Below are 136345 nucleotides of genomic sequence, written 5' to 3'. Positions count from 1 at the left end.
CAGATACAGTTATGAGCTGTTTAGTCCTTCTAGAAACAATTGAACAAAATGTATTAATAGCCAGATGCTGGTGGGTCACACCTGTAGTCATGGTTATTCAGGAGATTGAGCTCTTGAGGATAGCCTTTCACAGCCAGCCCAGGCAGGAAAGTCAGACTCTTATCTCCAGTTAACTACCAGAAAACCAGAAGTGGAGCTATGGCTCAAAGTGGTAGAGTTCTAGACTTGAGCAAAAGAGCTCAGGGACAGTAACTGGACCCTGAGTTCTAGCCTTAGGATTGACAAAAATAAATTATTAATAGCTTTAAACTTGCTCCTTTTCCTTTACCCAATTAATTTCACTTTAGGGGTTTATCTTACTGAAATAATTTTAAAATATAAGTACTTAAATGCTTATACAAAGATGTTTACCACATTTGGCCAAGTTCTGGTAGCTCAAGCTTGTAATCTTAGCTATTCAGGAGGCTGATATCTGAGGATCATGGTTTAAAGCCAGCCTAAGCAGGAAAGTCTGTGAGACTTTTGTCTTCAGTTAGCCACCAAAAAGCCAGAAGTAAAGCCATGTACCGGAGGCTCATGCCTGTAATCCTAGCTACTCAGGAGGCTGAGATCTGAGGATAGTGGTTCAAAGCCAGCCGGGGCAGGAAAGTCCATGAGGCTCTTATCTCCAATTAAACACAGAAAACTGGAAGTAGTGCTGTGGCTCAAGTGGTAGGTAGAGCACTCACTATGAACTGAAAAGTTCAGGGACAGTGCCCAGGCCCAGACTTCAAGCCCCACGACTGATAAAAAAAAAAAAAGGGGGGGGGGGAAGAAAGAAAGAAAAGCCAGAAATGGAGCTGTGGCTCAAGTGGTAGAACATTAGCCTTGGGCAGAAAGCTCAGGGATAGTGCCTAGGCCCTGAGTTTAAACCCCAGGACACAACAACAAAAAAAAAACCAACAATGTTTATCACATTTGGTAATAGTCAAACATTAAGAGCATTGCACCTGGGTGCCAGTGGCTCATGCCTGTAACCCTTAGCTACTCAGGAGGCTGAGACCTGAGGGCTGGTTTCAAACCATGACCCTCAGATCTCAGCCTCTTGAGTAATTAAGATTACAGACGTGAGCTACCAGAGCCTGGTCATTTATTTATTTATCTAGTGCTGGTTCTGGGGCTTGGACTCGGGGTCTGGGTGCTGAACCTGAGCTTTTCTGCTCAAGGTTATCACTCTATCCTTGAGTCACACTTTTTTGGAAGTTCATTGGAGATAAGTCAAGACCTTCTCACCCTGGGCTGGCTTTAAATCTCTTATCCTCAGATCTTGGCCTTCTAAGTATCTAGGATTACAGACATGAGCCACCAGCACCTGGCTCATTTTTAAAAAATATATTAAGGGGCTGGGAACGTGGCTCAGTGGTAGAGTGCTTGTCTTGCATGCATGAGGCCCTGGGTTCAATTCCTCAGCACCACATAAGCAGAAAAAGCCGGAAGTGGCGCTGTGGCTCAAGAGGTACAGTGCTAGCCTTGAGCTGAAGAGGTGAGGGACAGCACCCAGGCCCAGAGTTCAGGCCCCAGGACCAGCAAAAAAAAAAAAAAAAGTTAATTACACCAAGAGATTTCACTGTAGCATTTCATAATGCGTATATTATATTTTGCTCAGAATTAGCCTCTCTATTTTCTTTTCTTCCACCCCATTATTGTTTTTGTTTTTTTGGGTCCAGTTGTGGGGCCTGAACTCTGGGCCTGGGCGCTGTCCCTCAGCTCTTCATCTCAAGGCTAGCGCTCTACCACTTGAGCCACAGCGCCACCTCTGGCTTTTTCCTTTTTGCTTATGTGGTGCTGAAGAATCGAACCCAGGGCCTCAGGCATGCAAGGCAAGCGATCTACCACTGAGCCACTTTCCCAGCCCCCTCCACCCCATTATTGATCAGTAGCTTTTACTGAGATTTGTTTATGCCGTCCTGATATATAGTGCACTGTATTTTTGAAATTATTCACCCTTAGTAAGATTTAAAGAAAAACTTTAAAAGAGGAGAGAGTACTAGCTATATATGTACAGGAGTAGAATGTACCAGGCAGAGGAAATTGTGGGTACAAGGCCCTGTGGTTATGGTGGGTTTGAAGAGTTCGAGAAACAAAAGGTACAGAATAAGCCAGGCAGCAGTGGCTCATGCCTGTATTCCTAGCTACTTAGGAGGTTGAGATCTGAGGATCTCAGTTCAAAACCTGATCAGGCAGAAAAATCCGTGAGCTCTTATCTCCAATTAGCCATCAAAAAGCTGGAAGTGGAGCTGTAACTCAAGTGATAGAATGCTAGCCTTGTGCAAAAAAGCTCAGGAACGGTGCTCAGGCCCTGAGTTCAAGCCCCAGGACTGGCCAAAAAAAAAAAAATCATGAGAATGGCTGAGGTCACCTAGGAAGATATAACTAGGTAAGGAACACTGGGGAAGGGTGGCCTGAGTCACTTCTCTAGCATCACGAGTCTGAGCAAAGGAGGCGGCAGCCTAGGAGACTGAGAAAGGCAGCTATTGAGACTCAGGAAGCCCTGGAGCTTGGGAGTAAGGCTATCATCTAATCTTGTTTGTTTGTTCATTTGCTTTTTTGAGACAGTTTCACTGTGTCATAGTCCAAGGTGGCCTTATGCTCATGATTCTCTTGTCTCTTCCACCCAAATGCTGGGATTTATAAGTGTAACATTATGACACACTCTCTCTCTCCCTTTCTCTCTCCCCCCCCCACCCATCTCCATCTCCATCTTCATCTCTGTCTCATTCTTTTGGCAGTGCTGAGGTTTCAATTTAAGATCTCATGCTTCCTCTTCAGTAAATGGTGCTGGCAAAATTGGTTAACTACATGTAGAAAACTAAAGCTAGATCCTTATATATCACCCTGCACCAGAATCAACTCCAAATGGATCAAAGACCTTGAACTCAAAACAGACACTCTGAAAACATTACAGGATGGAATAGGAGAAACCCTAGGTCTCCTTGGCTCAGGCCGAAATTTTTTGAATAGAGACCCGGAAACACAACAAATCAAAGAAAGGTTGGATAAATGGGATTGCATAAAGTTGCAGAGCTTCTGCAGGGCAAATGACAGCTAGCAAGATCAATAGAAAGCCCACGGATTGGGAGAAGATCTTTACTAGCCATACAACGGACAAGGGTCTCATATCTAAAATATACTTGGAACTCAAAAAATTAAACCCCCCAACAACAAATCCTCAAAGAAACAACTGCCCAATAAATAAGTGGGCGAAAGACTTAAAGAGAAACTTCTCTGAAGAAGAAAGAAGGATGGCCAATAGACACATGAAGAAATGTTCAACATCCCTAGCCATAAAAGAAATGCAAATCAAAACAACATTGAGATATCACCTCACTCCAGTTAGAACGGCAAAAATCAAGAACTCTAACAACAACAGATGCTGGAGGGGATGTGGACAGAAAGGAACCTTACTTCATTGTTGGTGGGAATGTAAACTTGTTCAACCACTTTGGAAAGCAGTATGGAGGTTCCTCAAAAGACTCCACATAGAGCTCCCCTATGACCCAGCAATCCCACTTTTGGGCATTTACCCTAATGTTTACAAACAAGACCACACTAAAGCTACCAGCACAACTATGTTTATTGCAGCATTATTTACCATAGCTAAGATATGGAACCAACCCAGATGCCCCTCAGTAGATGAATGGATCAAGAAAATGTGGTATATATACACAATGGAATTCTATGCCTCCATCAGAAAGAATGACATTGCCCCATTTGTTAGGAAATGGAAAAAGTTGGAAAAAATTATATTAAGTGAAGTAAGCCAGGCCCAAAGAAACGTAGGTCCCATGGTTTCCCTTATTTGTAATATCTAGTATATGTATGAGTCAAGTGGAAAAGGTCAGATAATGTGATATCAGGAAAATGAACCCTTAGATGTGTATTTTAATGTTTTTTTCTTTCATGCATGTGTTTCTAACACATTTATAAGATTATCTCTTTGTTGCTTTGTATGTCCCTCCCCCACAGTATAACCCTTGCTTTCACTATATTTGATGTCAGTATAACTTGTGGAGGAGATGGGGAAAAACCAGTTGTTTAAGGATACAGGTGGACCTGTTGCAACAATGAGAAGTACAAGTTGTCATGTCCAAAACGAACTTTACAACGTTGGTGCGGGGGGGGGGGGGGGGGGGGTTGGGGGGGGAGGAAGGAGAAGGATTGGGATTAGGGGGGGAGGGGGGAGGCTGGGAAGGGATGTGAAGGGTAAACAAAGGAGGAGGCTGCAATGCTTGGTAAGAAATGTACACATTATCCTGCCCATGTAACTGTAACTCCTCTGTACAGTATGTTCACAAATAAAATTAAATTAAAAAAAAAAAAAAAGAACTCTAACAACAACAGATGCTGGAGGGGATGTGGACAGAAAGGAACCTTACTTCATTGTTGGTGGGAATGTAAACTTGTTCAACCACTTTGGAAAGCAGTATGGAGGTTCCTCAAAAGACTACACATAGAACTCCCCTATGACCCAGCAATCCCACTTTTGGGCATTTACCCAAATGTTTACAAACAAGACCACACTAAAGCTACCAGCACAACTATGTTTATTGCAGCATTATTTACCATAGCTAAGATATGGAACCAACCCAGATGTCCCTCAGTAGATGAATGGATCAAGAAAATGTGGTATATATACACAATGGAATTCTATGCCTCCATCAGAAAGAATGACATTTCCCCATTTGTTAGGAAATGGAAAGGTTTGGAAAAAATTAAGTGAAGTAAGCCAGGCCCAAAGAAACATAGGTCCCATGGTTTCCCTTATTTGCAATATCTAGTATAGGTATGAGTTAAGCGGAAAAGGTCAGATAATGTGATGTTAGGAAAACGATCCCTTAAATATGTATTTTAATGTTTTTTTTCTTTCATGCATGTGTTTCTAACGCATTTATAAGATTATTTCTTTGTTGCTTTGTATGTCCCTCCCCCACAGTGTAACCCCCGCTTTCACTATATTTGATGTCAGTATAACTTGTGGAGGAGATGGGGACAAACAAGTCGTTTAAGGATTCAGGTGGACCTGTTGCAACAATGAGAAGTACAAAATGTCATGTCAAAAACGAGCTTTACAATGTCGGTGGGGGGGGGGGAGGGGGGAAGGAACGGGTGGGGGGGAGGGGGGAGGCTGGGAAGGGAGGTGAAGGGTAAACAAAGGAGGAGGCTGCAATGCTTGGTAAGAAATGTATGCGTTATCCTGCCCATGTAATTGTAACCCCTCTGTACAGTATGTTCTCAAATAAAATAAAATAAAATTAAAAAAAAAAAAAAGATCTCATGCTTGCTGAGTTGGTGCTCTAGCCACACCTCCAGGCTGGTTTTTTGTTTGTTTTTGTTTGTTTAGATAAAGTCTCACAAACTTTTCTGCCCATGCTGCTGTATTTTTTTTTTTTTTTTTTTGCCAGTCCTGAGCTTGAATTCAGGGCCTGGGCACTGTCTTTGAGCTATTCAAGGCTAGCTCTCTACCACTTGAGCCACAATGCTACTTCCATTCTTTTTGGAGTGGTTTATTGGGAATAAGAGTCTCACTGCCTTTCCTGCCCGGGCCAGCTTTGACTAGTGATCCTCAAGTCCCAGCCTCCTGAGTAGGTAGGATTATAGGTGTGAGCCACCCATGCCCACCCAGCAGTACCAGGAGGCCACTGCTGATGATAGGGGGAGTCTGAACAAGAGCACTTCATTGAGGAAGACTTCAAATTGCTGGCAGTGCAACTGGAGTGGTAGCGCCTCCCTACCACTTCTCAAATGAATGGTGTTCTAGTGAATTTCTGTTGTCCTGCATCAAGGGCCTTGCTGTATATCACTGTACTCAGCTTTCTCTGTCAGGAACTCATTCACAGTGAATGTCAAAATGTAGATCTCCTTTAAAGATGACAGGACCTGGGCACTGTCCCTGAGCTTCTTTTGCTCAAGGCTAGCACTCTACCACTTGAGCCATATTGCCACTTCTGGTGTTTTCTGTTTATGTAGTACTGAGGAATCAAACTCAGGGCTTCTAGGCAAACATTCTACCACAGAGGCACATTCCCAACCAACAGTATTTTTAAACCTATTTATACAAAGAAAGAAGCACATTCATTATACCCTGAAAAAAAATACCCCAGGCTGCTCTTCAACCACAATTCTTTCATTCTCACCCTCCCAAGGATTGTAGTATGAGACCAGTCCAGGAAAAATGTTTGCAAGAACCCACCTCAAGAGAAAAAGCTGGGCATGGTGGGGAGTGCCTATTATCTTAGCTATAGCAAAAAGCATAAATAGGAGGATCTCAGTCCAGGAGAAAACAAGACTTTATCCAAAAACAACCAGAGCAAAAAGGGCTAGAGGTGTGGCTCAAAGTGATAGCATACCTGCCTAGCAAGTTTAAAGCCCTGAGTTCAAATCCCAGTGCCACCAAAGGGGGAAAAAAACAACTAAACAAAGATTCTTGCAAAATATACTTAATACTGTGAGAAAATGGTCACCATAATTATGTGACAAAAAAAGCAGCATTATAAATTTAATGTTGACAGTTACTTTCTCAACAGTGGTTGAAGATGATTATTTTCTTCTTTGGAATTATATATATTTATTTTATTTATTTTTTTGTCAGTCGTGGGGCTTGAACTTTGGGCCTAGACGCTGTCCCTCAGCTCTTCAGCTTAAGGCGAAAGCTCTACTGCTTGAGCGACAGTGCTACTTCTGGCTTTTCCTATTTATGTGGTATTGAAAAATCGAACCCAGGGCCTCATGCATGCAAGGCAGGCACTGAGTGGTAGACACTGAGCCAGCCCTATATATTTCCTTAACTGAACATATACTACCTTTGTAAAGCTTCTGAGACAGCATACTTGAAATTAAATACTGGGAGGTGGATTTTGCAATACATAGAGTACTTCTGTCTCTACCTCCAACATATGTCTAAAGGGGTATTTATTTAGGTCTTTCTCTTCCATAGTGGGTGCTATTTATGGGAAGGTGGGCAGTCACAGAGTTTAATCAAATTCAAAAGGCACTGGAGCCTGGCCTTGGTGGCTCATGCCTATATATTCCTAGCTACTCAGGAAGCTGGGATCTGAGGATTGTGGTTTGAAGCCAGTCCAGGCAGGAAAGTCTGTAAGACCCTTATCTTCAATTAACCACCTGAAAACCAGAAGTGGCACTGTGGCTCAAAGTATTAGAACACTAGGCTTGAGCAAAGCAGCTCAGAGACAGTGCCCAGACTGTGAGTTCAAGCCTGATGACTGACAAAAAAAAGGCATTTGATCAGCAGCAGCACTCTGAACTGATTCTGTCTTACAGGTGGCTGAGCTGGCACTATCACCTGCTAGCTACACTTCTCAGGACCAAGGGCAGCAGAAATGCCACTGTACCCCACATTTCATGGTATGATGTGGGCTAATGGATGGATACAACAGCAACTTCCTTTAAAAAAAGAAACAAGCAAACCAGTTTATTATCATCTGTGCCACCCAGAGCAGGTGCAAATTAACTCCTTCCCAGAGGCCCTGGTCTTCCCTGCCGAGTTCCTGGAGAGCCGCTCTGTGGTGAGCCCCCATTTTGGGGCAGTGTCCTTGTTCATCTGACTCCAGTCCCAAGGTTCCAGGCTGAAGGCTAAGCTCCACCTCGAGATGCCATAGGAATAGTCTCCTCTCCAGCATCTGAGAAACCTCTGCTCCCGGAGGCTGGGGCCACGTCCACCTGGATGGCACCATGCACCTGGGAAAGCTGCGGGCTGTCCAAGCTAGCAATGAGCTGACGTGGGCCTGGTCGCACAGGCACAAATGTCTGACGCAGTGTCACTGTCTCATTGCCCCCGATGTCTCTGTGGATGGAGACAGGATCGTGAATGGAGGGGGTAGCGGGGTAAGAAAAGCCTGATCCAGGGTAGCCAGGCAAGAAGGAGCAAGTGGTGGAGCAATTCAGGCATTTCTGGGTTCAGCTGGAATCCCCACTCCCACACCAGGACAATGCCTAAGCCCCAGAGCCGCCTCCACATAGCTAGCTCAGCAGCTCCACACCCAGCCACCTGAGCTAGTGATCTCCCCGTCATCCCAGGACTCCTCCCTGCCCACTCCCACATTCACCTGGACAAGGGCGGCTGATGTAGCCCCTCCCTCCTCTCCATCCCCACTACTCCAGCCCTGCCAAATACCTCCAAGCTCATCAAGCCTTCCAAGACCCAAGGACACTTCAAAATTAGACTTTGAGGCATAATATTGCCAGACATTTTTGGTGTTGCTAAGATAGTAAGTTAAATGCCACAATCATCTTTCCAAAGAAGAGTGAATATTTGAATACACCAAAATCTTAGAATATAATCTCAGACAACAAATGGGCAATTAATGTTGTTGACATATATCCTTATGCCTATATGTATGTTCATGTGTGTATGGGGGGTATGAATGCATGTACATGCATATGCAAACATGCATGGGGGAACACACACACATACACACACACACACACACACACACACACACACACCTTCTTTATGGATCTCTGAATTCATCTATTCCCATCCAGCTCTCTAGGAATTGATTTTTACCAGTCTCTAACTGGCCTCCTTGCTTTCCCATCTCACTTTTCCATTCTGTTCTGCTAAGCACTTAAAGGTGAACTAAATCCTTTCAGGGCTTAGTTTCCCTGCTACCGATGGGGTGAGAACCCAACTCTTCAACCTGAACCACAGGCTCACCGTGACTCAGTCCCCACTCTTGCACAGCCGAATGACTTCTACCATTCCTCTGCGGACCAGCCCACTGACTACCTTCCCTTGCACTCAGCTCACCTCCACTGTCACACTCTGCAGAGCTGGCCTGGCCTGAGATTCTAGCTCTGCCTCCCCATCCTGTATAAATGATGACATTTATGTGCTGTCTGCTTGTACTTGCCAAAATCTGTCCTACTCTGTCCAAGCCTTTATCCAACCCAAGCCTGCCTTGGGGGATCTGGAGCCAGACAGATCCTGTGCAGCCATCACAGTCCTCCAATAAAGTCACCCAGAAAGATAAGTTTTCCGTGGGGCAAAGCACTTGATCTGAAGACTGCTTCTGAGAGGTTTCCCTGGGTAAGTCTTCAACTGCTCCTACTTGTTAGGTGTACGGCTTATGGCAAGTCACTTAATTTTCTGGTCCTCCCTTTCTGGTACATAAAATGGAATTGAGTTTAAAATGAAGGGAGGCAGGACACAATGGTCTTAGATGTGCCTTTAAGCTCAAAGAATGGGGGGGCTGGGAAGGTGGCTCAGTGGTAGCATGCTTGCCTTGCATGCCTGAGGCCCTGGGTTCGATTCCTCAGCACCACATAAGCAAAAAGAAAAAAGCCAGAAGTGGCACTGTGGCTCAAGTGGTAGAGCACTAGCCTTGAGCTGAAGAGCTGAGGGACAGCACCCAGGCCCAGAGTTCAGGCCCCATGACTGGACCCCCCCCCCCAAAAAAAAAAAGAATGGGACGCAGGAGTGTATAATATGTTGGACTAGGAAGTCTTAAAACGTAAGTCAGCCTTGAGCAAAACACTCAAGGACAGTGCTTAGGCCCTGAGTTCAAGCCCCAGGGACTAGCATAAAATGAAACAAAAAACCTCAAGTTAATATAACAGGTTATGTTTTGACTCATTTCAATTTTGTATTCTTAATTTTTGTTCCCTTCTCCATAGATGCAGGTTAAAGGTTATTAGGTTAAGGGCTATTGACTCCGCCTCCCAAAGTCTATTTAACTATAATTGAATTTTCGCAGTTCAGAAATTGTGTGTGTGTGTAGGTATATGTGCGCACTGTCCCTTGCCTTTTTCACTCAAGGCTGGCAGTGCTCTATCACTTGAGCCACAACCCCACTTCTGGCTTTTTATTGGTTAATTGGAGATAAGAGTCTCACAGACTCCTGTGAAGGCTGGCTTTGAACCTTGATCATCAGACCTCAGTCTGAGTAGCTAGGATTAGTGGTGTAAGCTACTGGAAAAAGAAAGTTTATGTTACAATAATTAAAAGTTTCTGAAAGAAACTGCTTTCTTTTTTTCTTGTAGGTCATAGGACTTAACTCAGGGCCTAGGCATTGTCCCTGAGCTCTCTTGCTAAAGGCTAGTGCTCTATTATGTTGGGTCACAACTCCACTTCTGATTTTCTGGTGGTTAATTGGAGATAAGAGTCTCATGGACTTTCTTGCCCTGGCTGGCTTAGGTCTCAGCCTCCTGAGCAGATAGGATTGCAGGTGTGAGCCACTGGTGCCCAGCAGAAACTGCTTTCTTTGAAAAGGTGGTAATGTTAGGATCTTTCCCTATCTCTGTGCTAGATTTAGTATCAGGTGAGGCCCTTGCCACACATGTTTTTGAGTTTAGCTGAATACTAGTCACTACTAAGGCTGAAATGCCCTGCACCTATGCATAGGTAATAGAAACCAACTCCTAACAGGTATACCAGAACTGAGATGGTCTTGTGAGAGCTGCCCTTAATTGCATGGAGGCAGAGCTTGAAGCTCTTTAGATTTTTCTTGAGACATTTAAGACACACACACACACACACACACACCAGCCCACCTTTCCTTCACAACATGCCTCATTTTGGAGGCATTATTACCCAGCTCGTTTGCTTGCTTTGTAAATTAGTCTGACTTCAGACTTTTCCCCAGAGTTAAATCCATTCCCAAGAAGGAAAACTGGCCACTCTAAGGACATTGTAGGCCCTGGGGGAGATTCCTGAGGTATTGGAACACAAGTCCAGCCTCCCCATGACTGTTTGGGTGGTGACAACAGCCCTCTGGAGGCGTAGGTCCTGGAATGTTTATTAAGTGGACAGTCACTCCACTCAGGTGGCACACCTTATGGTATAATGGGGTTCCATACCACAGCCTTTGATGTACAAATGAGAGGCAAAGGAACACCCATTTAGGAATCTAATAAATCTGAACCAACAGCTCAGGGATGTCCCCTTCCAGTTCCCAAATGTCTGGACACTCTAGTCTTGTTACAGCAGTTAACTATCTGCAGAATGTGCAAGGAGAGCCATTCCTGAGGAGGAGCCACCATCTAAGCCTCTCGTTTTCTGTGGAGGTCAGGCCCTAGGCAGGAGAGACTCAGGGAAGCCCTACAGCTGAGGACAGAGGCCAGGTCTCCAGAGGCTCAGCACAGTGATGTTTTCTTTAATTCCAAGTGAGGGCAAGAGTCAAAGGCCTGGTGGAGTTGCCAAGAGGTGTCTGTCCCCAGGACAGGGGAGACTCCATCATGACATGAGTGTAAGTGACAGACATCCCAGGGCAGGCTTAGTAGAGCAAACTGTCTAGCATCTCTCTGGGCACCCAGAAACCCTAATAAGGTATCCTGAGGACAGTGCTACTTTGTGATGTGGCACAGTATCTCCAGGGGTCCTGGCTGGGGGAAAAGATCAGGAGAGGAGACTCTTTAGCTTGGACCTAATGGTCACCACCAATAGGCATAAGGGAAGATGGGGAATAGGGGTCTTCAGGTGGTCAGGGGTCCTTCACCCCTCTCCCCTCTTGTGGATCTGCTTTCCCTCAGGAGCCTTCTCAAAGCAAAATACAACATTTTTATTATTTAAAAATAATTAATATTCCAAACTTAATCATTCCTACACTTAGAGATTTCATAGGCTGGTACCAAAAAAACTGTGTCAGGAGCCCTGAAAGCTGGTTTTAAAGGTTAGCTTCTGACCTTCTTCACTTTCTCTCTGTGCTTTTCTGGAGTGGGGATAAGGCTTCAGGTGTCTGTATCAGAAATGACAGCCACAGGCCAGGGGGCACAAGTACTCTATGTGCCCTCTTGGGATCAGAGCCTCCCCTAGCCCTGGATTGGGGCCAGGCTGTGTGTGGCTTGGAGCTAACTCCTTTGGAATTGCTACTTAGCTATCAGGGCACAAACCAGGTAGCCAGCTGAAGAGTCTGGTTGGTACATGCCACCCCGGTAGAGAACAGTCTACCCTTACGAGCTGTGAGACTCTAAGGTATGGCTCCAGCCTCCTCATTTGTAATCCTGGACTGATCATGGAAATAAAACTAGTAGCAGACGACTAACTTTCTGCCACCTCCTGGCTTAAACAATGTAAGGGGCAGGTACTATTGTTATCTGCACTTGACAGTGAAAACATGGAGGTTTAGGGAAGCTAAGTCATTCACCCAAGGGCACCTAGTAAGGAATAATGGAACTGGAATCCAAGTCTTTAGGGTTTCTGGGCTTATGATCTCTGATGTACTTTAAAGGGCCTTTGTGGTCTCCAAATAAGAGTCCTGCCATGCCTGGTCAACTCTTCAGTGCTGAACAAATGTTAACAAGGGTCACAAATGATCCCATGTGGAGTTTAAGTTCCCTAATTGGATGGTGACAATTGCATGGCAGCATTGTCTGCCGACAGGTCTCCTTAAGCCCCTGACTTGAGTCACAAAGGTTGCCAGCTCGTCCCAAGCTGTTTTGTGGATCCAAAAGGAAAAACAATACTGAAGCCTAGAGCAGCCAAAGAGAAAAGACAGGCAACATCAGGGACAGGAGAAAAGTTCAGACTCACCCAACATTGAGGACCTTGGGTCTCTGTAACCCAGAGCCTTCAAGGCGGAAGACGACGTTGGTGAGGGTTACAGGTAGTGGGTTCTTGAAGACAATCTGTACTTCACACTCCTGGCCAACCACTGCTGCTCCCAGTAACTAGAGAAACAGAATGCCCCCCCTTATCAGAGACCCTGGCCAAACACAAACACACAGGGACCTCACACTGTCCCTAAGGGGGGGAAGCCACACTCCCGCCTCTGACAGACTTCCCAAAAGACAGAGAAGAAATTGCAGCCCTCTCCATAACTAAAGTTACCACAGAATCTGAGACAGGAGGAACCTGAGGCCTAAAGTGCTGTTGTCTCTTAGAAAAGGCTCATCAGGTCAGCCTGCTTCATGCTTAGCATCATCCCCGCCCCCCCTTTCCTGGCTTTCCTCAGCCCCTTGCCATGGCTCCCTGACAAGCCCTTAAGTCCCAGAATGTAGTACTCACCGTGAGGGAAAGATCTGGGGTACGCACACGGAAGGTGTGTTGCTTGGCCAGTACTTGCCCACTCTCCTTAACGTGGCCTGAGACATTGAGCAGCATGGCCCCCTGATCCACAAGATGGGGCCGGTATTCCTTGTAGGCCACGGGCATGGTCACACTGTCCGCTGGGAAGAAGAGTCCTGGTGTCACAGAGGCCTGATTTCCCAGATGTGGATCCCCTCAGCTCCACAGACCTAGGGGGTCTAGGGCCTCATTTCTGCAGCCCCCTAGTACTAAGCCAGCTATGGGCAGGGTTGGAGGAGGGACACTTACAAGATCCTGGAGCCAGTGTCACTTCCTTCTTGGTCTCCTTGAAGACGGAGCCAGTGACACCAGTGTAAAAGGTGACAGAGAGGTAGAGGTGCAGCTTCACAGTGCGGCGACTGCTGCCACGATTGGTGAGCACAATGGAGACGGTCAGGTCCTGCCCCATCACGGCGTCCTGTGCCTCCACCTGCATTGACACATCTTCAGCAGTGTCCCGGGTGTCATATACATTGGGTTTGCTGCCGTGGGCAGCAGCTGTCTCCACTGCCTTCCGCTCTGCTGCTGAGCCTAGGGGTTGAGGGTCAAAGGTGAGCTTCCAGCCACAGCTGGAAGCTCCAGTGGCCTGGAGCTGCTTAGAGTGGTGGGGTCAGTACCTTCTGGATGTTTATAGATGTGCGTGATGTCTTCCCTCATGTTGGAGCTGATGGCCTTTGTAACAATGAGTGTGCCAATTGCTTTTTCTTCCACATACACAATCTTGAAGCTGCCATCATCCTGTCGCTGCCAATATACCTTGTCACTGTTCACCTGTTGGAATAAGCAGGATGAGTGCCATCAGATGATGTGAGGATTCAGGCTCCAGAGGTTCACACCTGTAGTCCTAGCTACTCAGGAGGCTGAGATCTGAGGATCATGGTCCAAAGCCAGCTGCAGCAGGAAAGTCTGTGAGATCCTTATTTCAAATTAACCAGAAAACAAAAAAAGCCAGACGTAGAGCTGTGGCTCAAGTAGTAGCACACTAGCCTTGGGTAAAAAAAAAAAAAGCTAAGGGACAGTGCTTGGACCCTGAGTTCAATACCCAGTACCAGCACAGGGGAAAAAATTGTGTGAGGTAAGCCTGAGGAGAGCTAGGACCAGAGGTTGAGAGCTAGTAGGCAAGATACAACGGGAATACTTTGTAGGCCAAGCCATACAAGGCCAGAAAGTAGGGAAGAAGCAGGGAGGCCCTGGCTGTGCATCTGGCACTAATAACAGTAATCCATCATGCTCATGGCTGGCTTTACAGCTTAGGAAGCAGTTTCATACCCATTATCTCTTTTGATCCTAAGTACAGGAAGCAAGGCAGCCATCATTATCCCTTTTTACAGTTGAGGAAACTGAGACTGAATTGAGTGACTTTCCCAAGGTCACTCAGCTAGTCAGTGGTGAAATGAAGACCAGTAGATCCAGCCCTGTACCCAGCGTTCTGGTTACTACATAGTGCAGCAAAAGCACTGGGAGCTCAGCCCTCACCTCGGCAAAAATGAAAGGCGTGTCATACTTCATGTAAACCAAGCCATTCTTGACAGACTGCACGGAGCAGGGCCCACAGCAGAAGATGCCTAGGGAGGGAGCAGGATAGAGATGAGGGATCCAACGAAGCTGAAAGAGGGACCCTCAGATCTTCAGCAGAAGCCACATTGGGGTACCAGCCCCACCTACCAAGGCCTGGTACCCACTGGCTACAGGCAGCTTCTGGACAAGGCCACCAGCCCTCACCCAAACACTGAGGGCCAGCTGATACCCACTGCAATCAAGAGAAGTCAAACAAAAAAGAGCCAGTCAGCTTTCCTCAGGCCAAACTGTCCTGCCCAAAGATGGGGTGGAGGACAAGCCTGGCACATTCTCTGGGATGGCTGAAGCTGGATGTCCCCCTCCCAGGATATGGCACACCCCTCTTCTTCATTATTCTAGAAGCTGGGTGCCAATGATTCACACCTATAATCCTAACTTCTCAGAAAGCTGAGATCTGAGAATTGAAGCTCAAAGCCAGCACAGGCAGGCAAATCTGAGATACTCATTTCTTATTAACCAGAATAAAGCCAGAAGTAGAGTGCCAGCTTTGAGTGAAAAAGCTAAGCAAGAGTGAGAGGCTATTCTGAGTTCAAACGTCAGTGCTGGGGCATCACACACACACAAATAAAAAACCATTCTATAGCCTACAGTGGCTCTGCCAGTTGCCTAAGAAAGTGACAACCACCACCATAATTCCAGAAAGATCTAGAATTACACCTCAGCTGTGTTGGTCATTCTGTCCTCTTTACTGGGGTTGGGGGCTAGTGAGACAGAAAAGGCTATCATTATACTTAGGAGGGCTTCCTAGGGGAGGTGGGCTAGCAGGAAGAGGCCGAGTTTGAAGGACAGGGCAAACTAGAAGTGACGTGTCATGGACAGAAAAGTATTTTAACAACACCTGACACCATGGCCTCCTTTTACAAATGAGGAAGCAGGCTCAGCCAGTGAAGACATCAAGAAGACAGCTGGAAGGAACTCAGACTTACTGAGTGGTACTATGTTTCAGGCATGTTACTAGCCCTCTCTGGTGCATGATGTCCCACGTAAGAACACCAAAGCCCAAAGGTACAGGGTACTACTGGCCCAAGGTTATTCATCTGAGCACTGTTCTGGCTATGGGAAGCCGCTGCCTGTAATCTACTCTACTTCTTCTCGGCGCTGGGGTAGAGCTCAGGTCAGTCAGTGCCTGGGCCAGGTAGGTCTAGCATCAGGGGCATCACTGGGTTGCATAACTCAGGGACATTATTTGGTTTTTTTTTTTTGGTCCGGTCATGGGGCCTGAACTCTGGGCCTGGGTGCTGTCCCTCAGCTCTTCAGCTCAAGGCTAGCGCTCTACCACCTGAGCCACAGCGCCACTTCCGGCTTTTTTCTTTTTGCTTATGTGGTGCTGGGGAATCGAACCCAGGGCCTCAAACATGCAAGGCAAACGCTCTACCACTGAGCCACTTTCCCAGCCCTCAGGGACATTATTTGTGATAGATAGGGAAGGGTCTACCACACAGTGTGCAGTGTGTGTGTGTGTGTGTGTGTGTGTGTGTGTGTGTGTGTGTGTGTGTGTACAAATAAGTGACTGCCAGGTTCTGTCATACATTGTAGGGCTCAGTTGTAGGAGCTACTTTCTTCTCTAAGGTTGATTTCATCCTAGGCTCTGATTTTTATCCAGTACATGTACTCAGAGTAAATGATGGAACTAACAGGAGAGGAACTTGGGGAAAGTGAGAGTGTATGTCAACAGGGGAGAGAATCAGGGACTAGATTCCTCTGCTGACTTAGTGCTCTGAGCCCCAGACAGCATCAGTCTACCTCCTCCAATGTGTCCCACGGGGTGTGTAGTGGACACCAAATGAGGGGAACCTTCAAAAATACAGATTTCAGGGAGTTGTGGAAGAAAGGTGACTAAGGGGCTGCATGTGAGCTAAGCACATTATATGCCTGAATGAGATAGCACAATGAAACCCTTACTTCCATTGTAAGGTTTTTACTAGCATACATTAATTGTACACAAGGAGGGCTTCATTGTGACATTACCATTGCTGCAGCAACCTCACTTTCTCTTATCTCTCCCTACTCAATTCTTAAAAAAATTTCAACTGCTGTCATTATTCTATTTCACATATGGATAAAAGTGCTTTGATCATGTTCACCCTCATTCATCCTCTCCATTCACCTTTACCCCTCCCTCTGATACATATCTTCCGACTAGAGCCTTTGACTCTCCTGTCATTCTTCATATGTATGTATGTATGCATGCATATGTGTGTTAATTGTACCAAAGGGAAACCTTTTATTTTTACAATTAATATATGCTAATAAAAAAGAAGAATCGGGACTGGGAGGGTGGCTCAGTGGTAGAGTGCTTGCCTGGTATGCATGAGGCCCTGGGTTCGATTCCTCAGCACCACATAAGCAGAAAAAGCCAGAAGTGGGTTCTGTGGCTCAAGTGGTAGAGTGCTAGCCTTGAGCTGGAGAGCTGAGGGACAGCGCACAGGCCCAGAATTCAGGCCCCACGACTGACAAAAAAAAAAAAGAATCAATTAAAAGAATAACCTATTAGGCTTGGTGAGCCAGGAAGAGACTTACTTGCTCAGAGCAGAGGTGGGTTGTAGTGATGCGGTAATGCAGTTGCCAGGAATACTCATTTTGGAGGATAAGAAATAGAAAAAGCGGAGCCTTTAGTGTTTATCACAAATCTGCAAAGCTGGGTGCCAGGAGCCCAGGCAGGAAAGTCCAATCTCCGATTAATCACCAAAAAAGCCAGAAGTGGAGCTATGGCTCAAGTGGTAGAGTACCAGCCTTGAGCAAAAAGGCTTAGGGACAGTGCCCAGGCCCTGAATTCAAGCCCCCCAGCACTGTCACCAAAAACAAACAAATAAATAAATGAAACAGAAACCTCTCTCCAATCCACGTCTCCCTGTTTTATGTTTATAATGGTATAATCCTAGCTCTCAGGAGGCTGAGACCTAGAGAATCTCACTTCAGGCAAAAAACTGCAAGACTCCATTTGTAATTAACCAGCAAAAAAAAAAAAAGTTAAGCTGAAGGAGTGGTTTGAACGGTAGAGGCCAGTGTGAAAGTCTCTGATTTCAAACCTAGTACCGGCAAAACAAACAAAAACCTATCTCCTAAGAGAAAATAGGGAACTCATGCATTTTTTTTTTTTTGGGGTCCGGTCATGGGGCCTGAACTCTGGGCCTGGGCACTGTCCCTCAGCTCTTCAGCTCAAGGCTAGTGCTCTCCCACTTGAGCCACAGCACCAGTTCCCGCTTTTTTCTTTTTGCTTATGTGGTGCTGAGGAATTGAACCCAGGGCCTCATGCATGCAAGGCAAGTGCTCTACCACTAAGCTACCTTCCCAGTCCATATTCATACATTTTATGTTCAATTCTATACTGTTTTTTCATTCTATTAGTGTATTATAATTATGAATTTTTTCTTGCAGTGCTGGGGATTGAACCCATTGTCTCAAGGGTTTTTTGGTTGAGTTACATCCCTAGTCCTAATTATGACTTTATATATATATATATATATATATATATATATTTTTTTTTTTTTTTTGTCCTGGCACCAATGGCTCTTGTCTGTAATCCTAGCTACTCAGAAAGTAGAGATATGAGGCTCGAGATTCAAAGCTAGCCTGGAGGGCTGGGAAGGTGGCTCAGTGGTAGAGCGCTTGCCTTGCATGCATGAGGTCCTGGGTTCCATTCCTCAGCACCACATAAGCAAAAACAAAAAAGCCCAAAGTGGCGCTGTGGCTCAAGTGGTAGAGTGTTAGCCTTGAGCTGAAGAGATGAGGGACAGTGCCCAGGCCCAGAGTTCAGGCCCTACAACCGGACCCCCCCCCAAAAAAAAAAAAAAAAAAAAACAGAGTCTCACAGAATTTCCTGTCCAGGCTGGCTTTGAACCGAAATCTTCAAAGCTAGCCTGGGCAGGAAAGTCTGTGAGATGCTTATCTCCAATTAATCACAGAAAAAGAAGTGGTTCTGTGGCTCAAATGGTAGAGCCAGGCCCAGAGTTCAAGCCCCAGAACTGGCACAAAAAAAATATATATCTATACATATGTATTTGTATGTACACACACATGTATGCACAGGATATATAAATTAAAAAGTAGGAATAATGGATTTTTCAGGGAAGGGAAACTTCTCATTGACTACTTTTTTCTCCCCAACCAGTACTATGGCTTGAACCCAGTACTTAGGCACTGCTTTTTCCATTCAAGACTGGTATTCTCCAACTTGAGCCATACCTCCACTTCCAGCTTCTTTTGTGCCAACCCTGGGGCTTCAACTCAGGGCCTGGGCTTTGTCCCTGAGTTTTTTTTCCTACCACTTGAGCCACAGCTACACTTTGGGCTTTTTCATAGTTAATTGGAGATAAGAGTTTCATGAACTTTCCTGCCCAGGCTGGCTTTAAATCTCAATCCCAGACCTCAGCCTCCTGAGTAGCTAGGATTACACGTGTGAGCTATAAGCACTAGCCTCACTGTCTACTCTTGAATCCTGACATCTGAACCATTGGAATATATAGTAACCATTATAAATAAAATTAAGGTAAATAGTTATATAAAGAGGTGAAAATAACCTAAGAGCCCCACAGTGGTTTAGTTAATAAGCCCTGTCAAAGAGTTAGCTCTTAGGCTCTCAGGGGCTGACATACTAGGGAGAGGTCCTGGGTAGGGTCCATGAGCCGAGTAAAGCCTGCCTTACCACTGCTAGTCTCCTGAGGCGTGGCATCCACAACCTGCCACCCATCAAAGCCTGAGGGCAGATCTGGCCTCTTCATCCAACAGTCATTCCACACGTGGAAGTTCCTGGGTGGGCATGGAGGGATGGCTGGGACTGAGATGCCTGTGTGGGGCCTCCCCTGTCTCCAACCCTGCCCTCCCTTTGGTGTCCAAGCATCAGGCAGGGGCAGTCCAACCCAAGCCCCAACCTTACCAAACAGAATCATGGTTCAGATGCTCAAGTGGCTTCATGTTCTCATCAAAGTAGATGTCCATAGTGAGGGATGTGTCTGTGTCGTGGGCGGAGTTGAAGTTGGTGACAGTACGGGTGGCTAGACCCAAGCATCGCAACACTGTGTGTGGAGGAGCCAGAGTTGAGGTGGAAGGCAGGTGAGGTATCAGGTGAGAGGCAGCAGGTAGGAAAAAGCAACTGAAGTTGCCAAGCTGGGCAGGGACCACCAAAGGGCCTAGGACATCTTTGGGCCACAGACCACTTGGAGTTGGGGAAAGCCAGGCCACCTGCCTGCTTCAGGCCCTGCCTGTGCTTTTTCCTCCTCTCCCTTAGGCCTCTGTTGTTAACATGAATTAATGGTAATTAAGGCCAGTCTATCATCCACCCTTGTTGGCACCCCAAACTGTAGCCACAGCTGGGCTGGGCTGAGTAAAGACAGAGACTGGCTTTCCTCCCTCCTCCCTGTAAGATGCACACCACTCCTGTCCAGGTCCCTCCGCTACCTGTGGTGGTCACACCAGCAAACACCCAGCACTGGCCATAGGGGACGGAATAGCCGGTGCGTAGGTAGCTAAGCAGAATCTCCACGCTGCCCACCCATGCTGAGGGGTTGGTGCCTTGAGAGTAATCGCCAGACCAATTCCCAATCAAGACTCCATTGTCGTCCAGGGAGTTCACCTGCCCAAGACAAGATGGGGTGGGGCTGAGCTGAGGGGAAAGCGGGGAAAACCCCGACCTTTTAACACCATTCATCTTCAATGCCTAAGGATCCAGACCTCAGACTGGAGCCACACCCACTGTTACCGCAGTCACTACCACCTGCCTCCCCTCCCGCCCTGGGTTTAACGCTGGAATGTGAATCCTGGGTGTGCCAAGTTTGGGGCTTGGTCCTCATTCCACAGGTACTGGACAGGAGCCAGGAAGGGCGGGTGTATGGGTAAGCAGGGGAAAGAATAGGAGGAGTGGGACTCTTTACCTCAATAACCCTTTGCAGGTACAGAGCTGGGATATTGAAAGAATCTGAAAGGGCAGGACTCGGGGCAGAGCACAGGGGAGGTAGGAGGAAGGCAAAGAAGTACTCACCATGGCAGAGATGACCCGGGACACACTGACAGGGTCCCCACGGCCTCCGTATGGCATTCCCCGCCGGTCCAGGATGTACAGGCAGGCATCTAGTACCCCATGGTCAAACTGGAAGAAAGGGGGACAGAGGTGACCACAGCCCACTCCGGCAGAGCTCAGATCTTGTCTAGCATCTTGATCATTACCCCCTACCATCCCCACCAGCCATCTCCTGAGTGACCCCATCTAGCCTTACCTGACCATAGTTCCAGGTGCGTTCACCAATCTGTGCTTCTGTTCCATAGTAAATTCTTCCAGATTCATTTAGCACATACTCCTGCCGCCAGTCTTCATGGTCCACGTACACAATATCATCTATGTTCCCAAAAAAGACATTACTGCTTCCCTGAGTTAAGGCTTATATAAAATGTATGTCCACAGAAGAAAATGAGGGGACTGCTCTCAAGGACTGGGGAGAGCACAACAGAGGTTATTAGAAAATGCAGTCATGTTCGGCATCATCTGTTTGGGAAACTGAGTCACGAGGGCATTAGAATAAAGAAAGCAGAAAATGAACTCAAAAGACCAGATCAACTTTAATGGAGAGTTGAAGAGGGATGCCATGGTGACCTGAGGAGACTCAGGAGATATGTGGCATGGCATGCTGGGGCGGGGGGGGGGGGGGGGCGGGGAAAGGTGGGGGGACTTAAGTAGGGTCCTGGGTGAAGAGGGTAGAAGGTACAAAAAGTTTTAGGACAGGCTTTGCAAGTTTACGCAGGCCTGGTTCTGGAGCCTGTTGTGCAAACCCACTGAGCAGGTCCCAGTTCAGCCAGGGAGGGCCTATTTAGGGGAATTTAGAGGCCTGTTACCTGGGGGGGGGGGGGCTAGAAAGGGTGGGAGAGTGGACTTTCACATTTTGGGGATTGCAGATTCCCATCAGTAGTGGTGGGAGATGGTTGGCCAGAGCCAGGTCCTTTGTCAAGAGAGGTGACTTGGGTCACCTTCCAACCCCAGGCCTAAGTCCCTCCCTTGGAAAATGGGAGAGCAGTTTCTCCTTTGACCACACACTTAACCAGATCCTAGGGAAAGAAGCCCTGACTTGCCCTTGCCCTCTTGCCCTCTTTCTGCTCCTGACCCCAGATGACTTACCTGGACACCAGGGGTTGAAAAGGATGTAGATCTCATTTTGGGGGTCAAAGGGTAACTGGAACTCCCCTGCCTCTGAACGTGTGCGAACAGTGAACTGAAACTTGCCGATGATGGCACTGGGGGAAGTGTGGACCCTCAGTTCCAGGCTGTGCCCACTGGCCTTGATCACCTGGGCCTTCCAGCCACCGCTGCCCCCCTTGCCGACAGGGATGATCACATGGGTGCCCTTGCCCACTTCAGGGTTGTTTCCTAGAGTAGAGAAACAAGTAATTAGATGGTGAAAACCTCAGACGAGAGAAGGGATGGAGCCCTAGACTTATAGCCCCACCAGTCCCTGCATTAGGTCATCACCTTAGTCTGTGACATTCTCCCTTAGAGAAGCTCTGTGTCCGCCCCATGCTTGCCCGCGTGTCAGGGCAGAGCCCTAGTCCAACATCCCAAACCTGTTCCCCTGACAATGAACTCACAGATAGGGAGGGGAGACCCAGTTCATTGCTATCTTGTGCTGCCTGACCATCCAGAGAGTCACCCTTTCTGTCTGCTAAGAAAGGGCCAACTAGATACCAAAGGCCTGCTCTGCTCTGTTGGGCCCACAGCTTCCAGAGCCCAGGGCATCTCTGCTGGAGGTAGTGATGGGTACCTGGGAAATTAGAGGCTAGGGTGGGCAAAGATGGGCTCTAATCAAAGGGTAGAAGGAGTCGCTTGCCCCGGGCAACTATATAATCACCAGCCTGGGCAGTCAACGGTCATCAAGCAATGCAATGAAGGAGGTACCTGCCTTGGGCCATGGGACAGAGATTCAGAGGGAAAAAGTCAGAGTTAGAGATCAAGAGATTGAGAGACTCACAGAGAGGATCAATGAATCAGCCACACTCTGGAGAAAGTACAGCTCCAGAAAGAAGAGCATAGGGATACTGAAGGTGACAAAGCCAGCCCTGAAGAGGAAGTACTGAGACTGATTACTCTGGAAGCTTGAAGGGGGCAAACGTAAGAAAACTCAACATGGGAGAGTCTCCCAGAGATGTACTCCTAGGGACACACCTAGGACATTTGTCTTGGGCTGGGAGGGTGACTCTGAGGGAGAGCACTTGCAAAAGCTTTAAAAAAATGTAGCCAAGCCAGGCGCCAGTGCCTCATGCCTGTAATCCTGGCTACTCAGGAGGCTGAGATCTGAGGATCATGGTTCAAAGCCAGCCCAAGCAAGAAAGTCTGTGACACTCTTATCTTGAATTAACCACCAGAAAACTGGAAGTGCCGCTGTGGCTCAAAGTGGTAGAGCACAAGCCTTGAGCTAAAGAGCTGAGGGACAGCGCCCAGGCCCAGAGTTCAAGCCCTATGACCACCATCAACAAAATGTAGCCAGGCACTGGTATCTCACACTTGTAATCATAGCTACTCAGAGGGCTGAGATCTAAGGATTTTGAAGCCAGCCCAGGCAGGAAAGTCCATGAGACTCATTTTCCATTAACCAACAAAAAGATGGAAGTGGAGGTATGTCTCAAGTGGTAGAGGCCTAGCCTTCAGTGAAAAAGCTAAGGGACAGTGCCCAGGTCCTGAGTTCAAGCCCTACTACCCATATACACACATACACACGCACACAACACATGCACACACACACACACACACACACACACACACACACACACACACACACACACAGTGGAGGACATTCATCTGGCAGGAGAGTTTCAGGGAGAAGCCTAAAGATCCCTCTGACACTAATGCCAATCTCCAGCCCCACTCACCAATGAGGAGCTCCAGGGCAATGCGATCAGAGGACTCATACTCCCGGTTCAGGAAGAGGATCACATGGAAGGGCTGCCCACGGCGCACTATCAGCTCATCATACTCAAACTCATCTGTGTGATGCACTCGTCGGTTCTGGTCTGAGCGAGAACTCAGCAAGTCCACACCAGTCACCACTAGCATGCCCTCTGCAAGGTTACATCTCTGTGTCAGTAAAGTCCCCACAAGGAGTCCCCTCCCTCATTAGCTTCTCAGTCCCTTAGAGACGCCTGGACAAGCCTCAGGTTCCCATTAAGGCTTCTCAGCTCTCAGTGAAGATGGACAGTTGCCCTCACCTCGAATGGTGCCATCACCAGCTGCATTTACACCTGTGCCCCGGGAAGGAGGTCTTCGGTCTCTAGAGCCAGAGGCTCGATTTCTGGAGGGTTCAGGGCCCCAGTCATCATCATCATCTCTATTTCGGCATGAACAGCAACCACAGCACCTTGCCCAGAAGGACCTCCTTTCTCTCCCTCTTCCTCTTCGATAGCGTCTGTCTGACTCTGGCTCTGGCTGTGGCTCTGGTGTGGTAGAGGGTTGCCAAGGGTTCCCACCCCAGCGGCCCACATCTGAGCGAGGACCCTCCATCGCACCTAGGAGGAATAATCAGAGGTACCTCTAATGACCCACTCAGATCTGCTGTACCCAAGATGCCCAGCCAATCCATCCAGAACACTCCCTCCAGAGAGATCATCCCAGGCAGATGACCTAGATTCCCCTAGACCCATCAGAGACCCTCCCCCAACAAACTTCATTCAGATTTACCCAAAGAAAGTGTCCCCCAGTGCAGAGAAAAGCCTTCCCTCAACTACAGAGACACCCACCAAATCACATCCAAGAATCAGATATCTAGTGGAGAAATCCACTGCAGGCAGGTCCCTTCTGAGAAAATGAACTGTATTGTCCCTTTGGCATACACCCTCCACCTGCCAGTGCCTCAGTCCAGGACACTGGCCACCTCTAGAACCTGTTTCTTAGCAGCAATCTTTCCATTCAAGGCTCCTCCACCAAGAGGGAGGTGTTGGAGATGGGGTCCGAGGAATTTATCATGTTGAGGCAAATCCCGAGTGTGGCTGCCAGGAGGGCTGGGTCACTCAGCAAATGCCAGGAGAGACATCTAGGCACAGCAGACAAGTTCTCTCTGACCAGTACTCTTCCTTTCTGGGCTTGACCTCAGGCTGCCTGGTCCTCAAGATTTTGCCAACTGCCTAGATGAGGCTCAGCACCACACTGACTGTGTCAGCCCTCACCTGGCAGCAGTGGTGATGGCAGCGCTGAGTCCCGGGGCTGAGGAGGCACAGGTCAGGACGGATGGGACAGGACAGACAGGCTGGACGCCACCGCACGACTGGAAGGTATGGGGCGGGCCTGGTAAGTGGTTTATGAGGGGAGGGAGGGCGGGGCGAGCTACTGGAAAGAAGGGGAAGCTGTTGCTCCATCCTCCCCCTGTGGAGCAAGAGGCCAGCCTCTGGGGGATGTCTCCAGAGATAGGGGTGAGAAATAGACTGGTCCCACCCCCTTTTCCCTTTCTAGGAAAGGAAATGATGCTCACAAGGGGGCGGGGTCCAGAGCTGTCATAGTTGAAGCTGGGGTGAAAAAAATTGGAAAACTCTAGAGGACCCCCAGAGTGATGGACAACACACCAGGCTGATTGTTCCTGTGTGTGAAGAGCAAAAGGGGCAGAGAGCTCCTCCCATGCAGTCACATGGCAGGCATTTTGTTTTAAGCAGAGTAAGCTCATTTTTGCTATAATAGTCCTCTGCTGCCCAGGCCAGGCTTGCTCTGTGAAACTGGCCCAACTCTGAGAAACTGGCCCATGTGTCTGGGCCTGGAATTCATCCTGCCCAGGGAGGTCCCAGCATCCTGGGCTGCAGAGTGATGACATCAGTAGCTAGGCTCTCAGACAGGCTCTACCAGCCAGCCCATGACCTGCCGGCTCTACCAGATCTTCTGACACCCCCCCCCCCCCCCAACACACACACACCTGACTGTTTCCTCCAACTGTTTCACAGCCCCCGGTATGATTGGGCTGCCCCTCAGGTCCCTGTGTCTTCCAAGCTTGGGATTAAGAGTAGCAGCAATCTTGTCTTCTCACAGCCTGAGGACTTAGGGGAGGCGTAGGTCTTGGGTGGAATACCAAGCTATAGCAAATCTCCTTCTGTCACTGAAGAGGAATGTTGGCCAGTTAAGAGTTGAGAATGCTCAACTCCTTTTTTCCAACCTGGACTTCTTCCTGAAAGTCTATCCAGCCCAACCAGCTTCAGGCAGCTACTTAATGTGTTTTCTAACTCCATCCTTGGGAGAAACATTGGAGATGTCCCCAAGACACTCTCAAGACAGAGAGGAGCCAGGCATCTTCAGGGAGGCTCTCTCTGCTCTGGGGCCCCAGCCAGGGGCTCTCTCCAACTCACTGGGGCTCAGCTCTGCCTATGGGACACCAAACAGAAGATAACGAAAGCAGGACTGGTGCACGTGCGTGTGTATGCACGCGCACACATGCATACACACACACACACACACACACACAAATAGACTTGGGAAGCAGATTTGAGAGGTTGTTTGGAGATGTATCAGGTAGGGAGGTACCTCAGGGAGTGGGGAGAAGGAGGGTTTAGGAACTGGCAGGGAGTCCTCCACACCCACACTGAGTTTTTCTTGTCCAGCTGCTAGTCCCAGAAACTGGCAGAGGGTCAGTACACACACCAGTGAAAACTGAAATCTTAGGCAGGTATGACTCAGGTCAGCCAAAGGACTTCATCGTAGGCCTACATGTTTGTGCATCACTTGGGATACGGGAAGGGGCAGGGCCTCAAGTGGTGGATGGGTAAGCACATGAGCCCAGGCAGAGCCCAGAGAACCAGGAAAATGTCTTTGTTATAGTCTCCCTCTTGTTTCAATCTTTTTTTTTTTTTACCCACCCAGCAAGGTTTGACTCAGCACCCTGAGCCGTTCCCCATTTCTTCCTCCTGGAGGCCTGGTGCCTCAGGGCTTTCAAAGTAAAGACAAGGTATGGGGGCAGGAGGCATGATGGGAGCAGGCATGTAGCTCAATCCCTCAATACCTCAGATACTAGGTACAACTATTGTGAAGTAAGAAAATGAGACTAGAATATCGAACCAAGTTGTAGAGGACTTTGGCTTTGCCATCTAAGAGCAGTTAAGTCTCAGCGTTCTCTGATTTCAGTAGAAATAGGCCCAATCAGCTCATTCCTGAGACTGTATGAGGATCAAATGGGTTCCAAGAGTTTTTCAACTTTAGAATGTTAGCTGGGAGCTGGTGGCTCACAACTGTAATCCTAGCTACTCAGGAGACTGAGATGTAAGAATCAAGGCTCCAAGCCAGCTTGTTCAGGAAAATCCACAGGACACTTATCTCCAATTAATCACCAAAAAACCAGAGGTGGAGCTGTGGCTCAAGTGGTAGAATGCCAGCCTTTAGTAAAAAAGCCCATGCCCTTGGGTCAAGTCTCAGTACTGGCACACAAAATAAACCAATAAATAATACAAATAGAATGCTGTTCACAAGGCTAACATTATTGTTGTAGAAGGGAGGGGCAAGGGTGCCCTGATCCTTTTTTTTTTTTTTGTCAGTTGTGGGTCTTGAACTCTGGGCCTGGTTTTGATGTCCTTGAGCTCTTCAGCTCACAACTAGCACTCTACACTTGAGTCACAGCACCACTTCCAGTTTTCTGATGTTTAATTGGAGATAAGAGTCTTATGGACTTTCCTGCCCAGGCTGGCTTTGAACCTCGATCCTCAGATCTCAGCCTCCTGAGTAATTAGGATTACAGGCATGAGACACTGTGTCTGGCTCCACTCTTTCTTACTTGTGATAAAAGCCAGGGCAGAGAAGGCATCTTTAAAGATAAGGAATGATGGAGAAAAACTTATGATCTCTTCTAGCTGGAGAGACAACTCCTTTTTAGATCAGCTTAAACCAGGACTTGATCTCAATCTTTAACCCAATCTGGAACCTGAACCCAGCCCCAAATCAGAAGGCACACTCAAAATTGAGCCAGAGCACTGAATTGTATCCCTAACACTGAGGCTTTGGCTCTCCATCATAGGGAATATTGGGGTGAAATGCATTAAATGGAAGCAGAAATACCCAAGTCTCTTTCCTTTCTTTTTCCCAAAATATCTGCTAGTAGTAATGGGGAATATAGTTGAATATAGGACAACAGCTTGGCAGCCTGAGGGAGTGTCTCCATTTTTTATTCAGTCCCAATAAGTTAAAGGGCAAGAGTGGAGTCAGGACTTCTTAGGTGAGGATGCTGCTAACAGAAGGCAGCAGTTCAGCCATATGCTCCAAGATGTCACCTTCTTGGCACAGTGGGTTTCCCTGTAGATTGAGGAGACCCAGCTTGGGACAAGAAGCAAGAGGCTGGAGTGCTTCAGGCTGCTGGAGGCCTTGGGAAAGAAGAGTCAAGGAAAGTTTAGTAGGTTCTCTTGATCCATCTGCTCCAGGCAACTTGAATGCCTGGAACCACTGCCTGGAAGCCTGCTTGATGGACACGTCCTGTGCTTCCTAAAGAAAGTAACACCTGCCTACAGTGGCAGAAGCTTATGAAGCAAACTGGTATGGTACCAGAAAGAGTGGTGAAGACTGTGGCAAAGTGGCATTCACTATGTAGCAAAGGTTGAGGGCTACTGAGGGAAAATAGAAGTCCAAGGTTGTTCTAAGTTGAGCACCAGTGGCTCACACCTGTAATCCTAGCTACTTAGGAGGCGGAGATCTGTGGATCATGGTTTGAAGGCAGCCCAGGCAGAAAGAGTCCATGACATTCATGTTTATCACCAAATAACTGGCACAATTCTGGAAATGGAGGTGTGTCTCAAGAACACCAGCTTTGAGTGAAAAAGCTAAGGACAGTACTCAGGCCCTAAGTTCAAGCCCCAGTACTGGCATAAACACACACACACACACACACACACACACACACACACACGCACACACACACACACACACACAAATGTTGCTCTAATTTCTAATTCAGGAACCAGAGTTCAAGATTTTTTTTCTTCAAATATGAAACTTACTGATTCTCATAATACTGGATAGTTCCCAAGAGTATCAGTCGGTTGTCCATTTGGTGACCTCTGGGTTGAGGAAGTCACATTGTGCTCCTCAGTTCAAGTTAATGACAGTGCTAGAGAGTCAGTTCTCTCTGCCAGAGCCCCTGTCTCCAACCAACCCTGACTTGGGTGGCGCCCTGTCTGTGTTTGCAGGCTGTCCTTCTGGGCATGTACCTCACCCCAACACGGTTTGTAAGACAGATAGAAGAAAGGATACGGTTGTTGCACAGTAACAGTTCCTGTAGCCTGGGCAGGTTAGCAACGCCATCCAGAGATTCTATGGCATTATCACTGGCCTGCAGCACCTAGGGATCAAAGCAGCCAAGGCCAAACAGGCAGCTGTCAGCCTGGGGCTGACACAGCAACAGAGGAGCCCAGCGTGGTCAGCTTACACTGCATGAAAGGGTTCCTGAGTCCAGACTGAGTGATGTGGGGGAAGGCTAGGAGGTTACTTTTGGAAATTAGGAGTCTTTTTTTTTTTTTTTTTTTGCTGTGGGGTCTGAACTCTGGGCCTGGGCGCTGTCCTTCAGCTCTTCAGCTCAAGGCTAGCACTCTACCACTTGAGCCACAGCTCTACTTCCGGCTTTTTCTGCATATGGGTGCTGAGGAATTGAACCCAGGGCCTCATGTATGCAAGGCAAGCACTCTACCACTGAGCCACCTTCCCAGCCCCTAGAAGTCTTGACCATCTCTGTAAGGTCGGCAGACTTCTGAGGTGGAGGAAAGAAAATGCACTGCCCATGACAATGAGGGAGGAGTATTTTACCTCGAGGCATCGCAGAGCAGCCAGGGCAGGAGGCAAGGTACGGAGACGATTGTGTGATAGGTCAAGATGGGTGACTAAGAGAAGCTGTTCCAGATGGCAGAGCACTGTCAGATCCTACAGGTAGAATGGGGATGAAATACCCAGTCCTTAGCCACTTGACCTCTGTGTTCTACATCCCCTGGGGAGATGCTAGCTGAGAAGAGGCTGGCAGTAGGTGAAAAGTTTATCTTACAGACTACAGCAGCACATGTTACATTTAGACAGGGGGAGAAGGGGAATGGGGAGGGGGCGAATATAGCTCCTGGAAGTAGTTGGGAAGAGGCCGCCTGGAATGTGGAAAGGATGGGAGACCATGTTGGGTACTAGGGTGAACCAAGTGACTGGCAAGAGCGGGCTTGATAAGCCAGTAAGAATCCTGCTTGGAGCAGAGGTGGGTTACAGTGATATGGTAAAGTGGTTGTCAGGAATACTCATTTTGGAGGATGAGAAACAGAAAATGCAGAACCTGGAAAGTGTATCACAAATCTCCAGTGGCTCACACCTGTAACCCTATCTACTAAAGAGTCAGCCTGGGTAGGAAAGTTCATGGGACTCTTATCTCCAATTAACCAGTCAAAAGCCAGAAGTGAAGCTGTGGGCCAAGTGGTAGAGTGCTGCCAGCCTCAGGTGAAAAAGCTCAGGGACAGTGACCAGGCCCTGAGTTCAAGCTCCAGTACTGGTGCATGCACATACACGCACACACAGAGTGCAATCTCTAGGAACCACTTGGGCTTCATGTTTTGGGGTCTGCTCTAGAGTGAGAGGCATGCATGGCAGGGGTGGTGAGGGACAAACAGAAGGCAGAACAAACGTGATCAGTCCACCCTGGTAGAAGGGACTACACAAACCCTGCTGACTCAAGACATGAAGTTAGGGGACTTGGAAGGACAGTGGACCAGTAACAGAAAACAGGCCTGGAAGAGGAATAGAAGGGAAGGATGATAGACTTAATCAGGATCAGCCTTGGGGAAGGTACACACACAGCAATCCATACCTTGTGAGCCAGGTGTAGCACGCGTACCTCAGCATACTCCATTTTGAGCACACTGTTCTCCAGCAAGAATTTGCTGCGCAGGTCATCTAGGTAGGCTGCCCGCATTGGATCCACAGCCTGTTGGGGATGGGATACGCAGGTGTGTATGTCAGCTGCCATCCTCCTGCCCACATCCAGGGCATCTCCCCAGCCTGTTCTCCCAGACTCAGCTTGCCTTGAGGGTCTGGAAGTACTGCAGTGTCTCCTTCTCATAAAAGAGGGGGTCCAGTGCCCGCATCAACAAGATGATGGTGAGCAGACACCCTGAAGGGAGGAAGCAAAGGACTTGGCTGGCTCCTACCTCTGTTCCCATCCTCAGATCCTTCCTTCTCTTACCAAAGGTTGACTCTGACTGGGGCTCCTTAGACAGGGTCTATTCCTTGGAAATGGGCCTTACATTTGTTCTCAGGCTCCAGCTCCTGTAGCTCCTTACAAGATTCAAGCTCAGACTGGAGCACCGTGGACTTCTCCACCGACAGCTCACATCTGAGAGAGAGCACAGTAGGGAAGAGATGATGCCGACAGCCTTCAGCATTCAATGTGAAGCCATCTTCCCCAGGCCCAAGCCTTTTGCCCTAATTGCCATCTGATGCTCAGTCTAGCGCCCCCTCCTCATCTGCATGCTTTCCTTCATCACCTGAACAGCTGCTCATCAGTGGCTGAGTCCCGGCACCAGCACTCCTGGCGGCCTGAAGGAAATGGCAAGGGATATCCATGAGGGGAGGAGAGGGGTCAGGGTATTCTGCAAGGGCAGAGCCACAGGTCATATTACCTTTGAAAAGTACACACTCCTTCTGGGAATCGCCTGCTGTCCAAATGACATGAAATGTATGCTGGGGCAACTGGTCATTGAGGGAAGTGGTAGGCAGGTCACAGAGCTGGGAGCACTGGGTCAAGGAAATGTTCTGGCTTCTTTTCTGAATGTCCCACCCTTTTCTGTCCCAAGCCCTCATTTCTGTCCCACCAATTCTAGGATACCCAGACAGGGCTGTGCCGATTCCTGCCATCTGGGGTCCTCCACTCCACAGTGAGAGGTGACTTATCAACCATAAGTAGCAAGGTCTCCGGTCTGGAGCCCACCTAGCATAGGAAACAATGAAAGACCCATAAGCTCCGATAGCACCAGACACACCATCCCACCATGTTCTCTAGTGAGAGCCAGTAGACTCACTAGGACAGGCCGAGAGAAGCAGACAGTCAGACAGGCCTCATCCCGGCTCACGTGCACGCAGCGCAGAGCATCCTGAGGGTCAGCTGAGGAGAGACATGGACTCAGGTCTCCTTAAATCTTCCATTTTTTCCAAACCCAAACATGCAGCTTCTTCCTCCCTGCTTACCTCGACCTAGGAGCCAACGGTGATAGAACCAAGCACTCTGATCATTGGGGTCAGTGAAGAAGGCATTCTGTACCAACTCCAGCTCTGTGGAGGACCAGGAAGGCAAGGAGCTGGTTGGCATGCTGGAGGGCTTTCGGCCACCCCAACAAACCACTTTCTGCTTGGAATACCTCAAGCTTATGTTCTGGCCTCACATAGGGGATGCATGCATTTTAGCCCCACCCTATCCTACACTTGCACCAAGGGACTGAGTCTATGTATCCCAAAGCCAGGCAGGAAGTAGATGCTCAAAAAAAAAAAAAATGAGGGTTGAGAATGTGGCTTAGTGGTAGAGTGCTTGCCTAGGATGCATGAAACCCTGGGTTTGATTCCTCAAAAAAAACAAAAAACAAAAAAAACAGAAGCCAGGTGCTGTGACTCATGTAATCCTAGCTACTCAGGAGCCTAAGATCTGAGGATCTCGGTTCAAAGCCAGCCCAGGCAGGAAAGTCCGTGAAACTCTTATCTCCAATAAACCACCAGAAAACCAGAAGTGGTGCTGTAGCACAAGTGGCAGAACACTAGCCTTGAGCTGAAGAGCTGAGGGACAGCGCCCAGGCTCAGAGTTCAAGCCCCACGACCAACCAAAAAACAACAACAGAAAAAGCCAGAAGTAGTGCTATGGCACAAGTGGCAGAGTGTCAGCCTGGAGCAAAAGAAGCTCAGAGACAGGGCCCAGGCCCCGAGTTCAAGCCCCAGGACTGGCAAAAGAAAAAAAACAAAACAAAACAAAAAACCCCCAACCAAATGACTGGATCAGGAACAGGGTCAGGCAGACATTAGAATTGTAAAGGTGGTGCTGAAGAATCTCCACCTCGTCCCTTGGCCCTGCTTACCTTTGAGCAGCACATCTTCAGGGAGGCGCCCTTGGGGGCCAGAGTCTGGCTGGGGGTGCAGCTGGGGCAAGAGGCAGGAGCGATAATGCCAGGAGGAATAGTTGGAGAAGTTTCGAGTAATGAGACTGTCAGTGAAGGCGAGCTCTTCTGCAGGGGCCACAGCTGCCTGTGCAGCCACAAACCGCCGATAGTCCCAGCAGTGAACTGGGGGAGGGGGACATAGGAGATAGCATGGTATCCTAAATGTATCTTCAAGTTCCCTCAGAGACCCCTAGAAATACATCAGCATATACCAGAATATACATTTGGCTCTGTCGTCTCTTATTTTTTGTAGTATTATAGTTTGAACTCAGCACCTTGAGCTTGCAAGGCAGGAGCCTTCTATCAACTTGAGCTCTGTCCCCAGCCTGTTGGTCATCCCTTTCAGCACCAGCATCTCAATCCTGGATTTCCCTCCCAGCTCTAGGCTTTCTGAGGCCCTAGTCTCAGGATATAGAATGCAGGAGTACAGGATCTTTGACACGTACAGTTCCGCTCATCCACCTCAAGGAAGCAAGCACATAACTCCAGTTCCCGGGCCCAGTTGGGCTCAGGCAGGCGGCTTAGCAGCCAACAGCGATGGTGCCAGGTACCATAGGATTTAGGGTTCACACGCAAGCAGCTCTCTAGGAAGCTGAGTTCGGTCTTCACCAGAGCAGCCAACTCCTCGGGGGACCTATACCCAGCGGAAAAGGTGGATCAGGGCCTTCTAACATCCAACCTCAGCTCACCCTTCACTTTCTGCACCCAGCACCCTACCACCCTATCCCTAGATCCCTGACTACTCCAGTCTTCCTCCACCCATGGACCCAGGCAGGGCAAGGGAAGAACCAAGGCAGATTTCCTGTAACCCTGAACTCCTACACACTTCTGGGTCTCCAGCCGTTGAAACACCTCTCGTCGACAGTTCCAGAGAGTGGCAAAATCAGGGTTGGCTCCCAGAATCTGGCTTGTCAGTTCCAGCACTGACTCATCTAGTTCACCAGCCTGGCGCTGAGAAGAGAGGTAGCAGGGTTAGATGTAGCATTCTCACAGGCCTAAATAACTCAGAACCACTCAATAGTCTGTGAAGGCCAAAACATAACAAACACTATGCAAAGTGTTTTACTCACAAGTATTCTCTCATTTATACTCTTATGTAGTATGTACAACTATTAGCCCCATTTCACAGACACGCACACTGGGGCTCAAATTCAACATGCACAAAGTTACTCAGCTAGTAAATGACAGAATGCGAATTTGGATCTAGCCAGTTTGACTCTAGGGCCCAGCTCCTGGGCTCGGTGCTATTCGAAGGGGGCCAGGTGGAGGAGGTAAGGGGCTACTTCTGAGGGCCCCACCTTCTGGAAGACAGCTTGGGTGGCTGACTGGTAGAGCTTCAGCTTCTGCTCCCTCTCTAGCCTTTTGGCCTCTGCCTGCTCTTGTGATGTCTTCACCTTCAGGCGCCCGTGCTACAAGGATGGGCAGGTTGAAAGAACGCAGGTTGCCTTGCAAAAGGGCAGACCCACAGAATCTCCCGCTGGAGCGTTCCAGGTTCGTCAGGAGGAGTGGAGGCACCGCCGGGCGGGGCGAGGGTGTGGGCATGCAGAAGTGAAGTGAGGGGCTGCACCCAGGGTTCTCACCATGGTGTCGGGTCAGCGGTCAGGGTTAGAGGAGGGGTCCCGTGGTAGCCCGTGGGAGTCTGGGGAGAGAAGCTGTCAATCACGGGGCCTCGGCCCACTGGCCCCTCCCCCAGGGGTTCCCCGGAAGTAGCGCGCGCGTTCCCGGCGGAGACCCTTAGGGCGTAAAGGGGTCCTAGGACTGGCATTGTGCCTCCAGGAGGAGGCGCTCCTTAGGACTGGGACCTCCACCGGTTGCAAGCCTTCCTCTAGCCCGATGCACCTGGGCTGCAGCCCGAGCCCAGGTGCCCGGGTGATAGGGACGACTCCACGCCCAGGAGCCTGCCTGCCATTACCCGCCCGCTCGCCCGTCGGACGGCTCCCAGACACCCCCGCCCCCACCGGGAGGACCCACCTGCACTGGGAGGAGGCGCGGGGGACGCGGAGCCGCGGCGCACACCAGCGAGTCGGCCGCAGGCCAGAGAGGCGCCACGCCCTGGCTCGCTCAGGTGCAGCGCCCTCTGCCGGTCCGGAGAGGGGCCCCGAGGCGGAGTAAGCTGGGCCTGGAGGAGCTTCTGGTTAGAAAAGGCCAAGGTTCACGCTTGGAAAGAGCAACTCACACTGCAGTCTTAGTTTCTCCAGCAGCCGTGTTAGATCCAGACGGCCAGATAGCCCTATCTTGAGGCCCCAGAGCAGTGCCTTGATTCATTAACACTCCAGCCTCGCCCTCTTTCCCAGACCAAAATGCTCACCGGTGGCCTTATTTCCCATCTTTTGTCCCACCATTACTTACTTTCAAACCACCTCCACTAGACAATTCTAGCATTCTTTCAGACCCATTATAAATATAGCGATTGTAAGCAAAGAGTGAGTCTCTAGCCTTGGCTGAAGGTTTCCCCTAGTAGATTTCCCCCCTAGTAAGCCTGTGCTGCTGTTGAGTTGCTTCTTTGTCTACCCTTTCTTTCATCTTCTTTTTTCTCTTTTTGAACCTAACAAACTGAAAACCCACATCCTCAGTACTTTGACCTCATTCTGGTCACACTTGCCCTGCAGCAGTCATATCTGATGCCCATTTCCCATCTTTATCTTCCCTAATCTTTAGATCTTTGATGTCACATAACCAACCTTTTTCTACTTTACACCACTGGTCTGGCTGCTCCTGTACCATTACCCCTCTTTTTAAATCTATTCCCCTTTCTGAAATGTTGGTGATCTCTAGGTCCTCTGGCTCACTCCTCTCACTAAACACTCTATACAGGAACTTTATACACCATCTGGAATGTCCATGGAAGTCATGTTCACCTTGAGTCAAAGTTGGAGGAGTTGGAGAGCTCTGTCTTTGGTCTAACATGTCCTCTGACCCTACACTTTCTCTTGATGATTTCATCTACACTCATAGTTTTAATTACTACTTGTATGTGAATGACACCCAAATTTATATCTCCGGCCTGGATGTCTCAACAAGCTTTAATGATAATAAATATCTTTATATATGCATACATTAAAGATATTTAAAAACCTGTTGGAAAGTCAAGCATGGTAGGGCATACCTGTAATCCCAGCTATTCAAGAGGATGAGGCAGGATGATTGTGAGTTCCAGAACAGCCTGGGATACATAGCAAGACCCTGTCTCAAAACAAAAGGAAGCCTTTGAATAGTACCTGGATGTCCCAGAGATATCTTAAATTCCAACTGGTATTTTTGTCTCCCATCTGTCCCATGTAAACAATTGGCCTTTATGTTTTGTACTGTGAATGACACTGTTTCTCCTCTTTTGTCCTCTTTCTCAGTTTTCAAGGCCTAGACTGCCTTTTACCTTGAGATTCTCCTATCAATACTTTCTGAGGAGCTTGGATTTCTCCTCATTTCTTAATCTCTCTGTGTGTCTCTTTCTGTCTCTATCTCTGTCTGTCTCTCTCTTTGTCTCTCTGTCTCTCTCTGTTGTTCCCTAAACCAATAAGACTATCTCAAAGTTCTCCATCTCTATCCTGTACCTCTGCATCAGCTCATTTATCTGGGCTACTGGATCAGTCTTTCAATAATGGAGATTCAAAGTCCTATGTGTGCCTAAAAGCCCTCAATAGTTCTTAATAACTTTTCAGGACAGAATTTGATTCTTACAGCTTATGTATAGAACCTAGCTATGGAACTCCTAGCAGCCTCTCAAACATGTTTTATGTCACACACAGCACTAAGCCATATCTCTAGTCTCCACTCTCACCCCCCCCCACACACACACTTTGGTGGTAATTTTTTGTTTGTTTGTTTTGTTGATCATGGAACTTAAACTCAGGGCCTGGGCACTGTCCCTGAGATTTTTTGCTGAAGGCTAGCACTTTACTGCTTTGAGCCATAGCTCTACTTCTGGTTTTCTAGTGATTCATTGGAGATAAGTCTCATGGACTTTCTTGTCTGGGCTGGTTTTAAAAACGTGATCCTCAGATTTCAGCCTCCTGAGTAGCTAGTATTACAGGCGTGAGCTACCAGTGCCTGCCTGCTAGTTATCCCCCCCACACCTCCACCATCAGTTGTGGGGCTTGAACTCTGTGCTTGGGTGCTGTCCCTCAGCTCTTCAGCTCAAGGCAAGCACTCTACCACTTAAGCCACAGCGCCACTTCCAGTTTTCTGGTGGTTTACTGGAGGTAAGAGTCTCACGGACTTTCCTGCACAGGCTGGCTCTGAACTGCGATCCTCAGAACTCAGCCTCCAGAGTAGCTAGGATTACAGGCATAAGCCACCAGCGCCCGACAATTTTTCATCTTTATAACAAATGTGCAAAGAAACAAAAATTCAAAAATATTGAATAACTTTCTGAGAATCATCCACAAGGTAATTAGGCACATAGGACCCAGTGTCTGGTTCTAGCCAGTCCTTCCACAATGCCACCTTTTTGGCTACCACCTACTTTTGCTTCCTTCTCCATGTATACTGAGAACTACACCCAGATACCAAGAGCACAGATGTCCACAGATGCAGGTTTGCCAGGAAGAGTGTTACATCATAGTCACTAAAGGAGGAGGAAAGGGGGGGTAGATAACGATTGAGGTAATCATGAAATACTGTTTAGTGATTAGCAATCTTGAAACTGGAAAGGATGAGTCAGGCAGGTTTAAGAGAGGAAGTGAGTCTCATGAAAAAAATGTGCATTCAGAAGGTTGATCCTGGGCTTTGGAGAGAGGGGGCAGGAAAGGCATTTCAGGTGTGTAGTATGACGTGAGGGTGGGGGAGAGAAAGCCAAACAGACTTATCTGTCTGGAAGAGAAAAGTTGAGCCAGGTGCCTTTGGAGATAAGAACAATGGAATTAATTACAAGCCTCCTGCTTGAAGGTAAAGAAGCTGTCAGGAGTTATATTTGGTCTTCTCCATAAGATAAGTTAGAACCAGATAGATTCCTGAGGGCGATGAGCTGAAAGGTGTTCAAGGAAGTTTTTCTCTGCCCTCTGTTGAGAAGGAACATGCAACAACTGAATATTAATCATCGAGTAAATGAACTGAGTCCCAGACAGCTTTCACAACGTTCTGTCAAGGTAAATAGGTATCAACAAAGAAGCAGTGCATCCAGAGGGCTGACAAAGGTTAAGCAATTTGCTCAAAGTCATGTAGCTGGGGTAAAACATCAACAGAAATCAAACCATAGTCTAGATGTCTGCTGCATATGTGGGAGTAGCCACTGCCAGAGATGCAATCCATAGCCTCCTGAGACCTAGCGGTCCAGGTTTTTCCACAGTGATGCCTCTTCCTCTGCTAATCCTGTCTGTACGCTGATCCTAGTGTGTGCACACCTGATCGCACACACACACACACACACACACACACACACACACACAGCCTCTAGGATACCAAACACAGACCAGAAGACCAGAGATGGTATGAAAGGATGAAAGAGTTTTGGGTTAAGGCTTCTGTGAAAGCTACACACACACACACACACAGCCTCTAGGATACCAAACACAGACCAGAGATGGTTTGAAAGAATGAAAGAGTTTTTGGTTAAGGCTACTGTGTAAGCTAACCTACAACAATGTTCTTTCCTTTTCCTCCTCCTCCTCTTCTTCCTCTTCCTGCTCCTCCTCCCCCCTCCTCCTTTTCCTCCGTTTCCACTCCTTTTCATCCTCCTTCTTGCCAGTAGTGGGGCTTGAACTCAGAGCCTGGGCCTGGGCACTGTCCTTTAGATTTTTTCTCAAGGCTGGTACTCTACCACTTGGACCACACCTCCACTTCTGGCATTTTGATGGTTGATTGGAGATAAAAGTCTTATGTACTTTTTCTTCCCAGGCTAACTTTGCACTATGATCCTCAGATGCTCAGCCTTGTTCTTAAGACAGGAGGCAAAACTAGGAGGTAGGCACTGAAGCTATCTCTGGATATTGTGTGATGTGTGGCAGTGTGGAAGCATTCCAGTTTTGATCCTTAGCATCAGAGATAGGCATCACAGAGTGCTGGATGCCTAAGATCAATCTAGTACTGGACTCCCCTCCCCAAAAGCACCTTTGCTACCTGCTGTGACTCACATCTGTAAATCCTAGCTATTCAGGAGGCTAAGATCTGGAGGACTGTGATTTGGAGCCACAATGAGCAGAAAAGTTTGCTAGACTCTACCTCTGGAATAACCAGTAAACACAAAGGCTAGAGGCATGTAGTAGAGGCTGGTAGTGTATACAACCTAGCAAGCACAAGATCCTGAGTTCAAACTCTAGTATAAATAAATAAATAAATAAATCTCCACTTTTCCTGGAGTTTATATTCACTGTCCTATGTACATTTTTCAATAATGGAGAATAAATGGTTACTGAGCACTTGAAATGTGATTAATACAATTAAGGCTATATGGGCCTCTTAACAAGATAGGATAGGACAGATGTCCAGGGCGAAACTGAAGCTGGAGAAGGACAAGGACTCATGGGATCCATAGAAGGAGCTCCTCACTTGGACTCAGATTGACTTACAAGACACTTGTTCTAGATCTGGTGTTATGTACTTTCCCCCTCCTTAAGCTTCAGATGCTTCTTTTATTCCTGTAAAACTTGTCAATAAGGAATAATATATAAGCCAGGCACTGGTGGGTCATGCCTATTATCCTAAGGAGGCTAAGATCTGAAGATCACAGTTTGAGGTCAGCTTAGATGGAAAAGGGCATGAAACTCTTATCCAGTTAACCACCAAAAAGCTGGAAGTAGAGCTGTGATTCAAGTGGTGGAGTGTTAACAGCAGGGACAGGGAGTCCAGTGTCTGAGTTCAAGTCCTAGGACCACCATGGAAAGGAAAGAAGGAAGAAAGGCAGGAAGGAAGGAAGGAAGGAAGGAAGGAAGGAAGGAAGGAAGGAAGGAAGGAAGGCAGGCAGGCAGGCAGTGGGCAGGCAGGCAGGCAAGGAGGGAGGAAGGGAGGGAGGAAGGGAGGGAGGTAGGGAGGGAGGGAGAAAGGGAGGGAGGGAGGGAGGGAGGGAGGGAGGGAGAGAAAAAAGAAAGAAAAAGAAAGTAAGCAAGGGGAAAAAGAGAGGAGAGGGAGAGAGAAGAGAGAGTCGGGGGAAGGAGTAGGGAGGCAGAGATGAAGAAAGGAGAAAATAGAACAATGAAACCTGTCCAAATTGTTTTAAGAATAGGGAGGGGTAAGGAGGGTGAAAGAGGGGGTAAGGTTGATGAGATACATCGTATGCATGAATAAAAAAAGTCACAATCAAACCCCTCTTATACAACTAATGCATCAACATAAAAAGAATTTAAAATGCACTAATCATACGCATGCAACTTTGATCCTGATTTTTAATATTCTCCCAGTTATGAGGATGGATAAGGGATCAATGGGGAATGGAACTAATGGGAGTGGTGGTGGAGGCAGTTGGAAAACCTCTTTAGAAGTTAGAACTCTGCTGGTGGCTCACACCTGTATTCCTAGTTACTCATGAGGCTGAGATCTGAGGATTGTAGCTCCAAGCTAACCTGAAAGGAGTCTGTGAGACTCTTATATTAAATTAACCAACAAAAAGACAGAAGTGAAATATGGTTCAAGTGGTAGAGTGCCAACTTTGAACAGAAAAACCAAAGGGACAGTGCCAGGTACCCGAGCTGGAGCCCCAGGACTGGACTGTGGGCAAAAAACCCTGAATCCAGATCCAAGTCCTTGTGTCTTCAAGGAGAGAGCACTGTTTCTGAGGAATAAAATGTAGTCTGGGTAGTTGTTGGGACTGAGATGCAGGAACAAAAGCAACTTTGAGTTTGACTGGCAGGTTGTAAAGCTGTGATGAGCATTTATGCTTTCTATAGAGTTCTTGGAATGTGGTAGAAGGATAAGGGTCCTGTGGATGAGAAAGGGCTACTTCTAAACTGTTTGGTTTCATATAGCAAATGTCCCCAGGCAGCAAGAAATACTCACCACTAGAGAGGTCAGAGCAGAATAGGTCAATGTGGGCGTCAGGCATGTAATAATTATTGCCTAGCAGTGAATGAAGCTCCAAGGGGAGGGAAGATGAGGGAACCCACAAACAAATTTTGGTAGAATCATGATGAGGGCATACACTAAGCAACGAGGCAGAGCAGCTTTAGTGGGGGAGTAAAGGAAGATGTGGATAATGAAGAGAAGAAGAGAGTTTCTGTGTTCTCAGAGCCATTATTAATAAGAAATAATAATGACTAAATACTTGATAGCCATTATAATGAGAATTGAGACTTTGCCTAGAGCCACATGCTTAGAGGTGATGGAGCCTGGCTCCCAGGTTGTTGGATTCCAAAAGTAATGCTCTTTCCAGCTTGACCTTTCATACCACACTCTATGAGAGCCACACTGTATGTGAGCAGTGAAGAAGGATGTGCTGAGGCTTCTGGGAAGCTGGGGTTGATGAGCTGGAGGGTGACCTTCCACCTCCCAGTGAAGAAGCCAGCAAGGAGGAAACTGCCTCTTTTGTGGCACAGTAGGTTTCAAGTGATAGATGCTTAGACAAGATGTTTGGATAAGGAGACACTCTGGAGACTTGAGGGGAAATCCAATGTTGAGAAGTCTGAGGCTCATCCCAGGTCATGCTAAAGGAAACGAAAGGGGAAGAGATGAGCAGGGTGCCTGTCAAATGGCAATGAGGGAAGAGATCAATCCTTATTTCTTATAACAAGGATCCTTCCCTGAGTCCAGCTTCTTGATTTTCTTTCTCTAACCCTGACCACCACAAAGGGCAAAGGGAGGGTTGGTGACTCCCCAGTAGCCCAAAGATACTCAATGACATTGTCACATATATATTCACCAAGGAGCTAGGGCTGGAAATCAGGTTTCCAAGTGATTATCTCAGCATTTTTCTCCAAATATTTCTTTATTGAGATTAAGTGACTACATAAATTTCATCGTACTGTGGCATAGCTATACTAAACTGTCATAAATACCTTTTAACCTTCACAATGGTAATTATCATTATCTTAATCTACAAAGCTTATGAACCCTACAGACTTTAATAATAAAACTATTTCTTTCAAATCTGGTGATATGTACATTTTCCCCTTTTATTTAGTGTCAGCTGTTCCCTCTTTGTCTCATTCCCTCCCTTCCATCACCACCCTAGAGTTGCTTAGTTCACTTTCATCAATGTCCAATGCAGCTGAGGGCCCCCTGTGCTGTATTTTCACCCATTTTTCTCTGATTCTGTGCTCTCCTCCTAGCTTCCCTCAGATGTGCACATATATACACCATCTATGAGGTATAGCTCTAGAGTCATCTAAAAATGATACAACAAATTAAGAAGCGGTCTCTTTTCCCTGTCTTTGGTATCTCTGCATTTTTGTACCCATCTATTCTATCATGATATGTTTAGTAAGAAGGTGGTGAGCGTGGGCTGGGAAGGTGGCTCAGTGGTATAGTGCTTGTCTTGCATGCATGAGGCCCTGGGTTCGATTCCTCAGCACCACATAAGCAAAAAGAAAAAAGTCAGAAGTGGCGCTGTGGCTCAAGTGGTAGAGTGCTAGCCTTGAGCTGAAGAGCTGAGGGACAGGGCTCAGGCCCAGAGTTCAGGCCCCATGACTGACAAAAAAAAAAAGAAGAAGAAGAAGAAAGTGGTGGTGAGTTATAGTGGAAAGGTTATAACTATAACCAGGACATTTACTCCCAAATAACATTAGCTAATGTGTGCTTATTACCCTTCAGGGAGCTCCCTAATGGTGGCAGATTTTCAGAGACATGTTGGGAAAAATACTAAATTGTAGATTATGCTGAGTTGGTTGGGACAGATTTGGCCAGATGGTATTGAATAGGGATAGAGTGGGGTTCTTTGTTCCTCAAACAATCTGTGCAAGAGAAAATGTAGCTGGGCACTGGTGGTTCAAACCTATAACCCTACTTATTCAGGAGCCTGAGATCTGAGGATTGCAATTTGAAGCCAGCCTCAGCAGTAAAGTACATGAGACTCTTATCTCCAATTAACCACCAAAAAGCTGGAGGTGAAGCTATCGCTCAAGTGGTAGAACACCAGTCTTAAGCAAAAAGCCAAGCTAAAGCATGGTGGCCTGAGTTCAAGCCCCAGCATTGGCACACACACAAAAAGCAAGTAGATGTGTGGGAAGCAGAACATCAGTGTGAGAAGACAGGGCTGTGGTTGGCATGGGATAAAAGCTGACCCATGACTCATTTGCTAAAAATCACTAACGTGACTTCTAGCTTCCCTACGAGAGCTTTACTCCCAAAATGACAGGGTTCAGACCAGACTTTGTGATTGCTAGATCCTGTTTGGGAGTGTGGGTTCCATTTTAAGGAAGACAGTGACAAACTGTGAAGTAGAGAGAGAAAGAGAGAGGAGAGAGAGAGAGAAAGACAGAGACAGAGACAGAGAGACACACAGAGAGATATCAGGATGTTAAGGAGATGCTATAATCAGAGTAAAACATTTATTTGCTGAACTGGAAGCGAAGACTCAAGGAACATATGATAATGGCTTTCAAAATCCTGAAATACAAACTATTAATTCTGTTTATTTTGAGAGAAAAAGAACAAAGAGCAGTGAGTATATGTAGACTTACTATGAACAGCTCTAATAATTTAAGTTGCCTAAAGTGGCCTGAGCTTCAAAGAGTGGTGGTGATCTCATCACCCTGGGAGGCCATCAAACAGATGTTAGTTGACCACTCTTAAGAATATAGTAGAAGAAAAAAAAAAGAATATAGTAGAGGGGTTGGGAAGGTGGTTCAGTGGTAGAGTGCTTGCCTTGCATGCATGAGGCCCTGGGTTCAATTCCTCAGCACCACATAAGCAAAAAGAAAAAACCAGAAGTGGCACTGTGGCTCAAGTGGTAGAGCGCTAGCTTTGAGCTGAAGAGCTGAGGGACAGCGCCCAGGCCCAGAGTTCAGGCCCACGATCGGACCAAAAAAAAAAAAGAATGTAGTAGATGGATTCGGAAGGTGGCTCAGTGGTAGAGTGTTTGCCTAGAATGCATGAAGCCCCGGGTTCAATTCCTCAGTACCACATTAACAGAAAAAGTCGGAAGTGGCGCTGTGACTCAAATGATAGAGTGCTAGCCTTGAACAAATGAAGCGCCCAAGCCCTGAGATCAAGCCCAGGACTGGCAAAAGAAGAGAGAGAGACAGTGACAGAGACAGAGACAGAGAGAGAATGTAGTAGAGGACATTCAAAGACCAGAGTCTCCCTACTCTGAAGTTCTGCAAGATTCTCATCCCAGGGATGGCTCAGAGACAAGAATAACTCAGAGCCAAGAAGATGCTCTATACTGCCTAGTCTCCCAGGGTACTGTGGTGCTTGGAATCTTTTTCTCCTACCTGAACCCCAGCTCCTTCTGAGTCAGGCTGGGGAAGTATCTTAATGGCCAATGGTGCTATTATGTGCCTATAGCATACTTCCTGGGTGGGAAAGACAGGGAACAAACCAACCAGTGAGAGAGGAGCCTCTTACTGCTTTCAGTGACTGTCTTTTAGGGAAAGTCCCCAAGGACAGCATCCTTTTTCAGCCAGGGTGTGGTAGGTGCTGACTCAGGTTGGCGTTGGCGTTTCTGGAGGGAAGAGATTAAGGAAAAACAACCTGGATATGGCACAGAAAAGCTGGAAAAACTTCTTGAACCAGAATTAGAGAGTCTATTATAGGAGTCAGGCACTGCATGGTGGTTGATGATGACATATCAGCTTAATATTGTTGGAGCACTTGTGGCACTGGGACTGAGGTCAAGAGGCACTGCTTGGCAGTGGCCTGGCAGAGCACTACACAAAGAGCAACATCACATTCAGGTTAGAGAATATACAACATCAATTCCAGGAATTAGAAGATCTGAAATTCTATGTCAAATAAGAAAGCAAAGTCATGGAATAATAAGGGGAGAAAGTGGTGCTGTGGCTCAAGTGGTAGAGCGCTAGCCTTGAACTGAAGAGCTGAGGAACAGTGCCCAGGCCCAGAGTTCAACCTCCATGACCAACAAAAAGATATTAATAAGGGGTGACTATGGGGACCTGGAGAAGGATGGGATATTCTGCCTGGCAGATGAGCAAAAATGAAAAGGACTTGTCCCAAGAAAGAGGAGCTGTCCAGTGGGTGAGAGCTGGGCCCTCACCTGTTACTTATTCCACTCATCCATTACATAATAATGACAGCACCCCTGGGCTGTTCCCATACTGGGCACAGGGCTGTGGCAGTGAGCCAAACACAGCTAGTCATTGCCTTCATGGTCTACAGCAGAATGGTCCAATTGGATGATGAAAAGAATCACTGAACCAGATCACAGGGAAATGTGTGGTGCTGGGCAAGCACCTTGTACGGGAGCTGCCCTGGGTGAGACAGGTTTCCAAGAGGAAGTGGGGAGGAAGAGGAGGAGCAGGAGGAATACTGGCTTGGAGGTCTGGCACATACTTCCTCTATGTTTTGCAGCATCAGGTCCCTAACTTACCACTCTCACCCCTGTGAAGTCACTTGACTCTCTACCAGAGAGGAATCATTTGACTCTATTTTCCTTTATCCAACAAAGTGCCTTAATCATGGTAGTGGCCCAGTAAACACTTATCTAACTCAGCCAACCAGTCATCAAGTAACTAGGCCTGGGTACCAGTACAGCTCAATACACAGCAGAGGCCAAGAGGAACAAGATTCCTGCTCTCAGCCTGTACTCCTAGCTAGTCACGAGGCTGAGACCTAGGGACTGAAGTTTGAAGTCAGCCTGGGCAAAATAATCCATGAGACCCTTGCTGCCAATTAACCACCCAAAAGCCAGAAGTGGAACTGTGACTCAAGTGGTAGAGCACCAGCCTTGAGCAAAAACAAAACAAAACTAAGGGATAGAGCCCCAGGCCCTGAGTTCAAGCACCACAACATACACACACACACTCACACACACACACATAAACACACACACACACACAAAATCCCCCCTCCCCATCTGTCCCACAGAGACAGATCCTGTAGAAGTAAATGCACATAGCAGGAGATTTCAGAGAATCATAAGCATTCTGAGGAAAATCAAAATGTGTTTTGAGACAGAGCTGGTGTGTTGGAAACTCTGGGGAAGAATGAAATGAATGATGAGTCCTGGAAGCTCCAGAAGGATAGACTAGAACCCCACTGGGATGGGTGAGGGATTAGGAGGAGGAGCTGAAGATGTCAGATCCCAGGGTGGGGTGTGGGCTAGGTAAGTCATCAGGGGAGGGCACAGTGTAGCCCGCACATCCGGGCCTTGATACACCAGAGGGAGTGGACAGGGAGTGGTATGTAAACTAAAATTCAGTGTAAAGGAAAGAATGCCTGGAATTGCTGACAGGAGCAATGCTGTGTTCCTTTGTCATCTTTGCACCATCATGACTCAGGCTTGAGCTCTGGCACTGAAGCAGAGGAAATACGAAGAACTTGGATGGATTCTAGAAGTCAGTGGGTCTCCAGAGGACCAATCCTGGGGTACAGACATTGTCATAGCTGCCCAGCCTAACTATCTCCAAGGAAAGACAATGAAACTTTTACCAGGCCATCCCAATGTGTTTGAGAGCTTAGCCACACTGAGTGGCTTGACACTATTCAGTTCTGTGCACCTTGACCAAAATCTCTGTCCATGGGTAGGTAGCAGTAGGGTGGGGAAATGAAGAATCCAAGCCCCAGTGCTAGATTAGGATGGGGTTTTTTCACTCCTTCATATTTATTTAGCTAGTGTGTGTGTGTGTGTGTGTGTGTGTGTGTGTGTGTGTGTGTACATGCATACATACTAGTCCTGTGGCTTGAACTCAGAACCTGGGAGTTGTCTCTGAGCTTTTTTTGCTCAAGGCTAGCACTGTAATACTTGGGCCACAACATCATTTCCAGCTAGTTTTGGAGGTTGATTGGAGATAAGACTCTTTAACAGCCAGGCACCAGTGTCTTATGCCTGTAATCCTAGCTACTCAAGAGTTTGAGATCTGAGGATCAAGGTTTAAAGCCAGCCTGGGCAGGAAAGTTCATGAGATGCTTATCTCCAATTATAGAAAAAGCTGGAAATGGCACTGTGACGGAAGTGACACTGTGATGCAAGTGGTAGAGTGCTAGTCTTAAGCAAAAGGAGCTCAGGGAAAATGTCCAGGCCCAGAGTTCAAGCTCCAGGACTGGCAAAAAAAAAAAAAAAAAAAGTCTTACAAACTTTCCTCCCCAGGCTGGCTTTGATACTTGAGTAGCTAGGATTGCAGGCTTGATATACTTGTGTCTGGTTATATTTATTTTTGGGCCTGAACTACAGTGAAAACTCAGGGCTTTGGCCCTGTTCCTTAGCCTTTTTGCTTAAGGCTGGTGCTTTACCATTTGAACCACAATTCTACTTCGTGTGTGTGTGTGTGTGTGTGTGTGTGTGTGTGTGAATAAGAGACTCATGGACTTCCCTGCCTGAGCGGGCTTGGAACCTCCATCCTTAGATCTCAGCCTTCTAAGTAGTTAAGATTATGGGCATGAACCACTGGCACACACAAAACAGTTGCTGGTACGGGGGCTTGAACTCAGAAACAGGGCACAATCCCTTAGCTTTTTCTACTCAAGTCTGGCACTCTTATTACTTGAGCCATACATCCACTTCCATCCCACTCTTATATAAGAAATATACAAGGATACTTATAACTCTAAAGACCCAAGTAAATGCCCATAGGAGGAAGTTTTCTGGCAGAGATAAGAGCAGGGGCAGAATAAACTATGAGGAGCTTCTAGAGGGCTGTGCTAGACCTTTTTTTAAATTTGGAAACATTTATTGAAAATTATTAAAAGAAAATTGTACAACATTATTAAGCGTGACTTATCTTTCTTAAAATTTTATTGTAAAGATGCTGTACAGAGGGGTTAAGTTACATGATTAAGGCAATGAGTACCTTACTTGTTGATCATTGTTACCCCTTCTCTTGTTGTCCCACTAACCCTTCCCTCCCCCACCTCCCATACCCCTCCTCACCCCCTCACCCCCACCCTCCACCCCTGCCCCAAAGTCGTAAAGTTCGTTTCCAATATACTGTCCTGTGGGTTTCATTGTTGCAATGGGTCATCCTGTGTCCTTGTTTCACCATTGTGTTATTCCTCTTCCCTTCCCCAGATTAGACAAATGTATATATATACAAGATACAGGATACCAAAGTCAAGTACAGTGACAACAGGGAATATACCATAGGGGGAAGGTCATACAAAGGAAAGAAAAAAAAAATCACCTAGTACATTTAAAACAACAACAACAAAAACAGATCTTTTGTGTCCATATCTTGGGATTGATTTCACTTAGCATCAACTTATATGATCATATGTATGATCATATATGATCATACATAGCGTTTGAGCTTTTCAACTCATCTGATAAGATTATCCTATACATATACTAATTATTGCAAATAAGGGAAACCATGGGGCCTAAATTTCTTTGGGACTGGCTTATTTCACTTAATATGATTTTTTCCAAGTCTTTACATTTCCTAACAAGTGGGGCAGTGTCTTTCTTTCTGATGGAAGCATAGAATTAATATATATATATATATATATATATATATATATATATATATATATATCACATTTTCTTGATCCACTCATCTACTGAGGGGCATCTGGGTTGGTTCCATAACTTAGCTATGGTGAAATGCTGCAATAAACATAGTTGTACTGGTAGCTTTAGTATGGACATGTTTGTCTTCATCTGGGTATATGCCCCAAAGTGGGATTGCTGGATCATAGGGGAGGTCTATGTGATGTCTTTTCAGGAACCTCCATACTGCTTTCTAGAGTGGTTGAACAAGTTTAAACTCCCACCAACAACGCAGTGGGGTTCCCTTTTGGCCACATCCCCTCCAGCATCTGTTGTTATTAGAGTTCTTGATTATAGCCATTCTAACTGAGGTGAAGTGGAATCTCAATGCTGTTTTGATTTGCATTTCTTTTATGGCCACAGAAGTTGAGCATTTCTTCATGTGTCTATTGGCCATTCTTATTTCCTCTTAGAGAAGTCTGTCTTTAAGTCTTTGGCACACTTGTTGACGAGGTGATTGTTTCTTTGAGGATTTGTTTTTGGAAAATCTAATTTTTTTGAGTTCTAAGTATATTTTAGATATGAGGCCCTTGTTTGTTGTATAGCTAGTGAAGATCTTCTCCCAGTCCATGGGCTTTCTATTAATTTTATTAGCTATGTCCTTTGCTATGCAGAAGCTCTGCAGTTTCATGAAATCCCATTTGTTCAACCTTTCTTTGATTTGTTGTATTTCTGAGTCTTTATTAAGAAAATTTCAGCCTTGCCAAGGAGCCCTAGAGTTTCTCCTATTCCTTCCTGTAACGTTTCCAGAGTGTCTGTTTTTACTTTGATGTCTTTGATCCATTTGGAGTTGATTCTGGTGCAGGGTGATATAAGGATCTAGCTTTAGTTTTCTACAGGTGATTAATCAATTTTGCCATGTGCTGGACCATATAAATTGAACTCTGGTAGGCAGAAATGGGACTCAGAGAAGGAAATTGGAAGTGGGAAGAAAGAATTCTTTATGAAGCAGAACAGAATAAGTGAAGGTATGGAGGAAAAGAAGGTACAGAGGAAAGGCAAGGTTGAATTTGGCTAGAAGTCTTTGAGCTTAGTAATGCTCTCACTGTTCTGCCCAACCCTAACACTCCCTCTGCAGAAAAGAAGAGACTCCCCAAAGCCCAAAGCAAACAAGAAACAGAAGCAGAGGCAGCCTGAGACATGGGAAAGAGCTTGTACTTGGAAATTAAACATATTTGGTTGAACCCATTCGCTTGCTGTGAAGACTTGAAAGGCTGGGCAGGTTACCCAACTTTTCTGAGCCTTGATTTCCTCAGCTGTACAAGAGTACTTGCTTCATAGAGCAGACAGAGAGATTAAGTAAGATCTAGAGAAAATGTTTCAAAACTTGCTTAAGAAATGCACATTTTTTTTCAGTTCCTACAATGCCATGACTTTTTGGATGTATTAAAGTGACCGTGAAAGGCCAAGGCTGAGTCACCTGTACTCCCTCTTGCACAAGCTCTTCTGGGGATGCTCTGGCCATGTCTGTTCCAGCTTTGCTTGTTTCTTCTGGAGAGTGAAATGAGACCTCTTTACTTGAGAAGGGATTTGGTACTTGCTAGGAAAAATTGTACAAAGCTGCCACACAGCCTCCCTTTGCCTTCTTCCCAGTTTGCTTTGCAGGCTTCTGTTTCCAAGGGCCTAAGGAAGGTCTTTTCCTGATTCTCCATGTATCACAGATAGCTTCATAGAGCACAGATTGCTTCCAATGTCTCCACTCCTGGGACTCAATTGCAAGTAAGCCTGTTTAATGACCTCGTTCTAAGCTGAGCCTGGAAAACTTCACTCCCCACAACTGACCTCCTGTTGAGATCCTGAGGGTCTGGGAGCAGTGGGAAGTAGACAGCAGTGTCACACTAACAACAACCACTTGACACAAGACAGCTTTGTCCAAACCTCTGCACTGAATGATTTAAACAAGCTCTAACATGGTGTCCAGCAACATAAAGCCATGTTCCTAAAGCGATCCCAGACCATTGTGAACTGTTGCTTGAGAAAGCCCAGTGATGCTGGAAAATCTACTTTGAGAGGGAGAGAGGGAGGGAGGAGAGTGGAGAGAGAAAATGGGGCTTGAGCTCAGGATCTGGGAAGTCCCTGAGATTTTTTACCAAAGGCTAGCACTTTAACCACAGTTCCACTTCTGGCTCTTTGGTGGTTAATTAGAGATAAGAGCCTCACAGACTTTTCTGCCCAGGTTGGTTTTGAACTGTGAGATCCTAAGATCTCAGCCTCCTGAGTAGCTAGATTATAGGTGTGAGCCACCAGTGCCCAGCCTTCTCCCTGGGAATGGAAGCTAAACAGTGAAGGGATGAGATGTCTTGTGTGACAGTTCAAAGACAATGTCAAGGCCTAGGAGGTCAGGGGTGGGTAGGAATGAGAAGGTACAAGGGCATCTCTGGCCTCAGCTACTTTGTCTTGGCTCTTCATTAGACTCTGGACTCTGTGGGACCCGCATGCATCCTTTTTTTGGGGGGGGAGGAGGGGGGTCTGGTTGTGGGGCCTGAACTCTGGGCCTGGGCGCTGTCCCTTAGCTCTTCAGCTCAAGGCTAGCGCGCTCTACCATTTGAGCCACAGTACCATTTCCAGCTTTTTTCTTTTTGCTTATGTGGTGCTGAGGAATTGAACCCAGGGCCTCATGCACGCAAGGCAAGTGCTCTACCACTGAGCCACCTTCCCAGCCCCTCTCTTTGAATTTCACTGTAGATATGAATATATCTCATAGTCATGATGTGAGCTGGCTGCTGTGGGGAAGTCCAGGGCTGGGCTGGTCCAGTCATTCATAGCACGTCTCAGCATTAAAGTCTTTCCTCCTTAAGCCATCACACAGCCTCTTGTCTTCCCTGTTGGCAAGGCACCCAAATTTCTGGTAATGGAGAAATGGTAATGCAGAAAGCCTTGCAAGGATGAGGCTCTGGGCCCAGCACTGCTTAACTTAGAAGGGTAGACTCAAAGCTAGAATAAGTTTCTGAGACTGGAAAACACAACTCCTCAGACAGAGAAAAAGGCAACTCTCTGAATACATTTAGATGTTTGCTTGTATATGAACGGTCTCTTGTTAAAGGACAGTGCCCTAGAAATTCAATATCTGGCATTGTTAGTTTTCTTGGCTTTGTCCATAGTAAACCTGGTATTTCTGTTAAAACAGCATATGGTTTCTTTGGAAATTCATATTGACAATACTTATAGTAAATGCTCTTCTCAGTAAGTGTTTTGCTTTTTCTTTTCTTTTTTTGCCAGTCCTGGGGCTTGAACTCTGGGCCTGGGCACTGTCCCTGGGCTTATTTTGCTCAAGGGTAGCACTCTACCACTTGAGCCACAGAGCCACTTCTGGCCTTTTCTGTTTATGTGGTAGTGAGGAATTCAACCCAGGGCTTCATGCATGCTAGGCAAGCACTCTACCACTAAGCTATATTCCCAGACCCATGTTTTTTTTTTTTCTAGGAAAATAAAAATAATGGGCTCTCTCTATGGCTACTCAAGAATAGAGTAGCAAGTGCTAGGGACTCACATGTATAATCCTAGCTACTCAGAAGGAGTTGAGATTTGAGGACTGGGGTTTGAAGCCAGGGCAGACAAATCTGTAAGACTTATATCCAATTAGCCAGCAAAAAGCCAGAGAAGTGTGTAGTTCAAGTGGTACAACCCCAGATGTTAGGGGGGAAAAAAGCCAACAGTGTGAAAGGTCCTGAGTTTTAGCCGAAATACTGCCACCAAAAAACAAAAACAAAAGAAAAAAGAAAGAAAGAAAGAAGAGGAGTCAGAGGAGGAGGAGGAAGAGAGGAAGAGAAGGTAGCACTGGCTGTCTTTGGAGATTAGGCATATTTCTACTTTTTGGATTCTAGGCTATGTAATTGTCACCTCTGAAAAACATAAAAATCTCATTTCCATATTTTTCTGAGCTTCTTTGGGGATCAATAGTCCAGGTATCAGCCAAACCCCTTGATTTGCTCCAGCTAGAATGGGCTATCTCACAGCCAGCTCCTCAGTGTACCACTGGGGCTAACCTCAGGCAAGGTGGCTTCTCAGAGCTGCTCAAGCACATTCTTTCTCTGTACTACTACTGGCCTCATGGTCCCCCAGGCCAAGAATACTGCAGCGTTCTTTCTTTTTTTTTCTTTTTATTGTGAAAATACCGTACAGAAGGGTTACAATTACATGGGCAAGGTAATGAGTGCACTTCTTATCAAGCATTGTTGCCTCTTCCTTTGTTTCCCTTTCCCATCCCTTCCCATCTCCCCCCCCCCCCCCCCAGTGCGCCCCCCCCCCCCTCCGCCAACTGCAGCATTCTTGTGATGGCTCAGGCCCCCAAACTATGGACACTGCCTCCTGGAAACTTTCCCTGACCCATACCCCCACTGCTGTCACATTGGCAACACTGAATCTGGGCCAGCCTCTTGTGGTTCCTTTGATGCCCATTGCTCCTCCCTCTGCCTGTACCTCAGTGCAAGTCTGATCAAGCCAGTTTTCCGCTTGAATCTTCTTGTAATTGCCATTGTTAGTGTCTATCCAGATCCTCCAGGAACCTTCCCTACCTCATTTTGTGCCGGATACCCCCTTCACTGTGCTTGTGCCAAAGGTACCTGTCACTTTCAAAGAACTACTAGGTCTCCTGGAGCCCTTTGGCTCTGGAGGACAGTGAAGTTTGTCATTAAGTAGGCAAAATGACCCTAAAGGGCTTGTGTAATTCGATGTGAAGAAGCATTTCAGGGATATTATCCCAAGAGGTAGGATGAGAGTATGCCAGTGGCAGTAGCTGATCCTCTATCCCTTACCTGGAATTGGGTAGTACCTTCTCCAATTCTGGGAAAGCATTGACATACCAAGGCATCTGTCCATGTTGGATTGGACCTCCCAGAGATCAGCCCAGCTAGAAGTCAGCAGTCATCCCAAAGAGATGGTAGAATGAGAGGGTGAAAACGGTGTGCGACTGGGAGCCTCTGGTTGAAAAGGGACCCCACTCTCTAGCTGGAGCCTGGGAAACAGGCAGGTAGAGCAGGATCAGGACTGGAGGAAAGAGGCCTTATTCTAGGGACAGAGAGTCCTTTGAGAACTTAAACATTCATACATCTGTGTCTTTCTGAGTATAGAATCAGCACTTACAAACATACTGAATCAGGAAACTAGACTTTTATTAGTCTACATTTTTCAACATTGAGACAAAAGGTAAAATGTATGGACAAGGAAAACCAAGATATAAAGGACTTACAAGGACTTCCAGATTCACCAAGGATGCCCAGCAGAGACACTCTCTTTTAGGAAAGGCTAAGGCAAGTTTATGATGTTAGATCGGGAGGGTTAGAACTTGCTGGTGTAGAGGGTAATAATCCACTTGGGTGTGCGGAGAAAGCCAGGCAAGTAGGAGGCCAACCATCCCAGGTTGGTGACTTGTGAGAGAACAGAGCTCAAAGAAAGATAGTCTTGGACAGGGCGTCCTGGGAACAACAGAAGGATAAATTAGACCTCTGCCTACCACTCCCAACCCTGACAGAATAGATTGAGGAAAAGGAGTGAGCAGGGAACAGAAGGAATGGCAGTCAAAGATGGCTGCTGGACCACAGCTCTTACCATCCACATCCTGAAGGCCATAGCGCCGAGCAAGGTCACAGGATGGCAGCACTTTCCCACTCAAGCTCAGGATATTAGGGTCTGTGGGCACATACATGGTTAGAGATGGTGATCATGGGAGTGGTACAGAGGGACAAGATTTGGGCCGAACAGGACAAGAACATCACTGAGCACTCAGGAACATTGTTTCTCTTGTTTCTATGAAGGCCTTTGGCTACACCTCCCAGAGCCAGTGCTTAAGACTCATAACCCACAAACCAGGAGTACTGATTCATGGAGCTTCAAATGACAGAGAAAAGCTAGGTATATTCCTCAGTCACCACTTGAACCAAAACTCGGTCTGCTCTGCAGATCCTTCATACCCTTTCTGGCTGCTCCAAATTCTTTACCTGTTGCCAAAGCCACCACGCATTTGCCACTCATTTCTGTGGATTCTGCTGTTGAGAAACGTGGTAGGTACTGAAAAACAGGTTGAGAAGTACAGAGTTAATTTATTTCCTCTTTTTCTCACCCTTCTTCCCACCCTCCCTCCCTCCCTCCCTTCCTCTCTCAGCCTGAGCATTATCCCTGAGCTTTTTTGCTCATCCCCAGGTCTCAGCCTCCTGAGTTATAGGCATGGGCCTCTGGCACCTAGATCAGAGCATTCTCCAAATCTTCCTCCCTTTCATCTTCAGTTCTAGGAGAGAGGCCACAGACACATGCAGGACCTGTAAGACCCAGTGTCTTAGGAGGCACCAGAGCTGCTACTCCCAACACGCAGGCAAGCATGATGCCTCTGCACCAGGATCTTTTGTCATTCCTAAGAGGAAGGATTCCAGCACTGATGAGGGTCTGGATCTTCCAGGCTTCTTCAGAGCAGGGGTCAAGTGCCTGGGCTTCAGTGCTAAACAGCCTTTTCACTCCAGACATATATGATCTAGACAAACTTCTTTTCTTTCTGCCCTGTGCTGGGGATTGAACCCAGGGATCATACATGCTAAGCACACGTACTCTATCCCCAGCTCTGGACCAAGTTTCTTAATCTCTCTGTGGTTCATTTTCACTACCTGTAAAATGGAGGTAGCATCTCTCTTACAAGACTGATAACACAACACAATGCTCAGTCCTCTGTCTGCTCTGGGAAGCCCTGATATGTGGGAATGTTACTTTTTTTTTTTTTTGCCAGTCCCGGGGCTTGAATTCAGAGCCTGGGCATTGTCCCTGAGCTTCTTCTGCTCAAGGCTGACACTCTACCACTTGAGCCACAGTGCCACTTCGGGCATTTTCTGTTTATGTGGTACTGAGGAATCAAACCCAGGTCTTCATGAATACTAGGCAGGTACTCTACCACTAAACTACATTCCCAACCCCTTTGCCAACCTTTTTAAACTTAGGATCATCAAGGCTCTCACACTTTGTCATATAATCTTTCAGCAGTTCTGTCTGCACCATCCCTGGCCACAGAGATACATAGCTGACTCCATGGTGCTGCAGCTCATGGGCACAGTCAGCAGCCAGTCTGTCACACTGTAGAGGGATAGAAGGCAGAATGAGAGCCAGGGCACCTGGCATGTCACCTTCCTTTTCTGTCTCCCTTTGCATCTAACAAGTATGCTCCAAGGCCCTTCCCTCCCTTCCCTTTCTTTCTTTCTCTTTCTTCTTTCTTTCTTCCTTTTTTTTCTTTCTCTTTCTTCCTTTCTGTCTTTCCCTTTCTTTCTCCTCCTTTCTTTTCTTTTTCTTTTGCTGGTTCTGAGGCTTGACTGAGGGCCTGGGTGCTGTCCTTGATCTTTTGTGTTCAAGGCTAGTGTTCTACCACTTGACCACTTGAGCCATGGCTCCACTTCAGGCTTTTTTTTTGGTAGTTAATTGGAAATAAGGGTTTTATAGACTTTCCTGTCTGGGTTAGTTTCGAACTGAGATCTTCAGATCTCAGCCTCCTGAATAGCTAGGCTTACTTACTGGTGAGCCACCAGTGCCAAGCTAGCCTCTGCCCTTCTCAGGAGCCTTAAGGAATAGGAGCCCTAGTAGGAATACTAATCACTTCCTCAATTTGATGCCTCTACTGGTAGATGGAAGGAGGAGAGGGTAAAGCAGAGAAAGTCTCCCTCAGATTGGGACAGATGGAGAGGTAAGGGCCTAGCTAGCCTCACCATCCTGGCCACTAGGGACTGTACCTTCTAGCTGTAAGTAGCATAAGTGTCTTATATCTTCTAAACCCCTGGCACTGGTCCTTACCGCAGCTTTGCCCACACCATAGGCAACATTGAATGTATACTGAAGTCCACCAGGGGAGGAGATGACCACAATGAGCCCCCGGCCAGCAGGTACCATCAGCCGTGCCCCATACACAGAACACAAGTAGTGGCCTCTAGAAGGTGGGCAAGGAAGGAGAAGGAGAAGGAACAAACTGTTAATGCTGATCTGCATGCTGTAGCCCCTAGCAGCTACTTAGGCCTTCAGTGGCTACAGTTGTCACGAGAAGGCCACACAGGGGCAGCTGCAGACCCGAGGAATCAGGCTGGGAACCAGCTGAGAAAGGATGATCTTTATATGAAGTGTGGGGAAAAATGTTTTGTCATAATTGCAATTACTAACATAAATTAGAGCTGGGCACCAGTGGCTCATGCCTATAATCCTAGCTACTCAGGAGGCTGAGATTGGAGAATTGCAGTATGAAGCCAGCCCAGGCAGGAAAGTCCCTGAATCTCTAAACAACAACAACATAAAGAGCTAGAAGTAGAGCTGTGGCTCAGGTAGTAGAGTGCCAACCTTGAGCAAAAAAGCTCAAGGGTTGGGGTGTGTGTGTGTGTGTGTGTGTGTGTGTGTGTGTGTGTGTGTGTGTGTGTGTGTGTGTGTGACATTGTCCAAAAAGTGTGTGTGTGTGTGTGTGTGTGTGTGTGACATTGTCCAAAAAGAAATGTACTCTTTACCTGACTTATATAACTATAACCCCTCTGTACATCACCTTTAGAATAACAATATAAAAATTAATTAAAGAGAAAAAGCCAGGCGCCAGTGGCTCAGCAGAGGCTACAATCTGAGGATCATGGTTCAAAGCCAGTCCACGCATGAAAGTCTGTGAGACTTTTTTTTTGGTCTTTTTTTTTTTTTGTCGGTTGTGGGGGCTGAACTCTGGGCCTGAGCACTGTTCCTCAGCTCTTCAGCTCAAGGCTAGCGCTCTACCACTTGAGAGTCAGCCCCACTTCCAGCTTTTTCTGCTTATGTGGTGCTGAGGAATCGAACCTAGGACCTCATGCATACAAGGCAAGCACTTTACCACTGAGCCACCTTCCCAGGCCCAGTCTGTGAGACTTTTATGTCCAATAAACTACTTGGAAAAAGCCAGAAGTGGTGCTTTGGCTCAAGTGATAGAGTGCTAGCCTTGAGCACAAAGAGGCTCAGAGACAGTGCCCAGGCTCTGAGTTCAAGCCTCAGAACCAGCAAAAAAACAAACAAAAACAAAAAAATCCACCCACATAAATTAATTCTAAGGACCAAAAAAACCTAATAAATAAATAAGGTCTATATGGAAAAATAAACTACAACTATGACAGAACTATAGACATTTTTTTTCTTCAGTTGTGGGACTTGAACTCTGGGCCTGGGCGCTGTCTTCAACTCTTCAGCTCAAGGCAAGCATTCTACCACTTGAGCCATAGCACCACTACCAGTTTTCTGGTGATTTATTGGAGATAAAGAGTCTCACAGACTTTTCTTGCCTGGGCTGGCTTTGAACTGCAATCCTCAGATCTCAGCATCCTGAGTAGCTAGGATTACAGGTCATGAGCCACTGGTGCCCGGCAATATAGACAAAATTTTACAGAAGAACTAACATGAAAAATATTTACTTGATATAAATTAATATATTTGCTCATAAGACTTTTAGAAGAAATGAAAAATATAATCTAAAGATCAATTAACATAAGAGGAGAGCCAGAAAACATTAAAAAAAATGGCAAGTTGCTGATGGCTCACACCTGTAATCCTAGTTACTCAGGAGATTGAGATCTAAGGATTGTAGTTCAAAGCCAGCCCAGACAAAAAAGTCTGTGAGACTTTTATCTTCAAATTACCAGAAAAAAAAGCCAAAAGCAACAGGACCCAAGTCCTGAGTTCAAGTCTTGGCCCCCCTCACCCTCTCAAAAGGAACAGAAAAAGAAAAAATGTTTTGTAGGTGAAGGGATTTTCTTCCTCTGTTACTCATGATTATCCATATACACCCTTTGTACAACTAAAGATGATTCTTTTTTTTTTTTTTTTGTCGGTCGTGGGGCTTGAACTCTGGGCCTGGGCACTGTCCCTCAGCTCTTCAGCTCAAGGTGAGCACTCTACCTCTAGAGCCACAGCACCACTTCCAGTTTTCTGAGTGGTTTATTGGAGATAAGAGTCTCATGGACTTTCCTGCCTGGGCTAGCTTTGAACTGTGATCCTCAGATCTCAATCTCCTGAGTAGCTAGGATTACAGGCATGAGCCACCGGTGCCCGGCCTAAGGATGATTCTTTAAAATGTGCAGTGGAGGGGCTGGGAAGGTGGCTCAGTGGTAGAGCGCTTGCCTTGCATGCATGAGACCCTGGGTTCGATTCCTCAGCACCACATAAGCAAAAAGAAAAAAGCCAGAAGTGGTACTGTGGCTCAAGTGGTAGAGTGCTAGCCTTGAGCTGAAGAGCTGAGGGACAGCGCCCAGGCCCAGAGTTCAGGCCCCACGACTGGACCCCCCCCCAAAAAAAATAAAAAGTGCAGTGGACAGGTAAGCCAATAAAATAGTCAACAATTAGATACAAATGCAAGTGGGAATAAATACAAGAACATTTATTAGAAGGCTTATTTCAAGTCAGTGGAGAAAGATGCATCATTCAGTAAATGGACAACTGAACAGATACTTGGGTTGGAGAGGACTGAGCCACTGCCTCATTTATTATTCAAAAATAAATTCTAAAAAGGATTCAGTATTTAAACCAAAAAATAAAAGCACAGAAGTACTAAATACATTATCACATGTGTTTATCATCTTTTTATGCCAGTACTGAGGCTTGAACGCAGGCCCTAGGCACTGGCTCTTGGCTTTTTTGCTCCAGGCTAGTGGTCTACCACTTGGACCACAGCTCCACTTCTGGCTTTTTGGTGGTTAAAAGAGTTAAAAGAGTCTCACAGACTTTCCTGTCTGAGTTGGCTTTGAATCACAATTCTCAGATCTCAGCCTGCTGAATAGCTAAGATTATAGGCATAGCCACCAGTGCCTGGCTCAAATGTGTTTATAACTTGATGTGGGAAAGGCTTTTCTGAGCATTGTACCAGGACAGAAATTAGAAAACATGACTGACAGACTTGTTTCTTAAAAATAGGACATACAGTCGCAGTATCTGCTCCCGAGCCTGTGCTGCGGCCCTGGCCGGTCAGTGTATGAACCTTCTCAATAACGTTGCTTCTTTAATATAAAAAAAAAAAATAAGACATATACATGTACAAACACATACAAATGCTAACACACATATTTCTGTATAAGTACAGAGTACAGGAAAGAATAAACATGAAAAAAAGAATAATCAGATGGCATAGTATTATACACCAGTAATTCCAGTTCTTGTGAAGCTGAGGCAAGAGGACATGATTTTGAGTTTCCTAAATACTGAGACTACGGATGTACACCAGTATGCCTGGCAATATTTTTACTAGTTTTTACATTTTTTAATTTTTTGCCAGTCCTGGGGCGGGAACTCAGGGCCTGGGCACTGTCCCTGAACCTCTTTTGCTCAAGGCTGGCACTCTACCACTTGAGCCACAGCACTACTTCCAGTTTTTTCTGTGGATTTGGTACTAAGGAATTGTGTGCATGCTAGGCAAGCACTCTACCCCTCAGCTCACCTTTACATTTTTTTCCCACAATCTTTTTCAGTAATATACATATACTTGTTAACTAGAAAAAAATTTCTTTTGCATGGTGATTGGATAAACTCCTTTGAATGAAAACTGGCAGCATTATAGTTTTAAGGGGGAAAGCCCTGCCCCAGGTAATACAGAGGAAAGCAATACATTTATATGAGAGGAGGAAAGGAAGGGAAAGTGCTAGTGAGCTGCTATAAAGGCTAAACAAAATCATTCATCATGGATCAAGGTGGGGAGCTTAGGCTCTGGCTCTCTACCATGACTCCCTCCCTGTTCAAGTGTATAGCCCTGACCAGCAAGAGATGAAGTTGTAGAAGGCATGCCTTGGAGGCTATGAGCACTGGCTTGCTCACTGGGCCTGGCTGGCACAGGAGGCAAGCTACCACTTGAGGCACACTTTTAGAATGGTTTTTTGCTGGTTATTTTGGAGATGATAGAATCTTGTGAATTTTTCTTCCTGGACTAACTTCAAATTGACATCCTCCAGATTTCAGCCTCCCAAGTAGCTAGGATAATAGTCATGAGTCATCAACATTCTGGCTCACAACTGCATTCTAATCTTGCTTTCTTGAGATGCCAACAGAGTACCAAAATTGGCCCAGTGGGTGTTCTTAGATGCTGTAGTCCTAGATTTCTAGATCATCTCACAGGAGACAGATTACCTCTATCAAATGTATTTTTAATTTTTTTATTGTAAAAATACTGTATAGAGGGGTTATAGTTACATGAGCAAGGTAATGAGTACATTTCCTATCAAGCATTGTAGCCTCCTCCTTTTTTCCCCCTACCATCCCTTCCCTCCCACTATCAATTGTAATTTAATTACCGGAGAGAGTAACATCATTCCAATAGTAACCAACAGGTATAACTCTGAGACTACACTGGGTAAATTCTAAATGTGTTTACTTTACACCTGTGCCAGATGTATGTGTGACCCCAAAACAGCCCAACAGTTTCATTGGGCACCGGTAGTTCATGCCTGTAATCTTAGCTACTCAGGAGGCTGAGATCTGAGGAGCCAGCCGAGGGAGGAAAGTCCATGAGACTCATCTCCAATTAACTGCCAAAAAAGCAGAAGTAGAGCTATGGCTCAAGTAGAGCTGCCAGTCTTGAGTGAAAAAGTGCTCAGCTCCTGAGTTGAAATCCCAGTACTGGCACACATATACACACAAAGATCCCTATGTTCCAACTCTGCACTGGAAACGCACTTGCCTGTAGGTCTGGAAGGAGGACATATTGTTATTGTTACATAAACAAAAGAATCCCTCCAATCATTGTGCTAGTTCAGGGGCTTGAACTCAGTGCTTAGACACTATCCCTGAGATTTTCTGCTCAAGGGTAGCTCTTTACCACTTGAACTATACCTCCACTCCAGCTTTTTCTTTTTCTTTTTGGTACTTAATTGGAGATAAGAGTCTCACAAACTTTCCTACCCAGGCTGGCTTCGAACCACAATCCTCAGAGTAGCTAGAATTACAGATATGAGCCACCAGCACCCAACCCCTCCAATCATTTTTACAAGCACAGACTATAGACTGTTGACACTGCTGAATTTCCAGGAAAGTTCCCTTCGGGTCTTGAGACAGAGGAAAGGCCAGAGGCTTTCTCAGATAAAAATGACCAATAGAAATAGATCAAAAGTTGACATGCTAGGTGCTGGTGGCTCACGTCTATAATTCTAGTTACTCAGGAGGCTGAGATCTGAGGATCACGGTTCAAAGCCAGCCTGGGGCAAGAAAGTTGTGAAATCTTATATCCAATAAACTACCAGAAAGCTGGAAGTGACACTGTGGCTCAAGTGATGGAGTGCTCGCCTTGAGCTGAAGAGCTCAGGGGCAGCAGCCAGGCTCAGAGTTCAAGCCCCACAACGGACAAAAAAAAAAAAAAAAACAAGAAAAAGTTGACATTCACAAGTACAGATTCACCTATATGGTACTTCTCCAGATATAAATAGACAAATCAACAGAAAGGAGAAAGAAAGACAGAGATTAGGAAAGCCTGAGGAAAAAAGATAAGGCTCTGGCTTTGCTCTCTGAGCAAGGGGAGCCCAGGTTTTACAGAGTCACAGGGAATACTCACCTGAGTCCAGCATTGTTTATGTCATCCCAAATGGTGGCAGGGGCTTCCCAGAAGGACTTACTGTTGTTGAGGATGGTCTAGAAGGCACAGGGAGGGTGACTGATTAGATGATCTGAGGGCAGGAGATTGTAAAGGAATGACTAATGGAGGAGACAACAAATGGGGATTAGTACTAACAGGTCTCAGAAGGAGGGAAGGAATGTGGGGTTGGATCAAACTCAAAGGCTACCTGGACCCCGGCAAAGGCATTGTTGACCAGCACATCCAGCCGCCCATTCTGTTCCTGATCCACTTGTTCAAAAAGGCTTTTGACTTCACTTTCCTTGCTTGAATCACACACCACAGGCACACAACGGCCACCACGGGACTGTGCCTGGAGAGGAACAGGGGACATGAACGCAGAGTTGTGCACTAGTGTGAGATATAACATAATTTCCTAACTAAATGGGCTTGGGAACTGAGAACGTGATAGGGAAAGCAAAGCTGAGTTAATATAGCAAGGCAATACTGCCCTCTAGTGTATTTTTTAGGAGTTTCAGGAACACAGCAAGGAGGACTGGGATGTCAAGGTTCAAAATCACAGGCATTTACTAAGGTCTATCAAGTGCAAGGCACTATGCTCTGAAAGCCAAGGTAAAAGACAATGCATGCAGCCTACTCCTAGAAACAAATGACACTTGTCCTTTGTCCTTTCTAACTGTCATATCCTTAAGCTCCTACCTACTTTATCACTCACCTAGAACCCTTACTAGTCCCATTCCTCTTCCCCTCACTTTACCAATGCTCTTGATGGCTACTAAAAACCCAGAATTAGCCGGGCACTGGTGGCACATGCCTGTAATCCTAGCTACTTAGGAGGCTGAAATATGAAAATCTCGGTTCAAAGACAGCCCAGGCAGAAAAGTCTCTGTGGGATTCTTTTTTTTTTTTTGGGGGGGGGGGGGGGAGAGGAGGTCCGGTTATGGGGCCTGAATTCTGGGCCTGGGCGCTGTCCCTCAGCTCTTCAGCTCAAGGCTAGCACTCTACCACTTGAGCCACAGTACCACTTCCGGCTTTTTTCTTTTTGCTTATATGGTGCTGAGGAATCGAACCCAGGGCCTCAGGCTTGCAAGGCAAGCGCTCTACCACTGAGCCACCTTCCCAGCCCCTCTGTGGGGTTCTTATTTCCAAAAACCAGAAGTGATACTATAGCTCAAAGTAGTAGTAGTGTGCTAGCCTTGAGCAAGAGCTTAGGGACACCACCCAGACTGTGAGTTCAAGCCTCACAACCGACAACAAATAAAATAAATACCACATATTAAAAAATAAAAATAAAAGCTGGTCTCTGGTGGCTCACTCCTGTAATCCTAGCTACTCATGAGGTTGAGATTTGAGAATTACAGTTCAAAGCCAGCCAGGGCCAGAAAGTCTGTGGGACTCTCATCTCCAATTAACCACCAGAAAACCAGAAATGGAGCTGTGGTTCAAGTAGTAAAGCGCTCATCTTGAGCCGAATTGCTCAGGGACAGTGCCCAGGCCCAGAGTTCAAGCCCCACGACTGACAAAATAAAGAAATAAAGAAAAACAAAACCCCAGAATTATCAGGTATAAACATTCCTACTTTCTGTTCTGCTTCACCTGCTACAAATGTGTCCACATCCTCCAACATCCAAGGTAGAAGAGTACCTTATTTAAGAACTGTTCTCCAGGTGCATGCTCTGGACCCCCTTGCTTCAATTATTGAGATGCCTCCTAAATGCTCACTTGACCTCCAATCTTTTTGCCTTAAGTTAGTTCTCCATAATCCAGTCAGTATAAACAATCTAAAACAAAAATGTGGCCAGCTAGTTACTCATGAGGTGGAGGTCTGAGGATCGGGGTTTGACGTAAGCCTGGGGAGAAACGATTATGAGAGTCTTTTTTGGGGGGGTCGGTCGTGGGGCCTGAACTCTGGGTCTGGGCGCTGTCCCTTAGCTTTTCAGCTCAAGGCTAGCGCTCTACCACTTGAGCCACAGCGCCACTTCCGGCTTTTTCTATTTATGTGGTGCTGAGGAATTGAACCCAGGGCCTCATACTTGCAAGGCAAGCAACTCTACCACTGAGCCACCTTCCCAGCCCCCATGACTAAGAAACTCTTATCTCCAATTAACCAGCAAAAATTGGCTTAAGTGATAGAGCATCAGCCTGAGGAGGGGGAAAGCTAAGGGACAGTGCCCACACCTTGAGTACAAGCCCTAGTACTAGCACCAAAACAAAACAAAAACCAGACAACAACAACAAAACCCACAAAGAATCCATAAAAACACAAATAGGCTACATTCATTATCAGGATGTTTGTTTTTGTTTTCAGTGCTAGAGATTAAACCTAGAGCCTTGCATATTGCCAAGCAAACATTCCACAACAAAGCTTACCCGCAGCCTCTGACTCATTCCTCCTCTGGCCTCTCACCATCTACTCTTCCCCTACCTTACCTCACAATGACCGACTCTTTCACTATTTGCTCACGTATCTTAGAATGAGTTGCCTAACTTTATCTAATTTTTATCTTTCAAGACTTGCTTCAAGGCATACATTGTCCACTTCCCTATCACCTAGATGCCCTATCATCCCTTGCCCCTTGAACCTTTTGTTAATATCTTCCCTCTTATCATATTTACATTGAAATGGTCGTGTCCTATTGGACTCTATCTTTTAAGAGCAAAAACTGTATTTTATTATTCTTGGAAACCACAGTGGTTTGCCCAATGCCTAGCAATTCATAGATACTCAAGTTTTTATTTATTTTACTAAACTCCAGTAGAAAGGGAAAATGTATAATTTAATAAAGTCTTGCTTAAAATAGAGGAAGGCACAGGTCCAAAAGATTAGCTGTATATTTTAAGCCCTCAAGTGAAAGTTTTTTCCCCCCATAAAATGTACTTAGCAAATCTTAGTCCAATCTAAATTTATTCATGGTTTATTTATGTTATTCTTAGTAAATTTTCAAGTCATGTTGTGTCAGGTAAGGGATTTGGAAAGACTTCTTCAGGTGGTCAGTTACTCACTTCCTGAGCTGTAGCCTTAAGTGTCTCCAGATGGCGGCCAGTAATATAGACTGTAGCACCTGCTTGGCAGAGTTGCAAGGCAATCCCACGGCCAATACCCCTGGAGGCACCAGTCACCACACACACTTGGCCCTTCATGGGAACATCCATAACTCAAAGGACACCTGTGGAGATAAAGAGACGCTTTTAGAGGAACAATGACTATGTGCATCTGATCATACAAAATAATATTTGTTGAAATAAGCTCTGGGAAATGGAAACGAGGGTTTTCCTTTTCTTTTTGTCCTATTTGTTTGCTTATATGTCATTTTGAGTAGAGGGGAAGCACAGAAATGGAGGGGAAATGGAGGGGCAAACAAATGCAGCAGCAATGGTACTCACTGGACACTATGTTGAAAATGAACGATACACCTTGGGGTGGGGACAGGAGGGAAAAACTGGGAGAGAGCAAGAGAAAAAGTGATTGTCCAGGAAGAAATGTACTCTTTACCCTCCTTATGCAACTGTAACCCCTCTGCACATAACTTTTATAATAACAATAATAAATTTAAAATTAAAATTGTTGAAGACAGGCTGGGGGGAGACGCTTTTGAGGTAAATGTGCTGACTGTGTGTGGAGTCAGGACCCAGCTAGGGACAGAAGCGGGAGCTGAGGTTGGATCCTTGGAGGGGAGCGGATCAGAGGAGCACAACTGAATGTGAGCCTCCGGCCAGGATGGCCTACAGGGTGAAAAGGGCGCTGCGAGCAGCTCTTCGGGAGGCACTGCGACCCTCCGTATGGGGCTAACTAGGTGCAGGAATTTGGAGAAGCAGCCCCTTAGGGCGCCATCTTCGTAAAGCCCTGAGTTCTCCAGAGCTCTGGCCACTGACCTGGCCCCAGTATGGCCAAGCCGGGGAGGGCTCCTGAGCCTTTAGTGAGGAGAACATGTGAGTCCATCCTGTTTCTGGGGTTTCTTCAAAAAGGGTCCTCGCTCTGTCCAACTCACCAGACTTGAAACTGGAGAACTTTATTCTGGCCATGGGCGGGACCCCCCCCCCCCCCGTCCAGGTCAGAGTGCAGTCCTAAGATGAGTGATCGTGTCTGCCGAGGGGAAGCGAGGAAACAATACCTGAAGTCCACAGCGATTCCCGGAGGGGACTAAGTGGGCAGGGCCCAGGACTCGGCGTCCAACCCACGTGTCTGGGCGGACCACCCGGAGGCCACACCCACCGCGCCGCGGGTGAAGGTCGTCGCAGAACCCTGACGTCACGCGGAGCGCGCCGGGCGTCTCGGAAGTCCGTCAGGACCCGGCTCGCGTTGGGCGGCGTGAGAACCGCTTATTCCACAGCACACATGGGGTTGGGACCACGCTCTCCTCCCCACTCGGGGCGCCGCTTCCCTGCTGGCAGCAAACGAGGACGCGGAGCCCGGGGGTCGGGGCGCCCTCCGCCGGGCCGCGGGCGGCACTCCCGCGCGCCTGCGGACCGGCAGGCAGAGCCGACTCCGGATGCCCTTCCGCATCTGAGCCCCGAAGCTCTGGGATATTTCCGACGGGCGCTGTCCACGCTGAAAGACGCCCCGGAGGCCGGGGAAGAGCGAGGTTAGGGGCGGGGTTCCAGCCAACAGCATAAAATCCAGGACCCGCCGGGTAGGGGACTCTCTTGGGTCCCTGGGGCGTGGGAACTCGAGTTTTATGTCTCATGCCCTCTTCCTCGGTCTTTGCCCTTCGTCCCGAATTTCAACAATGAAACATAGTTTTCCTCTTTCCCATCTGTTTTAAATAGTTCTTTTCTTTTCGCGTTTCTAGAGCTGATGGTGCACAATATTTTGAAAGAAGTGGAGGCTCAAGCCCTGGCCTTGGCCACGAACAGGACTGGCAGTGAGATGTTGCAAGAACTGTTGGGATTCAGTCCTTTGAAGCCACTGTGTCGAATATGGGCGGCTCTGCGCTCCAACTTGCGTATTGTGGCCTGTCATCGGTGTGGGGTCCATGTGTTGCAAAGTGCTTTGCTGCAGCTGCCTCGGTTGCTGGAGAGGCCCGCCAAGCAGGAGGAAGAGGAGGAGGAGGAAGAGGAGCAGGGGAAGGATGGTGTCTTGGAAAGCTTGGAGGAGTTGGTCCTGGGACTAGCTTCCGAGGTATCTGATGATTTTCTTTTCTACTGTGGAGACACTCATGGCAGCTTCGTGGTCAGAACTCTCCTACAGGTCTTAGGCGGGACTCTTCTGGAATCTGAGAGAACCAGGCACCGAGGTTCCCAATCATCTAGTAAGTATAAGAAAGGGAAGTGGACTTGGTAGGAAAGGACTTGGTAGTTCTAAAGAAGAGAATAAGCAGATTAAGTCTTCTTGGAGGAACTTGGTCTTGAATTAGCCGAGGAATTATGGCAGAGTTTAGACCAGTGATGAGTGTATGCATAGAGTGTATGCACACTATGCGTTTAGGGGACAGCTGTTAATATGGCAGGAGAAGGAAGGAGGGGAGATGCTTCATTACAGCAATATATTTCAGACTGTGTGTGCTGAGACTGGGGCTTGAACTTACTGCCTGAAATCAGGCTTCAACACTCTGCTCTCTCTTGGTTTTGCTCACAAAGCTGATGCTTGAACCTTGGAAGCTGACTCCATCCTTGTATTTTCCTGATTATTTTGGAGATGAATTCTAGTCAACTTTTCTACCTAAGCTGGCTTCAAACCACGCCCCTTCAGGTGTCAGCCTCCTGAGTAGCTAAGGTTACAATCATGAGCCACTAGTACCTAATTTTTTTTTAATACCATAACCACAGTAAAAAAAAATCGTTTTAAAATATGACTAAGAGCTGCAGGCATGATTTAAGTGATAGCCAACTTGCCTACTAAGTATGAGGCCTTGAGATAGTGATCTCGCTCTTCAGTAATAGAAAACAAAAAACACAACCTTGACTTAGTGTGTGTCTATATACACATATTGAACTCAGGTAAAATTCAGGAGGCAACACCCTTACTGTGTGCAACCCACTCTGATTATTTTATTTCTTTTTAAAATTTTAGTCTGTTCTAGTTTAAGAATTCTGATTAAAATCATTAACTTGATTATATCATACAGTCACAACTTATGATCTACATCATCATATTTATTTGTTTATTTACTTATGCCTTCATTTAGGGCAATACTGGAGTTTGAACTCAGTCTCATGCTTACTAGCTTACATGCAGCTTGACCACTTGAGCCATGCCTCTAGTCTTGTTCTTTGCTAGTTATTTTGGAGATGGAGTCTACTTTTCTGTCTATGGCTGTCCTTGAACTTAGAACCTCTAAATCTTGGCCTCTTGAGTAGCTAGGATTGCAAGTGTGAGCCACTTGAGTCTAGTGTGTGACCTTCATTTTGAGAAACTCTTGAAAATAAGGTTAGAGTTTATTTGGTGTTAGCAAGGGTTGAACTCAGGGCCTTGTTCTTGCTAGGCATTACTCTACAGCGTGAGCCATACCTTAAGCCCTTTTTGCTATAGCTTGTTTTTCAGAGTTTCAAGGTTTTCTTTTCTTTTTTTTTGTTGGTTGTGGAGCCTGAACTCTGGACCTGGTGCTGTCTCTCAGCTCCTCAGCTCAAGGCTAGTGCTCTACCACTTGAGCCACAGCACCGCTTCTGGCTTTTTCTGCTTTTGTGGTGCTGAGGAATCGGACCCAGGGCCTCATACATGTGTGACAAGCACTCTACTACTGGGCCACCTTCCTAGCCCCATGGTTTTCTGTTGTTTTAGTTTGGCTTGAATTTGCCTTGGGCTTGCCTCTGACCCACTCCTGACTATCAGGGGTTACAGAAGTTCAACATTGTACTCAACCTGAGATGTTTAAATGAGATCTGATTTTGGACTACTCTTAACATACCTGGTTGAGGAGTTTGAGTTAAATTTTGTGGACCCCGGGTGAGCTGGTTAAAGTTTCTTAGAAAAGTTGAAACAGAAACATTATCTCAGGTCAGTCATCCTGTGGTGTTCTCCTTCCTGGATAGCAGTTTGTGATCTCATCACTGCAAATATGCTTGATCTTCTTTCAGAAGCACACAGGACCTCAGCTCGGGAATGTAAGCCTGCTGATTTTGAAGTCCCAGAAACCTTCTTGAATTGCCTTCAGGACCTGAGCTCTTGCTTTCTGAAAGACATTGCTGGTAAGGAGGGAAGTAAGAAGATGGTCTTGGAAATACTTTGCTGGAGATTGCTGCCAAGCAAGGCCCTTAAGGTCATTCCTCTTCTTCAAACTTGTGGTTTGTTCTTGCAAAGCATTCTTTGTGGACATTTTGTATCCATGTAGATACAAAATCATTTCTGCCTTCTCCCTACAGTGTTTATCACTGACAAGATCTCTAGCTTCTGTCTTCAAGTGGCCTTACATATCTTACACCGCAAACTGCCCCAGTTTTGTGCCCATCTCTGCAGTGCTGTGATTGGCTATCTGGGTACTCGCAGTTCCTCAGCAGACAGAAGGTATGGCTTAACTTTGGGATTGACTAGCTGTGTAGAATGAGTCAGGTGTAGGGTGTAACTGTTTTACATGAAGTAGAGTTAAAACTTCTTGATTCCTTTTTTATTTTCAGCCCTCTACTGATGTTTCTTCAGGATCAGACAAGCTCCAGACTCCTAGAACAGGTGCTGTTGGTGTTAGAGCCCCCAAAGCTCCAGAGTCTCTTTGAAGATCACTTCCAGGGTCAGCTGCTGACCTTGGCTGCACATCCCATTGCTAACTTCCCTTTGCAACGCTTATTGGATGCAGTCACTTCTCCTGAGCTGGTGAGTTAGAAATCTGGAGGAGTCTCTTTCTACTCTTCTTTTCATTGGGTCTTACTTAGTATGTGCCTATGTATGTCTAACAGTGTGTTGCTCATTGCCCTTGCCCTATAAAGTTGTACCTGAAGGTTTGCCAGAGTATAAGATAAAAATGTTCTCCTGCCAGAGATGGGACTACCAGTAAGAGACTGGCTTTTTTTGGTGGTACTGGGTTTGAACTCAGAACTTCATGCTTGATAGGTAGGCACTCATCATTTGAGCCATGTTCCTAGCGTTTTTGTTTGTTTTTGTTTTGCTTTAGTAGTTTTCAGATAGGGTCTAGTGCTTTATTTATTTATTTGCCAGTCCTGGGGCTTGAACTCAGGGCTTGGGCTCTGTCCCTGAGCCTGTCTGTGCTCAAGGCTAGTGTTCTACCACTTCTAGCTTTTTCTGAGTAGTTTATTGGAGATAAGAGTCTCATAGACTTTCCTGCCTGGGCTGGCTTTGAACTATGATCCTCAGATCTTAGCCTCCTTAGTAGGATTACTGGTATGAGCCACCACAATGTCCAGGTAAGTGTCTGGTGCTTACTTTGCTTTGTGGTGGCCTTGGACCACAAACTTCTTACCTGTGCCTTCTGAATAGTTGGGATTATAGTTATGAACCACCATGCCCTGCTTATTTATTGTGAATGGGACCTTGCTAATTTATTACCTAAACTGGCATCACACCATGATCCTCCTAAAACAGCCTCCTGAATTAGAGGTATGTGCTATCATGCTTTGGCCAATGAAATTTGTGTGTAGCTTTATTTATTTATTTATTTTGAAGGTACTGGGGTTTAAATTCAGGGTCTCATGCTTACTAGGCAACCCTCTACTACTTTAACCATGTCTCCAACTTTTAATTTAAAAAAAATATTGGGGGATGGTGGTCCCAGTACTGAGGCTTGAACTCAGGGCCTTGTACTCTTGCTTAGATTTTTTGCTCAAGGCTTGTGTTCTACCACTTAAGTGACATTACTACTTATAGCCTTTTGATGGTTAATTGGATTTTAAGATTCTCATGTTGCCTGCCTGGGCTGATTTTGAACAGCAATCCTCACGTCTCAGCCTCTTGAGTATCTAGCATTCCAGGCTCCTGTTCTGCTCCTCTGTAGGGGGAACCACTCATATTTAGTGCCACCCATGCTCATATGATCAGATTCTACTTGGGATGAAGGACCCTCCATTTTTCTAACCTTGGGCTTGCCCTTAGAAAAGAAACTAGGAAGCAGGGGGTGCTATTAGCACCTGATTTTTTCTTTTTTCTTTTTTTTAAGACAGTCCCTAACTATGTAACCTAGGCTGGCTGGCCTCAAACTCATGATCTTTCTGCCTCTTAGTTCCAAATGCTATGATTACAGGGTTGTATGCCACTTTGTCCACTTAGGAGATGAGCTTAATTCACATTTGTTGGTCATGGGCCTTGAACTCTGGGCCTGAGCGCTGTCCCTCAGCTCTTCAGCTCAAGGCTGGCACTCTACCACTTGAGCCACAGCGCCACTTCTGGCTTTTTTTTTTTTTTTTTTGCTTATGTGGTGCTGAGGAATCGAACCCAGGGCCTCATGCATGCAAGGCAAGCGCTCTACCACTGAGCCACCTTCCCAGCCCCCTTAATTCACATTTGAAGCTTAAACTTGTATGGCCTCCCCAGACTGTAAGCACTTAGTTACATGGCCATATGAGCACTTGGCTAATGTCATAGGTTCTCTTTACCTTTGCTGCTTAGCACTGTGGTGGCTTTCCTGTGGGTTTCATGGGTTTGGATTTGGAGTGGAAGGGCAGTTTAATTCCAGTCCTCTCTTACTTAGTTTTCCCTTACATCTACAAAGAGGCTTCTCTTCTGGGTGCCAGTGGCTCATACCTGTAATCCTAGTTAATCTCAGAAGGTTGAGATTTGTAGCTTGAAGCCAGCCTGTGCAGGAAAGTTTGCAAGACTCTTATCTTCAGTTAATCACCCAAAAAAGCTAGAAGTAGAGCTGTGGCTCAAGTTGTAGAGTGCCAGTCTTGAGCAAAAAAGCTAAAGGACAGTCCTCAGGCCCTGAATTCAAATCTCAGGACTGATATAAAAACAAGTAAATAAAAAAAGTCCTTTCCCAGCTGGCTGCTGGGTTTGTAACCCTAGCTACTCAGGAGACTGAGATCTGAGGATCAAAGTTCAAAGCGAGCCCGGACAAGGAAAGTCCGTGAGACTCTGATCTCCAATAAACCACCAGAAAACCAGAAGTGACGCTGTGGCTGAAGTGGTAGAGCTGAAAAGCTCAGGGACAATGCCTAGGCCCAGAGTTCAAGCCCCACAATTGACAAAAAATAAAAGTAAAAAAATGTCCTTTACCTATGTGAGGTGGCACCTCTATGACTGCCTTTTTGTTCCTAGGCCTTACCTAACAAAACAGTCCTGACATTAACATTGCTTTTTTGTGTTTTATCCAGCGCTTTGTTATTTTCAGTAGGAAGATTTTTTTTTCATTAATACAGCCTATCATTACCATCCTGTCAAAGATTTTTCATCCCCTATTTCCTTTCAGTTGTCCTGTGTGTTTGAAGAACTGAGCCCTGCCCTGGAAGCTGTGTTGGCCCAGGGTCATCCAGGTGTAGTTGTTGCCTTGGTAGGGGCCTGCCGCAGAGTTGGGGCTCACCAAGCCCAGGTCTTGCAGCGGTTGTTGGAGGTAAGTGAGTATTACTTGAAACCTATTGATACCCTTAGTCTAAGTCTACCAGTTAGGACTTACAAAATCTGGACCCAAGAGGTCTAATGCCAAGGAAGTTCACAGATAAAGGGAAAAGTGAATTCCAAGAGCCATCTCATTCTAATCTTCATTTTAGTCCTGGAATGAAAATTGTCTCCCAGACCGAGAGAGAAGTTTGATGAGTACATGATTATTCAGCTTCTGATACATGCATAGAATCGGGGTACAAAGCAAGGAAGATGAGAATCTGTTCTCAGGGAACTTATTTTCTCGTAGAATGTTTTAGGCCATCTCATTCTTCCTGAATGTTTTTCCTGTCTAGAAAGTTGAGTTGCTGGGGCTGGGAAGGTGGCTCAGTGGTAGAGCGCGTGCCTTGCATGCCTGAGGCCCTGGGTTCGATTCCTCAGCACCACATAAGCAAGAAGAAAAAAAAAAGCAGGAAGTGGCGCTGTGGCTCAAGTGGTAGAGCGCTAGCCTTGAGCTGAAGAGCTGAGGGACAATGCCCAGGCCCAGAGTTCAGGCCCCACAACCGGACCCAAAAAAAAAAAAAAAAAAGAAAGTTGAGTTGCTACTGTTTATCTTCCTTCTAGGCATTCCACTGTGCAGAACCCTCATCCCGACAAGTAGCCTGTGTGCCTCTCTTTGCCACGTTGACAGCTTATGAGGTGTACTATGAACTAATGGAGGAGGAGGGGGCAGTGCCTGCAGAGCACCAGGTGAGGAAGGAAGGAGACTAATTGGGAGGCCAGGCCTTGGGCAGCACCTTGAGAAAGAATGAAGAGGTTTCTGAAATCATCCAAGTGATGACCTCATCCTGGGGATGCACTCATCCATCTGCATCTTGATTCTTATTTTTTCTTTTGTTAATGGAGACTGGACTCAAACTTGATGTCTGACACTTTTTTTTTTTTTTTTTTTTTTGGTCGGTCGTGGGGCTTGAACTCTGGGCCTGGGCGCTGTCCCTCAGCTCTTCAGCTCAAGGCGAGCGCTCTATCACTTGAGCTACAGCGCCACTTCCGGTTTTCTGGTGGTTTATTGGAGATAGGAGTCTCACGGTCTTTCTTGCCCAGGCTGGCTTTGAACCGCGATCCTCAGATCTCAGCCTCCTGAGTAGCTAGGATTACAGGCGTGAGCCACCAGCGCCCGGCGATGTCTGACACTTTTATCCCTTGGTTGGCTCTGAAGCCCAGCAGAGCTACACTTCCAATCCTTGATTTCTTACCTCTGTATTTTCTTTCAGGTGGACATGGCCTCAGCCAGGGTTCTGGGGGAAGTAACTGTACTTGGGTCTCTACTGCTCCAGCATCTGCTGCACTTCTCCACCCCTAGTCTTGTTCTTCGAAGTTTAGGTGCCTTGACAGGACCACAGCTTGTGGCTCTGGCCCAAAGCCCTGCTGGCTCCCATGTACTTGATGCCATCCTGGTCAGCCCTTCTGTGACACGCAAGCAGCGTCGCCGTGTGTTACAGACTCTGAAGGTGAGGCCTCTAACTTCTGCTTGATTTCCTTCAAACATTTAAAGAAAATTAACTTCCCCCAGCACTATACCTTCAAAATCAAGAATGGGATACAAGTCCCTAAATTGTTTTGACTTTCCTTCTAAATTCTTCTGAAACTTTATTCCCTGCCTCCCCCCAAGCACTTTTGTGCATGTCCCGAGAAGGACTTTGCTTGTCTCAATGCAGGGACAGTATGTGTCTCTGGCCTGTAGCCGCCATGGCAGCCGTGTGCTAGATGCCATCTGGAGTGGAGCAGCTTTGGGGGCACGGAAGGAAATTGCTGCTGAGTTGGGTGAGTACTAGTGTCTCTCTTTAGTATTTTTCAAACTTTCCCAGATAGCTAGGGTGGTCTTGGTCATGGGTTATTAGTTTGCCGTGTGTGTGTGTGTGTATGTGTGTGTCTGTGCCAGTCTGGGGGCATGAACACAGCCTGGGCACTGTTCCTGAGCTTCTTTGGCTCAATGTTAGCACTTGAGCCACAGTGCCACTTCTGGCTTTTTCTGTTTATGTAGTACTAAAGAATCAAACCCAAGGCTTCATGCATGCAAGGCGAGCACTCTACCACTAAGCCACATTCCCAGTCCTATATTCTTCTCTGCTGATTGATTATACAGTCCTTTGTGCTCCCCACCTGCAGGTTCTTTCGTTTTGATAGTAACATTTTCACCTATCTCAGTGGCAGCCCCAGAGCTGGGGGGAAATGGAGGGACCTTCATCCCAAGTAGAATCTGTCTGAGCATGAAAAGCACTAAACATGAGTGACTCTCTTTGCAGGAGAGCAGAACCAAGAGCTAATAAAAGACCCTTTTGGCCACCATGTTGCTCGAAATGTGGCCTTGACTACCTTCTTGAAGCGACGGGCAGCTTGGGAAGAGCAGCAGAGTGCAGTCGCCAAGCGGAAGAAGGCATTCAACTCAATACTTGAAGACTGAGGCCCTGGGTTCTGGGAATGGGTATTGAAGAGGAAGTCAAAGGAGGAGTACCCATTCCATACCTTCCTGGTTAAAGTTGGAGTCAAAAATCTTACTTGAGCAGGTTACTGGTGGCTCATGCTTATAATCATAGCTACTTGGAAGCCTGGGATTGGGAGAATCACAACTCAGAGTCAACCTGAATAGTGAAGTTTATGAGACTCCTTCTCAATGGCAAAAACTGTCATTCTATCTATGATGAGAAGCTTAAAATAGTTGGATCACAGTCCAGGCAGGCACACAAGTAGAAAGCAAGCCCCTATCTCAAAAAATAGCCAATACAGAAAAAGCTTGGGGTGTGGCTTAGTAGTAGAGCTCCTGCCTAGCAAGTACAAGCTCCTAAATTCATGCCCAGGTTCCACAAAAAGAAAACTGTTACTGGATTGTGGATTGTGGTCCATATATCTAATCCTAACATAAGGAGAATTTAGTTTGAAGCCAGCCTGGTCCACATAGCCAAATCCTGTTTTTTAAAAAAATCATTGGTAAACATTTTTATGTTTTTATTGGAAATGTTTTTCTTTTTTAGGAGAAAAATATGAAGATAAGAAATCTTCAGGTAATGTCAGGGCTATCATTGCTTGGGGATCTTAGGAGTTAGTATGGATCTAGAGGTAGCAACAGTCAGGATAGGATTGGGATATGTGAGGATAGGTTTGTGGCCTTTCAGAGCGGGCGGGAGGGTGGAGATACATGTAAAACAGCATTCTTCAGAAAAAGGTACAGACTAGAGGAGTAAGGAACTATGCTGACAGGTTCTGTTAAGTGGGATCAGAGGACAGTGGGGAAAAAATCAAGTGAGTTATCTAGCTTTCACTATCTGCAGGTCCCAAAGCATGATGTCATAATCTTCTCAATGTATCTCATGGAATGAGTCAGGCTAGAAGCTCAGCACCTCAGTAAGAATGGAGGCGACCCTGCCGGTGCCACTGCTCAGCCCCCTCCACTATGTGGCGAATGGTGGAGGAAATTCCCAGCAACATATGGCCCAGGCCTTGTAACAGTGAGGAGGTCCAACGAAGGAGCTCTCTGAAAGGCAGACACACACACAAAAAAGCAGATAATTAGGGGAACACAGAAGAGGCAGTGTAGCTAGGGGCTGGGAGGTTTGCATAAGGGAGAGCTAGCTTGATAAGTGAGTACAGGAGATGGAATTACAAGGATAGCTGTAAAAGATGGAGTTGTATATTTGTTGATCTCTGACCTGAGTACTTTCTTGGGACCAACTCCTTGAAAGTCACAACTCATGGAGTAGAGTCCATAGAATGTGGCTTGGACATTCAGGCTGCCAAAGAGGTCTCGGGGACTTTGCTTGTATACGTCAAAGGTGATGCGTGCGATGTCCTTGCTGTGCTTCGGTTTTTCTCGGCCCAGGCCATATGTCAGCACCCTGCTCTGTAGGATACTCCCATCAGTGCAGTAGACCCGCATTCACTGATAGCTCCCACCAACCCCTTGATACTAGGTCAGATCCCCATATCCCCAGACATCTGCTACATGATGCGTTTGACAACTCCATAGCGTTTCCAGTTCTTCTGCCTCCAAGATCAGAGTTAGGCTAGAGAAGCTTGGAAGAGACTGAAAAGTTTGGTAACTATCCCAGCATGGGCTTTACCTTGGTGGAACTCCAGCTCTGCCCCTGCTCCAGCACCATCAGGCATGTGTCATCTTCCAGCATCTGGAAGAAGTCTTCACTCTCCACTGCAGTTCCATCCTCCTCCAGCACCAATGTTAGCACTCCATGCAGCAGCAGCATCTCCTGTGCCTGTACCACAGCAAGAAGAAGGAGGGAGAGGGCAATTAACCCATGGTCTCTTTTTAGTTGCCCAATATCCATCAGTCACCCCTAGGCACTGGTTGATACACCAACTCAACTTTCTGGTGCTCTCCCTTTGAAAGGTGGCAGCTCTCTATGTTCCCCTCCTCTTCTTTCCCTCTAAGCCAAGACTCCTGCTGGTTTGGAATTCAAAAATCTAGCTAGGAGCCAAACTAGATGCTATGCTTGAGCCCAGGGATTCAGACCGGACTGAGCAACTTTAGATACCATCCAGAAAAACAATCTGTACTAAGATCTTTTGAAAAACATCCACCTACAATATCATACCACCCTTTCCTACTCTTAGTTCTCCACAACTATTTCCAGCGTTTCTAACTTTTTTTTTTTTTCTGGGTCTGGTCGTGGGGCCTGAACTCTGGGCCTGGGGGCTCTCCCTCAGCTCTTCAGCTCAAGGCTAGCGCTCTACCACTTGTGCCACAGCGCCACTTCTGGCCTTTTTTTTTTTCTTTTTGCTTATGTGGTGCTGAGGAATCGAACCCAGGGCCTCGAGCATGCAAGGCAAGCGCTCTACCACTGAGCCACCTTCCCAGCCCCCGTTTCTAACTTTTTGAAGGCCTTACTGTGTGCCAGGTATCTGAGGATTTTTGTATGCCTGCTTTTATTCCTTTAATAACACTATAAGGTATCTCATTTCCATTGTACAGATAAACAGGTTTTGTTAAAAGTTGAAGAGCTCCAAGGTTTGGCAGGAAGTAGCAAAACCAATTTGGATTGAATTTTCATACAAATCACCTTTTTATATTGACTTCTGAATTCCATCCTTCCAGCTCTTCCCACTGCTTCATTACTCCCAAAGAAAATAAATTGTCAAGCACCAGTGGCTCTTGCCTATAATCCTAGCTACTCAGGAGGCTGAAATCTGAAGATCACTGAAGCCAGCCCAGGCAGAAGAGTCTGTGAGAAATACCTCCAATAAACTAAAACAGCCAGGAGTGAAGTGTGACTTTAGCAAAAGGAGCTCAGGGACAGCACCCGAGCCCTGAATTTAAGCCCCAGAATTGCCATACACACAAAAATTTACCCAAATGCAGTGGTTCACGGGGCTTGTCCCCTATATTTGAAAGTTATGTGACCTCAACCCCTTCTATACCATCATTCTAGGCTGTCACTATTCTAGTCCTTTGTCTGCCTCTACTGCAGTCACCCAAGAAGTTGCCTCACTCACCTTATCTAGCAATTCCCCATAAGTGGCTGCTGTCAGGCCTTTCCGGATTGTCCGCTTGTGGTCACAAACACGGAAAGGTCGCTGGGGTGGTGGAGCTGAAGTCCAGACCCTTCGGCCTAACTCCGAGCTAATGTTAGACACTGACCTGGTAGTTGGGAAGGAAAGGTCCAGATGGGGTGAGGGGTGTGGTAATTCTAGGGGTGGGATGGCTGAAGGACTTAGGGAGGGTCCTAGATTTTCAGATAAGCCAAAGAGGTTATAGAATTGGGGTGGGGAGTAGTGGCTCATGAGTTGGGACAGACCTGTAGAGTGGAGAGGAGGATAGGAAGTAAGACTCCTAGGGGCTGAATGTTTTGCTGTCCCACCTGCCGGTATCCCTAGTATTAATATATAGAGAGGAGGATTAGAAATTACCTCAGTAGGCCATTGGGATTTAAGGCTGAGAGATACTCCATGGTAGAGGGAAGGAGTGGGAGAGTTGCTTCCCCGTGGCTTCAGAGTCGGGTGATTGTCTGCTGTGCAGGGGCTAAAGTGTTATTTTTCTGTTACAAAGCTAGGACCTTGGTGAGGTAGGAAATGACTCAAGCCTGGACTCTGGCCCCCTTATGCCTGGCCAGTAAGGACAGAGTCCAAGGGGGAGGGAAGGAGGAGGGACTTGGAGGGGTGTTGGAAGTAGGATGGCCAAGCACATCCATAGAAGCATGAGTGTGTTTGGTGAGAGTAAATTGGAGCTATGTAAAGAAAACAGAATGTGACCTCTAGTTTTTAATATCTTTAGAAATTTCCAGTGACAAGTTTGTGGTTCTCACCTTTAGAGAAGCTGCGTTACATGTGGTCTGCAGTGTGTGTGTGTGCTGCCACCTACTGGGGAAATCATAAGCTGCAGCCTTAGTGAAGAAAACAATTGAAGAGGTGGGAGCTTGGGTAGAGCTTGGAGGAAATGAGAGGCTAGCACTGTGAAAGCAGTGTGGGAAGGATTGATCAGGATCCATCTTTCTACCAATACCAGCCCTGGTAGCCTCTGTATAGGCTCTCCCAGTTCCCCACCTTGCTTTCTGGGTCCTGGCTGAAAAACAAAGTGCCTTGACTGCTCTGTGACCCAGACAGCAGCATTTCCCATGCAGACTTGCTTCTAAGCAAGGCATGGAAAAAGATGTTTGGGTTGTTGCTCCAAACCCTAAACCAAACTTGTTAAAGCCACATAAACTCTGCTCTGATGCTTTGTGGTGGAGGATGGGTAGAACATCTCATCTTCCTGTCTATGGGGAGGACACCTGCAGCCCACTCTGCAGGTCCACTCCGTAAACAGATGCATTGCTCTGGCATTTAGTGTTTCTTCAAACTCCCCAAATGGCCCTATTTGGGGATATTATGAGGCACTGTCTCATGGGAACTGTTCTACCATTGCTTTGAGGTGTGTGCGTTAGGAGCTTCAGTGGATAATTCAAATGCTTACAAGTTCAAGGACAAGTGGAGTGGCATTGTGCCTCTTGAACAATCTTCAAACAATGGGTCAAGCCTCTTTTGTCTCAGACATTCCATACACTTTTTTTGGGGGGGGGGGTCTGGTCATGGGCCTGAACTCTGGGCCTGGGTGCTGTCCTTCAGCTCAAGGCTGGCGCTCTAGCACTTGAGCCACAGCACCACTTCCAGCTTTTTTTCCTGCTTATGTGGTGCTGAGGAATTGAACCCAGGGCCTCATGCATGCAAGGCAAGCGCTCTACCACTGAGCCACCTACCCAGCTCCTCCATACACTTCTTAGAGGTTGCTAATGCCTCTCAAAGGCTCTTACTGGCTTTCCTCTTCCCAACTTAATCTTCTCCCTCCCTCTTGCTTTCTCATTTGACCTTCCAAATAAAGGATAGCCTATCCCACCTGAGTCCTTATCTCAGGCTCTACTCTGGGGGAAATCAAACTGAATGCTCCCAGTGTCCTTGTTCCTAAGGAAGCCCAGTTCTGTCTGTTGACTGGGCAGATGCCTTCCCCTTCCCCCTACCCTACTGATCTGCAGGCCCCTCTAAAATCTCATTCCCAGTCTGCCCGATGTCAAGAAGAAAGTGTTTCTTTTCTCTATGTGTCCTCCCTTCCCTCCTTCCCTCCTTCCCTATCTGGGCACAGCTCAGTAATTGGCTTCATGGTTACGTTTTGACTTCTTAACCACACTATCAGCCCCTTTACCTTCATGCATATCTTGTTTACCCCAGGACACTATTACCACCATGCCTTCCACTGAAAAACTGGCATTGACAGCCCAATGAAAGCCCAAAGGATAGAGGATTTGAACAGGGTCCAAAGCAAAAGATAGGCGAAGGTAGGCTAGGAGGTAGGAAAAAGGGTCTCAGCAGAGGCTGAAGATGGCAGCTAGGAAAGTGAGTTGTCACCTTCTCTGTGGAGAACATAAGTACTATAAAAGGGGCTGGAAGGACTGCAGTCAGAGATGGGCAAGTGGGGTGGGTGAGAGCAGGCCCAGGGTCAGGCTTCAGCAGACTGCTTCACTCCCCTCCACAGCCAGGACACCTTATCTGCATCCCTTCAGCTTTTCCTGTTTCCTAGGGAGGCGGGCTCCCACATGCCTGGGCCTGTTAGTGATGGGAAGCAGTAGGGTGAAGGAGGGGCCTTAGGAAAGGTTCAGGATGAGTACCATCTTGTCCCTCTGCATTCTTGCCTCACCCTCTCCAAATGTGACAGGAACAGGCACCTCACACACTGCTGCTTCACCTTTCAGCCTCCCTAGGCCCCCAACTCTGCCTGTTCCCAGCTGGGTAAGTAGATCTGCCCATGCCCTGGTACTCTCACTATCCACCATTGCCCTGAAGTATACAAGGGCTGGGCTGAACAAAGTAGGGCCAGGCCAGAGAGGGGTGGAAGTGGAGATAGTGACCGTTTGGTCTGAGGACTGGGTGGGGCTGGTATCCCTGGGCTCTGGGAAGGTGTCAGGAGTGGAGGAGGTCAGCTGACATTCAGAGAGCAAGGGATCTAGACTCAAATGTGCGTCCTGGAGGAAGCATGCTGCAGGGGAAGTGGTGAGTGGGTCCGCTCTCACCTAACATTGGAGGTAATGTGGGCATCAGTCTCAACCCTGAATTGCCCTCTTTAGTGCTTTCCAGCTCCGCTGAGGAGAGAAGCATGTCCGTCTGCTACCGTCCTCCGGGGAACGAGACTCTGCTGAGCTGGAAGGCCTCGAGGGTCACGGGCACCGCCTTCCTACTGCTGGCGGCGCTGCTGGGACTGCCGGGCAACTGCTTCGTGGTGTGGAGCTTGGCGGGCTGGCGGCCCGCGCGAGGGCGACCCCTGGCGGCCACACTGGTACTGCACCTGGCGCTGGCCGACGGCGCCGTGCTGCTGCTCACGCCGGTCTTCGTGGCTTTTCTGATGGGGCAGGCCTGGCCGCTGGGTCTGGCGGGCTGCAAGGCGGTGTACTACGCGTGCGCCATCAGCATGTACGCCAGCGTGCTGCTCACCAGCCTGCTCAGCCTGCAGCGCTGCCTGGCGGTCACCCGGCCCTTCCTGGCGCCCCGGCTGCGCAGCCAGGCCCTGGCCCGCCTCCTGCTCTTGGCAGTCTGGTCGGCCGCTTTCTTGCTCGCGGTCCCAGCAGCCGTCTACCGCCACCTCTGGGGCGACCGCGTGTGCCAGCTGTGCCACCCGTCGCCGGCGCACGCCGCCGCCCACCTGGGCCTGGAGACGCTGACCGCCTTCGTCCTTCCCTTCGGGCTGGTGCTCGGCTGCTACGGCGCCACCCTGGCGCGGCTGCGGAGCGCGCGCTTGGGCTCCGGGCGGCGGCGGACGCGGGCTGGGCGGATGGTGGGCGCCATCGTGCTGGCCTTCGGCCTGCTCTGGGCCCCCTACCACGCCGTCAATCTGGTGCAGGCGGTGGCAGCCCTGGCTCCGCCTGAAGGGGCCTTGGCCATGCTTGGCGGCGCAGGCCAGGCGGCGCGGGCCGGAACCACCGCTTTGGCTTTCTTCAGCTCCAGCGTCAACCCCGTGCTGTATGTCTTTACCGCCGGAGATCTGCTGCCCCGGGCTGGACCCCGCTTTCTCACGCGGCTCTTTGAGGGCTCCGGGGAGGCTCGAGGGAGCAGCCGCTCTCGGGAGGGCACGATGGAGCTCCGAACTGCTCCTAGGTTGAAAATCATGGGGCAGGGCGGGAGCAATGGAGACCCTGGGGGCGGCCTGAAGAGGGGCAGTCAGGAATGGGATCCTTAACTCTAAATCCTACCACCAGGCCTGCCCTTTCCTACCACCTGCCATGCCTCGGGAACTCAGCACTGTGGAGCCTTTGAGACTCTTCTCTGATTACCGTTTGGATGGGATTGGGAAGGATTGTTATACACCTGGGGCAGGCCCAGGTTCTACCAAACTAGGGATTGTAGGGGTGAGGAGAGCCTATGTTAAAAAACGAAACAAAACAAAAAAAAACCTTGTGTGCTTGCAGGCTGGCAGGTATCCACGTGCAAGCATTGCTTATTTGTTGCCAATAGCATTGTGAAATAGACTGCTAAGCCATTTGATGATGGCTTAAGTGTGCTGTTTGGTGCTTCATCATGCTTGAGTTGTACTGAACCCACCTAGTTCCCGTTCGGGCCAGGTCACTGCTGGGTAGTGGCATTTTCCTCTCTCCACCCAGGTTGCCTGGTTTTCCTAGGCATATCCATAGACCCACTCTGAAAATAAAGTGACAAAGAGAAGGGAAGGTATAGGACTTTGGAAAGAGAGCAGGAGTGAGACCCTCTGGAGTCTATAAAGGCTACCTGAGGAAGAAACTGGTCTGGAAGGAGAAAGTAGATGTGTTGGGTTCCTGCTTAGCTTATGGTTGGGACAGTGGAGAGACACACAGTGGCATACACAAATAGCATAGGAGTTGAGCCTGAGACTGACTTCTCAGGCCATCAGACCCTCCCCAGTGAAAAAACATTTGACTTAAGAGGCAGTCCAGAAGCCAGTGCTTGCTCAGCCAGAGGGTTTGAGGGTTGGGGATGAGGCTTTATGGGGTATGGTAGGAATGTTTGGAATAAAGGAAATTGCAAAGGAAGTGACATCTTTCCTTTTTTCTCCCTACTAGATCTACTTTCTCCCCCATACTCTCCCCCCCCCCCGTGTCTCTCTGTGTCTGTGTCTCTATCTCTCTCTGTCTCTTTGTCTCGGTCTGTCAGTCTCTTCTTTCATTTTCCTCTGGTGCTTAAATTCAGGGCTTTGGTACTGTCCCTTAGCTTTTTCTGCTCATGGCTGGTACTTCTCAGGGGATGTCCATGGCCATACTCATGACCAATCTGTACAATTAGCCCAGAATGTCCTCAGTTTTAGCACTAAAAATATCCAGTGCCCCCAGAAAATGAGATTGCTCACTTAAGTAGTTACCTTGCTATTACCTCAGGCTCTGCTTCAATGACTGCTCATGTTTCCAGAAAGAGGCCAAGAGAGGGAAGGAAACCTAGTCCTCAGAATAATGCCAGAAACACTAAAAGTGAGGTTGGAATGAGCTCTTGAACTAAGGAGGCAGGAAGGATACTTAAGGTGCCTAGTCCTTGGTGGGGGAAAACACCCTCAAAGAAGATGGGATTGGGAGCAGCTGGAGAGAGGAAGAGGGGCAACCAGTCAGGGACCCTGGTTGGCCCTGGAACTCTGTGCCCAAACAGGCTTCTTCCTGTCCCAAGACTGCTCTAAGGTCAAGGTTCCCTAACTTCCGCTGTTATGTATTCCACACCCGGTGTGGTCAGAAAGCCCTTCCTCAATGTTGTCTTCAGTTCTTGCTGTGGTTTCACCCTTCTTTTCATCATATCCTCTGCCTGACATGTACTAGGCTAACCCTGCTCAGGCTTTTCTCAATGCAGAGCATGTAGGAAAGCACTGAAAGCATGGGAATGCCAGGGGTCTCTCAGTGTCACAGATGGTTTCTTTCCATGTTTCTGGATTCTTCTTGTAGCAAGGCTGCTGTGAAGCAGCACTGTCTCCACACCCTCACTTCCGTTCCTCATGCTCTGCCCAGCTTAGCTCACTCTACCTTTTCTCTGACAAAGGTGGAATTGGACCACCTAAGACTGTGGAAATGTAGGAAATAAGTGGTAAGTACCAATTACTTGCTGAGCACTGATTTCTCAAATTCAGCCTTGGCAAAATAACCACACAGTTGCCACAAGACAAATGGCTATGGGAAGGAGAAGAAACTGGCATTCTGTGAAATCAAGGAATTCACTTTGACTGTGGCCCCTACCAGAGACAATGAGAACTGTTGACTTTGAATGAAACTAACTCTTCTAAATGAAGAAAGGGATGGAAAGTGCCAGGCGATGGCCCCTTTTCATAACCCAGATCATGACTTGAACGGAAGCCAAGAACAAGGTGCTGACCCATCAGTTTACTGACATACGATCTTTAAATCATAATACCACACTCATACCTAGACTCAAAACCTATTCATAGCTTCAAACTACACTTCCCATTAGTCTAAAAATCTATATTATGTGCAGCAACATTTTAAAGTGAAATATACAGAAATTTTTTGGATGCCAGAGTTCTAGCCTTTCAGTCTGAGCTTGTTTCCCTCTCTCACTATTATAGAATTCATTACTCTGTTCAATTCTCTAGTCTGGACCTGCATCTTGACACCACACCCCAGCCAACTCATTCCCTGCACCCCTCTTTCCTCTCTCATTGCCCCTTTCTGGGCTTTTATCATTTAGCCCTACCCCTGAAGAGACCTACCTTTTGAGTTGCTTGATATGCAGATTATCCTCTTGGGGGTGAGGGTTTCAGCCCCACCTTCAGGAAGACAGACTTCCCCCTCCAATGCTCTGTGGTACTTCCTCTCTGGCTGATTTAGCTGATAGCACCCAGACCTGAGGCAGAGCCCCTGGAACCGGGACACCTCCAGGGATCGATGACATTTGCTCTCACCTGAGAATTATCAGCTTCCAATCAGTACCTTGGTACTTGTAAGTATTTAGGACCGTGTGTGTGTGTGTGTGTGTGTGTGTGTGTGTGTGTGTGTGTGTGTGTGTGTGTGTGTGTGTGTGTGTGTGTAGAAGGTAGATGCAGCCTGGAGAGATGTAAAAAAAAATCTCCAAAGAAAGCCCACCAGTGTAAAAGGAGTTGAGAAGATTTATCTTCAACATCTAGCCATGAACTGCTCTTTATCCTTGTAGTTCATGGTGTACCTTGGTAATCTCCAGGGAGAGCAACTAGGTGATTGGTTGGAAAAGTTAATTAGGTTGAAGACCAGAAAGCCTGACAGGAAGCAAGGATTGAGCTAGTCATTCAAGGAGTGCAGCACTGGTTGATGAGGAAAGCTCCCAGTTGGTTCTGGTTTCATGGTGTCCTAAGGGAAAGAGACTTAAAAAGATCTGGAAATGGGTGCTGTCACTGTTGTTGTTGCTGCTGTATATTTTGCAATTGGGTCTTTGGGCAGGAAGGAGCCCCTGGACCAGTTAGGAAATGAGTCTTTCTGCTCCACCAGATCTCCTTAAGACAGGTCAGTTGGCAGTGAAGTAGCAGTATATGTTGGGAGCTCCTGGTGCTCGTCATAGACATAGTATTCATGGTGTGTCCATGGGTGCCAGGTAACCTTTGGCTCTCTATTTTCATTCATGTATCCACCCTCACTTCCCAGGTCTCTGAGATGGCCACAAACGCTACGTCTTCGGCAGCATCCTTCTCCGTAGGTGTCAGATTCGTGTCTCTGTTGGCTGTTGTCCTGCTGTCAGTGGCGCTGGCGGTGGGGCTCCCTGGCAACAGCTTCGTGGTATGGAGCATCCTGAGAAGGATGCGCAAGCTCTCTGTCACGGCCCTGCTCGTGCTGAACCTAGCACTGGCTGACCTGGCTGTATTGCTCACGGCTCCTTTTTTCCTGCATTCCTTGACCCACGGCTCCTGGAGGTTCAAATTGGCTGGCTGCCTCCTGTGCCACTACGTCTGTGGAGTCAGCATGTATGCCAGCGTCCTGCTGATCACCGCCATGAGTCTGGACCGCTCGCTGGCAGTCGCCCGTCCCTTTGTGTCCCAGAAGGTGCGCACCAAGGCGGTTGTCCGGTGGGTGCTGGCGGGGATCTGGCTGGTGTCCTTTTTGCTGGCCACACCGGTCCTCAGGTACCGCACAGTAAGCTTTGGATTGAACAACAAGAGTCTGGTTTGCTTTCCCAAGTACCCCAGCGATGGGCACAGAGCCTTCCACCTGCTCTTCGAGGCCTTCACCGGCTTCCTGCTGCCCTTCGTGGCGGTGGTGGCCAGTTACTCCGACATCGGGCGCAGGCTGCAGGCCCGGCGCTTCCGCCGCAGTCGCCGAACTGGCCGTCTGGTGGTGCTCATCATCGTGGCCTTCGCCGCTTTCTGGCTGCCTTATCACATGGTGAACCTGGCCGAGGCAGGCCGCGCGCTGGCCGGCCTGGGTCCGAGGTCCGGGCCGGTGGGGATGCGGCTGACGCTGGCTCGCAACGTGCTCATCGCGCTGGCCTTCCTGAGCAGTAGCGTGAACCCGGTGCTGTATGCATGCGCCGGCGGCGGCCTGCTGCGCTCCGCAGGGGTGGGCTTCGTCGCCAAGCTGCTGGAGGGCACCGGCTCCGAGATCTACAGCACTCGCCGTGGGGGATCCCTGGCCCAGACTGTGAAGAGCACCCCTGTCCCTCCAGAGCCGGACACCACCGAGAGCCTCACGGCTTCCTCCAACTCCCTGAAGAAAAACCAACTGATCTAGACCAGGTGGAAGGATGTGCGTTCTCCTCCTCCGGGCAAGGCCCCACGCTTGCCTGACCCAATTCTTCACCCAGAAGAGGAGGAGAACCTGCAGTGTGGGGAGATGTGGGGGACAGGGCGTAGCCGAAGCAGAGGAAGGGCTGGGCGAGTCAGCACATTGCGAGAGCATGGTCAGGCCTTGCTCCTGGGGTAGCTTTGCAATTAAAACCGAAGTCTGAAATTGGATCAGTCCTGTGAGGTGTGTGTTATGGGGCTTTGAGGTGCTCGTGGATACCTTGGTGGGTTCCCGGTGAACAGCTGAGAGCTAAGTCCTTTAGATACCTATGAGTGACAATTTTGGAACCACGTCAGGATAGATGACACCTTCCCCCTTTCCCATCCTTTTGAGTGATTTTGCAATTGGTGATCTATTGATCCCACTTGGAAAGCACACATCCCACAGATTCCTAGAAAAGATAGTCAAGGGAGACCACCCATGTGGTCACTCTAGATTGGTGACTCAAAGGACTTTCACAGAAGATAGTGTGTCTTCTCTGAAGTCTGTGGTTAAGTACCATTGTCAGTCTGACTTCATCTTCCTGTAATCTCTACCTTCTTAGCTGACGTTTCTCCATTGTCTTCCTTCCCACCATCTGCCAACCAGGTCTCAGTTGAGACCACATCTCACTTGAGACCCACCTCTACCCAGAATTCTCTACATCTGCATCTGCCAGCCCCATAAGACATTCTAGTGCAGGTTGATCATGGTCAACCTCAGGAAATAAGGTTTCTTAAAGGTGAGAAGTAGTGGGGCTCAAATGGCTCATCCTAGCTACTCAGGAGGCTGAGATCTGAGGATCATGTTCAAAGCCAGTGTGGACAGGAAAGGCCGTGAAACTCTTATCTGAAGTGGTACAGCACTAGCCTTGAGAGAAAAAGACAAGGGAGAACTTGAGGCCTTGAGTTCAAGCCCTCGTACTGGCACCAAAAGAAACAAACAATATTGGCACCAAAATAAATAATTTTTTAAAGTGAGATGGATGAACCATTACTTCCTAGGGGTGACTACTGCTGTTTTAGATAACCTAGCTTTGTTCTGACAATATTTTAGGAAGATGGTTAAGGAAGTCACTCTTCTATTGAGGGCAAGGAGAAGGTGATTCCTAGCACTTCACAACTTCTGATCTCCTCTATGTGCAGACATTCTATAATCAGGTTTTTTTTTTTTTTTTTTTTTTTTTTTTATTAAGGATCTTAGAAGAGGATGGAGTTTCAGCCTAGGGTGGCTGAGGGAGGTCCAGTTCGTGTCAAATCTGTGTTCAGGAAGTAGGTGCAGAGCTGCCCTTTGCCTTTGACCTTGATGATGCCTCGTCTGTAGCATGTATAACCCAGGGACTGTAGTGCCAGGGCTGTCTCCTCAGTTACCTGCAATTGGAGGAGTGTGAGGGGACATGGGGGCCCTTATCCTTTATCCCCCTCCCTCAGGCCTCCCATATGTTTCCCCTCACTTGGATCTTGCCAAGGACTCCTGTACTTTCCATGCGGCTGGCCACATTCACGGTATTGCCCCAGATGTCATATTGTGGCTTCTGGGCCCCAATTACTCCAGCTACTACTGGTCCATGATTCAATCCTGATAAGGAATAATAAAGAGGGGCTCTGATAGGAGTCACTTTAGAGAAGCAGAGAGGGGTAGAGGAAGTAAAGGATTGGAGAGAAGAAGGAGCCTTAAAGGCAAGTGGTCTTGAACTAGAGGAATAGGCTTTAGGGAATGGTGGGTGTAAGCCACTTAGTCCCCTGCAGTTTCATCTCTTTTTTTTCTTTTTTTGTTGGATGTGGGGCCTGAACTCTGGGCCTGGGCGCAGTTCCTCAGCTCTTCAGCTCAAGGCTAGCGCTCTACCACTTGAGCCACCTTCCCAGCCTCCAGTTTCATTTCTTACACAAAGGATTAAGTCTGGAGAGGAGGTCCAAGGATGAGTTGTGGAGCAATTAATAAAGAATTGGAGTGGGGAAGGAACTACTACATTGTCCCAGCAATGGTTGGGGTTGGCTCACCTACACGCAGGTGAAAGTTGTTGAATGAGTGCTTGTTGATGACATCTAGCTTAGACCCCAAGGCCACTGCAAATTCCACCATGGTGCCAAGATGGCTGCAGCTTCGCTCAGCATCCTAGGAATAGTCCATCCACCAGAATGAGCCAATGAGGGTGTAGGAATAAGTCCCACTTATGGGCCCAGCAGTGAGAGCCCACAGGAGGGTTTGTAGGTAAGGAAAGGTTGCTGTACCTGTTGTGCATCTTGTCCAGAGGTGGCATTTAATCCTGTGGCTGCCATGTAGGTGCTGCCAATAGTTTTGATCTTCTCTACACCACTAAATTTGGGTTTGGAGAGCAGCTGTACAGAAAGAGGTTGTGTTTCTAGTCCTTCTTGCTCTCTCCTTCCCCTTTCCAAAAAGGCTGGCCCTAGGCCTTTGGAGGCTAAAGGACCAAGCTGTGGGTTTGAGGATGGTAGCAGGAAGGAGAGAGTTGGTAGTGGGAACGTGGGGAATGTCACTGAAGAGGATAGAGCTGGGACCTTAGAGGAGGGAGTGTGTTGGGGTTAGGGGACAGGTTTGGTCTCATAGCCAGGAAAGCAAAATGAGAGGTGGCGGTGGTGGAAAGTTCTAGAATTCAGGACATAACATTGAGGAATTCTTGAAGTTACCTCATCAAAATCAGCAATTATTTCATTGAGCAGCCGCAGGCACTCTAGCCCTTCATGGTTGATGTTGGATTCAGAATAAAATTCCTTAAAGTCTGGGACTGAGGCGAAGAGAACACAAACACATTCGTAGGACTGATGGTAGAGGTCCTGTGTGGAGTAGAAGGCTGGTGTGAGGAGTGTATGACATGTCCTTCTCCTTCCTGGGTCGGCATGCCCCACCCCCACACTCCTAGTCATTCTGGGTTTTGTTGTTGAGACAAGGTCTTACTATGTAGACTAAGTTGGCCTCACATGCTAGAATTATAGGTATGGATCACCATGCCAGGCTTTTTTTTTTTTTTTTAGGAAGGATTAGAAAGGAAAGAGATGGACAGGGCCAATTTACACCAGGGATATGACTTAGAAGTCAAACATTTGATGTCTTTTTTCTGATTCCATGAGACAGAGATTTGTGGTCAGGCTATGTGAAGGGATATACTCCTAAAATTGTGATCGTGCCAGTGGAAATTATTTTTGTATCTTATTGGTAAAAACATTAAGTCAGTTAAGTCAGCTTACAAATGTTCCTACTATCCGGAAGATAAAATAAATAGCAGTAAGAAAAACAAGAGTAAAAGGGAAAGGATGGAATCAGATCTGAGGTAGTTAGCAAAATGATGCTATGAAGTTTTTGTTAGTCCTAGATTCTGGCTCTTAGCTTTCTAATATCCAATGTAAAGAGAGAAACCAATCAGGTTTAAGATTCAATCTCCGCAGGAGAAGAAAATGGAAGTAGAACTTCTTCTGATCTTGAGAGCAGAGAGGGGGTGGTGGAGATACAGGTCACTGACATAGCTCCTGAGTTGTCTTCTTTACATCCTCCAGAATTTCCATAGCAAAGAGGGCCAGACAATGGTGGCTCAAAAAAGATGGTCATCTGACTATAGCAAAATTTTTGAGTCTCTAGAGCAGCAGCATCCAATAGGAATTTCTGCAGTTATGGAAACATTCTACAGTTGTATTGTCCAACATAGTGACCACTAGCCACACATGGCTGCTTGAGCTCTTAAAATGCAGCTGGTGCAACTGAAGAACTAAAATCTTAAGTTTGCATTTATTTACAGTAAATTTGAATTACCACACGTGGCTCGTGGCTACCACATTGGACAGTGCAGGGCTAGAGAGATGGGTGGACTCCACACCATACCCATCAACACCTAAGCTTCTGAAAGTTATGGAGCAGCCATAAGTTGGAAAAGATGCTCCTCTTAAGTGAGAACATGAAGTGCAGAGGTTCCATGCTCCTCAAAGAGAAAAACCAAGATCTTTGGAAACTGGAGGTCTGTGCCTAGGGCCAAGGCCTTGTGTGACTGTTTGGTCCATGGTAGGCAATCCAGAGTGGACAGGCCCAGGGCAAAGACTTTCATCAATACTTAATCCCTCTGGTATCTGGAACTCAGGATTCAGGAATCACCTCGTTGCGCCGATTCTGGCCTATGAACTGGGGGGCCACATGTGCAGGGAGCACATTCTCCAAGAGTAGCCGGGTAAGGTTCTCCATTGTCTCTGTTTCCTCCCGCTCCTGCCTCAGCTTCTTCTTCCACAGGAAGTCCAGGCGACAGTAATATTCATTCTAGGGAAGGTTAACAGGGGGGCTTGGGAGACAGCGCAGGAGTAACTACAGCAATAATGCCTGAAAGTAGTATGCTTTAGGGATAAGTGCAACTGTCCTCAGAGAGACTACCTTGAAACTTGATTCAAAGGAGAATATATAAAACTGGCAGTGGAATTTTCCTCAAGTGTGGCCTTTCCCAGATTTGGGGGTAGGAGGAAGAAAGGGAAGACCAGGAGATCTGGAGGAACTTGGGGGATGAGGAAACAAAAGAGAACAGTAAGGCCCCCTGAAAAGCTTCCAATGGCAAAACACTTGGGCTCAACCCAAGATGAGAGAGACCAAGTCACCAATATGGGGACCTCAAGCTCACCATTCACAGGGAGATTCTGGAGGGCTGAGCTAGGTGACTTACCTGCCGAGCCAGAACAAGGAGGGTGAAGAAAAAGATGAAGAAGGAGATAGCTCCCATCAGTTTGGGCTCCTTCAGCACTCCTGGCCTGAGGAGGTCACTGGTCAGGATTGTCCTTTGCTCTACCTCTTCCTTATGGCCTCTTCCCTTCCCCCAGTGCCCATAGACTCCCAACCCCTCCTCCTTGGCCTGGTGGGTGGTTCAGCTCTGCTGTAGCCCACCCCACCCTATCTCTGAACACCTCTGCCTTGTGGCTTGTGCTCACCTTGAATCCAAAGGACCTCGGTAAAGGCAGGCAATGAGGCAGTCAGACAGCCAGGCATGAGAGTGTAGGAAGATGGAGCAGGAGGCTGCCAGCCACAGCAGGAGCAGCAGGAGCTTCAGTTCAAAGCTCATGTGCAGGAAGAGGGAGCAGGAGAGGAAACCCAGAACGCAGCAGTGCATGGAGTACTGTGGAGACAGGTGAGATAGGTCAGGAATAGCTATGTCCCATAGGAAGGGCAGAAGGACATCCAAGGATTCCTGTTCTGTCCCTTCCAGGCCCCAGAGCCTATCTGGGGGACAGGAGATGTCATCCACACAGACACTAGGTATGACATATCTATTTCAATCTGTGGGATGGCGTGTTCTTCAGCTTAAGAGGTGGGGGGTGGGGCCAGGTGCTGGTGGTTCATGCTTGTAATCCTAGCTACTCAGGAGGCTGAGATCTGAGGATCATGGTTCAAAGCCAGCCTGGGCAGGAAAGTCCATAAGACTCTTATCTTCACTAAACCACTAGAAAACTGGAGGTGGCACTGTTGTTCAAGCAGTAGAGCGCTCGCCTTGAGCTGAAGAGCACAGGGATAGTGCCTAGGCCCAGAGTTCAAGCCCCATGACCAAGGACAACAACAGCAGCAACAAAAAGAGGTGGGAGGTGGGATGGAGGAAGGGTGTGGAAACAGATATGGGGCTGTATGGGAACACTTACTGGGACACTGACAAGAGGCAAGGACCCGGGCAGCTCCCAGGACAAGTTGAATGCCAGAGAGGACACATTGGGAGCCAGAAAAGGGCAGTCTGATGATGCTGGTAAGAAGAACTGTGGAAAGAGATGAGCTGAGGGGCAGGCAGCTTCTCCAATACAATAATGACTTCAGTTGCTACTTCTGATCAGTGAGGGGGTCTCAGCCTTGGTTCTCATGGTAGGAGGAGGGATTGTGGGAGGGTTTCATAAGTATGGATCCTTTGTCAGCCATTTAACCTCTTAGGACTTTATGTCCTCTTTTGTAACTAAGAGTATGATTCCTACAAGCTTTTCAGGCATAGACTTCTAAAAACAGTGGTAATTTCTGTAAAAAGAAAATCAATTAATAGATAACTCCTTACATAGGAAGAAGCTAGGAAGGGAAAAATCCATCAAAGTGTTTTAACAATGATTATGTCCAGGTAGCTGACTGTAGGAGACTGTAACATTTTTCTTTACACTTCCAACATTTTCTTTACCTTCCCAGCATTCCTTGGCCTTAACCCAACTGTCCTCCTAGATGCAGAGATTCCCCTTTCAGTCCCTAGTAGGTTCAGCATGCTTTGATGGGGATAGACAGGGTCCTCTTTAGCCTTACCAGGCTAGCAATGGCCATGACAAAGACCAGGAAGATGGTGGCAGTGCCCAAGGCGACCCGCAGTCCAGGCCGTGTGGCCACCAGGCTGGATAGTGCAGGCAGCCAGTGAAGTACCTTGAGACCCTTCCGGACACATCTCTGTGAAGGGAGTACAGATGTCTTAGCCACAAGACCAAGGTTCCTTCTTTAGGTCAGTTCATGGCTGGGGCTTCATTTTGCCATTTCTTCCCTTTAGCCCATCTTACCGTCAGATGCTCTGAGAAGCAGATGAAGAGGAGGAGGAAGAAGAGCAGGAAGGTGATGCTATAGGTGATGGCCAGAGCTGGGGGCCTAAGGGAAGACAATAAGTATTCCTTGGAGTATCTGGATGGGCTCTGGGTCCTCTGGGCTGTGACAGATGGGCTATCTTGTTGGGAGGCTAGGTGGGGGTTTGGTGGTAGGAGGAGGAGGAGGTTCTGGGGATCCAGCTTAGCTACTGGCAAGCCTGGATTGACAAACATAGCCTGTTTCAGTGAGAATATTGAAGGATTTAGGGCAGTGTTTGGGCGGCCCAGGAATAACCAGTAGAATGGGGACAATATTAAAGGGGGTTAGGGGGGGCTGGGAATATGGCTTAGTGGTAGAGTGCTTGCCTAGCATGCATGAAGCCCTGGGTTCAATTCCTCAGTACCACATAAACAGAAAAACAAAAGCTGAAAGTGGCGCTATGGTTCAATTGGTAGAGTGCTAGCCTTGAGTTTAAAAAAAGCCAAGAATAGTGCCCAGGCCCTGAGTTCAAGGCCCAGGAGTGGCAATAAATAAATAAATAGGAGTTAGGGGTTGACAATATTGGCTGGGGCTCAGTCAGACCAATCTCTGGGCCAAAGCTCTTTAACCTGACTGAATTTACTGGGGTTTCAACTCAGAGCCTTGCACTTCCTAGGTAGGCATTCTACTATTTGAACCACAACTCCACTTCTGTCTTTTTTTGGCCAGTCCTGGGGCTTGAACTCAGGTCCTGGACACTGCCTTCTTTTGCTCCAGGCTAGTGCTCTACCACTTGAGCCACAGCGCCACTTCCAGTTTTTTATGTTTATATGGTACTGAGGAATTGAACCCATGGCTTCATACATGCCAGGCAATCTTCCCACTAAGCCATATTCTCAGCCCCCACTTCTGGCTTTTTGATGGTTAATTGGAGATAAAAGTCTCACAGACTTTCCTGCTCAGGCTGGCTTCAAACCTCAATGCTCAGATCTCAGTCTCTTGAGTAGTTAGGATTATAGACGTGAGCCACTAGTGCCCACAGCTCTTTAACTTGACTGAGTTTTCAGTACTGGAGTTTGAACTCAGGGTCTTGAGCTTGCTAGGAAGGCATCCTATCACTTGAACCATGCTGTCTCCAGACCTTTTTGTTGTAGTTATTTTTCAGATAGTCTCACTCGTGTCTGGGCTCACCTGACTGAAATCCTCCTCCACAAGGCTAGGAGCACAGACACACATCTACCTTACTCCACTTGACATTTGAGATGGGATGTCACTAACTTTTTCCTGGGCTTATATACCTCTCAAGTAGTTGGAATTACAGGCATGAGCCACTATGATGGCCTGGCTGAATTTTAAACAAGACCTTAACCTTTCTAGCAGTGGCATAGGCTAGAGAACTTACTTTCTAAGTTTACCCATTCACTCAGATTTGGGCATTTCAATGGGAGCCCAGTTTCCTTCATGGAAATATTGGTAGCACTGGAAAAGATAGGGATATAAAAGGTGGTCAAGAGATACAATGTGTGTGTGTGTGTGTGTGTGTGTGTGTGTGTGTGTGTGTGTTTCAATGCTGGAAGATGAACCCATAGCCTAATAGAGAGCTTACTAGGTAAGTTCTCTATCACAGAGCTACATCCCAGCCCTCAGGATGTGCAATATTAAGATGGGGCCTGTGATTATCACTGATTCTCCAGAACACGTGTTTCCTCTGTGGGGAGGTATTTGAAGTTAAGAGGAAAAAAAGTGTGTGTCATGGGTCAGGAGGAGCAAGGGTAAAGGCTTCAGTGTATGAGAGGCAGGACTTCTCGTCTCATGTCTCTTACCTGTTTGTCACCAGCATTTGGATGATGAAATTGGAGAGGAAAACCAGGAAGGTGCAAGCTGCATAGTATTTGAAGGCCGGGAGTGCTGAGAACCGGTACTGGAAGAGCAAGCATGAATGGAGACAGTGCACTGGTGCTGACAGTTGCCTTCGGGTGTCAGTCCCAGGGCAAGGGCTAGGATTTCCAGCCTCAGTGCTCTAACTTCCAGTTCAGTTCTGGGTAACCCCTCCCTGTTCCCCAAGCAGTTTTCCCCCCTCCTCCCACTACCACAGGAGAATTAGATCTATGGAAGACCTCCCTTTTCAAGAGAGGCACATAATTGTCACCTTAGGGTCAAAAACTGAGCAAACCAGCTAGGTGCTAGTGGCTCATGCCTGATTTAATCCTAGCTACTCAGGAAGCTGGGATCTAAGGATTATGGTTCAGAACCAGCTTGGGCAGGACACTCTGTGAGGCTCTTATCTCCAGCTAACCAGCAAAAGAAACCCCAAAACCCAAAAAACAGAAGTAGAGCTGTGGCTGAAATGGTAGAGTGCCAGCCTTGAGGGAGATAAAAAGCTCAAGTACAGTGCCCTAGGTTCAAACCCCAGAAATGGCACAAAACAAAACAAAAGCAAAACAAAACAAAAACTGAGCAATCTAGGCATGGGAGGTAAGATTCAAAGCCTAACTCCTCAGAAACAAGGACCTAAGTAAGTTGGGAAAGCTGTTGGTTCCCTTAGCCTACCTGTTTCTCCATCTCCTTCTCTCTGAAATACAGTGTCAGTAGGTTGAAGTCCTTCGACTGCTTCCACTGTCTGGTGGGAGGTGGGAGGTGGGAGGTGTGAGCAGGGGAGAGGACCAGGCAGGGTAGGACTGGATGGGGCAGGAGCAGGTGATAAGGTGGGCCTCCCTGTAGACCCTCTGAGAAGCACCACCCCTCCACTAATGTGATTCAGGACTCCCAGCCCTCCCAGCCCTCCCAGCCCTCTTTGCTTTCTATACTTCTGAGAGTTGAGCTGTTCGATGACTTGGAAGAACTTGGCATCCCCTGTGTCCAGCTCATCATCTAGTCCCCGAGGGGTGCGGCTCCTGCACAGGGACAGCTAAACCTGTTACCATGGGGAGCCTCAAAACTGTCTGGGCAAAGCAGAGCACCCTCCTCTCCCTGCCCCCCACCAATCCTTCCCCGCCCCACCCCCTCCATCCTGGAAGGATGCACCCAGCCAGCCACACTGCCACAGATGCTCAAGTTTCCTCACCGATCCAGACTCCACTGGGGACCGAAGGAGGCCAAGGCCTTCTCCTGTTTGGGAGAACACATAGAAGGAGGTGGTAAGTATTATCTCCACAGTGAGCAGACCATGGACTGCATGTTCTACATATATCTTTTGCCTTGGTCATGTATGTACGTATGTATGTATGGTATTGGGTTTTCAACTCAGGGCCTCATACTTGCTAGACAGAGTCTCTCCTGCTGAGCCATGTCTCACTCCTTTATTTTTGAGATAGAGTATCATTTCCTACCCAGGAGTCACCTGGACTTCGATTCATTTTTTTTTTTTCAGGCTTCCTGTTGTGGGTGGGATGACAGGTGTGCACCACCATACCCAGCCTCTTCTTTTGAGAAGGATATTGTGGACTTTTGTTCTTGAGCTGGCCTGAAACCATGCTAGTCCTGATCTTAGCCTCCCAACTAGCTAGAATTACAAATGTCTATAAGCAGTGGGCTTGGCCTTGGGCATTTGGCCTGGCTGTTCCTTCTGGGTTTAGTTATTTTTGTCTCTCCCTCTTCACTGAATGATGCCTACTCACAAAGAGACAGTTGGCTCCATTTTCTCTCTAAAGTTTCCTCTGATGCTAGAGACTCCCAAGGTCTTTAAGCCTTTTGTGTCCTCACAGTACTCATAATTTAACTAGGTCAACTTTTATCTTGTCAGTGCTTTCGTGGCAAGTAATACATTGTGTCTCACCTTCCTTAAAGACTGAATATTCCAGCTCGGTGCTGGTATCATGCCTGTAATCCTAGCTATGCTGGAAGCTCAGGACACTGTGACTCAATCCTGGCTGCATACCTTTAGGAGCATGACCTGGTCCCTGTGTGAGGAGTTTCTGACAGTAGAAAGAGATCCAGGGTCCTTCACTAGTGAGTGGGTCATTGATTACCTCAATGTGCTACATGTAGGGTCAGACAGTAATGGGACTTCTCTTAGCTTGACCTAAGCCCACTGCCTGCCCTCCCCACCCCTCCCCACGCTGCTGCTCATGGAACTTCCTTCTTCAAGGCCATGTGTAATTTTTATTTTCACTTCATTTTGCCCAGGTATGCTAAAATTAGGAATGCCCTTAATTCTAGAAGGGATCGAAGAAGAGAGCATGCAGTTGCAGGAAAGAAAGTGAAGCAAGCATTTCCTGGTGCAATGAGTGTGCAGTGTTGGAATCAAGAGTCAGAAGATGGTGGGGTCTGCTTCCTTCAGCCTGCAGGGAAGGGGAGGTTGGGAAGCAATGGATATGGTGTTTATGGAGCTGTTGCATCTTCTCCCAAGTGAGTGCAGAGAGTAGTGTTCTTTGCTCTTTCTCTGAAAGGGAGGACAAGGGGAGGCCGGAACTAATGATTACGGCAACCAGACAGTTTACCAGCTTGGGATATCATAAATCATCACGTGACTCCCTGGAGGTAGGCTGAGGTGGAGCTCCAGGACAATGGAGGTGGGTTACAGTAGAGGAACACATACCGGGAGTGGGGTGGAGGTGCATATAGGGCTGTCTACGTGGCTCAGATGGGCAAAAGGCTTGGCTGCACCCCAGGACTCCAGGTAGCGGGTCATCAGTAGTGATGGGCGCATCTTGTGGCCCTCCAAAGAGGATAATAACCCTCCTGCAGTGCCTTTTTCATCTTCCTCCTTGGCCTGGTACGTATAAAGTCTGACAGTAAAGACCAGGGACATTTCCCCCTTTTCCCTACATCCCTTAGAGGCGTATCCCTGCCCTTCCCCTACATTAGAGCCCAGGAAATCAATTTCTAGTCTGGCTTTTACCCGAGGGTCAATGACCAGGTATGTAGGCTCTCCTAGCTCCCGGAGGTATGGATCCCGATGTTCCATGGTTGCATCTTCCACAGCATAAGCCCCTGCCAGTAGGGCTAGGGTAGCCCCTGTGATGTGCACTCGTCTAGAAGGAGAGGCAGTGAGATCCAGGAAGTCTGAGTTCAAAAAGGCCCTATGAGGGGCTGGGAAGGTGGCTCAGTGGTAGAGTGCTTGTCTTGCATGCATGCATGAGGCCCTGGGTTCAATTCATCAGCACCATATAAACAGAAAAAGCTGGAAGTCTCTCTGTCTCGCTGTCTCTCTCTGTCTGTCTTGTCTGTCTGTCTGTCTGTCTGTCTCTCTCTCTCACACACACACCACGCACACACACACACACACACACACACACACACACACACACACACACACACACACACACACACACACACACCCTATAAGCTGGGTGCTGGTGTTGTAATCCTAGCTATTCAGGAGGCTAAGACCTGAGATTCAAAGTCAACTCAGGCAGGAAAGTCTGTGAGACTCTTATCTCCAATTGATGACCAAAAAGTCAGAAATAGAGTTGTGGCTCAAATAGTAGAGCACCAGCCTTAAGTGAAAAAAGCTAAGGGACAGAGTCCAGATCCTGACTTTAAGCCCCAGTACCAGCACACACACACACACACACACACACACACACACACACACACACACACACACACGTTTCTCTGCACCCCAGAATCTCTCTGAGCCTCCCGTGGAGTTGGGCTAATTTTAAGGAAGTATGAAAAGGGTGTCAGATTGTGAGAGGCCTGGTTGGCCTCTTGTTGTGGTTGCCTAGGACCTCAGGTCTTACCCTGGTACACCGCCCGCTTCCATGTGGTTGGCCAGTGTGACATCGTGAGACCAGACATCGTACTGCCACTTCTGCAGCCCTATGACTCCACACAGCACACTGCCTGAGTGCACTCCCACACGCATGTTGATGTCCACACCAGTGGCCGCCCGCAGTTTCCTGAGCGGGGGTGGGGGGGTGGGGTGGGGTGGGGGGGGTGGAGTGAGGTGGAGGCACAAGCTAAGTCTAGAGTCTTGCCCTCATCCCTGCCTGTGCCACATCCCCCTCCCCCCAAGAGGATTCCACTAGCCTGCCTATCCCCTCTGGCCTCCACTCCTGTCTATTCTTCTGGCCTGCCCACCCGAGCTGACCTGATGGCCCGGCACATGTCCAGCCCCATGCGCACACAGTTGATGGCGTGGTCTGGCAGTGAGAGTGGCAGTCCGGAGACGCAGTAGTAACAGTCCCCCAGGATCTTGATCCGCATGCATTCATGCTCCTGGGAGTATGTGTGTGGGTGTGTAGAGGAACCTGGTTAGAGGCCAGAGGGGGTAAGAGGGAATTGGGAAAAGTGGGGAGCAAATGGAGTATTCCTGAAGAACTTATTGAGATTGGGGGCATCTAAGTTGAATCCTGGGAATCCCCTAAATTGACATGAGGCTGGATTTCCCTTGCAATTTTCTCTACAGGGATAGCTGAGGGCTGGTGGGGGGGGGGGGGGTCAGGGAGGAAGTATATGGCTCTCCCCAGTTTTGGCATGAGTAGTGTTTATGTAGATATGAGTACCTGGAAGAAGTCTCAGGACTAAGAAAGAGGTCTGAAAAGGGACCCCAAACTAAGTTGCATCCCAGGGGTCTGAGCTCAAGTGGTAGGGATTTCTCTGGGAAGGACCTCCCCAAGTTAGAACACCTGAATATAACTTTTTTTTTTTGTGCCAGCCCTGGGGTTTGAACTCAGAGCCTGAGCACTGTCCCTAAGCTTCCTTTGCTCAAGGCTAGTACTCTACCACTTGAGCCACAGCACCACCTCTGGCTTTTTCTGTGTATGTGGCACCAAGGAATCAAACCCAGGACTTCATGCATGCCAGGCAAACACTCTACCACTAAGCCACATTCCCAGCCCTGAATATCACTCTTGATTTGGGATGCGGTGTCTAGAGACACCATACTGGCATTCTGATCACATCTGCAGGCATTGCGGTTGGAACATCTGTGGAGACATGGTCCAATCACTGCAGGTTTGAGGTATCTGGTGAACAGCTTCGTGACTGGGAATATTTGAGAGGGTTTTACATGTCACAGAAGTATCAGAATGTCCACTTGGGCTCTGAGATAGGACTGGGAATCTTAGAAGCCAGGAGCTTCCCTAAGAAGGGGGGTCCCCATGATGGGGGTGCTTGAGGATCTCTGGGGGAGACGGAGGCATCTCTAACCTTAGCGATCTGGTCGAACTTGCCAAAGAGCTCGTTGAGCATGAGCACAAGCTCCTTAGGGGAGCACTCGCTGGCCAGCCGTGTAAAGCCCACGATGTCCGCATACAGCACGCTGTGCAGGGCAGACTGGGTCAGTGCAGCCAGCATCTCAGCCCATACCTCCGCTCTGCCCTCTAGCTCTCCCTTCTCATACCTCACTCCTTGGTGTCTCTTGACATAGAGGCTGTGGAAGTTGTTCGTGTTCTCTGGCCGGGAGCTCTGTCCAGCCTGCAGTCTCGCCATGATCTCTGCTTTCATCTCTCGTGCCAGGTAAGCAGGAAGGATGGACAAGAGAAGGTGCTCCTGGAAGAAGTTACTATGAGCATCAAGATACCCCCCTCTCATTGTGGCTATTGCCAAGATCCCTCCTGAACCACTGAGGAGAGCCCTCCTACTGCCCAAGGCCCCACCGGTGAGTATAACTGGGCTCTAGTGCTTCATCCTGTGCTTATTCTCTATAGGAATTGAACTTTGCAGTATCAATGTCTGATTTAGAGTTCTGAACTTAGTATCATAAAGTTCTACCTTTTTTGTTTTCTTTTTGTGCCCATACAGGGGCTTGAACTCAGGGTCTAGGTGGTATCTCTTAGCTTTTTCACTTACTGCTAGTGTACTGCCAACCTTCAGGCTTTTTGATAGTTAATTGAAGATAAAAGTCTCATGGAAGCCAGGCGCCGGTGGCTCACACCTGTAATCCTAGATACTCAGAAGGCTGAGATCTGAGGATCACATTTCAAAGCCAGCCCGGGCAAGAAAGTCTGTGAGACTCTTATCTCCAATAAACCACTAGAAAACTAGAAGTGTCACTGTGGCTCAAGCAGTAGAGTGCTCGCCTTGAGCTGAAGTGCTGAGTGACAGCGCCCAGGCCCAGAGTTCAAGCCCCACGACTGACCCCCTTCCCCCCAAAAAAGTCTCATGGATTTTCCTCATGTGCTGGTTTCAAATCATGATCCTCAGACCTCAGCCTCCTAAAGTAACTAGGATTATGGGCAGGAGCCAAACCCACCCAGCTATCATAACACTGTTTTCTTAAGTTTCGATTTGAGCCTTGCAAGAGGAGAGAAATGCTATAGAAGGGTAAATAACTGGCCCAAACGCACAGAGCCTGGAGGAGTCTACTCTCCTAATACAAAGAACGTTTCACTCAGTATCATGTCATCCCCCCCTCCTGCCTTCGCGCCCCCCACCCCCCCCCCCCCCCCCCCCCCCCGCCCCCGGCCTCCAAGCCCAGCTGACCTGGTGCTTTTTCTCAGTGTCCAACCTCCTCCGTGAGTGCAGGGAGCTGAGTGCCTCCCGGAACGTAGCGCGCAGTGCCCGCTCCATCAGGGCCTTGTGGTACGCTCCTACCACGTTCCCACACAGGAACAACACAGCGTTTGCTGCCAACTGTGGATGAGCACTGGCTTCAGAGGAAGCAGGACCAATGCGAGGTTGGGAATATCTATAGGATGGTCTCCAAAACTGGCTGGGGATAGCCAAGTCCTACTTTTAGGGACCAGTGACTCTCAGGACATTTCTGAGTATCTTAGGGACTTCTGTGTATCTTAGGGACATTTCTTTCTTTCTTTCTTTCTTTTTGGTCCTGTCGTGGGGTCTGAACTCTGGGCCTGGGGTGCTATCCCTCAGCTCTTCAGCTCAAGGCTAGCGCTCTACCACTTGAGCCACAGTACCACTTCCGGCTTTTTTTCTTTTTGCTTATGTGGTGCTGAGGAATCGAACCCAGGGCCTCATACATGTAAGGCAAGCGCTCTATCACTGAGCCACCTTCCCAGCCCCTTAGGGACATTTCTTATCCCTCCTTCATGCTTCTGCTCTAGATTCTTGTCTACTGGATCAACATAGTCTATTAGATCTAGAAACCTTTGCACACAGATTTCCTGTCAGGAATACCCTTACATCATCCTCACCCTCATCTACGCCAACTGCACAAAATTACTCTCGTTCTGATTTTATTCTCTGTAAAATTACTCAAAGTCTGATTTATATTCTCTGCAAAGGTTTCATCACCAACTTCTCTCCTTTTCCTCCCTCCTCCTCCTCCTCCTCCCCCTCCCCCTCCTCTCCTCCCCCCCCCTTCTTCTTCTGGATTTTTGGTGGTTAATTGGAGATAGGAGTCTCCTGCACTTTTCGTGCCTAGGCTGGCTTCAAATCGTGATTCCCAGACTTCCCACTTCCAGGGTAGCTTCACTTCAACTTCTGTCCTGGGAGAACCACCTTCCCTATGCGCCGAGCGCCCCCTTCTGGTACAGGTAGGTTGGTGCTGCACCGATTAGCAGCTCCCGGGTGGGGGCACAATGGTTGGAAAGGATCTGCTAGTATCCAGCGCCCAGTACTGTCCCACTGCCTTGGGGTCAAAGCCCAGCAATCACTCAGAGGACTTATTAGCACTAGCAGAGAGCCCGATTTGGGCACCGCCAATGCTATCTGAGTGCTTACCTGCGGTAGCAGCGCAGGCCTGGAGCCCGACTGCGGCCCAAGGTAGAGCCCCAGGACCAGCAGGTGTGACAAGGACGAGGTGAGGCCTGCGGCGGCAGCGTCCCGCATGCTCAAGGGCAGCATGGCGTACACCGTGAAGATGACGAAGAGGAAGAAGGACACCTGGGGCCGGCGGGGCGCGGGAAGCTGAGAACCCGCACTTCTCCGCACACGGGAACTGATGGCAGCCCTGGGCACTCCCCTGTTCCCGGTCAGCCATTCCTCTCACCTGGTCCCAGGCGCTCACCACGCCCCCGGTGAATAGGAAGCCATGGCCCAGAGCCAGCAGTGCGGCCCACACCAGGCCCGAAAGGGGACGCGTCCAGCGCTGCAGTCTCTGCTCGCGGGAGGCCAGGCCCATCAGCAAGGAAAAGCCGCCCAACGCGCACACCACAGTGGCCAGAAAGCCTGGGTCTGAGGTCAGCTCCTGTCCAGGTGGGGAAAGGGCGCGGGAGGGCAAGATTGGGCTGGGTAGTTCGAGGGCTCTCACCCAAGGCAAGAAGGAGCGAACCAGACCAAGGAAAAGGGGCAGACAGCCTCAGGTCAGTTCTACAACAGTGTCTCAAACCCAAGAACGAAAAGGACGCTGGGCTCCTCTGAACATCTTTCCTGCCAGGCCAAATCATAAGAAATTGTGCATCGCATTGCACCACTGGCCCAAGCCTGTAATCCTAGCTACATAGGAGGCTGAATTCTGAGGATGGCAGTTTGAAGCCAGCCTGGGAAGAAAAGTCTGTGAGATTCTTCTCTCCATTTAACTACCAGAAAGCCAATCTTAGTAGTAATGCTTAGGCCCTGAATTCAAGACCCAGGACCAGCATACACACACACACACACACACACACACACACACACACACACACACACACACACACACACACACACACACTTGCAGATTATTTTGCATCTTTGATTGGTAGAGTTGACAATTTCCTATCAACCTCATTACCTCTTTTTTTTTTTAAAATTTAATTTAATTTTATTTGTGAACATACTGTACAGAGGAGTTACAGTTACATGGGCAGGATAATGCATACATTTCTTACCAAGCATTGCAGCCTCCTCCTTTGTTTATCCTTCACATCCCTTCCCAGCCTCCCCCCTCCCCCCTAATCCCAATCCTTCTCCTTCCCCCCCCCCCCCCCCACCAACGTTGTAAAGCTCGTTTTGGACATGACAACTTGTACTTCTCATTGTTGCAACAGGTCCACCTGTATCCTTAAACAACTGGTTTTTCCCCATCTCCTCCACAAGTTATACTGACATCAAATATAGTGAAAGCAGGGTCAACCTCATTACCTCTTGCATGCAGCATCGACAGCAGCCTAGAATGTGTGCCCCAAAGACCTGGTTCTACCACCATACTGTCTATTTGTGAATCCATAATCTTTCCATGCCTCAGTTATCTTATCATCAGGCAATTATTCTAACCTCTGCCTGGCTTCTGGCAAGTAGAAAGATCCTCAATCATAAAAAAGCACTTAACAACCAACAGCAACAACAAATCCATGACAGTGTCCAAAAAGAAATGTACTCGTTTTTTGGGGGGGGGTCAGTTGTGGGTCCTGAACTCTGGGCCTGGGCGCTATCCCTCAGTTCTTCAGCTCAAGGCTAGCACTCTTCCACTTGAGCCACAGCGCCACTTCCGGCCTTTTCTGCTTATGTGGTGCTGAGGAATTGAACCCAGGGCCTCATGCATGCCAGGCAAGCACTCTACCACTGAGCCACCTTTCCAGCCCAAGAAATATTCTCTTTACCTGAATTATGTCACTGCAAGCGCTCTGTAATCATCTTTATAATAACAATAAAAATATAAAAATAAAAACCCCAGTCTCCAAATCTGACTAAAATACTTAGGTGACTCCGAGATTCGGGCGAGGCGCGAGGCAGCGTGTGAACGGCAGGGGGCGCACATCCCTAGTCCCAGGCCTGAGATCGTAACACCTGCCTAGCTCCGAGTAGTCACACCGCGGACACCGCCCTGGGTCCACACCTCTTTCCGGCGTTTGGGGGTGGACCAGCAAGGGCTGACCGCACCCAAAGATCTCCCCCCACCCCGCACCATCTTGTCACTGTGGAGTGAAAAGGAAACCCAGAGCAGGATTATTTGCAGATATAAAATTGAAGACCCCTCCTTCTCCAAAGAGAAACTGAAAATGTCATGCTTTGTTTTAGTGTAGATCTAAATGAGAGGGAAAGGTGCCTTCTGGGAGTGTCGGGGTACAACTGCCCCGCACTCCAGGAAATGAATTCCCCGAGGGGTGGAGGGGGTGGGGTGGGGTGGAGTACAATTTCCCCTCGGGTAAACTGGAAAACCTGGTGTCGGATTTATTCTAGAGCCAGTAGACCCCTAGACAAGCCTTGGGAACGGGACTGCCTTCTTGTACAAACTTAGAGATCAAGGCCCCCGAGAGGATGAAGGGACTTGCCCAGGGTCCATTATCAAGGTTTAATGCTTTCTATCCGGCTCCCGGAAAAGACATCCCCCCCCAAACACAAGGAGACCCCTCAAATCCCAATCCCCTTATAGGCCCCTAGGCCGTGACCCTCCCCGACCCCGAGCAGAGTGGCGGCCCCCCGCGCAGGGTCCGGCCGGCCGCCCAGACCCGCTCACCCTGCCGCTGGCCCAGGCGACCGCGAGCAGCGCCACCAGGGCGCAGAGCACCACCGCCAGCAGCAGCAGGAGCAGCGGGTACTGCTGGCTCAGGCTGTAGTAGGTCTCGTAGAAGAGGTCTTCGCTGGGCGGCGGTGGGGGGCTGAAAAGGCGGGCCATGATCTCTCCCCCGCCGGGGCCCCCAGGCCTGGGAGGGATGGGGGGCCGGGTCACGTCCAGGCCCCCCCCCCCCAGCCTTTCCCACCCGCCCGGGAGGCCCTTCCAACCTCTGCCTCCCACCCCGTCTCTTTCCAGGGATTTGCTCCCCATCAGCTCCCTCTAGGCCATCTCCCCCCATGACTTCCCGCAAACCCGACGGTAGAAGAGTCTCCGCAAAGCCTCTTTGCCTGGGGGGGAGAGGAGGCCTGGGGTGGACGAGGAGGGCTCCCAGGGGGGGTCCCCCCTCAACTCACTGCACGCTCCCGCGCTGAGCTGCCTGGGCTCCAGCAGGGCGCCTAGGGGCTGGAGGTGGCGTCCCGCTTGTCCCCACGGCAGGGTCTCGTCTTAGTGCCTCGGGGCGACAGTCGCTTCCCTCTAGGCGCCGTGGCCCCCTCCCACTTCCCACTTCCCCGAAGAGACGGCCCGGCCCCTTCCCGTGCCAGAGCGGGATACTCCTGGCCTCCTCCCCAGCTCAGATTGTGTCTCCTAACCATTGCCCATATCACTCCGGCCTCTCCAGGACAGGGAGTATGGACAGGGGGAGACCCCACGGGGTGGTGGGGTGGTGGGGTGGCCGGATGGGATGTGTCAAAACGAGGGGGCAGGATGCGCGGGTGAGGGGAGACTGCGAGCGCGACCCTGGAGTAGTGAGGCCTGGTTAGGAGGCTGGGAAGAGCGCGGGTCCTGCTGGCAGATGGGGGCTGGGATGGAGTTCTGGACCATTCTGGTGCTCTCTGGCAGCTCCCATGGCCCCCGTCTACACTGTCCAGTCTCTGCCTATCTCTAGCTTCCCGGGTCAGGGCGCTGGTGAATCGAAAACATTGCTGGGTAGTGCTGGACGCCAGCTAAGCCTACAAAGCAAGTTGTGTGTGAGCCTGCATGGAGGAAAGCCCAGTGTCAGAAGTGGGGGGTGAAAAGGGGTTCTCTGTCCTGTGAGTTTGGGTTTAGGGGAGGTGGGGTCATTTGTGAGCTCCACAGGAAGCGCTCCTCCCAGAGATTAGAGCACCGGGAGCCTGGTCTGGGATTCCTTCCTGTCACCAGCTGGGCCCTGACCTCCTGTGCCTGGACAGTTGCCTACCTCCAGCCCCCCGTATCTCTCCCTTCCCGGTTTAATACGTGTTTCCTCCTCCCCAACTCCTGTGCCCCTATCCCTATCCCCCCCCACCCTGACTAATGACTCCTGCATCCTGCTGGCATTCAAATACATTTATTGTTTCCTGAGGGCTAAATTACAGCAAGTTTGGGCACTAGTCTGACAGTCTTCGAAGACAAATGTTGAGAAGGTGATGCTGGCTGTTTTGACTCTTGCTGGCAGCTTAGCTCTTTTGCTTTTATTCCATTGTGATTACTGTGTGGTCCCACTCTGGCATAGGTTCTTGCAGGCTTTCTGTTGAACCTACTTGTAGGGGGGCTGCCAACCCCTACGCATGGGAGATGGTGCTGGTCTCTGCGTAGGAAAGTCAGGTCTCATAGGTACAGTCATTTCGTTGTAGCTTCCAATCTGCACCCCAATGCAGTGGGAGAAGGTCATAGACCCTTTAAGAGAAAGAGTAATGTTGAGCGGGAAGGAAGGTTTAGTGGTGGAAAGAGGTTAGCTATGGCATGGGCAGCGACACCTTGTGTTCAATCTAGGCAAGTTCAAGAATGAGGTCCGTAGGCCTGCCAGAGGCTGTTTCCAGGTGTCCTGTGCCTTCCACTCTGGCTGCTACTTCAAAAGTGGTCTAGCAGAAGCTCAATAGGATTAGGGACTAATATTCGAGTTCAGCTGGAAAGCCTGCTAGACTTCAAGGCCTGAAACAGTGGTAACTGAAGAGATCACAGATTTGCTGCTATACAAAGTTAGAAGACTTAGTAGCAAATCCAGGCCTTGTGCTAGGCCCTGGTGGTCACACCTGTAGTCCTTGATACTCAGAAGGCTGAGATCTGAGGATCATGGTTTGAAGCCAGCCCCAGCAAGAAAGTCCATGAGACTCTTATCTCTAATTAAACACTGAAGAACTGGAAGTGGAGCTGTGGCTCAAGTGGTAAAGCATCAGCCTTGAGTGAGAAAGCTAAGGGATAGCATCCAGGCCCTGAGTTCAAGCTCTCGTGCTAGCACACCCATAAAGAAAATCCAAGCTTTGCTGTATTGCCTCTCTCACTGGGTAACAATTTACTTATGAAATGAGATTGGGTTAGATAATCTCTAGTCCTTTCTCCTCACGTGGATTTTTATACAGGTGTTAAGGAAGAAAGTGCTTAAGTAAATAAATAAAAATTGAGCAGAAAGGATGGGTTGGGGAATGTGTACCTGGCCTTGAGGTCCCGAAGGAACAGTTTCCATCATTTCTCTGAGCCCCCTACAAACAACACAGAACACTTAGGCCTCCTGTCCTAGAGCCTTGTTCCCCATTGAACATCCCCTAAGTTCTTAATGAGGGGATATATTTTAGATTTGCCTCACCTGATTCCTTTGGTGGCCAGGTCCTGGAGGGGATCTAGGCATTTGGTTTCTAAAATGTAAAGTCTCGGGTATTTGAGGAGTTCTGGCCATTGAATCTGCAGATGTTCCTACTCTCCCAGAATGCCAGCCCTTCTCTTCCTGTGCTGTACTCTCCTTAGTAAGTCTTGTGCCTTTTTCAGGATATGTGCTGGGAACTCTATCTAGAGTCAGGCTGTTTAACATCTCAGAAACTGTGGACCCAGTTGAAGAGCACTGGCTTCTAGTAGTTTTTGTCTCCCAGCCATCCATTTCTGGTCCTCTCTGGTCCAGTTCTGGAACAGACAAGCTCCAGTTGCTGTTCCTATCCTTAGATAGAAATGTCTTCACCTGTAGGGACAGGAGGAACTTGCAAGGCATGAGTTTAAAAAAGCCAGAGGAAACGTGAGGGAGTAGTTTCTTGGTCCATCCACTGTGGTCTGGGAACTCAGGGTCGGGTGAGGAGGAGAGGAATGAGGGCGAAGACATAAAGAACAATGGCCAATGTTGGGTGCCAGTGGCTCACACCTGTCATCCTAGCTACTCAGGTGGCTAACATATGAGAATCCATGGTTCAAAGCTAGCCCAGGCAACACAAACAATGGTCCATGGGGAGTCATTGGGAGCACAATGGGAGCCATGTGAGTCATCTCTGAACAGCTTCTAGGTGGAGGATGGTGTTGAATGCTCACCAGGGCGACTCACCATGAGGACAGTGGCATCCATCTTGTCCTGAACGAAGGAGCAGGCTTCTTTGGTTTTTGGTTGGCAGTCTGAAAGACAGAAGGATGAACTGTAGGCCAGCAGAACTTCTTTCCCTTGCAAAGGCCCCGTACTGACAGACCTAAGTCTATCCTCGCTGCCAATGAAATGGCCAGCTCACCCAGGAAGTCGGGCCTCTCACTGGGCTCATGGCTCCAGCAGCGCTGCATCAACTCCTTCAGTTCTTCCAGGCCACGAGTCTCAGGGCTGGATGGAGGCAACTCTGACAGTGGGGGTCGGATGTGCCGTCCACTGACTTGATCACAGACTAGTGACTCGGGCACAACTGAAGTTGGGTAGGGGTGGCAAGAAGAAGCATTCAAGGTATGAGAGGATATTGGTTCAACCATGGAGAGGAGCAGGGAGTATCATCCGAGAGGGAGGAGAGGGGGGAAGACAGGAAAGCAGGAAAGGGAGGGCTCAGGGCTTTCAGGAAGAGGACACCCAAGTATTAAGGATCCCAGATTCTGCTACAGTCTTACACTCTGCTTCTCTTCCAGCTAGCACCGCCCACATGAGGATTCCAAAGCTGTAAGACACATAAGATGGAGGCCTGGCCAACCACTACAAAAACTTCTCTCCCCACACCATCCTCTAGAAGAGCCCAGAAAAGGTGTGGAAATCTGGAAGAGGACTTGGAGCTGTGGCTCGAAGTGGTAGAGCATTGGCCTTGAGTAAAAAAAAGCTCAGAGACAGCACCAATGCCCTGAGTTCAAGCCTCATGATGGACCAAAAAAAAATTCTTTTGAACTAAAGTTCCTTTAGAAGCTTAGGGAGGGGGGGAGGGATTTCTTCCCTCTGGGGAAGGGGGGCGGGGAGGTGGAGTAGGTATCTTACCTGTATATATCACTGGCTTTGGAAGCTTTCTGGTTTACATTAGCTAACAGTTCTGGGGCTAAATAGGCTAGGGTGCCTCCTGACTCCAGAGATCCTGCCCCTGACAGTGACTTTCCCTGAAATTGGGATAGTCCAAAATCTGCCAGCTGCAAAGGAAAGAAAGAAGATACTGGCTGAAGGAGCCAGGAGGCCTCCCAAATTCTCTGTCCCCTAGAGCATGCAGGTCCAGCTTAAGGAGGAAAGAGAGAGTCAGAGAGGCCTTGGGTGGGCAACTGAGGCCTGCTAAAAGGCAGTCCCAGGCTAGAGCTGTATGAGGCCATCACTTTCTGGAAGGCCTAGTGGTATATGGCCTGGGCTGAAACTCCTGGTTGGAATTTGAAGCCTAAGCAGTCTCATGCTCTAAGGAGGCAATTGAAGGTATTCAACAGACAGGGCCACCAAAGGCTTTGTGTCTGAAGGGTGGATGGGTTCTGCCCTGGGCTGTAGATGTGCTAACCTTGGCATGAAGCTCCGAGTCCAGCAGGACATTTGAGGGTTTGAGATCCCTGTGCAGAAGTTCTGGTTCCAGATCATGCAGATAACTCATTCCCAGCACCACTTCGTGTAATAGGCGGCAGCAAAGAGGCCAGGGCCGAGGGCGCTCAGGAGACCACTCAGGCTGCAGCAGTCCAGTGAGGGAGCCGTTCTCCATGAATCTAGTCACCAGAGCGGGCCCGGATATGTGGTCCCAATGCAGGGCTTCAGTGACCCCCAGCAAGGGCAGCACGTAGTCATTACGAAGCTTGGCCATGGCCTTCACCTCCTTGGATATCTCCTCCCTACACTCCAGACAGAGAGCTGCAGTGAGCCTGGGTCCTGGGAAGATCTCCCTTGCCCTCCCTCGCCTCGCCTACCCTCCCTTCTTGTCCCCTCCCCTTCCCTCCCCTCTCCTCCCATCCTCTCCCCTCCCCACTCAGCACAGTGGCTGTGCCTTCTTGGCCAGTCCCAGCCGCCCAGGGCAGGGATCGCTCACGAGTCCACGATCTTGACCGCAACATCATGGCCCCAGGTCCTATGCTGTGCCCGGAACACCGCACCAAACCCGCCATAGCCAACAAACTTCGGATTCTCCAATTTCTCACAGGACACCAGGGAGTCATCGGAGGCAAGGTTGACCCTGGGAACAGAGTGTCCCCCACTAGCTGGCCTTGCCCCACATCCCCCTGAGCCCCGTGAGTGAGGCGCCATCAGGACCATGTCCTACTTCCCCCAGCCACCCCCACGGTCCCAGGCTCCGGCACTTTCGGGGTACGGGGCGGGCGCTGGAATCCCCGTCTAACTCCGCACTCACCCAAACTGGACGCAAGACGACATCAGGCGCCAAAAACTCCTGGATGGTCGAGCGCACGATTGGGGGCTTTCGGCAGAAATAAGGGGAGGGTCTACACGGATTCCGTTCTCTGGGTCGTTCCCCCAACATCGAGTGACAGAAAGACAGGACCGACTGACTTCCTACTCCGACAGAGGAGTCTGCAGTCCCGCCCTCCCGGGGCGGGGCCGAGAGCGAACGGGCGAAGAACTTTTATCGGCTGGTTACTGTGTCCTGTGCACCTGCGGCGTGCTGCGTCCACCAGGGCGCAGCTGGGCCTTGGGTGTGCCCTGGAAGGAACTGTTGCCTGCCAGGAATCACACACCCAAGTCGCTGTCACCGCCCTTGTCTCTGGCTTCTCCCAGAGGTAGGGCCAGGGTGGGGAAGGACGTTGCTTAGGAGTTTTATGGTCCTGGGGCTGCGCTTTCTCTCACAGCAGTCCTGAGATCACAGGTAACACTTCCGTGAAGCTTGCCCTGGGCCAGGTTATCTAATTTCACATCAGCCTGCTCATTCAGTTTCACATCAACCCTAAGGAGAGAGGTACTGTTTTATTTACTTGTGTGTGTGTGTGTGTGTGTCCATATCGGGCCTGACCCCCATTTGGGCACCGTCCCTGAGATTTTTTTTTCCATGCAAGGCTGGCACTCTACCACTTGAGCCTCAGCTCCACTCCCAGCTTTTTGGTGATTAACTGGAGATAAGAGTCCCATAGACTTTCCTAAGTAGCTAGGATTATAGGCATTGCATTTGTAAAGGACCGACCTCCAGTTAAAGAATATATATATATTGCTAATATTGGAGCTTGAACTCAGAGCCTTATGCTCTCCTTTGGCTTTTGCACACACAACTGGTGCTCTATCACTTAAGCCAAACCTCCACTTCCTAGTTACATTTGCATAGATGAGGAAACTGAGGCATTGATGATTTAAATACCTCTTCTCTAAGTGTGGAAATAACTTAGAACTTGGCTCTGAACCCTCAAGCTATTCTATTTTCACACAGGCAGTAAGGCTGTACCATTCTACTGGTGGTGCGGGTGGCTGGAGAAGGTGTAAGCACCCAGTAATACACTGAATGGCTCTGTCTATATGTCTGCCCAGTCTGGGGCAGCTGCTGTGGCTGAGGCAAGTCCCTGGCATTGGTAGGGACTTGTCTGTCATATGAACTGGAATTGGAAGGCCCTGCAGCTGGAAGGGCCAAAACCCACTCTTTGGGCGTTGTGGTCAGGCTCAGGCAGAGAGTGGCTGATCGCTGAGATTGTCTATATATCAACATAGACACAGCTCAGAACTACCTGCATCTCCGTCCCATAGACTTCCTCCACAAAAATCCTCAGATTAATCCTGTACCTGACAAATGTATCCTCTGGATAAGGATCTTTGAGAACTCACCAGCATGGGAAGTCTTAAGGATTTAGGGTAGACAAAAAGTATTGTATTTTGTCTCTCAAGGCCTGAGCACTGCTGGAAGCTGTAGGGACTGACTGTAAGCCCAAAGCACTGAGACCTTTATGGGGGGGAGTGAACCCCATGAGCTGTATGTCAGCTTTCACTAAATCTCACTTTGGCACCTGTTTTCTGTCTGTCCAACAGACTAGAATCTGCTGGTGGTTACAAAGGGATCAGTACTTAATTGTAGTTTCTAGAACAACCACAATCTCCAGGATCTACACCATGGATCCTGGAATGATATTTGGGGGCAATTTAGGAATTATTAGATTGTTGTCTCCTAAAAAAAGCGGCTATATGGTACATGTCCAGGAAATATTTGTTGAATCAAATAAATAAATAAATCACCCTCCTCCGCCCCCCCTTTTTTTTGTTGCAGTACTGGAGTTTAAACTTAGTGCCTTTTCTTTTCTCTCTTTCTTTCTCTCTTTTTTTCTTTCTTTCTTTCCTTCTTTCTTTCTTTTTCTGGTTGGTCGTGGGGCTTGAACTCTGGGCCTGGGCGCTGTCCATGTGCTCTTCAGCTCAAGGCTAACACTCTATCACTTGAGTCACTTCCAATTTTCTGAGTGATTTATTGGAAATAAGAGTCTCACTGACTTTCCTGCCCGGGCTGGCTTTGAACCTCGATCCTCAGATCTCAGCCTCCTGAGTAGCTAGGATTACAGGCGTGAGCCACCAGTGCTGGGCTGTGCCTTTTATTTTCTAGGTGCATGCTCTACCTACCTGAGCCATGTCCGAAGGACTTTTTGCTTTAGATATTTTTCAAATACAGTCTCAGGTTTATGTCATAGCCTGCCTAGACTGCCATCCTCCTGCTTCCCACATAGCTGGAATGACTGCCACACACTACCATGCTTAGCTTTTATAGCTTGAGTTGAAATTTTGTTTTTTTTTTTTTGTTTTTTGGGTCCGGTCGTGGGGCCTGAACTCTGGGCCTGAGTGCTGTCCCTCAGCTCTTCAGCTCAAGGCTAGCGCTCTACCACTTGAGTCACAGCGCCACTTCCGGGTTTTTTCTTTTTTGCTTATGTGGTGCTGAGGAATCGAACCCAGGGCCTCAGGCATGCAAGGCAAGTGCTCTACCACTGAGCCACCTTCCCAGCCCTGAGTTGATATTTTGTGAATTTTGTTTTACCTACGATGGCCTTGAACCTCAATACTCCCAATCTCTTCCTTGTGAGTAGCTAGGATTACAGGTATGCACCACTCTCCTCAGCTTCTTTGAAACTACCCTACATGTTGAGGCTTCTTTTGCCCCAGATGGGCTCCATACTCATTGGGAGGAAGGAAGAGTTTGGACTCCTTCATGATGTGGAGACTCTTACCGCATGGCTGCTGGAACTCCATCATAAGGAGTAAATGCATTATAGAGAAGTGATTCTATCCCACAGAGTCCATGGAGCCAAGGAATGCAGCCATCCTCAGAAAAGCCTATAGTTAGAAGCTTAAAGCAACCAGAAAAGAGGCAATCACCCCCTTTGTAGTTTTGTCCCAGGAGAAAACCATGGGCTCAAACTCTATATCATGAGAAAGGAGTTAGAAGGATGTGTTCATTATGCTTTGTTTGGGGATTATCTTATTTTAGTTTTTGAAGTACTATAGTTTGAACTCAAGGCCTTATGTTTTCTAGGCAGGTGCTATACCACTTGAACTATTCCTCTTGCTCTTGCTTTAGGCTCTTGAGACAAAATTTCCTTATGTAGCTCAAGCTGGCCTCAAAACCACCATTCTCCTGTTGCAACCTTCCTAGTACTGGGATCATAAGTATGTACCACATTGGCTTAAAAGGAAATGTGAAGGCTTTTTTTTTTTTTTTGGTTGGTCATGGGGCTTGAACTCTGGGCTTGGGCACTGTCCCCCCACTCTTCAACTCAAGGCCAGTGATCTACCGCTTGAGCCACAGCAACACTTCCAGTTTTCTAGCGGTTTATTGGAGATAAGAGTCTCATGGAGTTTCCTGCCCAGACTGGCTTTGAACCATGATCCTCAGATCTCAGCCTCCTGAGTAGCTAGGATCACAGGCGTGAGCCACCAGCACCCAGCTGTGAAGGCCTTTTTATGGCAGTGTTTCTTCAGATGGAGACAAGCCCCTAAGAGTCAGAGATAAGCCACTATGAAACATTAAGGGCGGGGAATGGTGACTCAAAACAAAATTGAGCTTTTTTTTTTTTTTTTTGCTGGTCATGGAACCTGAACTCTGGGTCTGGGCGCTGTCCCTCAGCTCTTCAGCTCAAGGCTAGCGCTCTACCACTTGAGCCACAGCACCACTTCTGGCTTTTTTTTCCTGCTTATGTAGTGCTGAGGAATTGAACCCAGGGCCTCATGCATGCAAGGCAAGCTCTACCACTGAGCCAACTTCCCAGCCCCCACAAATTTAAAAGAAAGAGGGACAGAAAGTTATGGAAACAGCCTCATTGCCCTACAATGGATGAATGGATTGTGTGTTGTGTGTGTGTGTGTGTGTGTGTGTGTGTGTGTGTGTGTACAATGTATCCATATATATCTCTATATATCTATTATATATCTGCCTATCAGAAAGACTGTCATTTTCAGAGAAGTAAATGGGCCTGGAAAAAAAAATCATATTGAGTGAAGTTAGGTTCACAGAAACAAGGGGTGCAAAATTTCTCTCACATGTGGATGTTAGCTATCAAATATGAACATATGAAAATACATACAGTACCATATATACACAGTCAAACTGAAGTATGGTATTTGTAGGAGTGGGTTTCCATACTGTTACTCTCTGGAATAATTAACTGACAATTTAACAAAATGAATAGCAGGAAAATGAATTATGACTTGTCTCAGAGGACGGGACTTCAGAGGAGGGGGTGGATGAATGGAGAGAGAAATGGTGGGCAAATAACACTGATAATATTCAATGCGTATACATGAAGTGGAAGCTTTGGGAAACAAGTAGTATGGTTTAGATGGGGGCAGATAGAAGGGGTGATACTGATCAAAATGCATTGCATACATAAACTGACACATTAAATTGAAACACTTTTGTACAATTTTTTTTGTGGGTCCTGGGGCTTGAACTCTGGGCCTGAATGCTGTCTCTGATCTTTTGTGTTCAAGACTTATGCTCTATTACTTGAGCCACAATTCCACTTCTGGCTATAGTTTATTGGAGGTAAGAGTCTCGTGGATTTTCTTGCCTGGATGACAGGCATGAGCCATTGGCACTGGCTTGTAAAACTATTTAAAGATAATAAAAATGATTAGCTTTTTTTTTTTTGTCTTTTTTTTTCCACTGGGGATTTAACACAGATATTACACTTGCTACACAAGTGCTTTACCACTAAGCCACATTCCAACACAATAAAAATGATGTGTTATAAAAGATGGGTGCACGCTGGATGCCGGTGGCTCACACCTGTAATCCCAGCTACTCGAGAGGCTGAGATCTGAGGATCACGGTTCAAAGCCAGACCAGACAGGAAAGTCCATGAGATTATTATCTCCAATTAACCACCAGAAAACTGAATGTGGCGCTGTGGCTCAAGTAGTAGAGTGCTTGCTTTGAGCTGAAGAGCACAGGGACAGCACCCAGGCTTAGAGTTCAAGCCCCACAAAGGACAAAAAAAAAAAGAAAAGAAAAGAAAAGAAAAAAGATAGGTGCATTGTATATATAAATGGCCATGTTAAATTTAAACCTTTATATATACATATAGTCAGTTGTGGGACTTGAACTCAGGGCCTTGGTGCTGTCACTGAGCTTTTTTGCTCAAGGCTAATGCGCTACCACTTTGAGCCACGGGACCACTTCTGGTTTTCTGGTGGTTAATTTGATATATGAGTCTCATGGACTTTCCTACCAGGGCTGACTTCAAACTGCAGTCCTCAGATTTCAGCCTCCTGAGTAGTTAGGATTACAGGATGAGCCATGGGAGCATGGCTTATTTGAAGATAATTTAAAAAACAGTAAGAGGAGCAGAAAGAACTTAGTGAGGTGGAAGTTGGGGTTGACAGACATAAGTAGAGCTGATTTCTTAATTTTGGAGCTGGGGCCTCTCCTGAAGCCTGATGTCCCTGACCCTGGTGGTCCCCTGGCTTTTGGAGTCTGATTTGGTTATATACTCCTGATTATCTCTACTTATCTTCAGCCCATCCCGTGAAGAACTCTGGCTCTCAATCCCTGGCTACCTCCAAGTCAAGGGAATAAGCCATTAGTATAGTCTTTCTTCTTGCATATTCTAGTTCTAATTATTATTATTATTTTGTCAGTTGTGGGGCTTGAACTCTGGGCCTGGGCGCTGTCCCTCAGCTCTTCAGCTCAAGGCTAGCACTCTACCACTTGAGGCATAGCGCCACTTCTGGCTTTTTCTGTTTATGTGGTGCTGAGGAATTGAACCCAGGGCCTCATGCATGCAAGGCAAGCACTCTACCACTGAGCCACCTTCCCAGCCCTCTAGTTCTAATTCTTTTTTTTTTTTTTTGTCAGTCATGGGGCTTGAACTCTGGGCTTGGGCACTGTCCCTCAGCTCTTCAGCTCGAGGCGAGCACTCTACCACTTGAGCCACAACACCACTTCCGGTTTTCTGGTTGTTTATTGGAGACAAGATCTCACAGACTTTCCTTGCCCGGGCTGGCTTTGAACTGCAATCCTCAGATCTCAGCCTCCTCAATAGCTAGGCTTACAGGCGTGAGCCACCGGCACCCGGCTATAGTTCTAATTCTTGCTTCATCACTTCCATTATCGACCTAGTAGAAATAATTCAAGTGACAATAATGAGAATTGTGGAAATTTTTCACTTTGCTTAGTGTTTTAATTTTTTTTTTTTTGTCGGTCGTGGGGCTTGAACTCTGGGCCTGGGCACTGTCCCTCAGCTCTTCAGCTCAAGGCGAGCGCTCTACCACTTGAGCTACAGCGCCACTTCCGGTTTTCTGGTGGTTTATTGGAGATAGGAGTCTCACGGTCTCTCCTGCCCGGGCTGGCTTTGAACCGCAATCCTCAGATCTCAGCCTCCTGAGTAGCTAGGATTACAGGCGTGAGCCACCAGCGCCTGGCTTAGTGTTTTAATTTCATATTGAAGATGTATTACTTTGTATTTATGTGTGTGTGTGTGTGTGTGCGTGTGATGTATGAGTTTGTGTATGCCAGCTCTGGGGCTTGAACTCAGGTCGTAGGCATGGTCCTTGAGTTTTTGACTCGACCAATTGAGCCACAGCTGTACTTCCAGATAATTAAAGGTAGGAGTTTCACAGACTTTCCTGCCCAGACTGGCTTTAAACCATGATCCCCAGATCTCAGCCCCTTCAGTAGCTAGAATTGCAGGTGTAAGCCACTGGTGAATAACCATGCATTATTTTTAGTAACAGTGAAAACAGAGACAAAACATGGTCAAAAATAGATTGTTTGGTGGGGGAGGTTGGGGGGGGAGGATGGGAAGGGATGGGGAGGGGAAACAAAGGAGGAGGTTACAATGCTTGATAAGAAATGTACTCATTATCTTGCCCATTTAATTGTAACCCCTCTGTACAGTATTTTCACAATAAAAAAATGAAAAAATAGATTGTTTGCATTGCATTATGAAAATGTAACAATAGCAGTTGAAATAAATTGTGCAAAGAAAGAAGATATAGCCATTAAAATACACCATATGGATGTACCTAGAACAAATCATTGAGGTAAGCCAAGCTTAGATAAATAAATGTCATGTTTTCTCTCATATGTTGAAACTAGATCTAAAATACACAGGAACATGATAAATTATACAAGTTATAAATTAAATTATACAAATTATAAATTATACAAATTATATACACACAGTGAGACCAAAGGAGTATACTTTTAGGGGAGGAACACAGGCCACATGCCTATGTATCTCTGATCATATAATATTTATTGAAATGAACTCCAAGAAATGGAGCTATTGTTTTGGTTTTTTTCTCCATTTTATTTTTTCATTTATCTGTCTTTGGGAGGGCTATGGGGCACAGAAATGGAGAAATAGAGGGTAAATAAATGCAGCAGTGGTACTCACTAGATGTTATGTTGAAAATAAACCTTGTAAGTTGTGGGTAGGAATGGGAAGGCAGGGGCGACATTGTTCAAAAAGAAATGTACTTATAACCTGACTTGTGGAACTGTAGCCATTCTATATATCACCTTTATAATAACAATAAAAAATTAAAAGTAAATAAAACATACCATAGTTAAAATGAAATCTCCTTGTACAACTAATTGATATCAATAAAGAACTGATGTCAATGAATCATAGACCTATATTTATTAACATGACAGGAATTAATCTTATATTAAGTGAAAAAGTAGGCTATAGAAAAATATATACCATATAATTGCCATTTTTATTTTTGAAACAAGTACTTAAGGATAATAAAAGTATAAATCAAAAAACCCCCAAAGTAGCCTCTTCCAGTACTATGATTAACTTGATGTTTTCAAAAGTCACCTGGAGGCTGGGAAGGTGGCTCAGTGGTAGAGCGCTTGCCTTGCATGAGTGAGGCCATGGGTTCGATTTCTCAGCACCACATAAGCAAAAAAGAAAAAAAACGGAAGTGGTGCTGTGGCTCAAGTGGTAGAGTGCTAGCCTTGAGCTGAAGAGCTGACGGACAGCGCCCAGGCCCAGAGTTCAGGCCCCACGACCAGACCAAACAAACAAACAAACAAGTCACCTGGAAGAACACCCGAATGCTATATAAAACACAGCAAACATATTTTAAAGTGCATTAATGAGCTCCTGGGGGGCAGGGAAGAATCCTCTCAGGGCATCCCCCTAAAACCAAGGAGATAAAGCAATACAAAAAGTAAACTGAGAGGTCAAATAGCTAAATTCTAGAGCTATGACAATGGGATAAAGGGCGTGGGGTGGAAGGAGAGCCAGAGAGTAAGTTTGGGGGCTAAGAAGAGAGCAGAGCATGGGTGCTGGGAAGGTGGCTCAGTTTTAGAGCGCTTGCCTTGCATGCTCAAGGCCCTGGGTTCGATTCCTCAGCACCACATAAGAAAAAAGCCGGAAGTGGCGCTGTGGCTCAAGTGGTAGAGCACTAGCCTTGAGCTGAAGAGCTGAGGGACAGCGCCCAGGCCCAGAGTTCAGGCCCCACAACCGGACCCAAAAAAAAAAAAAAGAGAGCAGAGCTGAATATGCAACTTCCCTGCTCCCTTGTCTTAGTTGCCTTATTGCTTTACAATACCTGAGACTGTGTTATTTATAAAAAGAACTGTTTTATTTGGGCTTACACTTCTGGAGGCTGGCAAATCCAATGTTGGGCAGAAGTATCCTCTTGACGTGATGAAGGCCTAGTGTTGCTTCAACTAATGACATAAAGTAGAGGATGTAGGCACAGGCAGAGGTAAAACACAGCACTGTTACAAGCTGTGGCTCTAGTGGTGAACACTGGCCTTGAGTGAAAAAGTCAAAGAAATGCTCAAGGCCCTGAGATCAAGCCCTGGACTGTGTATCAATCAATTAACAAAACATTTGAAATAAAAAACTCCAAGCTAGGTGTTGATGGCTCATGTCTGTAATCCTAGCTACTCAAGATGTTGAGATCTGAGGATCATGGTTTGAAGCCAGCTCAGGCAGGAAAGTCTGTGAGACTCTTTTTTCCAATTAACCAGCAAAACCCCTGGAAGTGGAGCTGTGGCTCAAGTGGTAGAGCACTAGCCTTGAGCAAAAAAAAGCCCAAGGACAGTGCCCAAGTATAAAACCCAAGTTCAACCCCCAGGACTGGTACCAAAAAACCCAATCCAGTCCCATAGTCCTACACTGATTCATCCTCAAGACCTAGTCATTTCTTAAAGTCACCCAACATGATTGCATTGAGAATCAAGGCTCAGCATGAGGTTGGTAGGATGAACTATATTCAAACCATAACATTTCATGAGGCTGGAACTTTGAAGTGGCAATATTCCTAGTCAATAGGGAAAAATCCATGGGTTTGCTTATAGGGGAAACTTGTTTGCCCTATATTAAAATAAAAATAGTTTCCATGTGAAACTTGGTCTCACAAAGATCTATAATTAGAAGTTGTACTTTCCCTTTGACAATTAAGCCATAAACTGAACAAATAAAGTGACCCACATTAATATATCTTGCAAAAAATGGCCCCAACAGAGGCAAATCAAATCCTCCTTGGAGGCAAACTCTTAATGTAACCTGTTGAGTTAAATTCAGTCAAATAATTTACTAAATAGATATGGGTATATACCAAGAGAGAGACTCTGCAGGAACAAATGCAAATAGGTTTAGCTTTTTAAAATAACCTTTATTTAACATGTGCATTGCAGATGTAAGAAACAATAATGAAGTCATCACAGCCACAAGCAGTTCAGTTGGACATGACTGTCTAGGTCCTCCATGTACAGTCATTAATTGCTTTAATGTGTCATGCTTTTCCAAATGTTATGAATTCACCAATTCAAAATCCCAAATCTACATGAATATTTTGATAACCAAGAATAAACTATACCAACTCAATCTGTTTGGGAAAATATTGCAATCCTTCTTGGGGATAAAAATTTCACTGAAGACAAAAATGGCAATAGCCTTCTAGACAGATGTATTGGCAGTGTTACATTTCCTTTATGCTCAAATAAAAATGAGATACAAAGCAAGATATACTAAGCAGTTTCTAAGCTCATTAGTAGGTCTGTGATATACTCTTAAAATATTAGCAAGAAAGTATGGTTCTATTAAGTGTACATATCCCTATGGTACAGCCAGAACCACATACATCAGTGGATTTAATCAAGGTGTAAATCTGAGCACACCTACACACATCTCTTCCTGTAGCTTCCTCTTTCTCCCCTCTGCTTCCACCTTCTAAATAAGTCATGACTCCATTGCCCAGAGGTGGAACAATTCTACATCCGAGATGCATCTTCTGCTGATTATAACAGATACTTACAAGTAAGCAAGTTCACTAGTTCTACTTCAATTTTATTGTCATTATAAAGCTAATGCACAAAGGGTTACAGTTATATAAGTCAGATAAAGAATACATTTCTTGCTCTACTAGTTCTACTTTTTACCATAGTCTGTCACCTCCAGACATCTATAAAGATTAGATGTTGTAAAACAGTGAACTTCGAGCACAAATGCAACTATGGTACCAAAAATGCACATATCGACTTATGATTCTAACTAAAATCTGTCTTCTATCTGTGGAGATACAAGCAAAGAGCCCTTCTCTCACTCTCCTCCTCTTCTTCCTCTCCATCATTCCAAGTACAAACTCCAAGATAAGAACTTCATATTAAGTTCATTTCAAGAAGACAGTTTTTTTTCTGAGAACAAAAAGGACATTTATGTAGGTATTATTCTACTTACTTTTGACATTAGCAATTATCCCTGAATACTTAGCAATATTAACTAAAATATGTATATAGAACAAAGTCTAAACAACTGGAACCAATAGAACAGGTGTGCCTGCTCTTTGCACATTTCCTCCCCCAGCCCCACCCCTGCTGCCACCCAGTAAACAGCATGGTTTCCAAAACATTAACCATTCATTCCACAATTCAACTACAAAAAGACTTCAAAGGCATTATACTAGCCCTCTATTTTTACAAGGTTATGAATATTTAGATATCTAGAAAGACTAGATGCTTCCAACAAGGACTTAAGTTTCCCATCATACACACAAGTAGTGCCAGATAAGCTACCCACCCCCACACACTTAACAAAACTCTACTTTGAAAGGAAGATTATAGCTTAAAAACCTTCCCATCTCTATCAACCCAGTATCATACTTGACATGGGTACACATAAGCACTGTCCCTCAGCTCTTCAGCTCAAGGTTAGTGCTCTACCACTTGAGCCAAACTGCCACTTCTGGTCTTTTCTGCTTATGTGTTGCTGAGGAATCGAACCCAGGGCCTCATGCATGCAAAGCAAGCACTCTACCACTGAGCCACCTTCCCAGCCCCTTTTCTAGGAATTTTAACACAAAGAAGTTTATTAGTCTGCAAACTCTCTAGATGTCAGTTATGCTCCTTTGTCCTTTATATACACTATGTACACAGTAAAGCAGAACAAAATGGCACAATGTTATTCTGGTGTGGCCTTCTTTACATTTCTTTCTCCTGGTAACCAGGGCACAAACACTCAAGAGGTTGACCATTCCCCCTAAAATACATTCCATATGGGTTTTAACAAAAGACATTTAGGAAATGTATTATTTTCCTACTCCAGCCTTAAAAATGCATCAGGCACTTGAGAACAACTAAGCACAGTGGACTCTGCATGCAACACTGGGGATGAGATGCACACAGATGGACGGTTGTCATGGACAAACGTCTTCGTGGCCACTCGTGTCTCATGGGTCTTCTGGTCCGTGTCCTCCCGCCCGGTCAGGGCAAGCACCGCTCCCGCTGTCCCGCCCAGGGCGGTGTAACATCGCCGCTCAGTCACTTGCAGAAGACATTTCCATGGCTTTCATAAACAAATGGCACTGACAGGCGTGGATTTTCTCCTTCTGCTGGGTCATATGTGGGCATCCCCTTCTCATCTGGAATGTACAGATGGACCAAACGTCATCTTTTAGGAGGTTGGGGGAAGTTGAGAGCCGCCTTTTACATTTAGACACAAGTCTTTGGGGCTTCCGGTGGGCACGAGTGGGTCACCCCACTGTTTCTCCCCTAGCACCACCAACCGACGGAGCCAACAGTCACCCGGCCCTCGTGCGGGCTCCGCTCCCGCCAGGACCCTTAGGGCCTTCTCTGCCCTTGTCCAGGGTGAGGTCTCCTCTGGGGCAGGGAGGTCGCCCAGAGGCCTAGAGAGCTGCCGTGCTTCCAAGGCACGGGTCCCGGTGGCGGGAGGGGGGAGAAGAAAGCCCACCCTGTGCCTCCTTCTGCCATGGCCAGAGCTCAGGTTTAAATTTTTAAGGACTTCAGAACTTGGAATCGTCAGAGCAATAACTCAAAGAAGCTTCCCCCGACCCCCTCCAGTGGTAGGAGGCTTGAACTCAGGGGCTCAGGTACTGTTTCTTGCTCACTGTTGGTGCTCTACCACTTGAGCCATGCCTCTAGTCCAGATCTTTGATGATTGATTGAAGAATGATTCTCTGGGACTTTTCTGCTTGGACTGGCTTAGAGCTGTGATCTTCCAGGTCTAAGCCCCGTCAGTAACTAGAATTACAGATACAAGCCACAGACATCTGGCCCTCTTATGAAATATTTAAAGAAAGAAAATAAGCAAGGAATAAGAGATTACAAAAATGTTCACGTAGCTAGGTGTTAAGGGCTCAGTAAGTTCAAAGCCAGCCTAGGCAGAAAAGTTCATGAGACTCCATCTCCAATTAACCAACAAAAAGCAGGCAAGGTTGGAGGCTGGCTCAAGTGGTAGAGCACCAGGTGTGGGTAAGAAAACTACACAAGAACATAGGGCCCTGAATCAAACCATGGTACTGCACACACATGCCCAGAGATATTTAGGGGGAAAAATAGAATATCAAGAAAACAACAGCTGGGAGCTAGTAGCTCATGCCTGTAATCCTAACTACTCAGGCTAAGATGTGAGGATTATAGTTCAAAGCCAGACAGGGCAGCAAAGTCTGTAATATGCTCATCTCCAATTAACCAGCAAAAAGCTGGAAGTAAAGCTGTGGCTCAAGTGGTAGAGCATCACTAAAGGAGTGCCCAGGCCCTGAGTTTAAGCCCCAGTATCAGTACTAGGAAGAAAGAAAGAGGAAGAAAGCAAAAAAGGAAGAAAGAAGAAAGGAGGCATATAACTATAAAATTAATCTCATAATGCTTGGTTAACCAGAAAGCTTATGTACTAAAAGATGAATCTAAAAGATTCCATCATGCAGCAAAGAAGGACAAGCACATAGAAAATTCAGTGCACTGTGTGTGTGGGTGGGGGGGGGGGGGAGGATTGGGTGGGGGGGAGGGGGGAGGCTGGGAAGGGAGGTGAAGGGTAAACAAAGGAGGAGGATGCAATGCTTGGTAAGAAATGTATGCATTATCCTACCCATGTAACTGTAACTCCTCTGTACAGTATGTTCTCAAATAAAATAAAATTAAAAAAAAAAAGAAAATTCAGTGCACTGAGCAATGGAAAGGGAAGAAAGAGTGAACAATATCAAAATACACTGTGTACATGTATAGAAAGACAAAGTCAATATCATGAACAAGGTCTAAAATATGTAAAATTGGAATTCCACAAGGAGGGAAAAGAAATGGAAACAAGACAATACTGAACAAGAATATAGGGCTAGGAAAGTGGCTCAGTGGTAGAGCGCTTGCCTTGCATGCCTGAGGCTCTGGGATCAATTCCTCAGCACCACATAAGCAAAAAAGAAAAAACCGGAAGTGGCGCTATGGCTCAAGTGGTAGAGTGCTAGCCTTGAGCTGAAGAGCTGAGGGACAGCACCCAGGCCCAGAGTTCAGGCCCCATGACTGGACCCCCCAAAAAACCAACCAAACAAACAAAAGAATATAACTGACAGTTTTCAAGAATTGATGAGAATTTTGAAAAATTTGAAGTTTCTAATAAACATTTAATCCCCGCCCCCCAAAAGAGAAAGAATTGATGGAAGACACAAGTACAGAAAGCAAAATGTATACTGGGAAGAGTAAATATAAACAAATCCATATCTAGATACATCTCACTGAAATGGCAGAGCAATGAAGACAAACAATCTTGAATAAGCATAGATTGTCTAAAAGGAAGCAACAGTGGCTGGAGGCATGGCTCAGAGGAGGAGCATCTATCTAGCAAGTACACAGCTCTTAAGTTCAAACACCAGTAACCTCTCCCCCACACACACAAAATAAATCAATAAAAAAGCAGCAGCAACTGAACTGATAGCACCTTCTCAATGGCCACAGGAGAAATCAAAACACACTGGAATGATTGGAGAACTATTTCATACATGAAAAATTATCTTTTTTCAGCCTTGCGCTGGTGGCTCACACCTGTAATCCTAGCTACTCAAGAGGCTGAGATCTGAGGATCATGGTTCAAAGCCAGCCCAGGCAGAAAAGTCCATGAGACTCTGATCTCCAATAAACCACTAGAAAACTGGAAGTGGCGCTGTGGCTTAAGAGGTAGAATGCTCACCTTGAGCTGAAGAGCTGAGGGACAGCGCCCAGGCCCAGAGTTCAAATCCCGCCACCAAAAAAAAAAAAACAACTTTTTTCAAGAATAAGGTTAGGAGAAGATATTTTCAAATAAATGAAAACTGAGTTTACTCCAATAGATTCTTCCCTAAAGAAAAAAAAATTCTAATAGATGTGCACCAAGAAGAGAAAGAAACTCATTCTGGAAAGAATATGTGAAATGCAAGAAAAAAAATGACACTTCCCAGCGGGATATCCAAAGTAATGAGTGTAATATGAGATGCTTAGACATAAGACAGGAAGGGGGGCGGTCCTCTGATCAGGGAAGGATCTGCTACCAGAAATTCCATTTCTGGACATATGCCTAGAAGTACAGCAACAGGAGGCCAAACAGACATTTGTATGGCAATGTTTAGAGCAGCTAAGGGTATAAACAACTCTGATGACTCTTGTGATTTTGTCTACCTGGGCTGGCTTTGATTCTCTGTCCTCAGATCTCAGCCTCATGAGTAGCTAGGATTCCAGGTGTGAGCTACTGTTGCATGGCCAAAGGAACATTTTTCATCTTTTAAAAATGCTACTCAAGGGGCTGGGAAGGTGGCTCAGTGGTAGAGCGCTTGCCTTGCATGCCAGAGGCCCTGGGTTCGATTCCTCAGCACCACATACACAAAAAGAAAAAAGCCGGAAGTGGCGCTGTGGCTCAGGGTAGAATGCTATCCTTGAGCTGAAGAGCTGAGGGACAGCACCCAGGCCCACAGTTCAGGCCTCACGACCGGACCAAAAAGTAAAAAAAAAATAAAAAAAAAATAAAAATGCTATCTTGAAGATAGTTTGCTAAGTGAAATTAGAACAAATAGTAGATGATTCCTCTTATATGAGATGCCCAAAATAATCAAATTCACAGAGACAGAAAGTGCCCTGGTGGTTTCTATTGGCTAGGAGGAGGTAGTGGGGAATGACTGTTTATTGGCTACATAGATTTCATTTGCAAAGATAAAAATACAGACGGATGATGGTGATGGTTATGCAATGATGTGAATGCACTTGTCACTGATCTACACACTTATTTTTTTATTTTATTTTTTGTGCCAGCAGTGGGACTTGAACTCATGACCTCACAATCTTGTTTGACCTCTGTGATCAAAGCTGGTGTTGTACCACTCGAGCCACACACTTTTAGTTTTTTTTTTTTTACTAGTTAACTGTAGATAAGAGTATCTCAGATTTGTCTGCCAAATCTGGCAATCCTCAGATATTAGGCTGTGAGTTATTAAGATTATAGGCATGAGCCACTAGTGCCTAGTTTAAGATTGTTAAATTGATAAATTTTATGTTATATTTTACATATGTGAAAGGTCTGCTAGCATAAAATTCTGTGTATTAAGAGGGGAAACTTCCAGATGCTGAGTGACTCATGCCTATAATCCTGGCTACTCAGGAGGCTGAGATCTGAGCATCAGGGTTTGAAGCCAGCCCAGTAGAAAAGTCTGTGAGCCTCTTATCTCCAATTAAACATCAAAAAACTGGAAGTGGAACAGTAGTTCAAGTGGTAGAGCACTAGCCTTGAGCAAAAAAGCTCAGGACCAGCTTCTAGGCCTTGAGTTCAAGTGCCTGGACCGGCATACCAAAAAAAAGAAAAAAGAAAAAAAGAGGGAAGAGATGGAGATTTATATTAATAAACATTTAGCTATTTATAAACATTGCATTTTACTGAGAAAAAAACAACATGTTGTCCGTGTGTCTAGAAAAATATCTGAACATACAAGTAGAAAATGTTTGAAGTAGTTATTCCTGGCTGGATTTACAAGTGGGTTATAGATTTTTCTTAGGCTTTACATTTTTTTCCATTTTTTGTTCTATATTCTTATCTGTTTTTTTTTTTCTAAAATTCATAAGATGTGTTCAGTACTGCCCGTTTAGAATCCCCTTTTTCTTCTTCTTCTTCTTTTTTGTTGGTCATGGGGCCTGAACTCTGGGCCTGGGCACTGTCCCTCAGCTCTTCAGCTCAAGGCTAGCACTCTACCCCTTGAGCCACTGCACCACTTCTGGCTTTTTCTGTGTATGTGGTGCTGAGGAATCGAACCCAGGGCCTCATGCATGCAAGGCAAGCACTCTACCATTGAGCCACCTTCCCAGCCCAAATTCCTCTTTTTCCCTAGGACAATGTCCAGAGCTATTGAAGCTTCTTTTTCCAACCTGCTGCCACACCCACTCAGAAATCTCTTTGACACTTGATTAAAGTAATTAGCTCTTAGAGTTCCTGTATAGTAACCCTCTTAAAAATCCTCCGGGATAGGTAGCTCCAGTTAGGATATCAGAAGCCTAGGATAAAGTTCACCCTGTGAACTTTGTAGACTGGGCTTTGGCTCCTAAGTATCATTACATCATTCTCATCAAGATTAGCTGCAGTCTTTGTTGCTGGGGTACGTGCTCACAGGTAGGGGGTGGGAATTGGGAGGCATGCAGACCCAGTGCATTGAGTGCAGGGTGCCCCCAAACTGGAAGAAGTTTGGAGCGGACTCTAAGTACAAGTTTGATAGCTAAGGAAATGTGATGGTGGCACCGGCACTTGCTTAAGAATACATTTCTTTTTTGGACAATATGTCACCTCTTCTCTTGCCATAAGGCACTTTCACAGTAAATTGTCACATACCTGTAAAGCTGGACTTCCTACAGATGAAGAAATAAAGTCTTAATGTTGTTTCCTGTGTATACGCACGGAATGAATGGTAAGGGACTCTTTTGTGGAGTGGAGTGCAGGCTCTATGGCTTGAAATCAGGCACTGTTTTGTTCAAGGCTAGTACTTTACCACTTGAGTCACAGCTTCCCCTCCCCCTTTATTTGCTGGTTTATTGGAGGGCTCACAGACTTTCCTGCCTGGTTGGCTTTGAACTGTGATCCTCAAATCTCAGCCTCCTAAATAGATAGGATTATAGGTGTGAGCCACTGATGCGCAGCTGGTAATGAACTCGTTTACAGAAGCGGTAGATGTCCTTCCGTAGGTACAAGCTGCTCTAGCTCATGTGGGAAGTCTTGTTACTGCCCCCAGCTGCTGAGAAAATACTGAACAAACCCTCACAAGAGAAGTGTCACTGGGGGCAAACAAAGTGGCACTTTTGGGGACTGGGCTCTGTTCAACTTGAAAAAAAAAATCACAAGCCCTAGGGTTTGAGGAGAGTTATGGGATAAACTTTCTATGTGGAAAGGATTTTGTTCTCTCATATCCTCCCATTGGAGTTTTTTCTTTTGGGGTATCCTCCAGTGCCCTGGACATATTTTCCTGAAGGACCACAAACAGATCAAAAGTCCTGGTGTTTGTGTAGCAACACTGAGATACCTTCACAAGGTGCCAGCCAGTGGCTAGCTCAACTATCCCCACTCTGCTCTCCTATGCCAAGAAAAATCAAACCCTGGGTGTCATTACTGAGGTGTCTCCCAAAGCATACCAATGGCAGAATTTAAGTCACTTGTCTGCATCTTCCAGGCAAGGATAGCTGGGAAGAGGAGTTTCCTTGGATTCTTGAAGGACTAAAAGGATTTTGAACATTCAAACCTCTAGGCATACACACACACACACACACACACACACACACACACACACTGACACTCACACTCATAACGTGATTTCTGCCAGTATGAGTCATTCCCTATTTGCTTACTGTGTCTAATTAATGTCAGAGATTTAATTGCTGTGTTTTCTCAGCCCCTCTCATACTAGCACATATTACATGCTCAATAAAGTTGTGAACATTATTACAATAAATATTATTGTATCTCAAATGTGAAGAACTTTTTTGATGTCAACAGTACTGGACTTGTAGACATTTTTGCCACTTAAAATTAGCACTCTACCACTTGAGCTATACTTCCAGTATGGCTTTTTTTTTTTTTTTTTTTTTTGGTGCCAGTCCTATGGCTTAAATTCAGGGCTTGGGTGCTATACCTGAACTTTTGTGCTCAAGGCTAACACTCTACCATGTGAGCCAACAGCTCTACTTCTGGCTTTTTGCAGGTTAATTGGAGATGAGTCTCCCAGACTTTCCTACTCAGCCTGACTTCAAACCTCAACTCTCAGATACCAGCCTCCTGAATCGACAGGATTACAGGCATGAGCCATCTATGCCTGGCCCAGCATGGCTTTTTGCTGGTTAACAGGAGATAGTCTCATGGACTTTTCTGCTCTGGCTGTCATTGAACTTCTATCCTCAAATCTCAGCTCTCTGAGTAGCTAGGACTTCAGGTGTGAGCTGCCAGTACCCAGCCAATGTGAGGAACATTTTGAGTTGGCAATTTATTTGTAGAGCAGAGAAACTTGTTTTAACTCCTCCTGAAATGGCTAACTCTTCCTTCTGATAATTTCTCAGCCCCACCCTTTCCTCTCAGGGCCTAATGACTCACCACCTTCCCTGACCAAGCACTGTGGTGGTGAGTGACTCAGTCCCCGCTCTTCACTTAGGAGGAAGACCTTTAGCTGGGGGGCATCACTGTGAAAGGCACTTGATGTTTACCAGAGTGGCACAACGGTGCTCGTCAGAATTTAGAGGCTTGTACTGCTGGGCATACTGGACCTGAGGCAGCCTGTTAGGGTGTCCTGTGCTACACTGCCTTAAAGGGTCTCTGATTTGAGCTGCAGCTGTGGTTGTGGCCCCCTGTCCCTGTCTGTGCAGTCTTATGCAAGAGGCCTCAGAACTGTTTTAACTCTTCATCTGACAGATAGTGAGGAGAAGGGAAGAGAGTTAATGCTGAGGGCAGCCCTCAGTCACAGGGGACATGGCCCAATGGCTGGCCTTCTGAAGTGTCCTTCAGAGGATCCGGGTTAGATTTTAGGTATTGGTGGCATACACCTGTAATTCTAGCCACTTAGGAGTCTGAGATCTGAAAATCACCATTCAACGCAGACAAATGCAAAAGACTCATTTCCAATTAACCAGAAAAAAAAGTGGAGGTGTGGCTCCAGTACTAACACACACACACACACACACACACACACACACACAATGTTTTTGCTAAGATTGAGCCCTGCATCAGCAATTAACACATTTATGTCTAGTTAATGTCAAAGATCTAATTTCTTGCTCCTTTCATCCCAGATACTTCATATAGATCCTCTCAAATTGGTGTGTTACTTTTTTTTTTTTTCAGGAAGTTGAGTGTTGTTTAGTGGTTAAGGGTACACTTTTTGTTGTTGTTGTTGGTCATGGGGCTTGAACTCTGGGCCTGGGCGCTGTCCCTCAGCTCTTCAGCAAAAGGCAAGTGCTCTATCACTAAAGTCACCACTTCTGGTGTTCTAGTAGTTTATTGGAGATAAGAGTTTCACGGACTTTACTGCCCAGGCTGGCTTTGAGCCACAATCCTCAGATCTCATCCTCCTGAGTAGCTAGGATTACAGGTGTGAGCAACCTGCTCCAGGCAGGTACACATTTTTTGACTGGCATTTTCTCCTTCTCGGACACATAGGTTTTGCTCCCTTCCTCCTGATCCCTGGGACCCCTCCACTTCATATTCCCCAATCCTCAAGTCTCTCCAATGTAGCTCTCAGGCAGTTTTCATTAGAATACAAGCCAAGATGTAGCCTCTGCTGTGTCCTGCTCATTGTTTTACCCTTAAATATCTGTGACGAGGGTCTCTATTTTCAGGGAAAGAGGAAAGGAGGGAGAAAGAAAACACACAGATGTAATTTACTCACCTCAAAGATGGACCTAATATACACCTGCCCCATTCCTTTCATTCAAATTATAAGTGTGAATTTGTGAGGCAGATTTTGATCAACCCCATTGTATGGATTTAGAGATGAAGGAAGTATGAGGGTAAGGAGCTTGCAAAGTGCACACATAGACTCTGGAATGTGTGAGTTTTAGATGTACATCTGTGCTCTAACAGCTTTTTGAGTGAAGTCCTGTGTGTGTGTGTGTGTGTGTGTGTGTGTGTGTGTGTGCATGTGCACGCACAGGGGCACACACACACACACTAGTACTGGCACTTAGAACTCAGGGCCTGGGCATTGTCTTTTATCTTTTTCAGTCAAGGTTGGCACTCTACCAATTGAGCCCAGCTCTACTTCTGGCTTTTTGGTAGTTATTGTAGGTAAGAGTTACACTGACTTTCCTGCTTGGGCTGACTTTGAACCCTTATCTTTAGATCTTAGCTTCCAGAGTAGCTAGGATTAGAGGCCTGAGGGAATGGAGCCTGGCTTGAGTGAGGTCCTATAATGCTTCCTGAAAAGGAACTTTCAAATAATAAGACTTTCTTTTTCTGTCGGTCATGGGACTTGAACTCTGGGCCTGGGAGATGTCTCTCAGCTCTTCAGCTCAAGATGAGCACTCTACCTCTTGAGCCACAGTGCCACTTCTGGTTTTCTGGTGGTTTACTGGAGATAAGAGTCTTTCTTGCCCAGGCTGGCTTTGAACTGTGATCCTCAGATCTCAGTCTCCTGAGTAGCTAGGATTACAGCCGTGAGCCACCAGCACCTGGCACAATTGTTTTTTTAATTAAATAATTTAAGATTTATTGAAGTAGCCACTCAGCTTGAATCTATTTAAAGTGTACAATTTGATCACCTTATATATATCCATATATATGTCTATATGTGTATATGTGTGTGCATATATATATATTGATGAAATCATCATAATTGAAATTGTGAACAGCTAGGCACCAAAGTGTCATGCCTATAATCCTAGCTACTCAGGAGGCTGAGATCTGAGGATCAAGATTTGAAGCCATGAGCCTGGCACCAGTGGCTCACGCCTGTAATCCTAGCTACTCAGGAGGCTGAGATCTGAGGATCATGATTCAAAGCCAGCCTGGACAAGGAAAGTCCATAAGACTCTTATCTCCAATAAACCACTAGAAAACCGGAAGTGGCACTGTGGCTCAAGCGGTAGAGCACTAGCCTTGAGCTGAAGAGCTAAGGGATGCCCAAGCCCAGAGTTCAAGCCCCATGATAGACCAAAAAAAAAAGATTTGAAGCCAGTCCGGGCAAAAAAAAAGTCCCTGTGAAACTCTTATTTCCAATTAACCACCCAAAACCTAGAAATGGAGCTGTGTCTCAAAGTGGTAGAGTGCTACCTTTGAGCAAAAAAGCTCAGGGACATTTCTTTTTTTTTTTGGTCCGGTTGTGGGGCCTGAACTCTGGGCCTGGGCGCTGTCCCTCAGCTCTTCAGCTCAAGACTAGCACTCTACCACTTGGGCCACAGCGCCACTTCCGGCTTTTTTTTTTTTTCTTTCTGCTTATGTGGTGCTGAGGAATCAAACCCAGGGCCTCATGCATGCAAGGCAAGCGCTCTACCACTGAGCCACCTTCCCAGCCCAGGGACATTTCTCACACTCAAGTCCTTTTAATATTAACTTTGCAGTACTAGTGATTAAACTCAGGCACTCTAGCAAAGCAGGTGCTCTACCACTTGAACTATACCCTTACCCACACATCCTGTTTTTTGTTGTTGTTGTTTTGGGTTTTTTGTTTGTTTTGCTTTAGCTAGGGTTCAGATAGTCTTGGGGGGGGGGTGTTTAGTTTTGTTTTTTGGTTGGTAATGGGGTTTGAACTCTGGGTCTAGTCACATTCCCGGTACTCTTCAGCTTAAGGTGATAAGGCGAGAGCTCTACTGCTCGAGCCACAGCACCACTCCAGTTTTTTTTCTGGTGGTTAAGTGGAGATAAGAGTCTCTTGTACTTTTCTGCCTGGGCTGGCTTTGAATCACAGTCCTCAGATCTCAGCCAGATTACAGGTATGAGCCTGGTGCCAGCTGAGTCTTGCATTTTTTTCCTCCCCTAGGGATTCAGTACTGTTATGTCTCCTTCTTAGCTGGGATCACTGGAAGACACCAAGCCCAGTTGAATATTAACTATAGGTCTTTTCTTTCCTTTCTCTTTTATCTTTTCTTTCTCTTCCTTCTTATTTTTTTTCTTTTCTCTTCCTTTCCTTTCCTTTTCTTTCCCCCCACCCCCATCTCTGTAGATTGTGGGGCTTGAACTCTGGACCTGGGTGCTGTCCCCCAGATCTTCAGCTTAAGGTTAGAGCTCTACCACTTCAAGCCACTGTGCCACTTCCAGTTTTATGGTGGTTAATTGGAGGTAAGAGTCTCATGGACTTTCTTTCTCTGGGCTGGCTTTGAACTGTGATTCTCATATCTCAGCTTCCTTAGTAGCTATGATTACAGGTATGAGCTGTTCTAGGGTGGATGTGCAGTGAGACCACTCAGTCCACAGTGAAAATGTAGAAGGTTTTACTGAGAGGCTGGGAAGATGGTCCTAGGTTCGATTCCTCAACATCACATAAGCAAAAAAAAAAAAAAAAAAAAAGCTACAAGTGGCGCTGTGGCTCAAGTGGTAGAGCGCTAGCCTTGAGCTGAAGAGCTGAGGGACAGCACCCAGGCCCAGAGTTCAGGTCCCATGACCGGACCCCTCCCTCCCCCTTCCCCCCCCCCCCAAAAAAAAAAAAAGATTTTACTGAGCAAAAAGTACTAACATGCCAGAACTGTACCTGAAGTCGGGATCCCAGGGAATGGCCCAGAGTGCCAGTTCACACAGGCTTTTAAACATTTTTGGCTAAGGGGGAGGTTGGGTGTTGGTTTTAGCCAATGATTGTTACAAGAAATTTGCACCTTAAATTTCCCACCAAGGTTTTGCAGATGGGAGGCTGGGGAATAGAACAAAGGGTGGTGATGCTAGTTGAGTTGGACACGCATTGTTCAGAAAACAGCAGAAGCAGAGTTACAGAAGCTAAAATAGCTAGTTAGGGATCAGGGAAGTCTTATCCACAGAAAGCACAGTTACATTTATATCCTAAAATCATTCGTTATACAATTCAAGTCAAATATTGTATTCTATCCTTACTTCCTCCACCATATCAGAGCCACTATTTCCCAGCTTCTTTCTGTCTTCCTTTCTTTTTTTTTTTTTGGTTGGTTGTGGGGCTTAAACTCTGGGCCTGGGCACTGTCCCTCTGCTCTTCAGCTCAAGGCTAGAGCTCTACCACTTGAGCCACTTCCCATTTTCTGAGTGGTTTACTGGAGCTAAGAGTCTCATGGACTTTCCTGCCTGGGCTGGCTTTGAACCTCGATCCTCAGATCTCAGCCTCCTGAGTAGCTAGGATTACAGGCTTGAGCTACCAGTGCCTGGCTCGCTCCTTCTTCTTTTTTCCTTTCTTTCTCTCTGCCTTCCTTTGTTCCTTCTTTCTCTCTTTCCCTCTTCCTTCCTTTTCTTCTTTCTTTCCTTCTTTCTTTGTTCCTTTTGTAAGGTTTGCTGGAAAGGAAACCGCCACACAGTTGAGGCAGCAAAGAGTTCACTTGGGGGTGAGGAGAAGAGCAAACTGCCTGCCACGTGAGGTGAAGGCCAGCAAAGACAGAGGGGGAGGAAAAGAGAGGGAACTCAAGTTGAGCTGGATTATATAGGGAACTACGGTAGGCGAGACCACAGCAGATGTGAAAGTAATCTCAGAGTCTGAGGAACCTCTCACTGTCCAAGGGAGGCGTGACCAGGGCAGTTCAGGAAATGACCTCAGTGGATGAGGAAGTAAACTCACAGCCTGGGAGCCTTAGCCTGACTCACACTCAGGTGATTGACAATCAAGTGATTACTGGTTTTAGGCAGGTGAAGAAGTGGGAGAGGCGGTATTCAGGCAGGAAAAGAAGTTTATTTACCAAACTGCTGCACCTTCTGTGCTTGGTGGAGAGGAATGGCTGAAAGGGGGGCCCACCCCCAGGCCAGGGACAGGATGAGGTGTGGCCACACTGGATCCAGATGTGACCTCAGAGTCTGGGACCCTCCTATAGTCAGAAGGCAGGCATGACAAGGGACAGCCCCGGATGTGAGCTAGCAGAAGGGGGAGGTGACTGCTTCCAGGTGTGCCAGTTACTAGATAACACAGACAGTAGAAACTAAGCCCAGAGGTAGGGAGCTATCTGCACAGGGCCTACATGGCCTAGGGCAGACCTTATACTAACACCTTCCTTCCTTTTTCCTCTCTTTCTCTCTCTCTCTTCCTTCCATCCTTCCCTACTTCCTTCCCTTTTCCTTCCTCTCTCCCTCCCTTCCTTCCTTCTCTCTCTCTCTCTCTTCTTTCTTTGCTAGCAGATCCAAAGCAAGGCCTCACGAATAGTAAGTTAGCAAGAGTCCATCTCTCAGAGACAGCCTCTTGTAAAAAGATGAATTTATTGGGGAAGTGGATAGCTGACTGACCAGGGACAGACTTAGGAGCTTAAACTGCGACCCTGAACAGCCCACAAGTTAGTTTTAAAGGCAAAATCCATGCGGTCAAGCCTAGCCACACGCAGATGACCAATGGGTTTGCAACACACACAAAAGACTGTCTAGTCACATCAGGCCACACGCAAGTGACCAATGGAGTTACAATCTGCCTTACAGTAGCTGTTTAAACTGATCTATCATTTTAGTTTGAATTGGTGCATGAATTTGGAGGGCAAAAGGTGGGGTTTACATTTTGGTGGGCAAAGTGTATTTCCTAACCTTGAGGTATTTGTGGGAAACCAATATTGTAAATCTCAGGGATGAGGGAAGCCATTAAAGATGGGGTCAGTTTGACTCCTCCTTAACAAAGTCTCTGTTAAAAATATTGTCCATATTCTATTGGATTGTTTATTGTCCTATGACTGAAACTTTTTTGAAACATGGTTTCCTTATTATTGAGTTTTTGAGTCATTTATGTGTTTTGGATATAAGCCCCTATCTCCTCCTCCTCCTCCTATTTCTCCTCTTCCTTCTCTTCCTTTCTTCCTCCTCCTCCTTCTTCATCTCCTCTTCCTCCTTCTTTCTTCTTCTTCTTCTATGCTGGTACTAGACCTTGAACTTAAGGTCTCTCTCTTTCTCTTGCTTGTTTTTTTCCACTGTAGGCTGGCACTTTGCCACTTGAACCACACCTCCACCTCAGGGGCTTTTTGCTAGTTAATTGGAGATAATAATTTCACAGACCTTTCTTCCCTGGCTGGCTTTGAACTGTAATCCTCATATCTTAGCATCCTGAGTAGCTAGGGCCTTAGATATGAGTCAGGGGCACCCATCCTCACTTGACTTTCTTGCTCACCTACCACTGGTGCTTTATCACTTGAACCAGGCCTCCAGTCTGATTTTGTTTTAATAAAGAAAACCGGGCACCAGTGGCTCACTCCTGTT

The 136345-nt window shown here is 47.2% G+C and overlaps 9 protein-coding genes and 1 pseudogene across 14 annotated transcripts; 4 read left to right on the top strand and 6 right to left on the bottom strand.

The window, feature by feature from the left end:
• Positions 1-7441: 7441 nt before the first annotated feature.
• On the bottom strand, positions 7442-24842 carry Tgm1 (transglutaminase 1). The gene is made up of 15 exons (XM_042686391.1): positions 24779-24842; positions 23825-24121; positions 23489-23677; positions 21744-21992; positions 20851-20969; positions 20616-20723; positions 20036-20210; positions 19515-19653; positions 19284-19387; positions 14537-14625; positions 13678-13831; positions 13310-13591; positions 13001-13161; positions 12527-12663; positions 7442-7840 (listed from the first exon to the last, which is right to left on the bottom strand). The coding sequence occupies exons 2-15, from the start codon at positions 24114-24116 to the stop codon at positions 7630-7632; spliced, it is 2409 nt and encodes an 802-aa protein (XP_042542325.1). The 5' UTR covers positions 24117-24121; positions 24779-24842; the 3' UTR covers positions 7442-7629.
• Positions 24843-27721: 2879 nt separating this feature from the next.
• On the bottom strand, positions 27722-34745 carry Rabggta (Rab geranylgeranyltransferase subunit alpha). Of its 2 annotated transcripts, XM_042686392.1 has the most exons (17): positions 34706-34745; positions 34315-34373; positions 34033-34143; positions 33561-33685; positions 33181-33368; positions 32654-32857; positions 31779-31862; positions 31613-31695; positions 31420-31521; positions 31214-31319; positions 31079-31130; positions 30839-30927; positions 30617-30705; positions 30403-30519; positions 29370-29483; positions 28821-28908; positions 27722-27937 (listed from the first exon to the last, which is right to left on the bottom strand). In XM_042686392.1, exons 2-17 carry the CDS (start codon positions 34315-34317, stop codon positions 27789-27791), a joined length of 1704 nt encoding a protein of 567 aa, XP_042542326.1. In that variant the 5' UTR covers positions 34318-34373; positions 34706-34745; the 3' UTR covers positions 27722-27788. The 2 variants fall into 2 exon arrangements, with proteins under 2 accessions (XP_042542326.1, XP_042542327.1); XM_042686393.1 differs by lacking the exon at positions 34706-34745 and having other exon boundaries at positions 34315-34668.
• Positions 34746-51277: 16532 nt separating this feature from the next.
• On the top strand, positions 51278-51389 carry LOC122113501 (annotated as a pseudogene).
• Positions 51390-53350: 1961 nt separating this feature from the next.
• Dhrs1 (dehydrogenase/reductase 1) lies at positions 53351-65963 on the bottom strand. Of its 2 annotated transcripts, none has more exons than XM_042686342.1 (9): positions 65883-65963; positions 64774-64937; positions 61979-62122; positions 61750-61826; positions 56022-56154; positions 55167-55313; positions 54197-54266; positions 53808-53888; positions 53351-53674 (listed from the first exon to the last, which is right to left on the bottom strand). In XM_042686342.1, exons 2-9 carry the CDS (start codon positions 64921-64923, stop codon positions 53538-53540), a joined length of 939 nt encoding a protein of 312 aa, XP_042542276.1. In that variant the 5' UTR covers positions 64924-64937; positions 65883-65963; the 3' UTR covers positions 53351-53537. The 2 variants fall into 2 exon arrangements, with proteins under 2 accessions (XP_042542276.1, XP_042542277.1); XM_042686343.1 differs by lacking the exon at positions 65883-65963 and adding an exon at positions 65760-65778.
• Positions 65964-66054: 91 nt separating this feature from the next.
• Positions 66055-75101, top strand: Nop9 (NOP9 nucleolar protein). Its single transcript, XM_042686339.1, has 10 exons — positions 66055-66353; positions 66561-67019; positions 68785-68895; positions 69070-69211; positions 69322-69514; positions 72060-72200; positions 72812-72937; positions 73462-73698; positions 73906-74011; positions 74494-75101. The coding sequence occupies exons 1-10, from the start codon at positions 66107-66109 to the stop codon at positions 74649-74651; spliced, it is 1920 nt and encodes a 639-aa protein (XP_042542273.1). The 5' UTR covers positions 66055-66106; the 3' UTR covers positions 74652-75101.
• A 70-nt stretch (positions 75102-75171) lies between these two features.
• Positions 75172-78261, bottom strand: Cideb (cell death inducing DFFA like effector b). The gene is made up of 5 exons (XM_042686344.1): positions 78107-78261; positions 77693-77837; positions 76306-76455; positions 75895-76085; positions 75172-75719 (listed from the first exon to the last, which is right to left on the bottom strand). Exons 1-5 carry the CDS (start codon positions 78145-78147, stop codon positions 75587-75589), a joined length of 660 nt encoding a protein of 219 aa, XP_042542278.1. The 5' UTR covers positions 78148-78261; the 3' UTR covers positions 75172-75586.
• Positions 78262-80819: 2558 nt separating this feature from the next.
• On the top strand, positions 80820-81896 carry Ltb4r2 (leukotriene B4 receptor 2). Its single transcript, XM_042686340.1, has one exon. It carries the CDS (start codon positions 80820-80822, stop codon positions 81894-81896), a length of 1077 nt encoding a protein of 358 aa, XP_042542274.1.
• Positions 81897-84494: 2598 nt separating this feature from the next.
• Positions 84495-86594, top strand: Ltb4r (leukotriene B4 receptor). Its single transcript, XM_042686341.1, has 2 exons — positions 84495-84622; positions 85297-86594. The coding sequence occupies exon 2, from the start codon at positions 85306-85308 to the stop codon at positions 86374-86376; it is 1071 nt and encodes a 356-aa protein (XP_042542275.1). The 5' UTR covers positions 84495-84622; positions 85297-85305; the 3' UTR covers positions 86377-86594.
• Positions 86595-87600: 1006 nt separating this feature from the next.
• Positions 87601-105665, bottom strand: Adcy4 (adenylate cyclase 4). The gene is made up of 26 exons (XM_042686338.1): positions 105583-105665; positions 105131-105317; positions 102746-102943; positions 102478-102639; positions 101278-101427; positions 100196-100344; positions 100003-100114; positions 98942-99069; positions 98592-98750; positions 97748-97880; positions 97445-97618; positions 95972-96015; positions 95715-95801; positions 95458-95527; positions 94731-94828; positions 92907-92991; positions 92662-92799; positions 92028-92138; positions 91326-91510; positions 91064-91148; positions 90511-90669; positions 89058-89204; positions 88641-88748; positions 88410-88524; positions 87863-87987; positions 87601-87779 (listed from the first exon to the last, which is right to left on the bottom strand). The coding sequence occupies exons 2-26, from the start codon at positions 105287-105289 to the stop codon at positions 87627-87629; spliced, it is 3234 nt and encodes a 1077-aa protein (XP_042542272.1). The 5' UTR covers positions 105290-105317; positions 105583-105665; the 3' UTR covers positions 87601-87626.
• An 854-nt stretch (positions 105666-106519) lies between these two features.
• Ripk3 (receptor interacting serine/threonine kinase 3) lies at positions 106520-110864 on the bottom strand. 4 transcript variants are annotated; one of them, XM_042686428.1, is made up of 10 exons: positions 110716-110864; positions 110398-110541; positions 109882-110203; positions 109386-109531; positions 109031-109077; positions 108670-108834; positions 108479-108559; positions 107772-108082; positions 107619-107667; positions 106520-106864 (listed from the first exon to the last, which is right to left on the bottom strand). In XM_042686428.1, the coding sequence occupies exons 1-10, from the start codon at positions 110736-110738 to the stop codon at positions 106725-106727; spliced, it is 1428 nt and encodes a 475-aa protein (XP_042542362.1). In that variant the 5' UTR covers positions 110739-110864; the 3' UTR covers positions 106520-106724. The 4 variants fall into 4 exon arrangements, with proteins under 4 accessions (XP_042542362.1, XP_042542361.1, XP_042542363.1 ...); XM_042686427.1 differs by having other exon boundaries at positions 107772-108137; positions 108492-108559; XM_042686429.1 differs by lacking the exon at positions 110398-110541 and having other exon boundaries at positions 107772-108137; positions 108492-108559.
• Between the last annotated feature and the right edge of the window lie 25481 nt (positions 110865-136345).

This window comes from Dipodomys spectabilis, unplaced genomic scaffold (assembly GCF_019054845.1).
Source record: "Dipodomys spectabilis isolate Male_0828 unplaced genomic scaffold, ASM1905484v1 ptg000097l, whole genome shotgun sequence".
Classification (NCBI taxonomy): domain Eukaryota; kingdom Metazoa; phylum Chordata; class Mammalia; order Rodentia; family Heteromyidae; genus Dipodomys; species Dipodomys spectabilis.
The sequence above is the reverse complement of the archived record's forward strand: the minus strand, read 5'-3'. Positions and strand labels throughout refer to the sequence as shown.

Excerpts from the sequence above, each read along its gene's own strand:
- Tgm1 (XM_042686391.1), bottom strand. The coding sequence starts at position 24,116 with ATGGAGGGTCCTCGCTCAGATGTGGGCCGCTGGGGTGGGAACCCTTGG. Across the intron at positions 13,162-13,309 it reads GACACTGGCTCCAGGATCTT|CGGACAGTGTGACCATGCCC; the intron begins GTAAGTGTCCCT and ends TCTTCTTCCCAG. Across the intron at positions 12,664-13,000 it reads CCCCAGATCTTTCCCTCACG|TTACTGGGAGCAGCAGTGGT; the intron begins GTGAGTACTACA and ends CTGTTTCTCTAG.
- Rabggta (XM_042686392.1), bottom strand. Across the intron at positions 32,858-33,180 it reads TGAGGTGGATGAGCGGAACT|TTCACTGCTGGGACTATCGG; the intron begins GTACGTGTCAAA and ends CCCCTCCCCCAG. Across the intron at positions 28,909-29,369 it reads CTGCTCTGCGATGCCTCGAG|GTGCTGCAGGCCAGTGATAA; the intron begins GTAAAATACTCC and ends TTTGATCCCTAG.
- Adcy4 (XM_042686338.1), bottom strand. The coding sequence starts at position 105,289 with ATGGCCCGCCTTTTCAGCCCCCCACCGCCGCCCAGCGAAGACCTCTTC. Across the intron at positions 95,802-95,971 it reads CCCCAGTGGAGTCTGGATCG|GAGCCGCACCCCTCGGGGAC; the intron begins GTGAGGAAACTT and ends GTCCCTGTGCAG. Across the intron at positions 92,800-92,906 it reads GCTTCTCAGAGCATCTGACG|AGATGTGTCCGGAAGGGTCT; the intron begins GTAAGATGGGCT and ends CTCCCTTCACAG.
- Ltb4r2 (XM_042686340.1), top strand. The coding sequence starts at position 80,820 with ATGTCCGTCTGCTACCGTCCTCCGGGGAACGAGACTCTGCTGAGCTGG.
- Dhrs1 (XM_042686342.1), bottom strand. The coding sequence starts at position 64,923 with ATGGATGTTCCCATGAAGGGCCAAGTGTGTGTGGTGACTGGTGCCTCC. Across the intron at positions 56,155-61,749 it reads ATAAACAATGCTGGACTCAG|AGGCCACTACTTGTGTTCTG; the intron begins GTGAGTATTCCC and ends CCCACCTTCTAG. Across the intron at positions 53,675-53,807 it reads TGGCCTTCAGGATGTGGATG|GACGCCCTGTCCAAGACTAT; the intron begins GTAAGAGCTGTG and ends TGTTGTTCCCAG.
- Cideb (XM_042686344.1), bottom strand. The coding sequence starts at position 78,147 with ATGGAGTATCTCTCAGCCTTAAATCCCAATGGCCTACTGAG. Across the intron at positions 76,456-77,692 it reads ATGGGGAATTGCTAGATAAG|GCACAGGAGATGCTGCTGCT; the intron begins GTGAGTGAGGCA and ends GCTGTGGTACAG. Across the intron at positions 76,086-76,305 it reads AGAGCTGGAGTTCCACCAAG|AGCAGGGTGCTGACATATGG; the intron begins GTAAAGCCCATG and ends AGTATCCTACAG.
- Nop9 (XM_042686339.1), top strand. The coding sequence starts at position 66,107 with ATGGGGTTGGGACCACGCTCTCCTCCCCACTCGGGGCGCCGCTTCCCT. Across the intron at positions 69,515-72,059 it reads CAGTCACTTCTCCTGAGCTG|TTGTCCTGTGTGTTTGAAGA; the intron begins GTGAGTTAGAAA and ends ATTTCCTTTCAG. Across the intron at positions 74,012-74,493 it reads GGAAATTGCTGCTGAGTTGG|GAGAGCAGAACCAAGAGCTA; the intron begins GTGAGTACTAGT and ends CTCTCTTTGCAG.
- Ltb4r (XM_042686341.1), top strand. The coding sequence starts at position 85,306 with ATGGCCACAAACGCTACGTCTTCGGCAGCATCCTTCTCCGTAGGTGTC.
- Ripk3 (XM_042686427.1), bottom strand. The coding sequence starts at position 110,738 with ATGTCGTCTTGCGTCCAGTTTGG. Across the intron at positions 110,542-110,715 it reads TCGTCTTGCGTCCAGTTTGG|GGTCAACCTTGCCTCCGATG; the intron begins GTGAGTGCGGAG and ends CTCTGTTCCCAG. Across the intron at positions 109,078-109,385 it reads AAAGCCAGTGATATATACAG|CTTTGGAATCCTCATGTGGG; the intron begins GTAAGATACCTA and ends TGTGTCTTACAG.